This window comes from Heteronotia binoei, unplaced genomic scaffold (genome assembly GCF_032191835.1).
Source record: "Heteronotia binoei isolate CCM8104 ecotype False Entrance Well unplaced genomic scaffold, APGP_CSIRO_Hbin_v1 ptg001531l, whole genome shotgun sequence".
In the NCBI taxonomy this organism is placed as follows: domain Eukaryota; kingdom Metazoa; phylum Chordata; class Lepidosauria; order Squamata; family Gekkonidae; genus Heteronotia; species Heteronotia binoei.
This window is the reverse complement of record NW_026800305.1, coordinates 7254-149967: the sequence shown is the minus strand read 5'-3', so window position 1 is coordinate 149967 and position 142714 is coordinate 7254. Positions and strand designations below refer to the sequence as shown.

Below are 142714 nucleotides of genomic sequence, written 5' to 3'. Positions count from 1 at the left end.
GCCACTGGCCTGATCCAACATGGCTTCTTATGTCTGGGGCAGTGATGCTTTGTCTCTTGATTCTTATAGGGGGCTACAGTGGGAGGCGTCTGGAGTTCTGGCCCCACTGGTGGACCTCCTGATGGCCCTTGGGTTTTGGCCACTTTGTGACAATAGTGTTGGACTGGATGGGCCACTGGCCTGATCCAACATGGCTTCTCTTATGTTCTTAGGTGACACAGAGTGTTGGACTGGATGGGCCATTGGCCTGATCCAACAGGGCTTCTCTTATGTTCTTAGGTGACACAGAGTGTTGGACTGGATGGGCCACTGGCCTGATCCAACAGGGCTTCTCTTATGTTCTTAGGTGACACAGAGTGTTGGACTGGATGGGCCATTGGCCTGATCCAACAGGGCTTCTCTTATGTTCTTATGTGACGCAGAGTGTTGGACTGGATGGGCCATTGGCCTGATCCAACATGGCTTCTCTTATGTTCTTATGTGGCACAGAGCGTTGGACTGGATGGGCCACAGGCCTGATCCAACATGGCTTCTCTTATGTTCTTATGTGGCACAGAGTGTTGGACTGGATGGGCCACAGGCCTGTTCCAACATGGCTTCTCTTATGTTCTTATGTGGCACAGAGCGTTGGACTGGATGGGCCACAGGCCTGATCCAACATGGCTTCTCTTATGTTCTTATGTGGCACAGAGAGTTGGACTGGATGGGCCACTGGCCTGATCCAACATGGCTTCTCTTATGTTCTTATGTGGCACAGAGCGTTGGACTAGATGGGCCACTGGCCTGATCCAACATGGCTTCTCTTATATCCTTATGCTCTAATGGGTTTTGGGTTTTTTGCCATCAGCAGCTCTCTGTGCTGCTCCGAGTCACAGAACACCACGACCCACTGCCTTTGCGGGGAAATTGAGCCATCTTGCACAGAGTGGATGCCACAGCTCCATCTTCTGTCTGCTAAACGCAAGGCTGCTGGAATGTGCCTTAGAGCAAAGAGGGGTACTGTATGTAGCTAAGGGCTTGGCACTGCCCTGACCTGGCCTCTCACGCAAGCAAGTCTCTTGGGAACTGCTCTGGGCAGAGAACGGGGTATCGTTCCGTTTCCACATGTCGCTCTGTCCCCCACAGGGAACAGTTCTGCCTCCCGGATAGAAGACGCAAATGAAGACACCATCGGGGTCCTTGTGCGCCTGATCACGGAGAAAAAAGGTAAGCCCTGGATTGGGGAGGGGCAGAAGTTGACAGAGCAATGGGAAAGGAGGGGGTTGCTTTTCTGGACTTATGAAGAAAAGAGCCCAGATGCCAAGACTTCTTTGGTAGCAGGAACTCCTTTGCATATTAGGCCATACACCCCTGAGGTAACCAGTCCTCCTGGATCTTACAGCAGGTCCTGGAAGAAGAGCCCTGTAAGCTTTTGGAGGATTGGCTACATCACGGGGTGTGGCCTATTATGTAAAGCAGTTCCTGCTACAAAAAAGCGATAGATAGATAGATAGATAGATAGATAGATAGATAGATAGATAGATAGATAGATAGATAGATAGATAGATAGATAGATAGATTTTTTCGTAGCAGGAACTCCTTTGCATATTAGGCCACACACCCCTGAGGTAACCAGTCCTCCTGGATCTTACAGCAGGCCCTGGAAGAAGAGCCCTGTAAGCTTTTGGAGGATTGGCTACATCACGGGGTGTGGCCTATTATGTAAAGCAGTTCCTGCTACAAAAAAGCGATAGATAGATAGATAGATAGATAGATAGATAGATAGATAGATAGATAGATAGATAGATAGATAGATAGATTTTTTCGTAGCAGGAACTCCTTTGCATATTAGGCCACACACCCCTGAGGTAACCAGTCCTCCTGGACCTTTCAGCAGGCCCTGGAAGAAGAGCCCTGTAAGCTTTTGGAGGATTGGCTACATCAGGGGGGCGCGGCCTAATATGCATAGCAGTTCCTGCTACAAAAAGTGATAGATTTTTGTAGCAAGAACTCCTTTGCATATTAGGCCACAACCCCTGATGTAGCCAGTCCTCCTGGAGCTTACAGCAGGCCCCGTAAGAAGAGCCCTGTAAGCTCTTGGAGGAATGGCTACATCAGAGGGGCGTGGCCTAATATGCAAAGCAGTTCCTGCTACAAAAAAGCAACAGATGGATGGATTTTTTGTAGCAGGAACTGCTTTGCATATTAGGTCACGCCCCCCTGATGTAGCCAATCCTCCTGGAGCTTACAGTAGGCCCTGCACTAAGAGCCCTGCAAGCTCTTGGAGGATTGGCTACATCAGGGGAGCGTGGCCTAATATGCAGAGCAGCTCCTGCTACAAAAAACCCCACCCTGTTGGCGTTATTCACCTCTGTTTTCTCCCCACAACCATCCAGTGTAGTAGGTTGAGCTGAGAACCTGTAACCTGCCTGAGGCCCATCCTGTGAGCTTCCAAGGCAGAGTGGGAATTTGAACTTGGGTTTCCTAGGTCCTAAACTGACACTAACCACCAGGGCTTTTATTTTATTTTTTTGTAGCAGGCACTCATTTGCATATTAGGCCACACCCTCCCTGTAGCCAATCCTCCTGGAGCTTACAGTAGGCCCTGCACTAAGAGCCCTGTAAGCTCTTGGAGGATTGGCTACCTCATGGGGGTGTGTGGCCTAATATGCAAAGCAGCTCTTGCCAGAATTCCAAGCTCTTGGAGGATTGGCTTCCTCATGGGGGGTGTGGCCAAATATGCCAAAGGAGTTCCTGCTACAGAAAAAGCCCTGCCAGATATAATTTTACCACTTCAGCAAGAGCAAATTGGAGCCAGTTTCAGGACTTCATCACACGCTGCTTTCTTTTTCTAAAGGATTTTGTTTCTCCATCCCACCCCCCCTCCTTTCTCTTATTCCCTCCTTACAGAGAATGCTGCCGTCTTGGAAGAAATGTTGAAGGATTATCACAGCAAACAGCTCATGCCGCCGGTTTACAAGCCCTCCGTGAACAAGTAGGTAGCTTTTGAAAACCTCACCTGGGTGGGCCCAGCTAGCCCAAACTCATCAGATCTCGGAAGCGAAGCAGGGCCGACTCTGGCAAGTCCTTGGATGGGAGACCTCCTGGGAATACCAGAGCTGGGAGGCAGGGGCAGGCTTGAGTCGGCCACCTCTCTGAATATCCTTCAGGCCCCCAAGAGGGGTCAGTCACTAGAGGTCGTGCACACACATACAGAGGCATTAAAAAAAATAAGAAGGATATAGGCAAGCTGGAACGGGTCCAGAGGAGGCCAATGAAGATGGTGAGGGGTCTGGAGACCAAGTCCTATGAGGAAAGGCTGAAGGAGCTGGGCATGTTTAGCCTGGAGAGGAGGCGGCTGAGAGGTGATAGGATCACCATCTTCAAGTACTTGAAGGGCTGTCATATAGAGGATTAGGGGTCTGGAGACCAAGTCCTATGAGGAAAGGTTGAAGGAGCTGGGCATGTTTAGCCTGGAGAGGAGGCGGCTGAGAGGTGATAGGATCACCATCTTCGAGTCCTTGAAGGACTGTCATATAGAAGAAGAAGATATTGGATTTATATCCCACCCTCCACTCTGAATTTCGGAAGCTCAGAGCGGCTTGCAATCTTCTTGATCTTCATGCCCCACAACAGACACCCTATGAGGTTCTCCCAGATAAGAGTCCGCACACTTCACCACTACACCAAAATGGCTCTCTTACCATAGAGGATGGTGTGGAATTGTTTTCTGTGGCCCCGGAAGGTAGGACTAGAACCAATGGGTTGAAATTAAATCAAAAGAGTTTCCGGCTCAACATGAGGAAGAACTTCCTGACTGTTAGAACGGTTCCTCAGTGGAACAGGCTTCCTCGGGAGGTGGTGGGCTCTCCTTCCTCGGAGGTTTTCAAACAAAGCCTAGATGGCCATCTGACAGCAATGAGGATCCTGTGAATTTAGGGGGAGGTGTTTGTGACTTTTCTGCATTGTGCAGGGGATTGGACTAGATGACCCTGGAGGTCCCTTTCAACTCTATCATTCCTGACTGTTAGAGTGGTTCCTCAGTGGAACAGGCTTCCTCAGGAGGTGGTGGGCTCTCCTTCCTTGTAGGTTTTCAAAGAGAGGCTAGATGGCCATCTGACAGCAATGAGGATCCTGTGAATTTAGAGGGAGGTATTTGTGAGTTTCTTGCATTGTGCAGGGGGTTGGACTAGATGACCCTGGAGGTCCCTTTCAACTCTATCATTCCTGACTGTTAGAGTGGTTCCTCAGTGGAACAGGCTTCCTCAGGAGGTGGTGGGCTCTCCTTCCTTGGAGGTTTTCAAAGAGAGGCTAGATGGCCATCTGACAGCAATGAGGATCCTGTGAATTTAGAGGGAGGTATTTGTGAGTTTCTTGCATTGTGCAGGGGGTTGGACTAGATGACCCTGGAGGTCACTTCCAACTCTATGATTCTATGAAATACAAAAAAATACCCCCCTTTGAAAAACATAAAGACCATTGCAAGATTTAAAAATCAATTGAAGACTGCTAATAACTAAACCAAGAGCAGTCCTAAATAAAAGCCGTCTACAGCTGCCTCCTGAAGATTGACAGTTAGTGGGCCAAGTGCACTTCTTTGTGGATATTGTTCCCTAATCATGAGGCTGCCACCAAGAAGGCCCTGTCTTGTGTACCCATGAGACGAGGTTCTTTGGTCAGCGGAGCGGTCAGGAGGGGTCCTCTCTCTCATCTTAATTCCCAGGCAGGAGCTTAGAGCAGAAGGTGGTCCTTTAGGTGCCTTGGATAAGAACATAAGAGAAGCCATGTTGGATCAGACCAGTGGCCCATCCAGTCCAATACTCCATGTCACACACTGGCCAAAAAACCCAGGTGTCATCAGGAGGTCCATCAGTGGGGCCAGGACACTAGAAGACCTCCCACTGTTGCTCCCTCGAAAGCACCAAAAATACAGAGAATCACTGCCCCAGACAGAGAGTTCCAACAATACACTGTGGCTAAGAGCCACTGATGGACCTCTGCTTCATATGTTTATCTATTTCCCTCTTGAAGCTGTCTATGTTTGTAGCTGCCACCACCTCCTATGTTTGTAGCTGCCACCACCTTGTGGAGAGCCAGTTTGGTGTAGTGGTTAAGTGTGAACCGGGTTTGAACCGGGTTAAGTGTGAACTGGGAGAACCGGGTTTGATTCCCCACTCCTCCACTTGCAGCTGCTGGAATGGCCTTGGGTCAGCCATAGCTCTAGCAGAGGTTGTCCTTGAAAGGGCAGCTGCTGGGGGAGACCTCTCAGCCCCACCCACCTCACAGGGTGTCTGTTGTGGGGGAGGAAGGTAAAGGAGATTGTGAGCCGCTCTGAGACTCTTCGGAGTGGAGGGCGAGATATAAATCCAATATCTTCATCTACCTCACAGGGTGTCTGTTGTGGGGGGGAGGAGGTAAAGGAGATTGTGAGCTGCTCTCTGAGACTCTTTGGAGTGGAGGGCGGGATATAAATCCAATATCATCTTCTTCTTCCTGTGGCAGTGAATTCCATGTGTTAATCACCCTTTGGGTGAAGGAGGACTTCTTTTTATCCATTCTAACCCGACTGCTCAGCAATTTCATGGAGTGCCCACGAGGTCTCATATTGCGAGAAAGGGAGAAAAGTACTTCTTTCTCTCTACTTTCTCGATCCCATGCATAACCTTGTCAACCTCTCTCATGTCACCCCTCAGTCGACGTTTCTCCACGCTAAAGAGCCCCAAGCGTTTCAACCTTTCTTCATAGGGAAAGTGTTCCAACCCTTGAATCATTCCAGTTGCCCTTTTCTGCACTTTTCCCAGCGCTAGAATATCTTTTCTGAGGTGCAGTGTCCAGAATTGTATACAGGCCAAATGAGGCCGCACCATCGATTTATACAGGGGCAGCTGGAACGATCAAAGGATCCCAAGCCACGTAGGGCTTGAAGACTCTCCTCTCTTGCTAACGCTGGCCTTTTGTCCCCCTAGGCCGCAGCTCCTGCCTCAGTTTCCCCACATCTGCCGGCACCAGCACCACCTCCACACGGTCCAGGGCTTAGCCACCCGCTCGGGCCCCACCTGCACTCGCTGCAGCCAGAGAAAGTGGCCGGAGGTTCTCCTCTCCCCGGAAGCTGCCGCCGCCGCGGCCGCCAACGCAACCGGCAGCACCGTCACCAAGCCGGCAAAGCCCGGAAGCAAGGCCTGCCGGCCGGGGGAGATCACCCTCCTCTCCGTGGGCAGGTAGGAGCCCAAGAGACGGGAGCTCAGGTGTGCGGGGGGAGGTCTTTTGGACAAGTCAGAGTTTCTTTGTGCTATCCACGGTGAACAGCAAGCAGATTGGTGTCCCTTTGCAGCTGTAGCGTGCTCCGGTTCTGAGCGTCTCCCGCCACCTCGGCTTTCGTTTGGTCCAGTGGAGAGGTGGCCGAACTTGCCGAACGTAAGAGCCTCATAGAATAAATGTCAGATGTCCGAGAGCCGCAGGACATGAGCGTCGGACGTTTGAGAGCCGTGAGACAAAGAAGGGAGGCAAACAGATGGGGTGGGAGGAGGGAGGGAGAGGCGGAAAGAAAGCAACGTTGACTCTAAGTGCGTTCTCCAAGCTGCCAGCTGGCTTGGCTTGGAGAAGTGGTTTAAAGAGACAAAGGCCTTCTCCAAGCCAGCCAATATGGCAGTGGGAGCTTCAAGAGCCACACAATATTTGTGAAAGAGCCACATTTGGCTCCCGAGCCACAGTTTGGCCACCCCTGGTGTAGTGGTTAAGTGCGCGGATTCTTATCTGGGAGAACGGGGTTTAATTCCCCACTCCTCCACTTGCAGCTACTGGAATGGCCTTGGGTCAGTCATAGCTCTCGCAGGAGTTGTCCTTGAAAGGGCAGCTTCTGTCAGAGCTCTCTCAGCCTCACCCACCCCCCAGGGTGTCTGTTGTGGGGGAAGGAGATAAAGGAGATTGTAAGCTGCTCTGAGACTCTCTGATTCAGAGAGAATGGCGGGGTATAAATCTGCAGTCTTCTTCTGCGGTCTTCTTTTAAAGCAAGATTCTAGTCCTCAAGCCTGAAAACTGAGGGTAACACCTGCTGAAGAGTGGCTGGGGGTGGGGGGAGGAAGCTCTGCTCCATCTCTTTCATGCCCCACCTCTAATTTTCCTAACAGGATTGGAAAAGGCTGTTCTTCAAGCACTCTGGAGAGTCACTGATCTGGTTTAGGGTGGCTGGACTGGTCAGGCAGTCATCCTCACCTTCGCTTAGCAGAGTGCTGCTTTCTGAGCTTCAGCACAGCAGCGTGGCCTAGTCTAATGGTTGCCACACTCTCTCACAAACTGCAGAGAGAGCTTTTGCTTTAAGTGAAGAAACCAATACTGGTGGATTTATTTAAAGAAACAGAACATATAACTGTAGTGGAGAGAAAGAGCGTCTAAACTATTCTAGCTAACTAGATGGATTTGGATTGTAGTAGGCCATCTCCTTAGTTCAGTTGTGGAAGAAAGATGTTTATTCTCCATGGCTCTTACGTTAAGCAAGTTTGGGCACCCCAGTATAGATCAAAACGGGCACCTTGATTTCTATTTAGAAGCAATCAGATAGCCGGCAGCGTTGCGCAAGACAGGTCGGATGGCCTTCCCTTACAGCTTGGCTCGCTTGCCCGAGTCATCCAGAAGTCTCTGCCATTCAGACAGTGTGCTCCCTTCTTTGGCTGGCTCCTGTCCCAATTCTTCCTTTGAGAAGTCACGATGATTTCCAGTTTCCTCCCCATCCCCCAGAGGCACAGCAGCTGATCTCCTTGGGGCCCAGAGGTGTTCAGAAATGTGCATCATTGAGAGATGTGTGTTTTTCTTGCCCCTCTCCCCTTTCCCAAAGGTTCCGCGTCGCCCGCATCCCCGAGCAGAAGCCCAGCCCCTCGGAAGTGAAAACCATCTCAGAGAGCGCAGGAACCGAACCGAAGGAGCCCCCCTACGCCTGCCTGGTTCCGGAGCAGAGACCGCTGGTCGGGAATCCCATAAGGCCCAAACGGCTTACGACGGAAGATGGCCAGCAAGAGGTGAGGGGGCTGAGGGAAAACGGGCACCCACTTCTGCAGGAGCTGTGTGTTCCCCAGGTGCCCCTGGTTCCGTGTCGCACACCCAGCTCTCCAAACGAGGTGTCCGTTTGATGGTTCTGAAAGCAATTTTGTAAACAGGGAATTCTCAGGGGAGAAAGACGAATGGGGATACACAGAGTGAACACGTTGCATTTGTCCGCTGTGAGCCAGCGTGGCCTGGACCTGGCGTTGGGGGCCCTCAGATGAAGCCATAACACTTCCCCGTAGAGCTATTTGTTCTTTTGACTGCTTTGGGGAAGGATTTTCTTCTAACGTGTGTGCAGAGAGCCTGGGGGCTCCCATCGTTTGCCTTTCTTTAGACCTGTCAAGCGCCAGGTGACGTGACAGGAGAAAACCCTAAAGTTCCGTACAGGGCTTTTTCTTGAGCCGGAACGCAGTTGCGGCTGGCTTGGTGTCAGGGGTGTGGCCTAATGTGGAAGTGAATTCCTGCTGGGCCTTTTCTGCAAAAATCCCTGTGCAGGACAAGGGTGACATCAGGGGGTGTGGCCTAATATGCAAAGGAGTTCCTGCTGACCTTTTTCTACCAAAAAAGCCCTGGTTTGTTCTTTCTTTTCTTTCTTTTCTTTCTTTCTTTCTTTCTTTCTTTCTTTCTTTCTTTCTTTCTTTCTTTCTTTCTTTCTTTCTTTCTTTCTTTCTTTCTTTCTTTCTTTCTTTCTTTCTTTCTTCCTTCCTTCCTTCCTTCCTTTTCTCTTCCTTTTCTTTTTCTTCCCTTCCTTCCTTTTCTCTTTTTTATTTCTTCCCTTCCTTTTCTTTCTTTCTTTCTTTCTTCCCTTCCTTTTTGTTTCTTTTTCCTTCTTTCTTCCCTTTCTTTCTTCCTTTGTTTTTCTTTCTTCCCCTCCTTTCTTTCTTTTCTTTTTTTCTCTTCCTTTCCTTCCTTCCTTCCTTTCCTCCCTCCCTCCCTCCTTCCCTTCCTCCCTTCCTTCCTCCCACCCTCCCTCCCTCCTTCCTTTCTTCTTTCCTCCCTCCCTCCTTCCTTTCTTCTTTCCTCCCTCCTTCCTTCCTTTCTCCTTTCCTCCCTCTCTCCCTTCCTCCCTCCTTCCTTCCTTTTCTTCTTTCCTCCCTCCCTCCCTCCCTTCCTTTCTTCTTTCCTCCCTCCCTCCCTCACTCCTTCCTTCCTTCTTTTCTCCCTCCCTCCCTTCTTTCCTCCCTCCCTCCCTTTCTTTCTTCTTTCCTCCCTCCCTCCCTCCCTCCTTCCTTCCTTCCTTCCTTCCTTCCTTCCTTCCTTCCTTCCTTCCTTCCTTCCTTCCTTCCTTCCCTCCCTCCCTCCTTCCTTCCTTCCTTCCTTCCTTCCTTCCTTCCTTCCTTCCTTCCTTCCTTCCTTCCTTCCTTCCTTCCTTCCTTTCCTAACCTGCTCTCTCCGTGAGCAGACTCCCCTCACTTTAAATCACTTCGCCAAGCCAAGCCAGCTGGCAGCTTGGAAAATGCATTTAAAGTTAAAGTTGCTTTTTTCCCCCATCCTCCCTCCCCCCATCTATTTGGCTTCCTGCCTGCCTTCTGGCTCTCAAACATCTGACCTTCATGTCTTGCAGCTCTCAAACATCTGACATTTATTTTATGTGGCTCTTATGTTAAGCAAGTTTGGCCACCCCTGTTCTAAACGCTCTCATACAAATTCTATATTAACATACCCTCATGTACAGAACGCCCATATTAGGTGCAAAGGAAGGACATAAATGAAACCACTTAAAGATACAGTCTTGAGTTTTATCCAATAGCCCTTCAGCTTCAGAGGAATCCTTGGTTCTGCAGCTCCTGAGGAGACCACATAGTAGTTCAATGCCAAAATAGTCCAATATATCTTGTACACAGTCTTGAAGACAGCGACGAGGTAGTACTTTATATACCCTCATTTCACTAGAACCTTTGACCAGCTTTCAAACAGTATATCAGAGCACAGCAAGATTCCAACATTTTTGCATACAATTAAGTTACAGTCTCCAAAGTCTTGCCGTAAGTTACAGTCTCCAAGCCCGGCAAAGCAAGCTATTCCTCCCCCCTTCCTCCCCAAAGGAGGAACCTCAGCCAACGGAGAAAATAGAGGCTTTGCTCTGTAGCTCCTGTGCGATTGAGCAAGCCTGGCAAAGCAAGCTCTGATGCAGAAGGAAGCAAGAGAGAGGGAGAAGGAAGCAGATGACAGCCAGTTGCTCGGGGGCCTGATGGGAGCCCTCTGGGGGCCTGATTTGGCCCCTGGGCTGCATGTTTGACACCCCTGTTAGGGCCCTGAAAGTTAATACCAACCCCCTGGACCTGATCTAGATTTCAACCATTCACAGTGCTCTTTCGCACTCCGGCCCCGTTCTCGCCTGTTGCGAAGAGCAGCCGTTGGGGCAGCCGCAGAAACATCTCACTCTGCCTTGTGAGCGAGAGCCTGTTTTTCAGGGGCTGTGTGTTTGCAAAACAAGCGATGACTAATTGTGACGTCTTGGGAGGTGAAGGCGGCTATTGATAGCCTGCGTGGCCAGGACAGACAATGGGGCGCATTATGACACACAATAAGGGCGAAGGCGGGGTGGCACTGCGGGAAGAGAAGCGCTTTGGGTGAGATGACGGATTCATCAGCGCCGAGATGGGAGGGCAGTAGGAGAGGAGGCGTCTGGGTGTAGACTTCGGATGTCTCCCCGCGAGTTGACTTGTCGAACAGTCTGAATAAAGGGAGAGTCGCTGAAAGAAGACTCTGCGTATCCCATCGGTTCTGGCTAACGTTCCCTCTAAGCGCGGAGTCGTGTGAGCAAAAAATCCCGCTTTGCGAGCTGCTGGCATTCAAGTCGTGAGCTTCCGCATGAATTATTGTTCTCCGGGGCCGTTTTTCCTGAGCTAAGGCAAAAACGTATGAGCAAAAAAAAAAATAATCTGTGAGCTAGCTCACGCTGACTCAGCTTCGAGGGAACATTGGTTCTGACCCACCAGGAAGAATAATATATGATTCTGTTCTTCCTAGTGGGTCATCTAGTAATCCAATTGTGGGCATTCGATGAAATTGCTGAGCAGCCAGGTTAAAGCGGGTAAAAGGAAGTCCTTCTTCACCCAAAGGGTGATTAACATGTGGAATTCACTGCCACAGGAGGTGGTGGCGGCCACAAGCATGGCCACCTTCAAGAGGGGGTTAGATAAAAATATGGAGCAGAGGTCCATCAGTGGCTATTAGCCACAGTGTGTGTGTCTGTATAAAATTTTTTGCCAGTGTGTGACACAGAGTGTTGGACTGGATGGGCCATTGGCCTGATCCAACATGGCTTCTCTTATGTTCCAACCCCCCTGAACAATGCATAAGAACGTAAGAGAACCCAAATTCAGTGCATCTACTTCAAAAAACAGCTCCCCCCCCCCCCCCCAGAGCTCCAGATACTTGCAGATCAATTCTCCATTATTCCCTATCGGTCTCCATAGGGAATCATGGAGTGCCCAGCAGATATTTCCCACCTCCCGCTTTCTGATGACCCCTGAAGCAGGAGGAGGGCCTCCAGACCAGGGGATCTCCTGCCCCCACCTGGGGATTGGCAACCCTATAAATAATCCTCGCTCCTTCCTTTTCCAGGACAGCCCACTTATTGTTAGACTCGGGGAGACTAACCTGGTTATCTGAAGGTAACCCGCCCGTTCGGCAATTCTTTCTCGGGGAGGTGACGGCTCATCTCACTGTTGCCAAGTTAGCTTTGCTTTGGTGTTGGGAAAAGGCTCCTTCCCATTCCGGTGTGTTTGATAACTGGGGACTGCTGCGCTTTTGCTTTGGGGTGCTGGGTAACCTGTCTCTGGTTTACGGGTGAACGGGGACTCTGCAATTGCTCCTTCGTACATGATGATGGTGGTGGTGATGATGATGGGTTTGTATCCTGCCCTCCATTCCGAATCTCAGAGTCTCAGAGCGGCTCACAATCTCCTTTAGCTTCCTCCCCCACAACGGACACCCTGTGAGGTGGGTGGGGCTGAGAGAACTCTGACAGAAGCTGTCCTTTCAAGAACAACTCCTACGAGAGCTCTGGCTGACTCAAGGCCATTCCAGCAGGTGCAGGTGGAGGAGTGGGGAATCAAACCCGAATCTCCCAGATAAGAGAGCTCTGGCTGACCCCAGGCCATTCCAGCAGTTGCAAGTGGAAGAGTGGGGAATCAAACTTGGTTCTCCCAGATAAGAGAGCTCTGGCTGACCCAAGGCCATTCCAGCAGTTGCAAGTGGAAGAGTGGGGAATCAAACTTGGTTCTCCCAGATAAGAGAGCTCTGGCTGACCCAAGGCCATTCCAGCAGCTGCAAGTGGAGGAGTGGGGAATCAAACCCGGTTCTCCCAGATAAGAGAGCTCTGGCTGACCCAAGGCCATTCCAGCAGTTGCAAGTGGAGGAGTGGGGAATCAAACCCGGTTCTCCCAGATGAGAGAGCTATGGCTGACCCAAGGCCATGCCAGCAGCTGCAAGTGGAGGAGTGGGGAATCAAACCCGGTTCTCCCAGATGAGAGAGCTATGGCTGACCCAAGGCCATTCCAGCAGGTGCAAGTGGAGGAGTGGGGAATCAAACCCGGTTCTCCCAGATAAGAGAGCTCTGGCTGACCCAAGGCCATTCCAGCAGGTGCAAGTGGAGGAGTGGGGAATTAAACCCGGTTCTCCCAGATAAGAGAGCTCTGGCTGACCCAAGGCCATTCCAGCAGCTGCAAGTGGAGGAGTGGGGAATCAAACCCGGTTCTCCCAGATAAGAGAGCTCTGGCTGACCCAAGGCCATTCCAGCAGCTGCAAGTGGAGGAGGGGGGAATCAAACCCGGTTCTCCCAGTTAAGAGAGCTCTGGCTGACCCAAGGCCATTCCAGCAGGTGCAAGTGGAGGAGTGGGGAATCCAACCCGGTTCTCCCAGATAAGACACTTAGCACACTTAACCTACGTAAGTGCTATCAGGTCACAACTGACTAAAGATGACTCCTAGCAAGGGAATTTCAAGGCCAGGAATAAGCCAAGATGGTTGGCCATTGACTTCCTCTGCAAAGCCTTCCTTGGTGGTCTCCCTCCAAGTGCTGACTCCACTTAAGCTTCCAACTTATGGTGACCCCAGCAAGGGGCTTTCAAGGCAAGTGAGAAGCAGAGGTGGTTGGCCATTGCCTTCCTCTGTAGTCTTCCTTGGATGCTTTTGAGTTCTAGTCTTTGGGGAGAAGGAGAGAAATTTCTCTTTGTCAACTCTCTGCACTCCATGCGGGACTTTATAACCTTCTATAAGAGGAGTGGCCAAACTTGTTTAATGTAAGAGCCACATAGAATAAACATCAGATGTTTGAGAGCCACGGAAGGAAGGGAGGAAGGAAGGGAGGAAGGAAGGAAGGAAGGAAGGAAGGAAGGAAGGAAGGAAGGAAAATGGAAGGAGGGAGGAATTAAGGAAGGAAAGAAGGAAAAGGGAGGAAAGGAAGGAAGGAAGGAAAATGGAGGGAGGGAGGAATTAAGGAAGGAAAGAAGGAAAAGGAAGGAAGGAAAATGGAGGGAGGGAGGAATTAAGGAAGGAAAGAAGGAAAAGGGAGGAAAGGAAGGAAGGAAGGAAAGAAAGAAGGAAAAGGAAGGGAGGGAGGGAGGGAGGTGGAGGAAGGGAGGAGGAGGGGAGGGAGGAAGGGAGGGAGAGAGGAGGAGGAAGGAGGAGGAAGGAAGGAAGGAAGGAAGGAAAATGGAAGGAGGGAGGAATTAAGGAAGGAAAGAAGGAAAAGGGAGGAAAGGAAGGAAGGAAAATGGATTGAGGGAGGAATTAAAGAAGGAAAGAAGGGGAAGGAAGGTAGGAAGGAAGGAAAATGGAGGGAGGGAGGGAGGAATTAAGGAAGGAAAAGGGAGGGAAGGAAGGAAGGAAGGAAAGAAGGAAAAGGAAGGGAGGGAGGAGGAGGAAGGGAGGAGGAGGGGAGGGAGGGAGAGAGGAGAAGGAAGGAAGGAAATGGAGGGAGGAATTAAGGAAGGAAAAAAGGAAAAGGAAGGAAGGAAGGAAAATGGAGGGAGGGAGGAATTAAGGAAGGAAAGAAGGAAAAGGGAGGAAAGGAAGGAAGGAAGGAAGATGGAGGGAGGGAGGAATTAAGGAAGGAAAGAAGGAAAAGGAAGGAAGGAAAGAAGGAAAGAAGGAAAAGGAAGGGAGGAAGGAAGGGAGGGAGGGAGGAGGAAGGGAGGAGGAGGGGAGGAAGGGAGGGAGAGAGGAGGAGGAAGGAGGAAGGAAGGAAAGAAGGAAGGAAGGAAGGAAGGAAGGAAGGAAGGAAGGAAGGAAGGAAGGAAGGAAGGAAGGAAGGAAGGAAGGAAAATAGATGGGGAGGCAGAGATGGAAAGAAAGCAATTAACTTTAAATGTACTTGTAATGTACTGAGTGACGAGACGTGTTGAAGGCAGCATACTTTATTCGGAGGTACATTACCAGAGAGAGAACACGCGGGCCGGGTTCCGCTTATATACATTCCCCGGAACAACCCTCGGTCAGGCCAGGTCCAATCTTGGCCAGTTAAACTTCCCGCCACAGATCTTGATGGGCAGAGCGTCTTAGCGAGCTCCATCCGTGGACCTGTGGGTTTCCACTGGGCGCCTCTGTAGCGTTAGCTGCGCGGTGCACAGACTATGGTTTCAAGACATAACAGCATTCCCCAAGCCACTGGCTGCCTTTGTCAGATAAATGATTTAAAGAGACAAATGTCTTCTCCAAGCTGGCTGATGGGGTGGGGGTGGTGGAGGCTTCAAGAGCCACACAATCCATGTTCCCTCTAAGCTGCAGAGTCTTGCCAGCTACTGGCATAAAAGCTGTGAGCTGCTGCATCAATTATTCTGCAAAGACAAAAAAAAAACCCTGTGAGCCAGAGGGTAAGAATCTGTGAGCTAGCTCACGCTAACTCAGCTTAGAGGGAACGCTGCGCACAATATGTGTGAAAGAGCCACCTCTGTTCTCTAATGTCCCCCCCTTACCTGTCTCTAGGGTTGCCAATTCCCAGGTGGGGGCAGGGGATCCCCCGGTTTGGAGGCCCTCCCCCCGCTTCAGGGTCGTCAGAAAGCGGGGGAAGGGGAGGGAAATGTCTGCTGGGAACTCTGTTATTCCCTATGGAGATTTATTCCCATAGAAAATAATGGAGAATTGATCTGTGGGTTTCTGGGGCTCGGAGGGGGGCTGTTTTTTGAGGTAGATGCACCAAATTTTCAGTATAGCATTCAGTGCCTCTCCCCAATATATCCCCCAAGTTTCCAAAAGATTGGACCAGGGGGCGCAATTCGATGAGCCCCCAAGGAAAGTGCCCCTATCCTTCATTATTTCCTATGGAAGGAAGGCATTGAAAAGGTGTGCGGTCCCTTTCAATGCGATGGCCAGAACTCACTTCGGAGTTCAATGATGCTTGTCACAACCTTGTTCCTGGCTCCACCCCCAATGTCCCCTGGCCCCGCCCCCAAAGTCCCCAGGTTTTCCTTGAATTGGACTTGGCAACCCAATGGAGGGAAGGCATTTAAAAGGTGTGCGGTCCCTTTAAATGTGATGGCCGGAACTCGCTTCGGAGTTCAATTATGCTTGTTCCTGGCTCCACCCCCAAAGTCCCCTGGCTCCACCCCCAAAGTCCCCAGACATTTCTTGAATTAGACTTGGCAACCCTACCTTTCGGAGACAGGGTTGAGAGCACTCTCACAGTTCTTTCTCTCTCTCCCCGTTTCCCAGGTGATCATCTGACTCCCCCAAGCCGCGTTGGACGCGGGACAAGCAGCTCATTTAAAGACTTCCGGCCGAACGCAGGTGGGGCGACACGGAAGGTGACGGGCGGCCCTTGCTTTTCCCCTCCCTCGGGAGACCACCAGCACCCTGGAGCGTCGTGAGCCTGATCCCCGCGGGTCACGACATCCGTGCCAGCCGGAGAGGAGGATGCTCCAGAGGACCTCTTGGCATTGCAAAGACTTTGGGGGGGGGGGGGGCTTGTGAAAGGACTCCAGGACAAGGGATTGGGTGGGGAGGGAGATTTTTTTTAGCTGCCAAAACTGGAACATTTCCACCTGCGCTTTTGTTTGCACAGCGGGGTCCCCGTGGCCCCAGTCAGAGACTTGCAGCTTTCTGGACTGCGAAGCATCGCCGTAGAGTCCGATTCAAACGGACGAGCTTGGCGTAGAACAGAGACTCCTCTTAGCTTCGCAAATGAAATCGCCGCTCTGCAGGGGGCGTGTGGGACCCAGGGATCTTTTCGATCCATCTCGCGCGTCCTTAAAGGATCGCAGGGCGCCATGCGCGCTTCTCTCTTCCGATGTTCAGCCCTCTCCGCAACCTTGCGAGGTAGGTTAGGCTAAGAGAGTGGCGGCGGGGGGGGCTAGTCCGAGGTCACCCCGTGAGTTTTCGTGGCCGAGGAGGGATTTGAATTCAGGTCTCTTGGATCTTCATCTAGGGCCTGGGCCACATCGGCTGTAACCACGGAAGGCTTTGTGGTATTTATTTTTTTTTACGTGGGCTCATTTTTTAAGTCTCATTTTGATCCTGTTCATCACTGGTCCCAACTGTGGATAAGGAGTGAAAGTGTCTGCTTTTGACTCCTCAGCTTAAGTACTCATGGTTTTGTCTCCTTTCTTGCATTGGGTTGCTTTCGGCTGGTGTGGGAGAGGGCCGGCATATGCCAATGAATAAAGCTAATGAGCTCCATCACCTGTTTTTCTACAAAACGACCCCCGGTCCTGATAATTGCATGGCACTTACAACCGTCCTAAGCTCTGCTCACGACCTGAGTTCCATCCCCGGCGGAAGCTGGGTTTTCAGGTCGCCGGCTCCAGGTTGACTCAGCCTTCCATCCTTCCGAGGTCGGTCAAATGAGTCCCCAGCTTGCTGGGAGGGGGAAGCGTAGATGACTGGGGAAGGCAATGGCAAACCACCCCGTAAAAAGTCTGCCGTGAAAACGTTGTGAAAGCAACGTCACCCCAGAGTCGGAAACGACTGGTGCTTGCACAGGGGACCTTTCTTTTCCTTTCGCCAGGAGCACAGCTCCTGAACCTTTCTGAGGGTTCCCCCTTTTCCTCCCCACCTCCCTCATCCATTGAATAGGAGGTGCAGCTGCATAACAATTCCTGTATTAGGAGAGCGGGCAGCCAGCCAGTCACTAGGGGCTTTGCCACGCCCCCAGCAGCCCTCGTTAACCCCCCGGAGAAGCCCACACCACCCTTTCTCCACTGCTTATGTGATTTTGGGTGGCAGGTGGCTTGCTGGCCTTTTGACTGGGGGAGGGGGGCGGCCAAGGAGAGCCCCCCAGGCAAGCGAATAGAACATGCTCAATACCTTCTGTTTCCTTTCTTCCACAATCACACGGCCTCTGCATGCAAGGGACGCGGAGGGACGGTGGCTCAGTGGCAGAGCATCTGCTTGGGAAGCAGAAGGTCCCAGGTTCAGTCCCTGGCATCTCCAACTAAAAAGGGTCCAGGCAAATAGGTGTGAAAGACCTCAGCTTGAGACCCTGGAGAGCCGCTGCCAGTCTGAGAAGACAATACTGACTTTGATGGACCAAAGGTCTGATTCAGTATAAGGCAGCTTCATATGTTCATAAGCAAGGGATCTTTAGAAACCTCCCAGGAAGTCCTGCAGAGAGCAGTACATTGAAACGTGCTAACATAGAAGCTCTGCAGGCACACACCGATTTTTGTTAAGTCTGCTGGACTCTTTTTGGCGGCGGTCAGGGCAACACCCTCTTTGGGGAATCGGAAGGGGGGGCATTGGGGCTTCCACGTCACGGGCGCCAGTGAGAACGCCCCAGACCCTCTCGAGAGTTAGCTATGGGACCCTTGTCCAGGGGAACGCATTGGCCAAATATCCCCCAGATCCGTAATCTTTGCTCAGGGGCCGTGGGTGGGGAGAGGTGAGCTTCGGCACCAGAAGGCTAAAAAAATCCGAACTGTTTACAACTGGAATTTGGGTCCTGGGATATTCGAGGCAACACAGCTTTTGGTTACTTGTAATTATTATTATTATTATTATTATTGTTTGCATCACACGTTGTGTTATTTATGGGGGCGGAACAGAGTTCTTCCTTTCCAGGTAAAGCCCTCTGGGCCCTCCGTCTCATTGTATTTATTACTAACGATGTTGCTTTGGGAACAGTTTCTGGGTTTGTTGGGGGTCGGCTTTTTAAGCCAGGTTGATTCCTTTTCCGTACGTCGAGTCAATAAAGGCAATTCTGAAAGCAACGATGGAGTCTCTTTTGCTTCTCTGCGCCCCCCCCCCCCAGAGTACTTGGGTTCAAGGTAGGGTTGCCAATCCCCAGGTGGGGGCAGGGGATCCCCCGGTTTGGAGGCCCTCCCCCCGCTTCAGGGTCGTCAGAAAGCGGGGGGAGGGGAGGGAAATGTCTGCTGGGAACTCGTATAATTCCCTATGGAGATTTATTCCCATAGAAAATAATGGAGAATTGATCTGCGGGTATCTGGGGAAGCTGTTTTTTGAGGTAGAGGCACCAAATTTTCAGTACAGCATCTAGTGCCTCTCCCCAAAATATCCCCCAAGTTTCAAAACGATTGGAACAGGGGGCCCAATTCTATCAGCCCCAAAAGAAGGTGCCCCTATCCTTCATTATTTCCTATGGAAGGAAGGCATTGAATAGGTGTGCCGTCCCTTTAAATGTGATGGCCAGAACTCCCTTTGGAGTTCAATGATGCTTGTCACAGCCTTGATCTTGGCTCCACCCCTAATATCTCCTGGCTCCACCCCCAGAGTCTCCTGGTTCCACCCCCAAAGTCCCCAGATATTTCTTGAATTGGACTTGGCAACCCTAGTTCAAGGTCTCAAAGAGGATGTTGAAGGATTGCCTGGGGCTTATGGTCACAGATGGTGTGCTCTTGTAAGGGGGAGCGGGCTGTGGCTTAGGGGTAGGGCCCCTGCTTGGCACGTAGAAAGTCACAGGTTCAATCCCCGGCAGTTTGGTGTAGTGGCTAAGTGTGTGGACTGTTATCAGGGAGAACCAGGTTTGATTCCCCGCTCCTTCACTCGCACCTGCTGGAATGGCCTTGGGTCAGCCATAGCTCTCGCAGAGCTGTCCTTGAAAGGGCAGCTTCTATCAGAGCTCTCTCAGCCCCACCTACCTCACAGGTTGTGGGGGGAGAAGATATAGGAGATTGTAAGCCGCTCTGAGTCAGAGAGAAGGGTGGGGTATAAATCTCCAGTCTTCTTCTTCTTCTCAATTTCAAAGCACCTGGCAGGAGGTGATGGGGAAGACTACTGTCTGAGACCCTGGAGAGCCGCTGCCAGTCTGAGTAGACACAACTGAGTGTGATGTGTGTTCATGTGTAAACCTGGGGCCTTCTGCAAGCCAGTGTGACAACTAATGTGGTAGAGTGGTTAAGAGTGGTGGACTCTAATCTGGAACAACTGGGCTTGGTTCCCCACTTGTCCACGTGCAGCCAGCGGGGTGACCTTGGGTCAGTCACAGTTCTCTCAGGGTTCTCTCAGTCCCGCCTACCTCACCGGGTGTCTGTTGTGAGAAAAGAAAGGGAAGGAGGTCGTAAGCTCCTTGGACACCCCTTCGGGTAGTGAAGGGCAGGGTATAAAAACCAACTCCTCTTCTTCCAATCTTCTGAATCCCAAAACCAGGAGGCAACATCAGGGGAAGAGCTCGGCCTCCATTCCTGTTGTTGGCTGCCCAGAGGAACTGGTTGGCCACTTTGAGAAAGAGGATGCTGGACTAGATGGACCAGTGGTCTGATCCAGCAGGGCTCTTCTGAGGTTCTTCTCAGGGGAAGGCCTCAGCCTCTCTGCCTTGTTGTTGGCCCTCCAGAGGAACTGGTTGGCCACAGTGTGAGACAGGAGGCTGGACTAGATGGACCACTGGTCTGATCAACAGGGCTCTTCTGATGTTCTTCTCAAGGGAAGGCCTTGGCCTCTCTGCTCTGTTGTTGGCCCTCCAGAGGAACTGGCTGGCCACTGTGTGAGACAGGAGGCTGGACTAGATGGACCCTCCCTGGTCTGATCCAGCAGGGCTCTTCTGAGGTTCTTCTCAGGGGAAGGCCTCAGCCTCTCTGCCTTGTTGTTGGCCCTCCACAGCAACTGGCTGGCCTCTGTGTGAAACAGGAGCCTGGACTAGATGGACCCTCCCTGGTCTGACCCAGCAGGGCTCTTCTGATGCTCTTCTCAGGGGAAGGCCTCGGCCTCTCTGCCCTGTTGTTGGTTCTCCAGAGGAACTGGCTGGCCTCTGTGTGAGACAGGAGGCTGGACTAGATGGACCCTCCCTGGTCTGATCCAGCAGGGCTCTTCTGATGTTCTTCTCAGGGGAAGGCCTCAGCCTCTCTGCCCTGTTGCTGGCCCTCCAGAGGAACTGGTTGGCCACTGAGTGAGACAGGAGGCTGGACTAGATGGACCCTCCCTGGTCTGATCCAGCAGGGCTCTTCTGATGTTCTTCTCAGGGGAAGGCCTCAGCCTCTCTGCCCTGTTGCTGGCCCTCCAGAGGAACTGGTTGGCCACTGAGTGAGACAGGAGGCTGGACTAGATGGACCCTCACTGGTCTGATCCAGCAGGGCTCTTCTGATGTTCTTCTCAGGGGAAGGCCTCAGCCTCTCTGCCCTGTTGCTGGCCCTCCAGAGGAACTGGTTGGCCACTGTGTGAGACAGGAGGCTGGACTACATGGACCCTCCCTGGTCTGATCCAGCAGGGCTCTTCTGAGGTTCTCCTCAGGGGAAGGCCTCAGCCTCTCTGCCCTGTTGTTGGCCCTCCAGAGGAACTGGTTGGCCACTGTGTGAGACAGGAGGCTGGACTAGATGGACCCTCCCTGGTCTGATCCAGCAGAGCTCTTCTGATGTTCTTCTCAGGGGAAGGTCTCGGCCTCTCTGCCCTGTGGTTGGCCCTGCAGAGGAACTGATTGGCCACTGTGTGAGACAGGAGGCTGGACTAGATGGACCCTCCCTGGTCTGATCCAGCAGAGCTCTTCTGATGTTCTTCTCAGGGGAAGGTCTCGGCCTCTCTGCCCTGTGGTTGGCCCTGCAGAGGAACCGATTGGCCACTGTGTGAGACAGGAGGCTGGACTAGATGGACCCTCCCTGGTCTGATCCAGCAGGGCTCTTCTGATGTTCTTCTCAGGGGAAGGCCTCGGCTTCTCTGCCCTGTTGTTGGCCCTCCAGAGGAACTGGCTGGCCCCTGTGTGAGACAGGAGGCTGGACTAGAGGGACCCTCACTGGTCTGACCCAGCAGGGCTCTTCTGAGGTTCCTCTCAAAGGAAGGCCTCGGCCTCTCTGTCCCGCTTTTGGCCCTCCAGTAGGGCTGCCAATCCCCAGGTGGTGGCAGGGGATCCCCCGGTTTGGAGACCCTCCCCTCGATTCAGGGCTGTCGGAAAGTGGGGGGAGGGGAGGGAAATGTCTGCTGAGAACTCTGTTATTCCCTATGGAGATTTATTCCCATAGAAAATCATGAAGAATTGATTCGCAGGTATCTGGAGCTCTGGGGGGGCTGTTTTTTGGGGTAGAGGCACCAAATTTTCAGTATAGCATCTAGAGCCTCTCCCCAAAATACCCCCCAAGTTTCAAAAGGATTGGACCAGGGGGTCAAATTCTATGAGCCCCAAAAGAAGGTGCCCCTATCCTTCATTATTTCCTATGGAAGGAAGGCATTGAAAAGGTGTGCCGTCCCTTTAAATGTAATGGCCAGAACTCCCTTTGGAGTTCAATTATGCTTGTCACAGCTTTGATCTTGGCTCCACCCCCAAAGTCTCCTGGCTCCACCCCCAAACTCTCCCGGCTCCATCCCCAAAGACTCCAGATATTTCTTGAACCGGACTTGGCAACCCTACAAAGGGAGCATCGACTAACTCTTTGAAGCTTATATTCTCCACCAAAAAAAAGACCTTGTTGGTTTCTTAAGATTCTACCGAGCTTGAAGGGTCACCGTTGTAACTTCTAATCAACTATGTGGTAAGAAGAGGAGGGGGGGGGGGGTTGTCCTCAAAACAGTACAGTCCAATGGAATTCTTTGCAAGGATATAAAGGAGAAATAGCATCGCAGAATCATCGAGTTGGAAGGGTCCTCTAGGGTCATCTAGTCCAACCCCCTGCACAATGCAGGAAACTCACAAACGCCTCCCCTTAAAATACGGCATTTCTCCAGACAACACATCCTAAACCTGTGGAATTCACTGCCACAAGATGTAGAGAAGGAGCCGAGGGTTTTGTGTTTTTTGTTGTTGTCGAGGAGATGAGACATGTTCCTAAGTAGGTCTATCAGAGGGCCAAAGTAGGGTTGCCAATCCCCAGGCGGGGGCAGGGGATCCAGCTTCAGGGTCCTCAGAAAGTGGGGGGCAATGCCAGCTGCACACTCCATTATTTGCTATGAAGACTGATTCCCATAGGGAATAATGGAGAATCGATCTGCGGGTATCTGGGGCTCGGGGAGCATTTTTTGAGTTAGAGGCACCACATTTTCAGCATAGCATCCTGTCCCTTTCCTCACAACACCCTCCAAGTTTCAAAAGGATTGGACCAGGGGGGTCCAATTCTATGAGCCCCAAAAGGAGGTACTCCTATCCTTCATTATTTCTAATGGAGGGAAGGCATTTAAAAGGTGTGCGGTGCCTTTAAATGTGATGGCCGGCACTCGCTTCAGAGTTCAATGATGCTTGTCACAACCTTGTTCCTGGCTCCGCCCCCAAAGTCCCTTGGCCCCGCCCCCAAAGCCCCCAGGTATTTCTTGAATTGGACTTGGCCAAAGGCTTCTGAACTCCATGATCTTGGGGTAATATTAAAGCGATGTTTCTTTTTAAAGGTTGAATTCCAGGTTTATTTGCCAGAGTGCTGGTCCGTAGAAAAGACGAACACACACACACAGCCCTCCCCTGCGCAGACCCAACCCACCTGTTAGCCACAATTACCGCACCAAAGAAAGAGTTATTTCTGTCCAGTTTCTTGGGCTGCTCTAGATTTATATCCTAGAATCTGGGTCAGCCTCCGAAGGGAAGAAACTCTGAGCGGCCTTTATGTTTGGTCTGAAAGGAGCAATGCCTTCTCTCGGAGTTAAATTCAGCAGAGGCAACGAGTAAGGTTGTCAAGTCCAGCTCAAGAAATATCTGGGGACTTTGGGGGTGGAGCCAGGAGACTTTGGGGGTGGAGCCAGGAGACATTGGGGTGGAGTCAAGATCAAGGCTGTGACAAGCATCATTGAACTCCAAAGGGAGTTCTGGCCGTCACATTTAAAGGGACGTCGCACCTTTTCAATGCCTTCCTTCCATAGGAAATAATGAAGGATAGGGGCGCCTTCTTTTGGGGCTCATAGAATTGATCCCCACGGTCCAATCGTTTTGAAACTTGGGGGGCATTTTGGGGAGAGGCACTAGATGCTATACTGAAAATTAGGTGCCTCTACCCCCAAAAACAGATACCTGTGGATCAATTCTCCATGATTTTCTAAGGGAATAAATCTCCATAGGGAATAACAGAGTGCCCAGCAGACATTTCCCTCCCCTCCCCCCGCTTTCTGACGACCCTGAAGCGGGGGGAGGGCCTCCAAACCGGAGGATCTCCTGCCCTCACCTGGGGATTGGCAACCCTAGCAACAAGAAGCGTGCAGAAGTTTCCCCCGCCGTACCAGAATCTCAGCTTAAAACCCAAGATACCTGTCCAGTAGGACAAGCAGGAAACCTCCACTTTCACAGGCCGCAAACCTCTGAACCCCAGAGCCGGGAAGCGAGCACCTCGAGGATCTCCCATTCAAAAGCACCGGGCAGGGGGTGATGAGAAAGACCTCTACCAGAGATCCCAGGCTGAGTACATACTGACTGATGGGCCAGTAGGGTTGCCAATCTCCAGGTGGGACAAGAAATGAAAGTTAAACAACTACCGTGTTATGTTCATAGCATCCTAGAGTTGGAAAGGGACCTCCAGGGTCATCTAGTCCAACCCGCTGCACAATGCAGGAAACTCACAAACACCTCCCCCTAAATTCACAGGATCCTCATTGCTGTCAGATGGCCATCTAGCCTCTGTTGAAAAACCTCCAAGGAAGGAGAGCCCACCGCCTCCTGAGTTGGAAGGGACCTCCAGGGTCATCTAGTCCAACCCCCTGCACAATGCAGGAAACTCACAAACACCTCCCCCTAAATTCACAGGACCCTCATTGCTGTCAGATGGCCATCTCGCCTCTGTTGAAAAGCCTCCAAGGAAGGAGAGCCCACCACCTCCTGAGGAAGTCTGTTCATAGAATCCTAGAGTTGGAAGGGACCTCCAGGGGCATCTAGTCCAACCCGCTGCACAATGCAGGAAACTCACAAACGCCTCCCCCTCAATTCACAGGATCTTCATTGCCGTCAGATGGCCATCTCGCCTCTGTTGAAAAGCCCAGAATCCTAGAATCATAGAGTTGGTAGGGACCTCTGGGGTCATCTAGTCCAACCCCCTGCACAATGCAGGAAACTCACAAAGACCTCCCCCTAAATTCACTGGATCTTCATTGCTGTCAGATGGCCATCCAACCTCTGTTGAAAAACCTCCAAGGAAGGAGAGCCCACCCCCTCCCGAGGAAGCCTGTTCCACCGAGGAACCGCTCTAACGGTCAGGAAGTTCTTCCTCATGTTGAGCCAGAAACTCTTCTGATTTAATTTCAACCCATTGGTTCTGGTCCTAACAAAGTTCTGGTCCTGTTGGTTCTGGTCCTAATGTTGGCTAACAAAGTTTAATAAAACTATTTAAAAACCTTCATATATTTTAATACTTCATATTGTAACAAAGGTCCAATTCTAACATTCCCATGTTATGAAAAAAGTCCTTATGAGCACCCGGATGTAGGCTCATTTCGTCAACGGACTTCTTCGGGAGTAATCCTTTCTATATTTCCCCCAGGGTTGGCAGCCTCTAGTACTAACCAAATGTTAATGTTCTTCTGCAGCATCTTCTCTCTCATTTGCTCAATGCCACTTAAGTGTATATATATATATTTTATACAGGAGCCTGAGTCAGTTCAAACTTATTCATTTAACCAGATGCACAAGCCTTCTGGAGTTTGCTGGCCTATAGCTCTCTACAATATATTAAAGGCAAGCTGCTCTTTAGATGGCCAGTGCTCTTATACTTTTTATAACTAATTGTACATTTTTAATTTTAATTTCAAGCAAGCCATTCTTTCGACAGCAAATCGAAACCACTTAAGCGTATGATTTTAAGCAGGCCAATACTGTGCCTAACCTGTATCCCAAAACCTCTTAGAATTTACTGGTCAAAGGAAAACCTCGTAGAATTTACTGGACCCCCCGGTTTGGAGGCCCTCCCCTCACTTCAGGGTCATCAGAAAGCAAGGAGGGGGAGGGAAATGTCTGCTGGGCACTCCATTATTCCCTATGGAGACCGATTCCCATAGGGAATAACGGAGAATTGATCCGTGGATAACTGGAGCTCTGGAGGGGCTGTCTTTTGAGGTAGAGGCCACAGATTGGCAGCACAGCATCCGATGCCTCTCCCTAAAATATTCTCCAAGTTTCAAAAAGATTGGACCAGGGATCCAATTCCATGAGCCCCAAAAGAAGGTGCCCCTATCCTTCATTATTTCCAGTGGAGGGAAGGCATTGAAAAGGTGTGCGGTCCCTTGAAATATGATGGCCAGAACTCCCTTTGGAGTTCAATTATACTTGTCACCACCTTGTTCCTGGCTCCGCCCCCAATGTCTCATGGCTCCACCCCCAAATTCTCCCAGCTCCACCCCCAAAGTCTCCAGATATTTCTTGAATTGGACTTGGCAACCCTAAGAGTAATTAACCCTCTCAAACATGGAAATAACGAAAAGAATCCTTTCTTTTGAAGTGGGGCGATTGCAGCGCTATGTCTCCTCTGTTACCACACCAGAGAAATGCATTCCAATATTCACTGCATATTACAATCCCTGTTCACTGCATATTACAATCTACTAATCCAAATAAAAACGACACTAAAATAAAGAGGTTGTGAGAATACAGATGTAAGGACTGAATAAGTTTCGCATATGCAGTGAGATAAGAAACCAATATCCCTGTTAAGTCCTGGGAGAGTTGTCCCTTTAAATGTGACGGCCAGAACTCCCTTTGGAGTTCAATTATGCTTCTCATTCCACCCCAATGTCTCCTGGCTCCACCCCGAATGTCTGCTGGCTCCACCCCCAAAGTCCCCAGATATTTCTTGAATTGGACTTGGCAACCCTATGAACCAAGGGTCTGATTTGGTATGGGGTGGCATCCTGCATTCGTGCGATTCCAGAGCTCCGGATGTATCTGGATGCTTGTTTTTCTTCTTATGGACCTGCCCTTTGGTAAGAAAGGGGGTTAATTATAAAAGCAGGGGTAGAATTCTAGCAGGAGCTCCTTTGCATATTAGAACACACACCCCTGATGTAGCCAATCCTCCAAGAGCTTACAGGGCTCTTTTTTTGTCAGCTCTTGGAGGATTGGCTACATCAAGGGGGTGTGCCCTAATATGCAAATGACGCTGCTAGAATTCTACCCCTGTATAAAAGTATCAAATGCAAGACTGTGATCAGGCAGGCAAAAAGGGACTATGAGGAGCATATTGCAAAAAGCATAAAGACCAACAATAAAAATTTCTTCAAATATATTAGAAGCAGAAAACCAGCCAGGGAGGCAGTGGGGCCTTTGGATGACCAAAGGGTCAAAGCATTACTGAAGGAGGTTAGGGAAACGGCTGAGAAGCTGAATGCAATTTTTGCCCCCGTCTTCACTGTGGAAGATGAGAAGTGTTTGCCCGCCCCAGAACCACTAATTTTGGAAGGGGTGTTGAAAGACCTGAGTCAGATTGAGGTGACAAGAGAGGAGGTCCTACAACTGATTGACAGATTAAAAACTAATAAGTCACCAGGTCCGGATGGCATACATCCCAGAGTTCTGAAAGAACTCAAAGTTGAACTTGTGGATCTCCTGACAAAAATCTGTAATCTTTCATTGAAATCTGCCTCCGTTCCTGAGGACTGGAAGGTAGCAAATGTCACCCCCATCTTTAAAAAGGGTTCCAGAGGAGATCCGGGAAATTACAGGCCAGTCAGTCTGACTTCAATACCGGGAAAGTTGGTAGAAACCATTATCAAGGACAGAATGAGTAGGCACATTGATGAACACGGGTTATTGAGGAAGACTCCGCATGGGTTCTGCAAGGGAAGATCTTGCCTCACTAACCTGTTGCATTTCTTTGAGGGGGTGAACAAACATGTGGACAAAGGGGACCCGATAGATGTTGTTTACCTTGACTTCCAGAAAGCTTTTGATAAAGTTCCTCATCAAAGGCTCCTAAGTAACCTCGAGAGTCATGGAGTAAAAGGACAGGTCCTCTTGTGGATCAAAAACTGGCTAATTAATAGGAAGGAGAGTGAGTATAAATGGGCAGTCTTCGCAGTGGAGGACGGTAAGCAGTGGTGTGCCACAGGGCTCAGTACTGGGTCCCATGCTCTTTAACTTGTTCATTAATGATTTGGAGTTGGGAGTGAGCAGTGAAGTGGCCAAGTTTGCAGATGACACTAAATTGTTCAGGGTGGTGAGAACCAGAGAGGATTGTGAGGCACTCCAAAGGGATCTGTTGAGGCTGGGTGAGTGGGCGTCAATGTGGCAGATGAGGTTTAATGTGGCCAAGTGCAAAGTAATGCACATTGGGGCCAAGTATCCCAGCTACAAATACAAGTTGATGGGGTGTGAACTGGCAGAGACTGACCAAGAAAGAGATCTTGGGGTCGTGGTAGATAACTCACTGAAAATGCCAAGACAGTGTGCAGTTCCAATAAAAAAGGCCAACGCCATGCTGGGAATTATTAAGAAGGGAATTGAAAACAAATCAGCCAGTATCATAATGCCCCTGTATAAATCGATAGTGTGGCCTCATTTGGAATACTGTATGCAATTCTGGCCACCACACCTCAATAAGGATATTATAGCACTGGAAAAAGTGCAGAAAAGGGCCACTAGAATGATTACAGGCTTGGAACACTTTCCCTATGAAGAAAGGTTAAAAAACTTGAAGCTCTTTAGCTTGGAGAAACGTCGACTGCGGGGTGACATCATAGAGGCTGACAAGATTATGCACGGGATGGAGAAGGTAGAGAAAGAAGTCCTTTTCTCCCTTTCTCACAATACAAGAACTTGTGGGCATTCGATGAAATTGCTGAGCAGTTGGGATAGAACGGATAAAAGGAAGTCCTTCTTCACCCAAAGGGTGATTAACATGTGGAATTCACTGCCACAGGAGGTGGTGGCGGCTACAAGCATAGCCAGCTTCAAGAGGGGTTTGGATAAAAATATGGAGCAGAGGTCCATCAGTGGCTATTAGCCACAGCATATTATTGGAACTGCCTGGGGCAGTGATGCTCTGTATTCTTGGTGCTTGGAGGGAAGCAAAGTGGAAGGGGTTCTAGACCTACTTGTGAACCTTCTGATGGCACTTGGGTTTTGCTTTTGGTTTTTTGGCCACTGTGTGACACAGTGTTGGACTGGAGGAGCCATTGGCCTGATCCAACAGGGCTTCTCTGATGTTCTTATGTGACACAGAGTGTTGGACTGGATGGGCCACTGGCCTGATCCATCATGGCTTCTCTTCTGTTCTTATGTGACACAGAGTGTTGGACTGGATGGGCCATTGGCCTGATCCAACAGGGCTTCTCTTATGTTCTTATGTGACACAGAGTGTTGGACTGGATGGGCCACTGGCCTGATCCAACAGGGCTTCTCTTATGTTCTTATGTGACACAGAGTGTTGGACTGGAGGGGCCACTGGCCTGATCCAACAGGGCTTCTCTTATGTTCTTATGTGACACAGAGTGTTGGACTGGAGGGGCCACTGGCCTGATCCAACATGGCTTCTCTTATGTTCTTACGTGACACAGAGTGTTGGACTGGAGGGGCCACTGGCCTGATCCAACATGGCTTTTCTTATGTTCTTATGTGACACAGAGTGCTGGACTGGAGGGGCCATTGGCCTGATCTAACATGGCTTCTCTTATGTTCTTATGTGACACAGAGTGGTGGACTGGAGGGGCCACTGGCCTGATCCAACAGGGCTTCTCTGATGTTCTTATGTGACACAGAGTGTTGGACTGGAGGGGCCACTGGCCTGATCCAACAGGGCTTCTCTGATGTTCTTATGTGACACAGAGTGTTGGACTGGATGGGCCACTGGCCTGATCCAACAGGGCTTCTCTGATGTTCTTATGTGACACAGAGTGTTGGACTGGAGGGGCCACTGGCCTGATCCAACAGGGCTTCTCTGATGTTCTTATGTGACACAGAGTGTTGGACTGGATGGGCCACTGGCCTGATCCAACAGGGCTTCTCTTATGTTCTTATGTGACACAGAGTGTTGGACTGGAGGGGCCACTGGCCTGATCCAACAGGGCTTCTCTTATGTTCTTATGTGACTCAGAGTGTTGGACTGGAGGGGCCACTGGCCTGATCCAACAGGGCTTCTCTTATGTTCTTATGTGACACAGAGTGTTGGACTGGAGGGGCCACTGGCGTGATCCAACAGGGCTTCTCTTATGTTCTTATGTGACACAGAGTGTTGGACTGGATGGGCCACTGGCCTGATCCAACAGGGCTTCTCTTATGTTCTTATGTGACACAGAGTGTTGGACTGGAGGGGCCACTGGCCTGATCCAACATGGCTTCTCTTGTGTTCTTATGTGACACAGAGTGTTGGACTGGAGGGGCCACTGGCCTGATCCAACAGGGCTTCTCTTATGTTCTTATGTGACACAGAGTGTTGGACTGGAGGGGCCACTGGCCTGATCCAACAGGGCTTCTCTTATGTTCTTATGTGACTCAGAGTGTTGGACTGGAGGGGCCACTGGCCTGATCCAACAGGGCTTCTCTTATGTTCTTATGTGACACAGAGTGTTGGACTGGAGGGGCCACTGGCGTGATCCAACAGGGCTTCTCTTATGTTCTTATGTGACACAGAGTGTTGGACTGGATGGGCCACTGGCCTGATCCAACAGGGCTTCTCTTATGTTCTTATGTGACACAGAGTGTTGGACTGGAGGGGCCACTGGCCTGATCCAACAGGGCTTCTCTTATGTTCTTATGTGACACAGAGTGTTGGACTGGAGGGGCCACTGGCCTGATCCAACAGGGCTTCTCTTATGTTCTTATGTGACTCAGAGTGTTGGACTGGAGGGGCCACTGGCCTGATCCAACAGGGCTTCTCTTATGTTCTTATGTGACACAGAGTGTTGGACTGGAGGGGCCACTGGCGTGATCCAACAGGGCTTCTCTTATGTTCTTATGTGACACAGAGTGTTGGACTGGATGGGCCACTGGCCTGATCCAACAGGGCTTCTCTTATGTTCTTATGTGACACAGAGTGTTGGACTGGAGGGGCCACTGGCCTGATCCAGCAGGGCTTCTCTTATGTTCTTATGTGACTCAGAGTGTTGGACTGGAGGGGCCACTGGCCTGATCCAACATGGCTTCTCTTGTGTTCTTATGTGACACAGAGTGTTGGACTGGAGGGGCCACTGGCCTGATCCAACATGGCTTCTCTTATGTTCTTACGTGACACAGAGTGTTGGACTGGAGGGGCCACTGGCCTGATCCAACATGGCTTTTCTTATGTTCTTATGTGACACAGAGTGCTGGACTGGAGGGGCCACTGGCCTGATCCAACAAGGCTTCTCTTATGTTCTTATGTGACACAGAATGTTGGACTGGAGGGGCCACTGGCCTGATCCAACAAGGCTTCTCTTATGTTCTTATGTGACACAGAGTGTTGGACTGGAGGGGCCACTGGCCTGATCCAACATGGCTTCTCTTATGTTCTTATGTGACACAGAGTGTTGGACTAGATGGGCCACTGGCCTGATCCAACATGGCTTCTCTTATGTTCTTATGTGACACAGAGTGTTGGACTGGAGGGGCCACTGGCCTGATCCAACAAGGCTTCTCTTATGTTCTTATGTGACACAGAGTGTTGGACTGGAGGGGCCACTGGCCTGATCCAACAAGGCTTCTCTTATGTTCTTATGTGACACAGAGTGTTGGACTGGAGGGGCCACTGGCCTGATCCAACAAGGCTTCTCTTATGTTCTTAAGTGACACAGAGTGTTGGACTGGAGGGGCCACTGGCCTGATCCAACATGGCTTCTCTTATGTTCTTATGTGACACAGAGTGTTGGACTAGATGGGCCACTGGCCTGATCCAACAGGGCTTCTCTTATGTTCTTATGTGACACAGAGTGTTGGACTGGAGGGGCCACTGGCCTGATCCAACAAGGCTTCTCTTATGTTCTTATCACAAGACCAGCTGTTTTGGCAGGGGAAGGGGGCAGTTTTTGCAAGTCTATCCTGGATTTCTCAATAATCAGAGCGCAGAGTTTCCAAAAGCCCATTATCTAGAGAGGGGAACTGGCTAGAGAGGGCCAGAAAGGAGCAGCAGTTGGGTAGGGGTAGGATTACCCGGTCCGACTCAAGAAATAGGTGGGGACCTTGGGGGCAGAGCCAGGAGCAAGGGTGAGACAAGCATGATTGAAATCAGAGCAGGTCTGGCCATCGCATTTAAAGGGACAGCACACCTTTTAAATGCCTTCCCTCCATTTGGAAATGAAGAATAGAGGCCCCTTCTTTTGGGGCTCATGGAATTGGACCCCCTATGCTGAAAATTTGGTGCCTCTACCTCAAAAAACACCCCCCCCACCAATGCCCCAGATACCCACAGATGAATTCTCCATTATACCCTATGGCTATCGGTCTCCATAGGGAATAATGGAGTGCCCAGCAGACATTTCCTCCTCCCCCTGCTTCCTAATGACCCTGATGCGGGGGGCAGGGCCTCCAAACCGGGGGATCCCCTGCCCCCACCTGGGGATTGGCAACCTTGGATAAAGGAAGTGTGAGCCAGTGCGGCTAAAGCAAGCCAGGGTCGCAAAAGAAACAGGTCTGGAGAAGTCAATAGGTTTCACTAGTGACCCGAATCTTCCAGGCTGTGGAAAGGAAAGGTCCCCAGTGCAAGCACCAGCCGTTTCCGACTCTGGGGTGACGTTGTTTCCACAACGTTTTCATGGCAGGCTTTTTACGGGATGGTTTTGCCCTTGCCTTCCCCAGTCATCTATGCTTTCCCCCCCAGCAAGCTGGATGCTCATTTGACCGACCTCGGAAGGATGGAAGGCTGAGTCAACCTGGAGCCGGCTACCTGAAAACCCAGCTTCCTCCGGGGATCGAACTCAGGTCGTGAGCAGAGCTTAGGACTGCAGTGCTGCAGCTTTAACACTCTGCGCCACGGGGCTCTTCACGGGCTGTGACACCAATGCAAAACTTGGCAACACCCCGGGAAAATTGGGCATTCCTTTCAAAGCCGATAGACAACTTCAAACCCTAGCTTTCCATAAGGTGTGTCTATGCCTCTAACTTCCTGATAAAGCTACGAGGGGGGGCACCTTTCGTTCTCCCAGTGCGGCTAAAGCGAGCCAGGGTAGCTAAAGAAGCCGGTCTGGAGAAGTCAATAGGTTTCACTAGTGACTTGAATCTACCAAATACAGGCTGTGGAAAGGAAAGGGCCCCTGTGCAAGCACCAGTCGTTTCCGACTCTGGGGTGACGGTGCTTTCATAGGGTTGCCAAGTCCAATTCAAGAAATATCTGGGGACTTTGGGGGTGGGGCCAGGAGACTTTGGGGGTGGAGCCAGGAGACATTGGAGGTGGAGCCAAGATCAAGGCTGTGACAAGCATAACTGAACTCCAAAGGGAGTTCTGACCATCACATTTAAAGAGACAGCACACCTTTTCAATGCCTTCCTTCCATAGGAAATAATGGATAGGGGCACCTTCTTTGGGTGCTCATAGAATTGGACCCCCTGGTCCAATCTTTTTGAAACTTGCGGGGTACTTTGGGGAGAGGCACTAGATGCTATACTGAAAATTTAGTGCCTCTACCCCAAAAAACAGCCCCCCCAGAGCCCCAGATACCCACAGATCAATTCTCCATGATTTTCTATGGGAATAAATCTCCATAGGGAATAACAGAGTTCCCAGCAGACATTTCCCTCCTCTCCCCCCCGCTTTCTGACGACCCTGAAGCGGGGGGAGGGCCTCCAAACTGGGGGATCCCCTGCCCCCACCTGGGGATTGGCAACCCTATGCTTTCATGATGTTTCCACGGCAGACTTTTTACGGAGTGGTTGGCCATTGCCTTCCCCAGTCCTCTACGCTTTCCCCCCAGCAAGCTGGGCACTCATTTTACTGACCTCAGAAGGGTGGAAGGCTGAGTCAACCTCGAGACCGCTACCTGAAAACCCAGCTTCCACCGGGGATCGGTCGTGAGCAGAGCTTAGGACCGCAGTACTGCAGGTTTAACACTGTGCGCCACGGGGCTCTTCACAGGCTGAGACGCCAATGCAAAACTTGGCAACACCCCGGGGAAATTGGGCATTCCTTTCAACACTGATGGACAACTTCACGCCCTAGCTTTCCATAAGGTGTGTCTATGCCTCTAACTTCCTGATAGAGCTGCGGGGGGGAGGGCACCTTTCGTTCTCTCATGCACCAACAATGCAAATCCCTTGTGATGCATCAAAACGGTCACGTTCCTATAACGAGCCGTAAACCGAATTTGTAGTAAACCGAAGCAGAGCGCGGCGGGAAGGTGCTCCGTAAAAGTGATGTTCTGGCGCCCTCTTCTGACGAATTGAAGTATCGCAGCAAACGCAGCAAATCGCAGCAAACGCAGACCTTACCTATTTCAGGCATCTCGCGAAAGCTCCTGCCGTGCTACAAAATTTTGTTTGTCCTGAAGGTGCTGCTGGACTCTTGCTTTTTTTTCCTACTGCTGCAGACAAACATGGCATTGTGAAGGGCGGGGTATAAATCCAGTCTCCTCCTCTTCTCCTCCTCCTCCTCAGTGAGAATCTTTTAAAGCCAGAGAGAGGGGATGGGTGTCACCTATTGGGTGAACTTGATGGGCCTAGAAAGAAAACTGGTCTGACAGTGGCCAGTTTGGAGTTCGCTCACAGACTTTTATATGGAAGAACCGGGTTTGATTCCCCCACTCCTCCGCTTGCAGCTGCTGGAATGGCCTTGGGTCAGCCAGAGCTCTCTTCTCTGGGAGAACCGGGTTTGATTCCCCACACCTCCAATTGCAGCTGGAGCTATGGCTGACCCAAGGCCATTCCAGCAGCTGCAAGTGGAGGAGGGGGGAATCAAACCCGGTTCTCCCAGATAAGAGAGCTCTGGCTGACCCAAGGCCATTCCAGCAGGTGCAAGGGGAGGAGTGGGGAATCAAACCCGGTTCTCCCAGATAAGAGTCCGCACGCTTAACCACTACACCAAACTTGCTCTCCATTGGAAATACATTTTCGAAGCTGCTGGCTGGCTTGGCGAAGTGATTTAAAAAGACCAATGCATTCTCCAAGCCAGCCAATGGAGTGGTGGGGGCTTTGAGAGTGTGTGAAAGAGCCGCAGTTTAGCTACCCCTGAGAAAGACCTCTGGGGAGGTGCCGTCCGTCGGCGTAGGCCAGGCCCAATTCAAGAAAAATCTGGGGACCTTGGGGTTGGGGCCAGTGACAAGGGTGTGTCAAGCATCATGGAACTCCAAAGGGAGTTCTGGCCATCACATTTAAAGGGACCACACGCCTTTTAAATGCCTTCCCTCCATTGGAAATCATGAAGGATAGGGGCACCTTCTTTGGGGGCTCACAGAATTGGACCCCCCAGTCCAATCCTTTTGAAACTTGGAAGGGGTTCTGAGGAGAGGAATTGGATGCTACGCTAAATATTTGGTGCCTCTACCTCAAAAAACAGCCCCTCCCCAGAGCTGCAGATACCCATGGATCAATTCTCTATTATACCCTATGAGAATTGGTTTCCATAGGGAATAATGGAGTGCCCAGCAGACATTTCCCTGCCCCCACCTCAGCTTTCTGACGACGCTGAAGCAGGGGGAGGGCCTCCAAACCGGGGAATCCCCTGCCCCCACCTGGAGATTGGCAACCCTAGAATAGGCAATACTGAGTCTGGCTCAGAAGAAGACTTTATGTATGCATGTAAAACCAGGCGTGGAATTCTAGCAGGAGCTCCTTTGCTTATTAGGGCACACACCCCTGATGTAGCCAATCCTCCAAGAGCTTACAAAAAAGAGCCTTGTAAGCTCTTGGAGGATTGGCTACATCAGGGAGGTGTGGCCTAATATGCAAAGGAGCTCCAGCTAGATTTCCACTCCTGTGTAGAAGAAAAAAACAAAGGCCAGGGGTTTTGAAAGCCCTTAAAGGGGAACAAATATTTTTTTCTTGCACAAGCGTTTGTGGACCAGAGTTCATTGGGTTCTAATCTCCTGGAAGCTGATGCTTAAAGTGAAGACCTGTTCGTCTTTCCGGTCCCACGAGATTCCTTGTTACTTATTTGCTATTCACAGGCTAACAGAATCGGAACAAAGTCATTGTCCAGCGGCACCTTTAAGACCAGTCAAGTTTTATTCACTTTGTGCATGCGCGGAAGAGCTCATATCTTGAATACATTTTTGGTGGTCTTCAAGGTGTCACTGGAATCCAAACGTCCTTCTGCTGCTGCAGCCCAACACAGCTCCCCCCCTGAATCTAAAAGAATCGGGTTATTTCTGCATGGCCTCTGATGTTCCAGTAGGTGGCGACCTTGAACACAGAAAGCAGTTTTATACTTCCCAGAGGTGGCCAAACTTGCTGAATACGAGAGCCTCCTAGAATAAATAACAAATGCTTGAGAGCCACAAGATAGGAATGTCAGGGGTTTGAAAGGAGGGAGGGAGGGAAGGAAGGAAGGAAGGAAGGAAGGAAGGAAGGAAGGAAGGAAGGAAGGAAGGAAGGAAGGAAGGAAGGAAGGAAGGAAGGAAGGAAGGAAGGAAGGAAGGAAGGAAGGAAGGAAGGAAGGAGGGTCAGTCACTTTCACACATATTGTGTGGCTCGAAGCCCCCAACGCCCTGTCAGTCGACTTGGGGAAGGGATTTGTCCCTTTAAATCACTTCTCCAAGCGAAGCCAGCTGGCAGATTGGATAATGAATTTAAAGTTGCTTTCTTTGCACCTCTCCCTCCCCATCTATTTTCCTTCCTTCGTTCTCTCAAACATCTGACTTTCATGTCTTGTAGCTCTCAAAAATCCGATGTTTATTGCATGTGGGTCTTAACTTAAGCAAGTATGGCCACTCCAAGATTATTCCCACCCAAGTAGGGCCTTCACTGTCTTCACACTGTGGTATTTTATGAGCCGGCTTTTTTGCACATCCAGTTTGGTGTAGTGGTTAAGTGTCTGGATTCTTATCTGGAGGATAGATCCAAGTGGGCATGATGATACTGGATTTATATCCCACCCTCCACTCCGACTTTCAGAGTCTCAGAGTGGCTCACAATCTCCTTTACCTTCCTCCCCCACAACAGACAAACTGTGAGGTGGGTGAGGCTGAGAGGGCTTTCCCAGCAGCTGCCCTTTCAAGGACAACCCCTGCAAGAGCTCTGGCTGACCCAAGATGAAGTGTGCTTAGAGAGCACAAGAAAGCTTACGTTCTAAATAAAACTTGGCTGGTCTAAAAGGTGCAACTTGACTCCTTATCAGGGAGAACCAGGCTTGATTCCCCACTCCTCCGCTTGCACCTGCTGGAATGACCTCGGGTCAGCTGTAGGTCTCTTATCTGGGAGAACCGGGTTTGATTCCCCACTCCTCCACTGGCAGCTGCTGGAATGGCCTTGGGTCAGCCAGAGCTCTGGCAGAGGTTGTCCTTGAAAGGGCAGCTGCTGGGAGAGTCCTCTCAGCCCCATGCACCTCACAGGGTGTCTGTTGCGGGGGAGGAAGATAAAGGAGATTGTGAGGCGCTCTGAGACTCTGAAATTCAGATTGGAGGGTGGGATATAAATCCAGCATCATCATCATCATCATCATCATCCATCTCGAGACACCAAATTAGCAGTTCGGAAAATTCCAGAAATAAAAAACCCACCCATTTTTAAATTACAACAATTAGCATACCTGTCCATGCTCTTTGCGAGTCTCTCTGATTGCTCTCTTAGAACAAGCAATGAAGCGGGCCAAAGGGGGGAAATTGGACGAACTTGGGAAGAACAGACTGACTACTGAAACTGTTCTGTTAAACCCCCATTTTCCAGCGCAGTCTACCCCCAAGCAGCTGTGGCAGAACAGCAGACCTGAAGGCCCAAGAAACAGGAATAATTTATAGGCCAGGCCTCTTCCCTGATACTAGGGTTGCCAATTCCCAAGTGGGGGCAGGGGATCCCCCGGTTTGGAGGCCCTCCCCCCACTTCAGGGTCATCAGAAAGCAGGGGGAGGGGAGGGAAATGTCTGCTGGGAACTCTGTTATTTCTCTATGGAGATTTATTCCCATAGAAAATCATGGAGAATTGATCTGCGGGTATCTGGGGCTCTGGGAGGGCTGTTCTTTGGGGTAGAGGCACCAAATTTTCAGTATAGCATCTAGTGCCTCTCCCCAAATTATCCCCCAAGTTTCAAAAATATTGGACCAGAGGGTCCAATTCTATGAGCCCCCAAAGAAGGTGCCCCTATCCATTATTTCCTATGGAAGGAATTGAAAAGTTGTGCTGTCCCTTTAAATGTGATGGCCAGAACTCCCTTTGGAGTTCGATTATGCTTGTCACAGCCTTGATCTTGGCTCCACCCCGAATGTCTCCTGGTTCCACCCCCAAAGTCTCCTGGCCCCATCCCCAAAGTCCCCAGATATTTCTTGAATTGGACTTGGCAACCCTAGCTGATACTGCTTCTCAGTGGACCGAGAGAACCCCCAGAAATCCTGGCACCCAAACTCTGGGACACCCTCCCCAGGGAGAAAAATTGGTTCCCCTCTTATCGGTGTCTTCTGCCAGCTGGTGGTGAAGAAGAAGAAGAAGAAGAAGAAGAAGAAGAAGAAGAAGAAGAAGAAGAAGAAGAAGAAGAAGAAGAAGAAGAAGAAGAAGAAGAGGAGGAGGAGGAGGAGGAGGAGGAGAAAGAAGAAGAGGAAGAAAAAGGAGGGGAGGAAGAAGAGGAAAAAGAGGAAGAAGAAGGAAGCGAAGGAGAAGAGGAGAAGAAGAGAAGGAGGAGGAAGAAGGTGAAGAAGAGGAGGAGGTGGAGAGGAGGAAGAAGAAGAAGAGGAGAAGGAAGATGGGGAGAAGAAGAAGAGGAGGAGGAAGAGGAAGAAGAAGGAGGAGGAGGTGAAGCGGAAGAAGAGGAAGGAGGAGGAAGAAGGAGAAGAGGAAGAAAAAGGAGGAGGAAGGAGAAGAAGAGGAAGAAGAGGAAGAAAAAGGAGGAAGAGGAGAAAGAAGAAGGAGAAGAAGAGGAAGATGAAGAAGAGGAGGAGGATGAAGAAGGAGCAGAAGAAGAGGAGGAGGAGGAAGAAGAATAGGAAGGAGGAGGAGAAGGAGAAGAACCAAGACCCAAGGCCATTTCAGCAGGTGCAAGTGGAAGAGTGGAGAATCAAACCCGGCTCTCTCAGATTCTTATCTGCGCACTTAACCACTACACCAAACTGGCTTTTTAAAAAAACCCTGCAATATTTTTTTCAAAGATGTCAGGGTGTGTGTGTGTTTTGCAAACCCGGGGCTTTTCTCAGCTTTGTGGAAAGATACGTCTGTCCATTGCCCCAGTCTCTGGACTTAAGTGTCCACAGATGGGGGCCGTGTTGAGAATTAGCTTTTAAGCTCCACCAGAAGCTTCATCGGGCCACAGATTACAAAACAGAATGCAAGTTGAAGAGGAGTGATTATAATCTGGGGTCTCCTTGGCTGCAAAAAAAACCTTCTATCTTTCCTGTTTGCTAACATTAGGTGTAGATGACTTCTACGCTTGTTAGCATCCATTACTGAGCCTTACAGCCTTGAAATGTTGACTATGGGACAATTAAAAGAAGGTAGCAGTTTTACCCTCCTTGTTTAAGCTGGCAAACCTTTTGTTTGGCTAAAAAGGAGACAATAAGGCAGCTTTATTGACTTAACATTCTCGGCGTTCCGATCTCGTTAACACGGCTCTAGAGCTTAATTTGAAAGCAGACCACTTCTAATTAGGCTGGGTCCTTATATCATACATTTAAAACCACAGTTCAAGCAAAATCCAAATTTCAAGGAAGTGGCTATTAGCCACAGTGTATGTGTGTATATAAGATTTTTTTGCCACTGTGTGACACAGAGTGTTGGACTTGATGGGCCGTTGGCCTGATCCAACATGGCTTCTCTTATGTTCTTATATAAGGTTAAAAGAAACAGTCAACTTGCAGAGCTGTAAGATCCAGATATATATACACACACTGTGGCTAATAGCCACTGATGGGCCTCTGCTCCATATTTTTATCTAAACCCCTCTTGAAGGTGGCCATGCTTGTGGCCGCCACCACCTCCTGTGGCAGTGAATTCCACATGTTAATCACCCTTTGGGTGAAGAAGGATATCCTTTTATCTGTTCTAACCCGACTGCTCAGCAATTTCATTGAGTGCCCATGAGTTCTTGTATTGTGAGAAAGGGAGAAAAGGACTTCTCTACTTTCCCCATCCCATGCATAATCTTTTAAACCTCTATCATGTCCCCCGCAGTCGACATTTCTCCAAGCTAAAGAGCCCCAAGCATTTTAACCTTTATTCATAGGGAAAGTGTTCCAGCCCTTTAATCATTCTAGTTGCCCTTTCTCCAATGCTATAATATCCTTTTTGAGGTGCGGCGACCAGAACTGCACACAGTATTCCAAATGTGAGACCGCACCATCGATTTATACAGGGGCATTATGATACTGGCTGATTTGTTTTCAATTCCCTTCCTAATAATTCCCAGCATGTTGGCCTTTTTTATTGCAATTGCACATTGTCTTGACATTTTCAGTGAGTTATCTACCATGACCCCAAGATCTCTCTCTTGGTCAGTCTCTGCCAGTTCACACCCCATCAACTTGTATTTGAAGCTGGGATTCTTAGCCCCAATGTGCATTACTTTGCATTTGGCCACATTGAACCTCATCTGCCACGTTGACGCCCACCCACCCAGCCTCAACAGATCTCTTTGGAGTGCCTCACAATCCTCTCTGGTTCTCACCACCCTGAACTATTTAGTGTCATCCGCAAACTAGGCCACTTCACTGCTCACTCCCAACTCCAAATCATTTATGAACAAGTTAAAGAGAATGGGACCCAGTACCGAGCCCTGCGGCACCCCACTGCTTACCGTCCTCCATTGCGAAGACTGCCCATTTATACTCACTCTCTGCTTCCTATTAATTAGCCAGTTTTTGATCCACAAGAGGACCTGTCCTTTTACTCCATGACTCTCGAGCTTATTAAGGAGCCTTTGATGAGGAACTTTATCAAAAGCTTTCTGGAAGTCAAGGTAAACAACATCAGTTGGGTCCCTTTTGTCCACTTTTTTTATTTTTAATTTTTTTAATGATTTTTTTTAAGGAGCAGATTTTTCCGGGTCGAGCTATTAAGACCCAGCCCCATCAGTTTTCAGTGTTAAATGCTGACAGGCTTGTGGTTTTTATTTCCAGCAGCGGTAAAGAGATCTAAGCAAACAAATATGCTCAATAAAATAACAACGTACCCTCGAAAACTGTGTTTCAAACTCATTGACGCCTCAGAGTTGTACCTGTTCCCAGAATCAGAGTATCTGGAACCAGAATCCCTGCCCCAAACAGTAAATTAAAATACACACACACACAAAGAGAGAGACTGATCCATAATCTTAAAACACAATTTGAACATTAAAAGATATTCAAGGCCTCTTATTCTATTTTTTTGGAAACATTTTAATAGTTATCGAATGTTCTACATCTTACAGTAAATATCATACAGCTACAAACTCTTGGCTTAAACCTGTCAGGAAGATCACTAATTGATCCTCAGAACAATAATAATTAATAATAATAATACAGATTTTACACTTCATATTCACAAGAGGAGGCTGTAGGACTTTCGGACAAACTCGGCGGCTCCTTCCTCTTACCATGGTTCCATCATCGGATTTGAAACTTGGAAGACTTCGTTTTAGTTTCCTTTTGCAAAATTTTCCCAATAAAAATTTAATGACCAGATCATCCAACCTCTATGGAGTTTGTAGTTGAATTAAGAATAAAATTCCAGAACCACTCAGTTCTTCCCACATGCCCAGAATTTTATGTCCTGGAACCAATTTCTCCGCTGTGTGCTATAGACAGGGCCGGTGCGTGGAGTTCTGCCGCCTGAAGCAGAAACCCGATGTGCGCCACTCCACCTGGTGAAAAGTTTTCGCATGCGGGGTGATGACATCACCCAGCAGTGACATCATCATGTGGGTTACTGAAGCGACGTTGTTTCTGGGCGCTGAGGGGGCAGGGTGAATTCCTTCGGCCCCTCAGCGCCCAGAAACAACACACTGCGCTTTCAAGAAGAAGAGGAGGATATTGGATTTATATCCCGCCCTCCACTCCGAAGAGTCTCAGAGCGGCTCACAATCTCCTTTCCCTTCCTCTCCCACAACAGACGCCCTGTGAGGTGGGTGGGGCTGAGAGAGCTCTCCCAGAAGCTGCCCTTTCAAGGACAAAGACTCAGAGCGGCCTACAATCTCCTTTACCTTTCTCCCCAACAACAGACAGTGAGGTGGGTGGGGCTGGAGAGCTCTGGCTGACCCAAGGCCATTCCAGCAGCTGCAAGTGGAGGAGTGGGGAATCAAACCCGGTTCTCCCAGAGAAGAGAGCTCTGGCTGACCCAAGGCCATTCCAGCAGCTGCAAGTGGAGGAGTGGGGAATCAAGCCCGGTTCTCCCAGAGAAGAGAGCTCTGGCTGACCCAAGGCCATTCCAGCAGCTGCAAGTGGAGGAGTGGGGAATCAAACCCGGTTCTCCCAGAGAAGAGAGCTCTGGCTGACCCAAGGCCATTCCAGGAGCTGCAAGTGGAAGAGTGGGGAATCAAACCCGGTTCTCCCAGATAAGAGAGCTCTGGCTGACCCAAGGCCATTCCAGCAGCTGCAAGTGGAGGAGTGGGGAATCAAACCCGGTTCTCCCAGATAGGAGTCCGCACACTTAACTATTACACCAAACTGGCTCTATCTCTCTTTCTTGAAGAATTGTAGATTTATACCCCGCCCTTCTCTTTGAATCAGAGACTCAGAGCGGCTCACAATCTCCTTTATCTTCCTCCCCCACAACAGACACCCTGTGAGGTATCCTCTTGGTGACGTCATTATGCCATCCACGCACAATTAATTTGCTCCCGGGGTTGAGGGTGGGTGGGCGCGCATTGGGGTTGTGCCTCGGGTGCCAGAACCCCACTTGCCCGGCCTGCTTGGAGCTGTGTAACACACACACACAAAAATGTCCCAAATTGTTCAGCTCTTTTGGGCCCCAGCGTAACCGGTGTCCCGGGAATCCCGGCTCTCCCAATCAACGGCCTCATTATTCAATCGTGAAGCTCGCCAGCTGATGAAATTGGTCCCTATCGTTCCGCCTAACCCACACCACAGGGCTGTTGGGAAATTAAAACGGGGCGAGACCTTGGTATTCCAGGCAGGAAGATGAGTATCCAAATACAACTGATGGATTAACCAGCTCTGGTGGTGGAAAGGTGCCATCAAGTCACAAGGGAATTATGGCGACCCTGGCGAGTTTTCAAGAACAGCGAGGAGAAGAGGTGATTGCAGCCGCCACCACCTCCTGTGGCAGTGAATTCCATGTGTTAATCACCCTTTGGGTGAAGAAGGACTTCTTTTTATTTGTTCTAACCCGACTGCTCAGCAATTTCATGGAGTGCCCACGAGTTCTCGTATTGTGAGAAAGGGAGAAAAGGACTTCTTTCTCTACCTTCTCTATGCCGTGCATAATCTTGTGACGATAGAGGTTTACAAGATTATGCACGGGATAGAGAAGGCAGAGAAAGAAGTCCGTTTCTTCCTTTCTCACAATACGAGAACTCGTGGGCACTCCATGAAATTGCTGAGCAGTCGGGTTAGAACAAATAAAAAGAAGTCCTTCTTCACCCAAAGGGTGATTAACACATGGAATTCACTGCCACATGAAGTGGCGGCTACAAGCATAGACAGCTTCAAGAGGGGATTGAATAAACATCTGGAGCAGAGGTCCATCAGTGGCTATTAGCCACAGCATATTGTTGGAGCTCTCTGTCTAGGGCAGTGATGCTCTGTATTCTTGGTGCTTGGGAGGGGCAATGAGGTGAGGGCTTCTGGTGTCGTGGCCTCACTGATGGACCTTCTGATGGCACCTGAGTTTTGGCCACTGTTTGACACAGAGTGTTGGACTGGATGGGCCTTTGGCCTGATCCAACGTGTCTTCTCTTATGTTCTTATGTGACACAGAATGTTGGACTGGAGGGGCCACTGGCCTGATCCAACAGGGCTTCTCTTATGTTCTTATGTGACACAGAATGTTGGACTGGAGGGGCCATTGGCCTGACCCAACAGGGCTTCTCTTATGTTCTTATGTGACACAGAGTGTTGGACTGGATGGGCCACTGGCCTGATCCATCATGGCTTCTCTTATGTTCTTATGTGACTCAGAGTGTTGGACTGGATGGGCCATTGGCCTGATCCAACATGACTTCTCTTATGTTCTTATGTGACACAGAGTGTTGGACTGGATGGGCCATTGGCCTGACCCAACAGGGCTTCTCTTATGTTCTTATGTGACACAGAGTGTTGGACTGGATGGGCCACTGGCCTGATCCATCATGGCTTCTCTTATGTTCTTATGTGACTCAGAGTGTTGGACTGGATGGGCCATTGGCCTGACCCAACAGGGCTTCTCTTATGTTTTTATGTGACACAGAGTGTTGGACTGGATGGGCCACTGGCCTGATCCATCATGGCTTCTCTTATGTTCTTATGTGACTCAGAGTGTTGGACTGGATGGGCCATTGGCCTGACCCAACAGGGCTTCTCTTATGTTCTTATGTGACACAGAGTGTTGGACTGGATGGGCCACTGGCCTGATCCATCATGGCTTCTCTTATGTTCTTATGTGACACAGAGTGTTGGACTGGAGGGGCCACTGACCTGATCCAACATGTCTTCTCTTATGTCCTTATGTGACACAGAGTGTTGGACTGGATGGGCCACTGGCCTGTTCCAACATGGCTTCTCTTATGTTTTTATGTGACACAGAGTGTTGGACTGGAGGGGCCACTGACCTGATCCAACATGGCTTCTCTTATGTCCTTATGTGACACAGAGTGTTGGACTGGATGGGCCATTGGCCTGATCCAGCATGACTTCTTATGATTGGTCCTCACCTGCCTCTGTGTACCAACCCTGGACTCCCTTGGTGGTCTCCCATGCAACTACTAACCGGGACTGACCCTGATTTGCTTTCAAGTTACGATGGAATCGGGCCAGTTGGTTCAGTGTCAAGACCCTGACAGAGGAAAATTTAGAAGATCCTTAATAGTACACAGCAGAGAAAGATCCAGCTAGAAAACTTGATTCCGCCCAGTTCCCCTCACACCTCCCTAGTCCGTCCGGCCGAGCAGTTTGTGAACTTAAGAAAGTGCCAATTCAAAGCCCTAAAAAAAAAAAAAGTGAACAGGTATTTTTAGGGGGAGGTATTTGTGAGTTTCCTGCATTGTGCAGGGGGTTGGACTAGATGACCCTGTGGGTCCCTTCCAACTCTAGGTTTCTATGATTTCTCAGGAGGTGGTGGGCTCTCCTTCCTTGGAGGTTTTTCAACAGAGGCTAGAAGGCCATCTGACAGCGATGAAGATCCTGTGAATTTAGGGGGAGGTGTTTATGAGTTACCTGTATTGTGCAGGGGGTTGGACTAAATGACCCTGGAGGTCCCTTCCAACTCGTCTATGATTCTAGAACAGACACAATCCCAACTTTTTAAAAAAATAAAGGAATGTCAATATCGAATTTGGCATGGCGTACAGAGACCATGCCTGAATGGTCCCTCAAAGCATTGGCCAGTGCAAAGGGCAAGATGGGGGGAGGGGGAGAGAAAGGGACGAATCCAGGTGAATGAAGGCAGCGCCGACATCTTTCTCCACCATTTGATGGAGACCGCAACCACTACCTGCCTTCAGAATTGCCTAAGACCATTTTGAAGAGGTCACGGCATGCTATCTTGTGGTCCTCGTTGTCGTTTAAAGCTAGTGAATTTGTTTCCTATTTCTTTCTCTAAAAGCCAGGGTATTTATAAAAAAAACCCATCCTCCCTATTTTAAGACATGCAGAAGGACTTTCACTTGGAACAAAATCAGCAACGCTAAGAGAGCAAACAGAATTGCTGGGGGAGCTGTACGAGAAAGTCAGCTCAGCTGAAGGTTATGGGAACGTCTCGCCCTGTCCTGCTTGCTTCCTGCAACCGAGCAGTGATGTTCCCGTACGAGCACTCGGAAAGACCCCACCACCCAAAGGCGCAGGATAGTGCGAGTGATAAGTGCAGAGATGTTGAACCGGGAATTCAGATATTGAAGATATTGGATTTATATCCCGTCCACTACTCCGAATCTCAGAGCGGCTAACAATCTCCTTTATCTTCCTCCCCCACAACAGACACCCTGTGAGGTAGGTGGGGCTGGAGAGGGCTCTCACAGCGGCTGCCCTTTCAAGGACAACCTCTGCCAGAGCTCTGGCTAACCCCAGGTCATTCCAACAGGTGCAAATGGAGGAGTGGGGAATCAAACCTGGTTCTCCCAGATAAGAGTCCGCACACTTAACCACTACACCAAACTGGCTCTCTCTGATGTCTTCCCTTGGCAGGAACATTGCTTTGGGTGGGAAACAGCATTGTCCCACTATGCAGAACTCAAACTAGAAAAACGCAGAAATGTTATCATCACACCAAGCGGGCTCTTCTAGCTAATATGCTGATCTCCCCCCCCCCTTAGTTTGGAAAGCCCCAGAGGTGGTGGATGTGGTGGTGGCAGTTTAGGGGGGGTTGGATTCAGAGGACCATGCAGTGAAGGTATCAGACATCACAGAGGAGATTTCCTTCCCCTCAGTGAGCCCAATGACCAAGGTTTTCCATTTGTGGGAGTGTGGACAGTCGACACTGACAGATACGAAGGCTGCCCAAATTAATTCCGCCCACACCTAGGCGTGGGCCCTACTGCTGAAGCGATTGTGTCCTGGTCCACTTAATTTTTGTGCTGGCTGTTCCTCCCCCACCCATCCCCAAAAATTAGCTCTTTAAGGGCAAGTAGAAGTCCTGACCCCACATGTTCCCCAGAGGGCACTAAGATCGGGAACTCAACATCTTTTAGTGATCCCCGGGCTGAGAGAGGCGAGGCTGACAGCTACCAGAGATTGCGCCTTCTCAATAGCAGCCCCTTACTGGTGGAACCAGCTGCCGGAGGAGGTTAGAGCCTTGCGGGACCTCACCCAATTCCGCAAGGCCTGTAAGACCACACTCTTCCGGCTTGCTTTCGGCTGACTTTGAGACTCGTAACAGCGGGAGGAATCCAGGGAATTCTGACGCCATTGAACTCGAATAATATCAGAATTAGCACCGTTTTTAAATTGTTTTAAATTTAATTGATTTTATTATGGTGATGCACTGTTTTATGAAGATTGTTGTAAGCCGCCCTGAGCCTGTCTCGGCGGGGAGGGCGGGGTATAAATTTAATAAACCTGACAATAACACGCCACCCGCCCCGACTTGTGTTCTGAAGTGTTCCCTGTTGCTCAAAGAAGCATCCTACCAATTCAACCATGAAGTTCCTCTAGTGAAGAGTAAGAAACATCAATCGTTAAAAACAAATAAAATTAAAAAAACCCCACAAATTAAATAACACTTATGGTAAAAAGCGCTTTTTAAATTACATATCTGAACTGAAAAAAAAGAGAGAGAAGATTTGACTAGGATATTATGGTTCGTAAAATACAAGAGCAAATACTCGGTACACACGGTTCAGTTTCCCTGGAGTCGCGGTTGGGAGGCACCTCCAGGGTCCTTCGACATCAGTTTGGGCCGTCAGGATTATCAATATGCATTCTCTTCCCCCCCCCCCATTCTTTCCCCAAATTTCATTACATGTTATGTGTTTCAAAGTCGGTATATTTGGGGGGGGGGATGGAGAGGGTCAGGCAACAACAGTTAACACCAACATCAGAAGGTTTTACCCCCCCCCTCCCTCCCCCGTGCCTTTTGTGTTCTGTAACTGACAGCAGGTGAATGGGTGAGTCTCTGCGAGTGAAGGAGGATGGGATGATTCCTGAGATGGAAAAATGATAACGGTGATGCGACACAGGCCCAGAGAGAAGCGGCAAAAGGCAGCGCCCCAAGACAGCAACGTTCCCTGACACCTTTTCTGCACCTTGTCCACGACTCAATATGCCCTCCCTCATTTAATTGTACGTACGGCTACGCGGTCCTTCAGTGACCCCCTCGTCTGAATTACAACCTTTCCCCTTCCTCCTCTCAACAGCTTTTCCAGTTCAGATTTTAAAAGATATTATTTTATACAGCTATATACAAATGGAGTTCCGAAGATTACTTGTGTGATTAAACATTGGATCCCAATTACTTCAAGTCGCCTTTCAGAAGGCCGGGTTACGATGCCTCTGCTCCTGCAAATCGGGGCCATGGGTTCAAAGGGACCACACACGTGTGTCCCTCTGTAAACAATCTGCATATGACTCGGACACCGGAAAGGCCCTGGTGAGGGATACTTGGCCTTGTGCAAATTCTGTGGTACGGGGGTGTCAATCTCAGGAAAAGTTCTGCTTGCACAACTACTGAGGTCTGCATTGCCAAGTATCCTACACTGACCCTAGGGTCATGGAGCTCACTGGGTGGCCCCCAACAAGTCCCTGCTTCTCAACCTCATCTGCCTCAGAGAACAACCGCAGGGCCATCAACGAGAAATAGCGATACGGAAACAATGTGCGTGGTTAGTGTGACAGGGATCAGCGACGCTGTTTCTAGCAAGGGAAGGGAGGGTCAGGGCCCGAGGCCAAGGAGCTCTACAGCTTCAGTATCCCATAATTGCCTCGCCAATGGCCAAGACATCTATTGCCTTGCTGTGCAAAGGTGCCTTTCGGAATGGCTCAACAGACTCAAATTGTGGGGACTCGGCTATCAGCTCACAGCTAGCTCCTTTGGCATGAATTATGGCAGCAGCAAGAGTTTCCCTGCACCATTGTGCAGGGCGAGTGTTTCTTCCATGTCAGAACGGTCAAGGCTGTTTTTTGCAAGTGACTCTAATTTTCTTGTGGAATTGACCGGGCCTGCGCGTGGACTGCGGATCAGAACACACACTGCAATTTGACTGCCCCGTTCCAATATTCCACTGACAAACTTTTGGCAGGAATGCACCGAAGACTAAAAAGGCCTAAATATGGGAATGCGCTCTCTGCTTCCTTTGTCTACCACTGTCTTCTGAAACGTCCCAGCCAAGGAACCAGACATCAAACGGAGGAGTCTCTACTGCTCCATACTGATCACTATATGACCACCACGACGTATATAGTTACCAAAAGCTAGAGGAAATAGCTCACAAGACCACAGAGATAGCGGCTAGAGCAGCTACCCTTCACCCTTTCCCCCACTACACTGTGCTACTAATTGACAAAGGGCAACCTTCAACTGAGTACTGAAAGCAATCCACTCCAGCATGACTGTAACCCAATGGGCTCCCTGTGCCCAAAGGCAAACCGGAGCAACTGTGCTAGTTAAGCTAACCTGGCTGAATAGATCAGTATCTTTCCGAAACAGCTTCAAAAGCAACCTTCAAGCACTGCAGATGATGGCCACAGGGGATGTTTCCCGCGCAGACTTATCTTTTTCCCTCCTAAGCGAGCCAGGACAATCTAATCAGCTCAGAAGTTGGTTGCGCGATTTCCCCTTTTGTATCCAAGCGATTCTGCAGCTGAGCACTCTAAAGATGTCGGAGGGAAGGCAGCTCGTAGACTACCCCGGGTATCCTGGCGTGAAGACCGACCATCTAGAGCTAAACAGTTGGGAGATGTTCGGTTTAGGGAAAGACTGAAGAAAAACCACCTCTGCCCGAACGACCCAGAATTTGCAGTCAGAAAATTTCTGCAGATAACACGCTGGCCATAATCTAATGCAGATTTAGGCAGCACAACAATCGTCCTTTGGATGGTGACTATTGGCCCCAATGTTCATTGCTACGAGATATTGTGATGGCTTACCAGGCTTTCAGAAAGATTACACAAAATTCATAGAAGATGGGCTTCTACCTGCATCGGTTATGGCGACCAGGCACAGAACTGGCACCCAAGGGCCAGAGGCTGAGGGTCGTGTCAGATGTCAGGGGGCTGAAAACCCAGACAGCAGGCAGGACACCTATTCCTTTTTCTCTGCACTGGCAAGATAAAGATTTAGCTGACAGATACTCCTGTATCCAGGAGACCCAGGAATGTGGATGCCACCTGGGCAGCATCAAACCTTCTTCTGTTCCTGAGGAAAAACTATTCCCCCTCTGCACTTCCGTTCAGTTCCTGCCAACTTCCTCGCCGTTTGTCTCCCAGTCAGTTCCCTAACTTGCCTCTCACCTCCCCCTGTCCTTTCTGGCCATGTGCTTCAACCTGCATCTTCTGCTTTCCATCTGGGCAGCACATGCCATCCTGGCTTGCTGCCTCGCAGTGTCCTACAGCCTGTCCAATCATGGGAGTTAGATCCTACCGGTGCCTGATGTAGCACAATAAAGTCTTACATTGTTCAGAATCCAGGCAAAAGGTACTGAGAATAGGTAGATTTGAGTCCAGTAGCACCTTAGAGGCTCGTAAGATTTTTTTTGAGGGTATACGCTTCTGAGAGCAAGAAGTAGGGGTGACCTGTTGGCTTGGGTCCCGGAAGAGGATCACAGGTTCAGACATATTGCTTCAGCTCTGCACTCCTTTTTCTCAGACAGCTGCCTACTCAAACGAACCCGTTTCCCATCTCAGCTTTCTGCCCTGCTATTCTCTGTAGCATTCAAAAAGTTCTCTTGGGATCTTGTTTCATCAGGAGCAGTGAACGTCACAGGCTCCGATAATCCAAAATTTGACAGGAGAATTCAGAACGATGAGCAAGATCTTGGGATAAGAACATCAAACAAGCCCTGCTGGATCAGACCAGTGAGGGTCCATCTAGTTCAACATCCTGTCTCACCCAGTAGCCAACCAATTCCTCTGGAGGGTCCACAACAGGGCAGATAGGCCGAGGCCTTCCCCTGAGAAGAACATCAGAAGAGCCCTGCTGGATCAGACCAGTGAGGGTCCATCTAGTCCAGCCTCCTGTCTCACACAGTGGCCAACCAGTTCTTCTGAAGGGCCTATAACAGGGCAGAGAGGCCGAGGCCTTCCCCTGAGAAGAACATCAGAAGAGCCCTGCTGGATCAGACCAGTGAGGGTCCATCTAGTCCAGCCTCCTGTTTCACACAGTGGCCAACCAATTCCTCTGGAGGGTCAACAACAGGGCGGAGAGGCCGAGGCCTTCCCCTGAGAAGAACATCAGAGGAGCCCTGCTGGATCAGACCAGGGAGGGTCCATCTAGTCCAGCATCCTGTCTCACCCAGTGGCCAACCAATTCCTCTGGATGGCCCACAACAGGTATGAGAGGCAGAGGCCTTCCCTTGATGTTGCCTCCTAGCTCTGGGATTCAGAGGCTTAGTGCCTCTGAATGTGGAGGTTCTCCTCAGCCACCATAGCTAGTAGCCATTGACAGACCTCTCCTCTATGTATCTGTCTAATCCCCTTTTAAAGCTGGTTATCTCTGTGGTCATCCCTACATCCTCTGGCAGTGAATACCACAGCTAAAGCCCTCGCTGTGTAAAGCAGTATTTCCTCTTGTACATTCTGAATCTGCCTCCTATCAGGATCATTGGATGCCTTCCAGTTCTCATCTTTCGGGAGAGGGAGAAAAATTCCTCCTCGTTGACTCTCTCCACCCCGTACCTAAGTCATGGGTTTTCAGCAGGAGCTGCTCAAGATTTTGCCAGCTCTCACTCAGGGAATTCCCCTAGCAGGTCAGAGCCCGACATGTTTATATCCTGCCGCACTGCCTGCAACTCCTGTCTCAGATGTTCAAAAAAAGATCCAAGTAGAGACCCCTCCGCTATGAGATGTCAGTGTCCTAGGCTCGGATCTCTGGCCTTTCATTCTCCTAAATAGCCTCGTGACTAAGGTGGAAAGCCCAGAACGCTTGGCCTCTGGCGGAAGGGCTCTTCTGCACAGCTGCTGGCTATGCACACTTCTCTCAGTGCCCTGTTCCTGGACTATGTAGCTGCTTTGGGGTTAGTCGATTGACAGGGACAGCCTCATCAGAAAGGGTCTCTGCCCCAAGTAGGAACAGAACCCCTTCCCACCGAAGGAACTACATTTCCAAAATGGCGATTTGGCCCATCGCCCCTTCGTTTTCTGTCCAGCAGTGGGGCTCGATTAATCACGGGTCAATCGAGAAGGTTCTGTACCTGGCTTGGTTTTGCACTAAATAAAGAAGTCATGTGCCCACTCGCAAAGGCTGTGCAGCGCTTCCTGCGTCTTTACGGCCAATTTGCGCCACCCAAGACAGTTAGGAATTCGACGTGGTATTTGGGCTGGCACGTGTTGAAACTGTTGGGCGAAGGCGCAGGGAGGGGCAGACCTGTAGGCATGACCTATGATTCGGACGCTGCTTTGTGCACTGAAACACAACAGGTGGACCGGCAAGGGACGTGGATTTTACAAAGTTAACTTGCAAGCAAGTTGGTGGAGTGAAACTGGTCGCTAAAGAGACAGCAGCCCTCGTATCAACCACTCTGGCTCCCCCTTGAGTCACTGGCATGCTGTGGGAGCATCCAGTCCGAGCAAAAGGATTTGGAACTATCTTTCGCCTTCTGTACAGACGTTCTCCCCTTTGTGAACCGAGTACGCGATGAAATGGCTGCGCAATCGATGCAATGTCTCCGCTCCTATGAATGTGTTGCTTTTCCTATGATTCGAATGGTTCTTGGCCCTGTGCTTTCCTGTTTTCTGGTGGGGTGGGGGTGGACTACTTCACAATTTTGACAAGCGCTAGCAGAGGTGGTGTGCGATGGCTTTCCTGCTTCCTATAACACAAGGGGCTCTTCCATATAATTGCCTACTCGAGTAAGCGAGGGAATGAGTTTCGGAGCAGATAATGAACTGTAAGTATGATTCCAACACCTATCTGGAAGCGAGGGAACGAGTTTCGGTGCAGATAATGAATTGTAAGTATGATTCCGACACCTATCCGCCAATACCGTTTACCATACTGTGGAAGATGAACATCTCTGTGTGTGCGTGTGTGTCTGGGGGGGGGTGAGCCTGCACGAGCGTGCACCTCTGCGCCTCCAACTCTGATTTCATTTTTCAAGCACATCAAAATAAACAAAACCAAAACCAGAAAGGAGCCAACACTTTCCCCCCCTAGGCCACCTCGAAACGTCACCCACTCTTGCCAGCGTGGCTGAAAATGGATTTTGCGAATAAAACAGGAGAAGTAGGGGACGTGAGAAGCGAAGGAAGGAAAAGCAGGGCTATTGCTCAGCATCGATAAATGACACGAAGCTATCTGGGGAAGGAGAGGAAAACAAGAGGGGAGCGAGGGAGCTTCGGGGCCGTGGTGGGGAAGCGGTTTTTTTTTTTTTTACAAAATGAACTTTTAAAAAAAGTTTTACAAATTAAATCCCTAAAGAATGCATAAAGTGACCCTTGCACTTGATTTTTGTTTTTTTTTGTTCTCGCTAACGGACTCGGTGACGTGGGACGGCCGCTCCAGCACCGATGTACGACTTGAATTGTTGCATACAATGGTTGACTCTGGATCTGAAAGTTAAAGAGAGAGAGAGAGAGTTTGGACAGAAGTTAGAAGCAGCAACACAGCAAAAGCTAAGGCTGGATTTTCATCTCTCCTGTCAAGAGCGGGGAGTGAAATCAGTCTCCCTCTCCTGCCCAGTTAACACCTTTGCTTGGAAACCAGTTTCTCAAAGCAGCAATTCTCCTAACGAGGACACTTTTTCTTTTTTTTCTTTTTGTAGAAAAAGCCCAGCAGAACTTCATTTGCATATCAGGCCAATCCCCCTGATCACCATTGTTTCACCACAGGGCTTTTTTGAGTAGAAAAGGCCCAGCAGAGTCTGAGAGCGGCCTGCAATCTCCTTTACCTTCCTCCCCCACAACAGACACCCTGTGAGGTAGATGAAGATATTGGATTATTTCCCGCCCTCCACTCCGAAGAGTCCCAGAGCAGCTCACAATCTCCTTTACCTTCCTCCCCCACAACAGACACCCTGTGAGGTAGATGAAGATATTGGATTTATATCCCGCCCTCCACTCCGAAGAGTCCCAGAGCGGCTCACAATCTCCTTTACCTTCCTCCCCCACAACAGACACCCTGTGAGGTAGATGAAGATATTGGATTTATATCCCGCCCTCGACTCCGAAGAGTCCCAGAGTGGCTCACAATCTCCTTTCCCTCCCTCCCCCACAACAGACACCCTGTGAGGTAGATGAAGATATTGGATTTATATCCCGCCCTCCACTCCGAAGAGTCCCAGAGCGGCTCACAATCTCCTTTACCTTCCTCCCCCACAACAGACACCCTGTGAGGTAGATGAAGATATTGGATTTATATTCTGCCCTCCACTCCGAAGAGTCTCAGAGCTGCTCACAATCTCCTTTCCCTTCCTCCCCCACAACAGACACCCTGTGAGGTAGATGAAGATATTGGATTTATATCCCGCCCTCCACTCCGAAGAGTCCCAGAGCGGCTCACAATCTCCTTTACCTTCCTCCCCCACAACAGACACCCTGTGAGGTAGATGAAGATATTGGATTTATATCCCGCCCTCCACTCCGAAGAGTCCCAGAGCGGCTCACAATCTCCTTTCCCTCCCTCCCCCACAACAGACACCCTGTGAGGTAGATGAAGATATTGGATTTATATCCCGCCCTCCACTCCGAAGAGTCCCAGAGTGGCTCACAATCTCCTTTCCCTCCCTCCCCCACAACAGACACCCTGTGAGGTAGATGAAGATATTGGATTTATATCCCGCCCTCCACTCCGAAGAGTCCCAGAGCGGCTCACAATCTCCTTTACCTTCCTCCCCCACAACAGACACCCTGTGAGGTAGATGAAGATATTGGATTTATATCCCGCCCTCCACTCCGAAGAGTCTCAGAGTGGCTCACAATCTCCTTTACTTTCCTCCCCCACAACAGACACCCTGTGAGGTAGATGAAGATATTGGATTTATATCCCGCCCTCCACTCCAAAGAGTCTCAGAGCAGCTCACAATCTCCTTTACCTTCCTCCCCCACAACAGACATCCTGTGAGGTAGATGAAGATATTGGATTTATATCCCGCCCTCCACTCCGAAGAGTCTCAGAGCAGCTCACAATCTCTTTTACCTTCCACCCCCACAACAGACATCCTGTGAGGTAGATGAAGATATTGGATTTATATCCCGCCCTCCACTCCGAAGAGTCTCAGAGCGGCTCACAATCTCCTTTCTCTTCCCCTCCCCCTCACAACAGACACCCTGTGAGGTAGATGAAGATATTGGATTTATATCCTGCCCTCCACTCTAAAGAGTCTCAGAGCGGCTCACAATCTCCTTTCCCTCCCCCCCCCCCCACAACAGACACCCTGTGAGGTAGATGAAGATATTGGATTTATATCCTGCCCTCCACTCTGAAGAGTCACAGAGCGGCTCACAATCTCCTTTCCCTTCCTCCCCCACAACAGACACCCTGTGAGGTAGATGAAGATATTGGATTTATATCCCGCCCTCCACTCCGAAGAGTCTCAGAGCGGCTCACAATCTCTTTTCCCTTCCTCCCCTACAACAGACACCCTGTGAGGTAGATGAAGGTATTGGATTTATATCCTGCCCTCCACTCTGAAGAGTCTCAGAGCGGCTCACAATCTCTTTTCCCTTCCTCCCCTACAACAGACACCCTGTGAGGTAGATGAAGATATTGGACATATGCTGCCCTCCACTCCGAAGAGTCTCAGAGCGGCTCACAATCTCCTTTCCCTCCCTCCCCCACAACAGACACCCTGTGAGGTGGGTGGGGCTGGAGAGGGCTCTCAGAGTAGCTGCCCTTACAAGGACAATCTCTGCCAGAGCTATGGCTGACCCAAGGAGCGTGGGAGTGGCATGAGGCTGGTGGGAAATCGGTCTTGTTCCGTCGACGGCTTCCAGGACGAGATACAGAAACCCCCTTTTTTTCCTCGGGACACATGACGCTTCGACCTGCCTAGAAATAACCGTCCCGGGCACGGCGCTCCTCCCTCCCCTCTCCCCACTTCAGTAATTTATCCCCGCCCCCCACTTACGTGGATTGGCCAATGAGATTACCAATGTGGAGGTACGTAGCTGTAGGCAGGGGCCCCCTGAGCCCTGTACGTTGGCACCGAGACGGGATGTGCGCCGATGGCGGTGTGCTGCGGGGTGGTCAACAGAGTGCCTGGAAGAGGGGGGGAAGAATATGAACATATGAAGCTGCCTTATACTGAATCAGACCCTTGGTCCATCAAAGTCAGTATTCTCTTCTCAGACTGGCAGCGGCTCTCCAGGGTCTCAAGCTGAGGTTTTTCACACCTATTTGCCTGGACCCTTTTTTGGAGATGCTGGGGATTGAACCTGGGACCTTCTGCTTCCCAAGCAGGTGCTCTACCACTGAGCCAATCAGGAGGGACGCCAGCAAACACCCTGGCCACTCATCTTTTATCCTTGTAGATTAAATCGATAGACCACCCCCGAGGACAGGCTCCGAGCAGGTGATGTCAGTTGTAAAACATTCAACTAAGGCGCAACCATAATAACTACCTTTAAATACCATAAAACGCATAATAAATAGAGACATCCTACTATACAGCTAAAAGATGGCGTAAAACAGGGGTGGCCAAACTTGCTTGATGTAAGAGCCACACAGACGAAACGTCAGATGTCTGAGCGCTGCGAGACGTGAACGTCAGATGTTTGCGGGAAGGCGGGAGGAAGGGATATGGGGAAGGAGTAGGGAGAGGTGGAAAGAAAGCAACTTTAACTTTAAATGGAATCTCCAAGCTGTCAGGAAAGAAAGAAGGGAAGGGGGGGAGGGAAGGAGGAAGGTGGAAAGAAAGCAACTTTGACTTTAAATGTATTTTCCAAGCTCCCAGGAAGGGAGGGAGGGAGGGAGGAAAGGGGGAGGGAGCGGTGGAAAGAAAGCAACTTTAACTTTAAATGTATTCTCCAAGCTTCCGGGAAGGAAGGGAAGGACAGAGGAAGGGAGGGAGGAAGGGAGGGAAGGAGGGAGGAAAGGGGGAGGGAGAGGTGGAAAGAAAGCAACTTTAACTTTAAATGTATTCTCCAAGCTCCCAGGAAGGAAGGGAGGTAGAAGGGAGGAAGGAAAGGGGGAGAGAGAGGTGGAAAGAAAGCAACTTTAGCTTTAAATGTATTCTCCAAGCTCCCAGGAATGGAGGGAGGGAGGAAGGAAAGGGGGAGGGAGAGGTGGAAAGAAAGCAACTTTAACTTTAAATGTATTCTCCAAACTGCCAGGAAGGGAGGGAAGGACGGAGGGAGGGAGGAAGGGAGGGAAAGAGGAAGAGAGGGAGGGAGGAAAGAGGAAGAGAGAGGTGGAAAGAAAGCAACTTTTACTTTAAATGTATTTTCCAAGCTGCCAGGAAGGAAGGGAAGGACAGAGGGAGGGAGGAAGGAAGGGAAAGAGGGAGGGAGTAAAGGGGGAGGTGGAAAAAAGCAACTTTAAATGTATTCTCCAAGTTCCCAGGAAGGAAGGGAGGGAGGAAGGAAGTTGGGGAAGGGGGGAGAGAGGTGGAAAGAAAGCAACTTTAACTTTAAATGCATTCTCCAAAGCTGCCAGCTGCCTTGTTGTGAAGAAGTTATTTAAAGATACAAATGCTGGCCAAAAGGGCCGTGGGGGCTTCGAGAGCCACACAATATGTGTGAAAGAGCCACATGTGGCTCCCGAGCTACAGTTTGGCCACCCCTGGCGTAAAATCTCAGGGGGAACAAGGGATAGTTATCTGATGAGATGGGAAGGGGAGGGAGGGGGGAAAGGGAGAGGGGGAGAATCGGCTTTAATTCTTTTTAATGCTTTTAAAGCTTTCACGAGCGCAGCCTGTGCTGAGCCAAGATCCCTCAAGGACTGAGCTGTTCCCTTGCAACAGACGGGGCTCGGAGGTTTTCGCATGAGCCAGCTGGGGGCACCAACACCACAGATAACACTCTGCAAGGCAGTTTACCCGTGGTGCTCCTCCAAGAACGCAGAGAGAGTGGCTCCAGTTTCTTGGCCTTCACTGCTATCAATTTCCTCCTTACAGTGTAGATACTGAAGATGTTGGATTTATATCCCGCCCTATACTCCGAATCTCAGAGTCTCAGAGCGGGTCACAATCTCCTTTACCTTCTTCCTCCACAACAGATGCCCCGTGAGGTGAGTGGGGCTGAGAGAGCTCTGACAGCAGCTGCCCTTTCAAGGACAACTCTGCAAGAGCTCTGACTAACCCAAGACATTCCAGCAGCTGCAAGCGGAGGAGTGAGGAATCAAACCCGGTTCTCCCAGATAAGAGTTCATGAAAAGAAGAATTGCAGATTTATACCCCGCCCTTCTCTCTGAATCAGAGACTCAGAGTGGCTTACAATCTCCATTATCTTCTCCCCTCACAATAGACACCCTGTGAGGTGGGTGGGGCTGAGAGAGCTCTCTCAGAAGCTGCCCTTTCAAGGACAGCTCTGCGAGAGCTCTGGCTGACCCAAGGCCATTCTAGCAGGTGCAAGTGGAGGAGTGGGGAATCAAACCCGGTGCTCCCAGACAGGAGTCTGCACACTTAACCACTACACCGAACCAGCTCTCTGTAAGCGGAGTCCCTCAGCATTTTTGAGCCTAGGGGCACCTTTGGGGTTCTGACACAAGGCCGTGGGCGGAGTCACAAAATGGCCATCATGGGAGGTGGAGCCAAATGCAAAGGAAGCCCAAGCACAGAGGACATGAGCGTTTTTATATTTGCTGGGAAAGAGGAGCGAGAGCTCCACCCGCAAAGTCCCCAGATATTTCTTAAATTGGACCTGGCAACCCAAACGTAGCTCCAAGGATCACGCAGACATTATTGCAAGGGAATGCAAACTTTCCAAGCCTGTGAGCCCCTTAGGAATTTTGGAAGCCACCCCAAAATGGCTTCCCCGGGAGGGGGAGGAGCCAAACTAAAATGGCTGCCTCAGGAGGCGGAGCCAAACACAAGACCTTCCTCCTTGTTTTGCTACAAAATCACCGAAGAGGGAACAAAAGAACCAAAGGGAACATAGGCGAGGGGGGAGAGAGAACAGTAGCTCCTTTGCGTATTAGGCCACACCCCTTGATGTAGTCAATCCTCCTGGAGCTTACAGTGGGCCCTGGAATAAGAGCCCTTTAAGTTCCTGGAGGATTGGCTACATCAGGGGTCGTGGCCTAATATGCAAAGGAGCTCTTGATGGGGGGGGGGGGGGAAGCCCCGACAACTCCTGACTCACAATGGCTCCAGCCGTTTTCTGAGTAGTTCAGCAGGTGCCGGAGAAGGAACAGTGGCCCTTTGGTGTAAAACAGGGCGGGCCAAACTTGCTTAATATAAGAGACACATAGAATAAACATAAGATGTTTGAGAGCTGCAAGACAGGAACATCAGATGACAGAGGGAGGGAGGGAAGGAGGGAAGGAAAAAGGGAAGGAGGGAGGGAAGGAAGGAGAAAAGGAAGAAGGGAAGGAAGGAGGGAAGGAAGGAAGGAAGGAAGGAAGGAAGGAAGGAAGGAAGGAAGGAAGGAAGGAAGGAAGGAAGAAGGGAAGGAGGGAGGGAGGGAAGGAGAAAAGGAAGAAGGGAAGGAAGGAGGGAAAGAAAGGAAAGGAAGAAGGGAAGGAAGAAGGGAAGGAAGGAAGGAGGGAAGGAAGGAAGAAGGGAGGGAAGGAAGGTGGGAAGGAAGAAGGGAAGGAGGGAGGGAGGAAGGGAGGCAGGCAGGAAGGAAGGAAGGAGGAAAGGAAGAAGGGAAGGAGGGAGGGAGGGAAGGAGGGAGTTAGGAAGGCGGGAAGGAAGAAGGGAAAGAGGGAGGGAAGGAGGGAGGGAGGGATGAAAGGAAGGAAGGAAGGAGGGAGGGAAGGAAGGAAGGAGAGAAGGAAAGAGGGAGGGAGGGAAGGAAAGAGGGAAGAAGGGAGGGCAGGAAGGAGGGAGGGAGGGAAGGAAGGAAGAAATATGTGGAAAGGAGGAGAGGGAGGTGGAAAGAAAGCAACTTTCACTTTACATGTAACCATATTCTATTGCAAGAGTCACGAAAGCAGTTGTTCTTGCCCTCCAGTTCTCACCTGCCGACATTGCCATGGTGGTCCCAGCGACCATTCCCATGGCGACGCCGTTGGTTCTGGGGGCAGCCACGGGAGCCGGATAGATCGCCGAAGGGATGCTGTTTGGCTGGACCACGGTGGTGTGATGGATGACATGAGGCTGCGCTGCATACACCGGCTGCGTGTAATACGCTCCCTGCGGGGAAGTGCGGAGAGAGACCGCGTCATCAGCAGAGAGCTCTTGCAAAACAAAAATCCAGCCGTGCGTGCTTTCAGTTATTTATATTCCGAGATATCGATTAAAAAACTCATGAATGACATTGCACGGAAAATAAGAGAGAGAGAAACTCCTTCCCCCCGTCCCGAAATTATAGTTAAATAATAGACAGAGGAATTCACCAAAAGCACAACCGAATAAAAAGGTCTTCACCTTGTGCCTCAGTGCCAATATATGGAGGTGCCATCCAGGGAGGAAGGGAGGGCCATTCCAGAGATTGGGGGCCACGACTGACAAGGCCCTGCCCCTCCTAATCTCCACCTGCCTCATCTGTGATGGTGGAAGATTCCATCTAGTCCCACTGAGGCCTTCTCTTGATAGGAACATCATAACAGCCCTGCTGGATCAGACCAGGGAGGGTCCATCTAGTCCAGCCTCCTGTCTTATATAGTGGCCAGCCAGTTCCTGTGGAGATCCAGCAACAAGGCAGAGAGGCCGAGGCCTTCCCCTGAGAAGAACATCAGAAGAGCCCTGCTGGATCAGGGACGGCCCATCTAATCCAGCCTCCTGTCTCATGCAGTGGCCAACTAGTTCCTCTGGAGGGTCAAATGAACAGGGCAGAGAGGCCGAGGCCTTCCCCTGAAGAGAACATCAGAAGAGCCCTTCTGGGTCAGACCAGGGAGGATCCATCTAGTCCTGCCTCCTGACTCACACAGTGGCCAGCCAGTTCCTCTGGAGGGCCAACAACAGGGCAGAGAGGCCGAGGCCTTCCCCTGAGAAGAACATCAGAAGAGCCCTGCTGGGTCAGACCAGGGAGGGTCCATCTAGTCCAGCCTCCTGTCTTATATAGTGGCCAGCCAGTTCCTGTGGAGATCCAGCAACAAGGCAGAGAGGCCGAGGCCTTCCCCTGAGAAGAACATCAGAAGAGTCCTGCTGGATCAGGGACGGCCCATCTAATCCAGCCTCCTGTCTCATGCAGTGGCCAACTAGTTCCTCTGGAGGGTCAAATGAACAGGGCAGAGAGGCCGAGGCCTTCCCCTGAGAAGAACATCAGAAGAGTCCTTCTGGGTCAGACCAGGGAGGATCCATCTAGTCCTGCCTCCTGACTCACACAGTGGCCAGCCAGTTCCTCTGGAGGGACAACAACAGGGCAGAGAGGCCGAGGCCTTCCCCTGAGAAGAACATCAGAAGAGCCCTGCTGGGTCAGACCAGGGAGGGTCCATCTAGTCCAGCCTCCTGTCTTATATAGTGGCCAGCCAGTTTCTATGGAGATCCAGCAACAAGGCAGAGAGGCCGAGGCCTTCCCCTGAGAAGAACATCAGAAGAGTCCTGCTGGATCAGGGACGGCCCATCTAATCCAGCCTCCTGTCTCATGCAGTGGCCAACTAGTTCCTCTGGAGGGTCAAATGAACAGGGCAGAGAGGCCGAGGCCTTCCCCTGAGAAGAACATCAGAAGAGCCCTTCTGGGTCAGACCAGGGAGGATCCATCTAGTCCTGCCTCCTGTCTCACACAGTGGCCAGCCAGTTCCTCTGGAGGGCCAACAACAGGGCACAGAGGATGAGGCCTTCCCCTGATAAGAATCAAATAAGCGCCTTGCTGGATCAGACCAGTGGTCGACGGTTAGAACGGATAAAACGAAGTCCTTCTTCACCCCAAGGGTGATTGACACATGGAATTCACAGGAGGTGGCGATGGCTGCAAGCATAGGCAGCTTCAAGAGGGGATTGGATAAGCACCTGGAGCAGAGGTCCATCAGTGGTTCTTAGCCACAGGGTATTGATGGAACTCTCTGTCTGGGGCAGTGATGCTCTGTATTCTTGGTGCTTGGGAGGGGGCACAGTGGGAGAGCTTCCAGTGTCCTGGCCCCACTGATTGACCTCCTAATGGCACTTGGGTTTTTTGGCCACTGTGTGACACAGAGTGTTGGACAGGATGGGCCATTGGCCTGACCCAACATGGCTTCTCTTATGTTCTTCTGTCTGGGGCAGTGAGTCTCTGTCCTCTTGGTGCTTGCGGGGGCCAATAGTGGGAGGGCTTCTCGTGTCCTGGCCCCACTGGTGGACCTCCTGATGGCATCTGGGTTTTTTGGCCATTGTGTGACACAGTGTTGGACTGGATGGGCCACTGGCCTGATCCAACATGGCTTCTCTTATGTCCTTATTCTTCTCCAGGTATCTCACAAGCTGGACTTGCAGACTCTATGTGTCAGCTAAGGAACACACCAGTAAAAAACAAAAATTCTCCCTCAGGGGTCTGCAACCTTTCTCAGCCTGTGGGCACCCTGTTCCGCACCCCAGCTCCACCTGGTCTTAATTGATGGTCTAGGGAGAGAGTTTATAAGAGGCACAATTCCGGAGCAGAAAAGACCTCGTTTCTTGCGGCCGCTCTATTTTTGAGAAGGGGGGGGGACACAGTGCTCTCTGGAGATGGCAGCAACTGTCCTGGAGGTTTCTTTGGGAGAAAGCAGTCTCTTAATTACTCCAGTCCCAGACCATTGAAAATGTTAACGTTAACAATCTGAGCGGCGTGATTCTTCTACGTGCTGTTGACCGAGCTTCAATTTATTAACTCTCGTCGGACGTTTTAACCACCTCCAAGTGTCTGTTCCTCATGGCCACTGAGCTATTTGACTTTGGTGAAAAGGAGAGCGAGAGATGCCGACCGCATACTGATGATGACCTTACTCCCCAGTTCCTCGAGGACCTCGGACAATTTTGTGCATGTATTATGAAGGCGAGAGAGATTTAAACAAATGGTGCTATAAAAAACTATATAGTGTGGCATGAGAACATAAGAACTTAAGGAAAGCCTTGCAGCCCATCTCGTCCAGCAACCAGTCTCATGCAGGGCCAACCAGTTCTTCTGGAGGGCTAACAACAGGGCACAGAGGCCGAGGCCTTCCCCTGAGAAGAACCTCAGAAGCGCCCTGCTGGGTCAGACCAGGGAGGGTCCATCTAGTCCAGCCTCCTGTCTCACTCAGGGGCCAGCCAGTTCCTCTGGAGGGCCAACAACAGGGCACAGAGGCCGAGGCCTTCCCCTGAGAAGAACCTCAGAAGAGCCCTGCTGGGTCAGACCAGGGAGGGTCCATCTAGTCCAGCCTCCTGTCTCACTCAGGGGCCAGCCAGTTCCTCTGGAGGGCCAACAACAGGGCACAGAGGCCGAGGCCTTCCCCTGAGAAGAACCTCAGAAGAGCCCTGCTGGATCAGACCAGTGAGGGTCCATCTAGTCCAGCCTCACACAGGGGCCAACCAGTTCCTCTGGAGGGTCAACAACAGGGCAGAGAGGCCGAAGCCTTCCCCTGAGAAGAACATCAGAAGAGTCTTGCTGGGTCAGACCAGGGAGGGTCCATCCAGTCCAGCCTCCTTTCTCACAGAGAGGTCAACCAGTTCCTCTGGAGGGCCAACAACAGGGCAGAGAGGCTGAGGCCTTCATAAGAACAACCGAAGAGCTGGATCAAACCAGTGAGGGTCCATCTAGTTTAGCATCCTGCCTCACAAAGAGGCCAACCAGTTCCTCTGGAGTTCCTCCTCTCAGCTCTTCCTAGCAGCACCGTCTGGAGGTGATGGTAGGCATGGGACCACAAGAACTTCCATGGCTCCCACAAGGATACTGCTGAGAGACCGGGGTGGGAGGTGGGGGTGGGAACCCATAAGACAACTCTCTCTCTCTTTCTGTTGCTCTCCTAACACAGTCAGATTGACCACAGAGACTCAAGGCATGTTACATGGAATAATAATAATAATTATTATTATTGGAGGAGGAGGATTGCATTTATACTCCTCCCTTCATTCCCTGAAAGAGTCGGACAGTGGCTTACAATCTCCTTCCCTTCCTCTTCCCACAACCGACACCTTGAGGAAGCTGGGGCTGGGAGAGCTCTGAGAGAACAGCTCCAAGAGAACTGTGACTGACCCAAGGTCACCCAGTTGGCTGCATGTGGAGGAGGCGTGGGGAATGAAGCCCAGGTCTCCAGATTACACTCTGCTGCTCTTAACCAATACACCAAAATGGCTTTCAAGATCTCTTAAGTGACCAATGGGACTCAGTTACTGAATACCGTGGCCACCCATAGCATCAGTAAAGGTAAAGGTAGTCCCCTGTGCAAGTACCAGTCGCTTCTGACTCTGTGGGTGACGTTGCATCATGACGTTTTCAGGGCAGACTTTTTTATGGTGTGGTTTGCCATTGCCTTCCCCAGTCATCTCCACTTTCCCCCCAGGAAGCCGGGGACTCATTTGACCGACCTCGGAAGGAAGGAAGGTTGAGTCAACCTCGAGCCGGCTACCTGAACCCAGCTTCCGCCATGATCGAATGCAGTTCGCGAGCAGAGCTTAGGACTGCAGTACTGCAGCTTTACAAGATGATGCATGGGATGGAGAAAGAAGTAGAGAAAGAAGTACTTTTCTCCCTTTCTCACCATACCAGAACTCGTGGGCATTCGATGAAATTGCTGAGCAGTCAGGTCAAAACGGATAAAAGGAAGTCCTTCTTCACCCAAAGGGTGATTAACATGTGGAATTCACTGCCACGGGAGGCGGCGGCTACAAGCATAGCCAGCTTCAAGAGGGGATTGGATAAAAATATGGAGCAGAGGTCCATCAGTGGCTATTAGCCACAGTGTTTATATATATGTATGTGTGTGTGTGTGTGTGTGTATTTGGCCGCTGTGTGACACAGAGTGTAGGACTGGATGGGCCATTGGCCTGATCCAACAGGGCTGCTCTGATGTTCTTATGTGACACAGAGTGTAGGACTGGATGGGCCATTGGCCTGATCCAACACGGCTTCTCTTATGTTCTTATGTGACACAGAGTGTTGGACTGGATGGGCCATTGGCCTGATCCAACATGGCTTCTCTTATGTTCTTATGTGACACAGACTGTTGGACTGGATGGGCCACTGGCATAATCCAACGTGTCTTCTCTTATGTGACACAGAGTGTTGGACTGGATGGGCCATAGGCCTGATCCAACACGACTTCTCTTATGTTCTTATGTGACACAGAGTGTTGGACTGGAGGAGCGATTGCCCTGATCCAACATGGCTTCTCTTATGTTCTTATGTGACACAGAGTGTTGGACTGGAGGGGCCATTGTCCTGATCCAACAGGGCTTCTCTTCTGTTCTTAGGTGACACAGAGTGTTGGACTGGAAGGCCATTGGCCTGATCCAACAGGGCTTCTCTTCTGTTCTTATGTGACACAGAGTGTTGGACTGGATGGGCCACTGGCCTGATCCAACAGGGCTTCTCTTATGTTCTTATGTGACACGGAGTGTTGACTGGAGGGGCCATTGGCCTGATCCAACATTGCTTCTCTTATGTTCTTACCCATCTAACCTTTCAGGATCCTAGTTTATTTTTTTAAAAAAAGGTTTTGCCCCCCCCCCTCTTTCTTTCCCCAGTGTCGGGACTGGAACCCGCAACCCTTCCGCCTGCCAAGCAGATGCTCCGCCAATGAACCACAATCCCCCCTCTCCCTCCTCCGATGTGGATGCACACCTGGGCATACAGGTTCTGCTGCGGGTAGGCACTTCGGATGGGGTACATCGCGGTTTGGTAGGGGTTTGGAGACGGCGAATAAGGAGGTGGCGCGCTGTTGCTCTGGGTGGGCGGGACCTTGTAGGGCGTTCCGGCGGTGTACCCTGCGGAGAAGACAAGAAGCAAAAAAAACACACACACACACATTAGGGAGAGCCACGCAACCACCCCCAACTGCATCTTCACCAGTCCGATTCCAAGCGACAATGTGAATCCTGCAAATATTCAGACCCTGGGCACGATCCAGAGCTAAGCCTCCCTGCGCGAGACGCACCGAATGAGCGGCAGCAACAGCAGTTCCTAGTGGGTAGCGTCCTTTTCATTACCTTTTAGAAGACGACAATGATTCTATTGGATTTATACCCCACCCTTCACTCTGAATCTCAGAGTCGCAGAGCAACTTACAATCTCCTTTCCCTTCCTCCCCCACAACAGACACCCCGTAAGGTGGGTGGGGCCAGGAGCAGTTCACCCACGAGGCAAGCTAGGTGGTCACTTAGGGCGCTGGGAGGAGGGGGTGTGCCGAATTGATCCTTTGAAGCGCACACGGGAGAAGGCTTTGGTCCCCCCCCCTCACTTCCCGTTCCAGGGAGCCTGCCTGGGGTGCCATGCACCCTAAAGCCGGTGCTGGATGGGGCTGAGAGAGCTCTGACAGAAGCTGCTCTTTCAAGGACAGCTCTGCCAGAGCTCTGGCTGACCTGAGGCCATTTCAGCAGCTGGAATGGGGGAGTGGAGGATCAAACCCCCAGTTCTTCCAGATAGGAGTTCGTGCATTAGAGGACTCCTTGGCCAAATTTCTTAGAAGAGAATTTCGGAAAAGAAACCCCATGCTCTGTGACAGCGCTGCCTGGGAGCAAGAGAAAGCCCCTCCGAAATGGACCCAGACTGGCTCCAGGATGTCCCGCCTCCTGCCTTGTACCTGAGCCAATCAACCACCCCGCCGCTCTCGTGCCCAACCCTGATCTTGGAAGGCCCCTGGAAGGGAGAGGAGTCTGCTCACGGTCAACCCTCCCTCTAAGCTGTGGAGTCTTGCCGGCAAGAATGCCTCTTTGTGAGCGGCTGGCGTTAAAGCTGTGAGCGAGCCCTTTGGCTGCTGCAGCCGTTTAGGTTGCCCTGGGGCCGTTTTTCTGGAGCTAAGACAAAAATGCATGAGCCGCGAGCTAAAAACCTGTGAGTTCGCTTATCTGGGAGAACAGGGCTTGATACCCCAGGAATCTTTTTTGTTCCTTTTTGGTCTCTAAAAGACCCAAAGGGAACTTTTGGTTTAGAGGGAACACTGCTCACGATGCAGGGGGGAGGGGTTGTGGTGGTACTGCCTCCTGACTTCCAGGGGGCAGCCTGCTTCTCTGTTCCTCTCTGTCTCTCTCCCACTCCGTCTCTCTCTCCGTCTCTCTCTCTGTCTCTCCGTCTCTCTCTCTGTCTCTCCATCTCTCTCTCAGTCTCTCTCCTCTCCGTCTCTCTCTGTCTCTCCGTCTCTCTCTCTCTGTCTCTCTCCTCGTCTCACTCTCTCTCTCCCTCTCTCTCTCTCTGTCTCTCCGTCTCTCTCTGTCTCTCCTCGTCTCTCTCTCTCTCTCTCCGTCTCTCTCCATCTCTCTCTCCGTCTCTCTCCATCTCTCTCTCCGTCTCTCACTCTCTCCGTCTCTCTCTCTCCCTCTCTGTCTCTCTCTCTCTCTCCATCTCTCAATCTCTCTCTCTCTCCATCTCTCACTCTCTGTCTCTCTCTCTCTTCGTCTCTCACTCTCTCCGCCTCTCTCTCTGTCTCTCTCTCCCCGTCTCTCACTCTCTCTCTCTGTCTCTCTCTCCGTCTCCCTGTCTTTGTCTCTCCGTCTCTCACTCTCTCTGTCTCTCTCTCTCCTCCACTTGCACCTGATGGAATGGCTGACCCCAAGAGCTCTTGTAGGAGTTGTCCTTGAAAGGGCAGCTACTGTAAAAAGCTCTCTCAACCCCACCCACCTCACAGGGTGTCTGTTGTGGGGGGAGAGGTAGAGGAGATTGTGACCGCTCTGAGACTCTGAGGTTCAGAGTATAGGGTGGGATATAAATCTAATAACTTCTTCTTCTACTACTACTTGTGGTCCGAGAAAACATAAAGAGCTGACTTTGTCCAAGCGTCATGTCCAAGCTGGCTTGCTATGGATACAAATCCTGCGTTGTACGCTGTATATTCGCACAAGGCATAAAGACGAGCGACAGACTAGGAAGCACGTCTGCTGAGCCACGGACCCCGGAGGTTTCCGCTTGTCCTTTGGCTGCCTGCAAAAATGTCACTCTGGCCTCGCTTGAAAGGACAGCTTTGCGCCTTTGCACAGAAGAAATGGGGGCACGTATACAAGAGCCCTTGTTAGTTCTATTCCGGACCAACCAGGAGTAGATGTTAAAATGTGGTTCTGTACTCACAGTTCCCCGACACAGATCAGAATTGGAGCGGCAAGCAGAACGCAATAGAATCATAGAATCATAGAGTTGGAAGGGACCTCCAGGGTCATCGAGTCCAACCCCCTGCACCATGAAGGAAACTCACAAACACCTCCCCCTAAATTCACGGGATCTTCATCGCTGTCAGATGGCCACCTAGCCTCTGTTTAAAAACCTCCAAGGAAGGAGAGCCCACCACCTCCCAAGGAAGCCTGCTCCACTGAGGAATCACTCTAACGGTCAGGAAGTTCTTCCTAATGCTGAGCCGGAGACTCTTGATTTAATTTCAATCCATTGGTTCTGGTCCTACCTTCTGGGGCCACAGAAAAGAATTCCACCCCATCCTCTATGTGACAGCCCTTCAAGGACTTGGAAGATGGTGATCATATCACCTCTCAGCCGCCTCCTAGAATCATAGAGTTGGAAGGGACCTCCAGGGTCATCAAGTCCAACCCCCTGCACAATGCAGGAAACCCACAAATACCTACCCCAATTTTTTTTTTGACAAACCAATTTTATTATTGCAATGTATTGTAACAATATTTATAGAAAAGCACTAAAAAAAAGCACTAAAGCAAAAATAATACCAATATATCACTTTTCACTCCTTCCATCCCCCTTATTTTGATCCCTGCCGGTTTTTATTTAAATTGCTAAAAATACAAGGTAATATCTTTCAGAAACCCCCCCGCCCTTATACTCTATCCTCTTAACCTTATCAAAAAAGATACTAATAGTCCAATAAAAACAAAAACCAAAAAAAGAAAAAAAAGACAATTCCATTTCTTTATAATTATTACTATAGTCCACCATTCCACAAAGCTTGAATTATTTTCAAACATCACTAAATGTCCCTTTACTTTCCAATGTTATTCAACGTATATTTGAAATTTCTCCCACTCCATTTTAAACTTCTCCAAACCACAGTCTTTTACAATTCTTGTAAGTTTGCCCATTTCACTCCAAGACATAACGTTTTAAAATCCAGTCCCATTTTTCTGGTGTTTTATCTTGCTTCCATAGCTGCGCATACAGTATCCGTACCCAAATTCACAGGATCTTCATTGCTGTCAGATGGCCATCGAGCCTCTGTTTAAAAACCTCCAAGGAAGGAGAACCCACCACCTCCCGAAGAAGCCTGTTCCACTGAGGAACTGCTCTAAAGGTCAGGAAGTTCTTCCTCATATTGAGCCAGAAATTCTTTTGATTTAATTTTAACTCGTTTCTTCTGGTCCAACTTCTGGGGCCACAGAAAACAATTCCACACCATCCTCTAGATGACAGCCCTTCATGTACTTGAAGATGGCGATCCTATCAGAGCCAGTTTGGTGTAGTGGTTAAGTGTGTGGACTCTTATCTGGGAGAACCGGGTTTGATTCCCCACTCCTCCACTTGGACCTGCTGGAATGGTCTTGGGTCAGTCATAGCTCTGGCAGAGGTTGTCCTTGAAAGGGCAGCTGCTGTGAGAGCCCTCTCCAGCCCCACCCACCTCACAGGGTGTCTGTTGTGGGGGAGGAAGGTAAAGGAGATTGTGAGCCACTCTGAGACTCTTCGGAGTGGAGGGCGGAATATAAATCCAATGTCTTCATCTACCTCACAGGGTGTCTGTTGAGGGGGAGGAAGGGAAAGGAGATTGTGAGCCGCTCTGAGACTCTTTGGAGTGGAGGGCGGGATATAAATCCTATATCTTCATCTACCTCACAGGGTGTCTGTTGTGGGGGAGGAAGATAAAGGAGATTGTGAGCCGCTCTGAGACTCTTTGGAGTGGAGGGCGGGATAAAAATCCAATATCTTCATCTACCTCACAGGGTGTCTGTTGTGGGGGAGGAAGGGAAAGGAGATTGTGAGCTGCTCTGAGACTCTTTGGAGTGGAGGGCAGGATATAAATCCTATATCTTCATCTACCTCACAGGGTGTCTGTTGGTGGGGAGGAAGGTAAAGGAGATTGTGAGCCGCTCTGAGACTCTTTGGAGTGGAGGGCGGGATATAAATCCTATATCTTCATCTACCTCACAGGGTGTCTGTTGTGGGGGAGGAAGATAAAGGAGATTGTGAGCCGCTCTGAGACTCTTCGGAGTGGCGGGCGGGATATAAATCCAATATCTTCTTCTTCATCATCTTCTTCTATCACCTCTCAGCCACCTCCTCTCCAGGCTAAACTACAATAAAAAGGGGGAGGGGTGTTGAGGAGTGTGGATAGGAAGACCCAGTGCGGTGCAGAGGTGAGAGTTCGAATAGGACCTGGGAGGCCCAGGTTCGAATCTCCCAGTCATCTGCGGAACTAGGATCTGGGAGACCCAGGTTCGAATCTCCCAGTCAGCTGTGGAACTAGGACCCAGGAGACCCAGGTTCGAATCTCCCAGTCATCTGCGGAACTAGGACCCAGGTTCGAATCTCCCAGTCAGCTATGGAACTAGGATCCGGGAGACCCAGGCTCGAATCTCAGAGTGGCTTACGATCACCTTTCCCGGATATCAGATTTTAAATAAAGCAAAACAGAGATACAGAAATCTCAAAACAAACCAGTCATATGCAGCTATAAATTGGATAATCGATCCTTGATTACCAGACTCAAGAATAAAGCAACCTTTTCAGTTATTTCAGAAACCATTCGGAAGACGGCATACCTTTACGAACATAAGAACATAAGAACATAAGAGAAGCCATGTTAGATCAGGCCAATGGCCCATCCAGTCCAACATTCTGTGTCACACAGCGGCCAAATATATATATATATATATATATATATATATATATACACACACACACACACTGTGGCTAATAGCCACTGATGGACCTCTGCTCCATATTTTTATCTAACCCCTTCTTGAAGGTGGCTATGCTTGTGGACGCCACCACCTCCTGTGGCAGTGAATTCCACATGTTAATCACCCTTTGGGTGAAGAAGTACTTCCTTTTATCCGTTTTAACCTGTCTGCTCAGCAAGACAGCAAGAAATCTGAGCAACTCGTCATATTGAGCAGAATTGGGTCTGAAACCTAAGGCGTATGCTACCATATTGGGAGCAGTAAAGAAGAAGATGATACAGCGAATCAGATTGTTTAAAATTGCATGTCGAAAGTCTTTCCCTTCCCCTCCACACAACAGACACCCTGTGAGGCTTGTGGGGCTGAGAGGGCCTCACAGCAGCTGCCCTTTCAAGGACAACCTCTGCCAGAGCTATGGCTGACCCAAGGCCATTCCAGCAACTGAAAATGGAGGAGTGGGAAATCAGACCTGGTTTTCCCAGATAAGAGAGCTATGGCTGACCCAAGGCCATTCCAGCAGATGCAAGTGGAGGAGTGGGGAATCAGACCCGGTTCTCCCAGATAAGAGAGCTATGGCTGACCCAAGGCCATTCCAGCAGTTGCAAGTGGAGGAGTGGGGAATCAAACCCAGTTCTCCCAGATAAGAGAGCTCTGGCTGACCCAAGGCCATTCCAGCAGCTGCAAGTGGGGGAGTGGGGAATCAAACCCGGTTCTCCCAGATAAGAGAGCTCTGGCTGACCCAAGGCCATTCCAGCAGCTGCAAGTGGAGGAGTGGGGAATCAAACCCGGTTCTCCCAGATAAGAGAGCTCTGGCTGACCCAAGGCCATTCCAGTAGCTGAAAGTGGAGTAGTGGGGAATCAAACCCGGTTCTCCCAGATAAGAGAGCTATGGCTGACCCAAGGCCAGTCCAGCAGGTGCAAGTGCAGGAGTGGAGAATCAAACCCGGTTCTCCCAGATAAGAGAGCTCTGGCTGACCCAAGGCCATTCCAGCAGGTGCAAATGGAGGAGTGGGGAATCAAACCCGGTTCTCCCAGATAAGAGAGCTCTGGCTGCCCCAAGGCCATTCCAGCAGGTGCAAGTGGAGGAGTAGGGAATCAAACCCAGTTCTCCCAAATAAGAGAGCTCTGGGTGACCCAAGGCCTTTCCAGCAGGTGCAAGTGGAGGAGTGGGGAATCAAACCCGGTTCTCCCAGACAAGAGTCCGCACGCTTAACCACTACACCAAACTGGGAGATTCCTTCTCACTTCCCGCCCCCATCTTAAAGCACCCGCTAAAGATCCAACGGTTGTAGCCAAGCTTGGCTTGAGCTACTCAAGTGCTGATGTTACTCTTCAAAGCCCACTATGGTTTTGGACCAGCATACCTGAAGAACCATCTGCTCCTTACAAACCCACCTGAAGAAGAAGACCGTAGATTTATACCCCGCCCTTCTCTCTTAATCAGAGCCTCAGAGTGGCTCACAGTCTCCTTTACCTTCCTCCCGCACAACAGACACCCAGTGAGGTGGGTGGGGCTGAGAAAGCTCTGACAGAAGCTGCCCTTTCAAGGACAACCACTGCGAGAGCTCTGGCTGACCCAAGGCCATTCCAGCAGGTGCAAGTGAAAGAGTGGGGAATCAAACCTGGTTCTCCCAGATAAGAGAGCTACGGCTGACCCAAGGCCATTCCGGCAGCTGCAAGTGGAGGAGTGGGGAATCAAACCCGGTTCTCCCAAATAAGAGAGCTCTGGATGACCCAAGCCCATTCCAGCAGGTGCAAGTGGAGGAGTGGGGAATCAAACCCGGTTCTCCCAGATAAGAGAGCTCTGGCTGACCCAAGGCCATTCCAGCAGCTGCAAGTGGAGAAGTGGGGGAATCAAACCCAGTTCTCCCAGATAAGAGAGCTCTGGCTGACTCAAGGCCATTCCAGCAGCTGCAAGTGGAGGAGTGGGGAATCAAACCCTGTTCTCCCAGATAAGAGAGCTCTGGCTGACTCAAGGCCATTCCAGCAGCTGCAAGTGGAGGAGTGGGGAATCAAACCCTGTTCTCCCAGATAAGAGAGCTCTGGCAGACCCAAGGCCGTTCCAGCAGCTGCAAGTGGAGGAGTGGGGAATCAAACCCGGTTTTCCCAGATGAGAGAGCTCTGGCTGACCCAAGGCCGTTCCAGCAGCTGCAAGTGGAGAAGTGGGGAATCAAACCCGGTTCTCCCAGATAAGAGAGCTCTGGCTGCCCCAAGGCCATTCCAGCAGGTGCAAGTGGAGGAGTAGGGAATCAAACTCGGTTCTCTCCGATAAGAGAACTCTGGCAGACCCAAGGCCGTTCCAGCAGCTGCAAGTGGAGGAGTGGGGAATCAAACCCGGTTTTCCCAGATGAGAGAGCTCTGGCTGACCCAAGGCCGTTCCAGCAGCTGCAAGTGGAGAAGTGGGGAATCAAACCCGGTTCTCCCAGATAAGAGAGCTCTGGCTGACCCAAGGCCATTCCAGCAGGTGCAAGTGGAAGAGTGGGGAATCAAACCCAGTTCTCCCAGATAAGAGTCTGCACACTTCACCACTACATCAAACTGGCTCTCCTTGGATGAGGAGAGCGGGCTGCCAGCCAGCCACCAGCAGCTTTACCATGCCCCCAGCAGTCCTCATTAACCCTTGGAGAAGCCCACACCACCCTTTATCCACCCCTTATGTGATTTTGGGTGATGGGCGGCTTGCTGGCCTTTTGACTGGGGAGCGGGTCGGCCTAGGAGAGCCCCAGGCGAGCGAGGCCTGCTTGGGCTGACTGGATCTCTAGCCAGTCCAAGCAGGCCTCGCTCGCCTGCGGCTCTCCTTTCTAGCATTGGGTTGCTTTTGGCTGGAGGCAGCATATGCTGATGAGTTATGCTAATGAGCTCCACCATCTATTTTTCTACAAAACGACCCATGGGGGCCACCCATCGCCAAAGGTCACCTTTTTTTAACAGAAATCGTTCAGATCGCTTTATCCCTCCCCCCCACCTTGGCTAGCGGTAGGTCCATTTGCGTTATTGACACAAGCCTGAATCCGTTCGGCTCCTATTAAACCCAGGAGGGAATTGCTCTTTGCAGATACACAGAAAAGGAAAGCGGCCACCTTGCCTTCGAAGGGTAAACTGTGGTAAGCACACGAAAGCAAAGTAAATGGCAAGGTCACCTTGTGGACAGAAACTGGCCTTCCTCTCCTACAGAGGATGTAAGGGATGAAAGGTCTCTTCGGGATGCGGTGAAGCTCTCCCCAAGAGTGACCAATGAGAGCTGATGTGGCATTAGGGAGAGAGAGAGTTGGAAAAGCAGTGAAGAGAGTAATTGGGAGTTGGCAGCTAGGGAGTTGAGAGGTGAAAAGAAGAGGTCAGATTGAGTGAAGGTGAGGTGAAGATCAGCACAAAACTCGCTGACTAAAAAGAGTCGATCTGTAACACAAGATTCAGGATGCCAAAATAGGAAAACTGTTTAAAAGTTCAAGGGAAAGACCTTACTTTCTTCAGCCTTATGTTCATACCATAAATGAAAGTGAACTCCTTGTTTTATTTAACCCTGTTGGCTTTGTGTCTCAGGGAAAGAAACACACACACAAGTTAATTTCTCTCTCTCTCTCTCTCTCTCTCTCACACATAGGATATGAGTAAATGGTAACAGAGTGTGACCAGAGCAGTAAAACAAAGTTTTGAGTCCCAAGTTTAAGACCAATGAAGTCTAATTTTGGGGAAAAGCTTTCATGTGCATGCACATTACTTCAGATACTCTGAAGCCCAGGGCTAGGAGACAACGTCAGGGGAAGGTCTCTCCACGGTAACTGGTTGGCGGTTAGTTAGTCAAGATGCATAAGTAACTAGGTGATAATTATAGCTGAGATTGGATTAAAGCCAGTCGGAAAGACCCGCGAACGGCAGCAAATCAGAATACAAACACAAAAGTTAACAAACAAATGTGAGAACGAAGCTTGAGTCCAGGGACACCTCCAAGACCAACAAAGTTCAATTTTGGGTGTAAGCAAAAATTGAGAAACTTTGCATGTGTAGATACACACTTCCTCAGATACACTGAAACAGATTTTCAAATAAACAAATGCCCTAACGCGTCTCTCTCAGTCAGACAGAGGCATAGCTGAGGAAGGCTGCTGCAAGGAAGAGACCCTCGCCCTTAGAGGAAGGGTGAGTAGGCCCAGGTCTGACTGAGACAGTAGGGACTGTATAGAGAGACACGTTAGGGCATTTGTTTATTTTCCCTTCTCCCCTTTACTCTTCAGTGCCCCTTGTTTGTTTATATTGCACTGAACTTCCCTCTTAAAATACAACCTTTTGTTGTTCACTCTGCCTGGTCCTCACGCCTATTATTTGGTCTAAGCTACAAGAGGGCTGAAGGGCTTGGGAGGGGAGTCTGGGCCTTCTCGAGGGGAACCCTGAACCCAGAGTGGTGGCAGCACTTGGGAAGACCCCCCTGAGTTGTGACAACACCTCAAAAAAAAATATTATAGCATTGGAAATAGTCCAGAAATGGGCAACTAGAAGGATTCAAGGGTCGGAACGCTTTCCCTATGAGGAAAGGTTAAAACGCTTGGCGAAACGTAAACTGAGGGGTGACATGATCAAAGTTTACAAGATTAGGTGTGGGATAGAGAAGACAGAGAAAGAAGGACTTTTCTCCCTTTCTGACAGCTCATGGACACTCTATGAAATTGCTGAGCAATCAGGTTAGAATGGATAAAAGGAGGTCCTTCTTCACCCAAAGGGTGATTAACATGTGGAATTCACTGCCACGGGAGGTGGTGGTGGATGCAAGCATAGACAGCTTCTAGAGGGGATTGGATAAACATGTGGAGCAGAGGTGGCTATTAGCCACAGGGTATAGTTGGAACTCTCTGTCTGGGGCAGTGATGCTCTATATTCTTGGTGCTTGGGAGGGGCAACAGTGGGAGGGCTTCTAATGTCCTGGCTCCACCGATGGCACCTGGTTTTTTTGGCCACTGTGTGACACAGAGTGTTGGACTGGATGGGCCACTGGCCTGACCCAACATGGCTTCTCTTATGTTCTTATGTGACACAGAGTGTTGGACGGTGCGGTCTCATTTGGAGTACTGTGTGCAGTTCTGGTCGCCGCACCTCAAAAAGGATATTATAGCATTAAAGAAAGTCCAGAAAAGGGCAACTAGAATGATTAAAGGGCTGGAACACTTTCCCTATGAAGAAAGGTTGAAACGCTTGGGACTCTTTAGCTTGGAGAAACGTTGACTGCGGGGTGACATGATAGAGGTTTACAAGATAATGCATGGGATGGAGAAAGTAGAGAAAGAAGTACTTTTCTCCCTTTCTCACAATACAAGAACTCGTGGGCATTCAATGAAATTGCTGAGCAGACATGTTAAAATGGATAAAAGGGTGATTAACATGTGGAATTCACTGCCACGGGAGGTGGTGGCGGCCACAAGCATAGCTACCTTCAAGAGGGGGTTAGATAAAAATACGGAGCATATATATATATATATATATATATATATATATATATATATATATATATATAATTTGGCCTGATCCAACAGGGCTTCTCTTATGTTCTTATGTAACACAAGGTGTTGGACTGGATGGGCCACTGGCCTGATCCAACAGGGCTTCTCTTATGTTCTTCTGTGACACAGAGTGTTGAACTGTGACACAGAGTGTTGAACTGGATGGGCCATTGGGCTGATCCAACATGGCTTCTCTTATGTTCTTATGTGACACAGAGTGTTGGACTGAATGGGCCACTGGCCTGATCCAACAGGGCTTCTCTTATGTTCTTATGTGACACAGAGTGTTGGACTGGATGGTCCATTGGCCTGATCCAACAGGGCTTCTCTTATGTTCTTACTCTGTAGCTTTACCTCTTTTGGCCCGGGAATAGTCAGCAGGTTCTTCCCTGCTGACCTCAGTGCTCTCTGGGGTTCATACGGGGAGAGACCGTCCCTAAGATAGGCAGGTCCTCGGCCATATAGGGCTTTAAAGGTGATAACCAGCACTTTGTAACGAATCCGGTATATAACTGGCAGCCAGTGCAGTTCACGCAGCCCCGGCTGTATGTGCTCCCACTTTGGGAGCCCCAACAACAGTCTGGCAGCTGCGTTCTGCACCAGCTGCAGCTTCCGGGTTCGGCACAGAGGCAGCCCCATGTAGATGGCATTACAGTAATGGATCACTGTTGCCAGGTCCCGACGCTCTAGGAAGGGAGCCAGCTGCCTTGCCCGCCTCAGATGAAAAAAGGCTGACTTGGCAGTGGCTGCTATCTGGGCCTCCATTGATAATGAAGGCTTCAGTAGAACTCCCAGGCTCCTGACTCGGCACGCCGCTCCAGTAGAACTCCCAGGCTCCTGACTCGGCACGCCGCTTTCAATAGCACCCCGTCAAAAACCGGGAGAGATATTCCCCCCCCCCCCCGAGCGCCCCGACCCAAGCAAAGGACCTCTGTCTTCGCTGGATTCAGTTTCAGCCCACTCAGCCTTAACCAAGTTGCCACAGCCTGCAGTGCCAGGTCCAGGTTCTCTGGGACGCAGCCGGGCCGGCCATCCATTAGCAGATAGAGCTGGGTGTCATCAGCATACTGGTGACACCCGAGCCCATACCTCCTGGCGATCTGGGCAAGGGGGCACATATAGATATTAAATAGCATCGGTGAGAGAACTGCTCCCTGAGGCAGCCCACAATGTAGTGTGCATCTCTGGGAGAGCTCACCCCCGATTGCCACCCTTTGTCCCCGATCCTCGAGGAAGGAAGAGAGCCATTGTAAGGACAACCCCCTAACCCCAACATCGGCGAGGGGGCGGGTCAGTAGCCGATGGTCGACCGTGTCAAACGCGGCCGACAGGTCTAGCAGCATCAGCACCGCCGCACCGCCTCGATCCAGATGCCGCTGGAGGTCATCTGTCAAGGCAACTCTTACATGACACAGAGTGTTGGACTGGATGGGCCATTGGCCTGATCCAACATGTCCTCTCTTATGTTCTTATGTGACACAGAGTGTTGGACTGGATGGGCCACTGGCCTGATCCAACATGGCTTCTCTTATGTTCTTATGTGACACAGAGTGTTGGACTGGATGGGCCATTGCCCTGATCCAACATGTCCTCTCTTATGTTCTTATGTGACACAGAGTGTTGGACTGGATGGGCCACTGGCCTGATCCAACATGGCTTCTCTTATGTTCTTATGTGACACAGAGTGTTGGACTGGATGCGCCATTGCCCTGATCCAACATGGCTTCTCTGATGTTCTTATGTGACACAGAGTGTTGGACTGGAGGGGCCATTGCCCTGATCCAACATGGCTTCTCTGATGTTCTTATGTGACACAGAGTGTTGGACTGGATGGGCCATTGGCCTGATCCAACATGGCTTCTCTTATGTTCTTATGTGACACAGAGTGTTGGACTGGAGGGGCCATTGGCCTGATCCAACATGGCTTCTCTGATGTTCTTATGTGACACAGAGCGTTGGACTGGATGGGCCACTGGCCTGATCCAAGATGGCTTCTCTTATTTTCTTATGAACCCATCCTCCACAAATCTGTCCAGCCTACGTCAGGGCTGGTGCATCGGAGTTGGCAAAGTAGGCGGCAGCCTGGGACACCACCTGGCCTAGGGACGCCAGGAGATGCCCCCTCTCCTCACACACCATCCGTGTCTGCTGTGCTCCCGACCTCGCCGAGGCTGCCCGAACCTTTGCGAAGTCAGACGGGGGCCTGGCAGCAAGCGCGCTCAGAGCCCTGCTCTGACCACGCCCGCTGTCATCCAGGTGTGGCACAGCCTGCAATGTGCCCGGCTCTCTCCTGCTTCAGGGAGAGCCAGAAAGCTCTTTCCAGCTCCCTTTGAAGCAGGAGAGGGCTGAGCACAGAACATTTCACCCCAATGGCGTGAAAAAGTGAGAGGGACTCTAACTAACCCCCTGCACACCTATAGTAAAGCTTGAGGAAGTCTTGCTTCAAGGTATCTGAAGTGCGCATACACATGAAAGCTTATGCCCAAAATTAGACTTCATTGTTCTTAAACTTGGGACTCAAAACTTTGTTTTACTGCTCTGGTCACACTCTGTTACCATTTACTCATATCCTGAGAGAGAGAGAGATTAACTTGTGTGTGTGCTTCTTTTCCTGAGACATAAAGCCAACAGGGTTAAATAAAACAAGGAGTTCACTTTTATTTATAGTATGAACATACGGCTGAAGAAAGTAAGGTCTTTCCCTTGAACTTTTAAACAGTTTTCCTATTCTGGCATCCTGGATCTTGTGTTACAGATCGACTCTTTTTAGTCAGCGAGTTTTGTGCTGATCTTCACCTCACCTTCACTCAATCTGACCTCTTCTTTTCACTTCTCAACTCCTTAGCTGCCAACTCCCAATTACTCTCTTCACCGCTTTTCCAACTCTCTCTCCCTAATGTCACATCAGCTCTCATTGGTCACTCTTAGGGAGAGCTTCACCGCATCCTGAAGAGACCCTTCATCCCTTACATCCTCTGTAGGAGAGGAAGGCCAATTTCTGTCCACAAGGTGACCTTGCCATTTACTTTGCTTTTGTGTGCTTACCACAGTTTACCCTTTGAAGGCAAGGTGGCTGCTTTCCTTTTCTGTGTATCCGGAAAGAGCAATTCCCTCCTGGGCTTAATGATGTCAATGGAGCGGCCTGGGCACTAGAGAGTAAGACTTTCTCCCCTCCCCTGGTGTGTGGGGAGTTCTCTGGCCTGTGGAAACGGGCAGTGCACTTTCACCCACCCACTGCAACAGGACCTAGGGCTACCAAGCCCCCAGGTTGGGCCGGGGTTCTCCCGTCCTGGAGGTTCCCAACCCACTGGCCCACAGTGGGCCTGTGGGGGAACCTCCCCCTATGTCACCGGTGCGATGGCGTCACAATATTGCATTGGAAAATGTCCAGAAAGGGGCAACTAGAATGATTAAAAGTTTGGTACACTTTCTCCATGAAGAAAGGTTAAAATGCTTGGCGCTCTTTAGCTTGGAGAAACGTCGACTGCGGGATGACATGATAGAGGTTTACAAGATAATGCATGGGATGGAGAAAGTAGAGAAAGAAGTCCTTTTCTCCCTTTCTCACAATACAAGAACTCGTGGGCATTCGATGAAATTGCTGAGCAGTCGGATTAGAGCAGAAAAAAGGAAGTACTTCTTCACCCAAAGGGTGATTAACGTGTGGAATTCACTGCCACAGGAGGTGGCGGTGGCTACAAGCTTAGACAGCTTCAGGAGGGGATTGGATCAACGTATGGAGCAGAGGTCCATCAGTGGCTATTAGCCACCGCATATTGTTGGAACTGTCTGGGGCAGTGATGCTCTGTATTCTTGGTACTTGGGGGTGGGGGGCAAAGTGGAAGGGCTTCTAGCCCCACTGGTGGACCTCCTGATGGCACTTGGGGTTTTTTTGGCCACTTTGTGACACAGAGTGTTGGACTGGAGGGGCCACTGGCCTGATCCAACAGGGCTTCTCTTATGTTCTTATGTGACAGAGTGTTGGACTGGAGGGGCCACTGGCCTGATCCAACAGGGCTTCTCTTATGTTCTTATGTGACACAGAGTGTTGGACTGGATGGGCCATTGGCCTGATCCAACATGGCTTCTCTTATGTTCTTATGTGACACAGAGTGTTGGACTGAATGGGCCATTGGCCTGATCCAACAGGGCTTCTCTTATGTGACACAGAGTGTTGGACTGGAGGGGCCATTGGCCTGATCCAACATGGCTTCTCTTATGTTCTTATGTTAACCCTAGTGCCGGGCCTGCTCCACTGGCTGTGAATTCCACAATTTAATTCTTTGTTGAGTAAAGAAGTATCTCCTCTCGCCTGTCCTCAACAACAATTCAAACCATTGCCGGTGGAATTGCCTGGCAATCCGACCGTTTTGGGACGATGTGTTATTGATGATATACTTAAAGTTACTATTCCAAAGAACCCAGAGTTTGTTCTACTAAATGACTGTTCCAATTTTAAGTCTGCTCAGGAAAAAAGGCATCTGGCCTATTTACTCATAATGGCTGCCAGATTATTGATAGCTTCAAAATGGAAAAGCCCTTCTAAACCTACTCAGTCACAATGGCTTCTGAAAATTTGGGATGTACTAGTGAGTGATAAATTAGCTTCTCAGATTATCCAACAAGACGTTCCACCATGCAAAAACACTTTTATAGAGCGTTGGGTTTTCTTTTTTTCGAATATATTGAAAACTCTAATTAAGAATACTGTAAAGCACCTGAGAAAATACAAAAAATTAATGTTTTATTGATTTTAAAAAACCCAATTCAAACAAAAGCAAAAGCTCACGGCCAACTACTGCAAAATGCGTTGCGTATTCATGAAAAGGGTCAATAAATTGCTTGTCACTAGAGTAAAAACGTCCTTCACAAAGACGTAATCTCACTGCACAAAGACAGTTTAAATCCACTCAATGCAGGCTCGAAAAAACACACCAGAATACAGTTCACATATGAAAAGGTAAAGGTAGTCCCCTGTGCAAGCACCAGTCATTTCCGACTCTGGGATGACGTCGCATCATGACTGGATCAAGCCAGGGCCATAGTCAAACAGAGACTACAAGACATTGAGAGACAGAATGGTATTGCCAAGGTTCCGGATTATCTAGCTCCCCTTCAAAGGAGATATGTGTTAGCTCCAGCCCCCTATCTATCAACTCTAACAATACCATCCCACAGAAGGGCCTTTTCTATGGCCCGCTATAATATCTTTCCTTCAGCAGTCGTTGAGGGCCGCTTTAGAAAGGTGCCTATGGCTGAGCGGGTTTGTCCTTGAGGTGCAGATAAAGTTGAAATGATTGACCACGTTTTGTTTGGGTGTGGCCTATACCCTGGCATACGAGCCAGGTACATCTATTCTTTGTTGGAGGGATGTCTCGGGTTTTCTGATTTCAAAATCAGAAATACGCTGCTATCAGATTTTAACCCCCAATTCACAATTAATTGTGCCAAATGTATGGAGGCAGCTAGGAGAATTCGTGAGGATTATGTAAAGAAGGGGTCCTGAACTGACTGTTTTTTGAATATTTCCAAGCTGGTATTTTATCTTTTCTTAAATGCCTGAGTACTCTGTATACCATCACAAATGCTACTGAAACTGATATAAATACAGAGACCATGCATAAAGTTGCCAAATTTTGTTCCCATGCAATCAAATTGCATTTTATGGTTCTTATGACTTTTTTTCCCCCTGCCATTTTATAATTTTATTGACAATTGTTAACAATACAAAAATACTAAACAACCAACCAAAAACAATACAAAACAACTATGCTATACAGGCCATCGTGACGTTTTCATGGCAGACTTTTTACGGGGTGGTTTGCCATTCCCTTCCCCAGTCATCTCCACTTTCCCTCCAGCAAGCTGGGGACTCGTTTTACCGACCTCGAAAGGATGAAAGGCTGAGTCAACCTTGAGCCAGCTACCTAAACCCAGCTTCCACCGGGATCATACTCAGGTCGTGACTTGGGACTGCAGTACTGCAGCTTTACCACTCTGCGCCACGGGACTGCGTACAGTTCCCATATACACATTTGTCAATAACTGAGAATAGTCCACACAAGAGCTCATTTGCATACATGAGAGCAAAACTCTATCTTCTGCCGTTCACGCGGAGTTTGACGGGACCCTGTCCAAATGTCCCAGCAGAAGAAAAGCGTCTGTAGAGCGCTCTACAGACGCCGGCGTTTCTTGCGTGACTTCACTACCCAAAGGAATCTCATAGCGACTTGCAATCGCCTTCCTCTCCCCACAACAGACACCCTGGGAGCAGTGTTCCCTCTGAGTTAGCGTGAGCTAGCCCACAGATTTTTAGCCTCCGGCTTATACGTTTTTGTCTTCATTCAGGAAGGATGGCCCCAGAGCACAGTAATTTATGCAGGAGCTCACAATTTTAATGCCAGCAGCTCACCAAGGAGAATTGTTGCTCACAAGACTCTGCAGCTTAGAGGGAACACTGCCTGTGAGGTGGGTGCATGCGGAGAAGTGGGAAAATAAACTCAGTTCTCCAGATTAGAGTCAGCCGCTCTTAACCACTACACCCGGCTGCCTTCGTACTCCTGCCATCTCATAACCCAGAATTAGACTTGCCAATCCCCAGGTCCCAGCGGGGTTCTTCCGCTTTCCCAGGCTCCTTCCTGCCCCCAGTCAGCTGGCCGGCAGGGGGGAAGCCCCGCCCCCAGAGGACCATGTGCCTTTCCACCTCCGGAGGCTTCAGTCTCCGATTGAAAGGCTTCCTCTTGGGATGGGGTGTTTGTGTTACTTTGAAGAAGCTGGCAGCAACTCGTGAGTAGAGAGGCCAATCCCTCGCTTCAGAGTCGCCAGAAATGAGGTGGGGGGGGGGGAGAGAAGGAAATGTCTGCTGGGCACTTCATTATTCCCTATGTGGAGATCGAGGTGGTGGCGGCCACAAGTATAGCCACCTTCAAGAGGGGTTTAGATAAAAATATGGAGCACAGGTCCATCAGTGGCTATTAGCCACAGTGTATGTGTGTATATAAAATTTTTTGCCACTGTGTGACACAGAGTGTTGGACTTGATGGGCCGTTGGCCTGATCCAACATGGCTTCTCTTATGTTCTTATGTGACACAGAGTGTTGGACTTGATGGGCCGTTGGCCTGATCCAACATGGCTTCTCTTATGTTCTTATGTGACACAGAGTGTTGGACTGGATGGGCCATTGGCCTGTTCCAACATGGCTTCTCTTATGTCCTTATGTGACCCTGTGTTGGACTGGAGGGGCCACTGGCCTGATCCAACAGGGCTTCTCTTATGTTCTTATGTGACACAGAGTGTTGGACTGGATGGGCCGTTGGCCTGATCCAACATGGCTTCTCTTATGTTCTTATGTGACACAGAGTGTTGGACTGGATGTGCCATTGGCCTGTTCCAACATGGCTTCTCTTATGTCCTTATGTGACCCTGTGTTGGACTGGAGGGGCCACTGGCCTGATCCAACAGGGCTTCTCTTATGTTCTTATGTGACACAGAGTGTTGGACTGGATGGGCCATTGGCCTAATCCAACATGGCTTCTCTTATGTTCTTATGTGACACAGAGTGTTGGACTTGATGGGCCGTTGGCCTGATCCAAATGGCTTCTCTTATGTTCTTATGTAGGGTATAATGGAGAATTGATCTGGAGGTTTCGGGGGTTCTGGGGGAGCTGTTTTTTGAGGTAGAGGCACCAAATTTTCAGTATAGTATCTAGTGCCTCTCCCCAAAGTACCCCCAAGTTTCAAAATGATTGGACCGGGAGTCCAATTCTATGAGCCCCAAAAGAAGGTGCCCCTATCCTTCTTTATTTCCTATGGAAGGAAGACATTTAAAAAGATGTGCTGTCCCTTTAAATGTAATGGCCAGAACTCCCTTGGAGTTCAATTATGCTTGTCACACCCTTGTTCCTGGCTCTGCCCCCAATGTCTCCTGGCTCCACCCCCAATGTCTCCTGGCTCCACCCCCAAAGTCCCCAGGTATTTCTTGAATTGGACTTGGCAACCCTACCCAGAATCCCAAGGGCAGAATGGGAGACAAACGAGCTCGCTCTCCCGAAAACATGGACAGCTGCGTGACATGTTTATTTGAAAGGTATCCCGACGAACCCGCAGCTGCTGCCCTGGAAATACCTTGGAAGTAAAAGGGGACCACTTAGAATTATAAGCATTTGTGGTACATTCCAAAGAAGCTGTAAGCTGCAAGGCGGCACCATCTCATTGCAGCCGCAGCACCCAACCTGCGGGGGATATCTGTTCGATGAGGGCCTGTGAAATGGGGTGGCCAGAAGGCACGTACCGTCTCCCTACTGCAGGGGCGCCAGCCTTTTTGAACCTGCAAGGTGCCAGTAGAATTTTGGGAGGGAGGTGGTGAGCGCCACCCCAAAACGGCTGCCACAGGAGGCGGAGCCAAATGAAAATGGTTGCCACAGGAAGTGGAGCCGAATGAAAACGGTTGCCACAGGAAGTGGAGCCGAATGAAAACGGCTGCCACAGGAAGTGGAGCCGAATGAAAACGGCTGCCACAGGAAGTGGAGCCGAATGAAAACGGCTGCCACAGGAAGTGGAGTCGAATGAAAACGGCTGCCACAGGAAGTGGAGCCGAATGAAAACGGCTGCCACAGGAAGTGGAGCCGAATGAAAATGGCTGCCACAGGAAGTGGAGCCGAATGAAAAAGGTTGCCACAGGAAGTGGAGCCGAATGAAAACGGCTGCCACAGGAAGTGGAGTCGAATGAAAACGGTTGCCACAGGAAGTGGAGCCTAATGAAAACGGTTGCCACAGGAAGTGGAGCCGAATAAAAACGGCTGCCACAGGAAGTGGAGTCAAATGAAAACGGCTGCCACAGGAAGTGGAGCCTAATGAAAACGGTTGCCACAGGAAGTGGAGCCTAATGAAAACGGTTGCCACAGGAAGTGGAGCCGAATGAAAACGGCTGCCACAGGAAGTGGAGTCAAATGAAAACGGCTGCCACAGGAAGTGGAGCCGAATGAAAACGGTTGCCACAGGAAGTGGAGCCTAATGAAAATGGCTGCCACGGGGGCAGAGCCAAACGGAATACCTTCCACTCCACGCCTCCTGGGAAGGAGGAGATCTTGAAGGGGGAAATGAAACCACGCAGGGCATCTCCAGTCCATTTTTGTCCTCTGGGGGAGACACCCTTTCATTTGAAAGAGGGCAGCCGTTAGCAAGCTCTGCCTTGCAGTGTCCCCGCTATCTGGAAACCTCAGCAGGCTGCAAGAGCGTCCACCGCGGTGCCTGCAGGGCCAGGTTGAAGAACCCTGTGCTACAGCTAAAGGGAAGGGCTTTGTTTTGTAGCAGGAACTCCTTTGCATATTAGGCCACACACACACACACACACACACGATGTAGCCGATCCTCCAAGAGCTTGCAGGGCTATTTGTACAGGGACTCCTGTAAGCTCCAAGAGGATTGGCTACATCAAGGGGGGGGGGTGGCCTAATATGCAAAGGAGGCCCGCGAAAGGGAATTGCGGCAAAACGATGAATGCAAAAACAGGCACTTGCAAGCCCCCCCTCCCAAATCAAAAAAGAAAAGGGGTGGGGGAAGAGAGGGAGGAGACAGACAGAGAGAAGAGAGTGGAGGCAAAACACCCAACAGTAACCCCAGAAGTAAAGTTCTATTTACTGAATGCCGCTGACGACGCTTGGTATGTTCTGTTCTCGGTCCCAGTATCCACTGGGAGGTGAAAGGTGCCCTCAGTGGCACAAGAGGACGGTGTCTGGGGCCAGGCCTGTTTCATCAGAAGCGTCGCTTGAGTGAAGACAGAAGAGAAGGTGTTATCAAGGGACGGCAATCACAACGACGGTGCAGCAGCTCTTTTCAAAAGTTCCCCCTCGGGGCGAGGTAGGGCTTCCAGAATCGCTTCTGGAGAGACCACAAGCGACGGGCACGCGTTCACTTAAGCTGGGCCGAGAGGGCCCCACTGATGGGCCTCCTGATGGCAGCTGGGATTTTGGCCACTGTGTGACACAGAGTGTTGGAATGGATGATGATGATGATGAAGAAGATGATGATATTGGGTTTATATCCTGCCCTATACTCTGAATCTCAGAGCGGTCACAATCTCCTTTTCCTTCCCCCCCCCCTCCCCCAACAACAGACACCCTGTGAGGTGGGTGAGGCTGAGAGGGCTCCCACAGTAGCTGCCCTTTCAAGGACAACTCCTGCGACAGCTATGGCTGACCCAAGGCCATCCCAGCAGCTGCAAGTGGAAGAGTGGGGAATCAAACCCGGTTCTCCCAGATAAAAGTCCACACACTTAACTACTACACCAAACTACTTCTGAGTGTCTCTTGTGGGCCAATGCTCTGATCCAACATTGCTTCTCTTACGTTCTTGTGTTTTTATGAGATGCAGAAGATCTGGCTCACGTTTAGGCTGTTTTAGAAAGGACTCTAACCCTGTCTAGCTGATGGACGATGTAAGCAGTAGACACAAAGCGTCCAAACTGCAAAAGGTCGTCGGCCCATAGTACACTGCATTGGTCAGACTGCGCCTTGAGTATTGTGTGAAGTTCTGGAGGCCTCACTTCCAAAAGGATGTGGGCGGAATGGAGCGGGTGCGGAGGAGAGAGACACGGATGATCAGGGGCCTGGAGACCAAGCCCTGTGAGGAAAGGCAGAGGGACTTGGGAAGGTTAAATATGAGCAGCCAGTGTGATGCAGCGACAAAAAAGGCTAATACAGTCTTGGGGTGTATCAAATGAGACATCACATCCAAACGGCAAGATGTCCCAGTCCCACTGTACACTGCATTAATCAGGCCACATCAGGAGTATTGTGTGGCGTTCTGGAGGCCACACTTCAAGAAGGACATGGACAGAATGGAGCGTGTGCAGAGGAGAGAGACACGGATGATCAGGGGCCTGAAGGCCAAGCCCTAGAAGGAAAGGTTGAGGGACTTTGGAAGGTTTTAGTCTGGAGAAGAGGAGGTGAAGGTGGGGGGGGACAGGATTGCTCTCTGTAAGTATTTGAGGACTGTCACTTAGAGGAGAAGAAGATGATGATATTGGATTTATATCCTGCCCTATACTCTGAATCTCAGAGTCCCAGAGCAGCTCACAATCTCTTTTACCTTCCCACCCACACAACAGACACCCTGTGAGGTGGGTGAGGGTGAGAGGGCTCTCCCAGCAGCTGCCCTTTCAAGGACAACTCCTGTGAGAGCTATGGATGATCCAGGACCATTCCAGCAGCTGCAAGTGGAGGAGTAGAGATGTAAAATTTGTGGAAATTTTGAAGCTTGGAAAAACCCCGGAAATTTTCAGAAAAATTGAAAAAAAAATGCCACATTAGCACTTCTTTTTTCTTTTCCAGATTGAAAGTCATTCTGTTACTTTAGGAACATAAAATATGACCGTGGACAATTTTACTTGTCGTGAAATGATCACAACTAGCATATTAAAAATATAGTGTATCCAAACAATCACTGCAAACAGAATTTACTTTTTAAAAATAATATTTCTTTGTAATTGTAACAAATGAACATATATGAACATATGAAGCTGCCTTATACTGAATCAGACCCTTGGTCCATCAAAGTCAGAATTGCCTTCTCAGACTGGCAGCGGCTCTCCAGGGTCTCAAGCTGAGGATTTTCATGCCTACTTGCCTGGACGCTTTTTGGAGATCCCAGGGATTGAACCTGGGGCCTTCTGCTTACCAAGCAGATGCTCTACCACTGAGCCACCGTCCCTCCCCATGGAGCAACAGTCTCCTGAACGGCTTACTAGTTTATGTGGAACAGACAAAAAAAAACCCCACAAAACAATTTTTAAAAATCTAGAAGTAGCAATTATTCATATTTCCTCTCCACAGTATTAAATAAAAATAAAAAATCCATTCTCATAAAAAGAACTGAAGAGGGGGGAAGTGTATAGAAGGGAGTGTAGGACTAAGTTTCAATGAATGGGCTTGACCTAGGACTTGCTTGTCCTCAGTGCACAGAAATTAGAATAATCTGATACCATACATGTTTTTTAGAAATGATTTGGAAAATATTTGAACACCTTGTCTAAAAATATTTTATTCATGTTAAAATAAAATGTTCCATAAACAATTTTTTCTCTCTCTTCTTTTATTTTTTTCAATTTTTTTCCAATTTTTCGGGAAAAAAAACAAAAAAGGCTTCAGGAAAAGAAAGCTGTTTTTCCCCTGAATTTTTCCGTTTTTTTTCTGGGCCTTCACATCTCTATGGAGGAGCGAGGAATCAAACTCGGTTCTCCCAGAGAAGAGTCTGCACACCTAACGAATATGAAGAAGAAGAAGAAGAAGAAGAAGAAGAAGAAGAAGAAGAAGAAGAAGAAGAAGAAGAAGTAGTAGTAGTCTCCTTTATCTCCTTCCCCCACAACAGACACCCTGTGAAGTTGGTGGAGCTGAGAGAGCTCTCACAGCAGCTGCCCTTTCAAGGACAACCTCTGCAAGAGCTATGGCTAAGCAGTTAGCGGCAAAGCGATTAACATTATATCCAATATGTCTGAAATCTTTTAAGAACTATTTTAATGTTTAGATGGGGGAAACTGCTCAAGCAAATGAACATAAGCACTCCTAAGCAGGAACTCATTAGAAATTGAACATAAGAACATAAATTGATTCTATTATCATGTTGTTGTGATGTTATTGTTTGTTATTTTACTGTAATTTTATCATTTATTTTGTACTCCGCTCTGAGGGAATAGGCAAAATATATGAATAAACAATAATAATAATTATTAATAATAATAATTTGCAAATTAGGCCACACCCCCTGACATCACCATTGTTCCACACAGGGCTTTTTATAGGAAAAGCCCAGCAGGAACTCATTTGCAAATTAAGCCACACCCCCTGACATCACCATTGTTCCACACAGGGCTTTTTTATAGGAAAAGCCCAGCAGGAACTCATTTGCAAGTTAGGCCACACCCCCTGACATCACCATTGTTCCGCGCAGGGCTTTTTGTAGGAAAAGCCCAGCAGGAACTCATTTGCCTATTAGGCCACACCCCCGATATCACCATTGTTCCACACAGGGCTTTTTGTAGGAAAAGCCCAGCAGGAACTCATTTGCAAATTAGGGCACACCCGCTGACATCACCATTGCAAATTAGGCCACACTCCCTGGCATCACCATTGTTTCGCACAAGCCCAGCAGGAACTCATTTTCAAATTAGGCCACACCCCCTGACACCAAGCCAGCCGCAACTGAACATAAGAACATAAGAGAAGCCATGTTGGATCAGGCCAACGGCCCATCAAGTCCAACACTCTGTGTCACACAGTGGCAAAAAATGTTATATACACACATACACTGTGGCTAATAGCCACTGATGGACCTGTGCTCCATACACTGTGGCTAATAGCCACTGATGGACCTGTGCTCCATATTTTTATCTAAACCCCTCTTGAAGGTGGCTATACTTGTGGCCGCCACCACCTCCTGTGGCAGTGAATTCCACATGTTAATCACCCTTTGGGTGAAGAAGTACTTCCTTTTATCCGTCTTAACCTGTCTGCTCAGCAATTTCATCGAATGCCCACGAGTTCTTGTATTGTGAGAAAGGGAGAAAAGTACTTCTTTCTCTACTTTCTCCATTCCATGCATTATCTTGTAAACCTCTATCATGTCACTGCGTTCCTGTCCGTTCCTGCTCAAAACCCCCCCAGCAGAGTAGGCAAAAGGGGCAGTAGCGGCACCTCTGCCTTGCTCCGCGGACCAGTTCCTAACAGGCCACAGACCAGGACTGGCCCACGACCCGGGGGTCGGGGACCCCTGCTCTAACCTGATCTCGCATTGAGCGGGGGGGGGGGGTGGATGAGAAGGCCTGTGGCACAATCCCAAGGGTGCCTACAGGTTCAAAAAGGCCGGGGACCAACACTCCCTCTAAGCCAGGGGTAGCCAAACTGTGGCTCTTTCACACTTATTGTGTGGCTCTTGGAGTCCCCAAGACCTCATTGGCCGGCTTGAAAAAGGTATTCCTTTCTTTAAATCGCTTTTTCCAGCAAAGGCAGCTGGTGGCTTGGAGAATGCATTTAAAGTTGCTTTCTTTCCACCTCTCCCTCCCTTCTCATTCCCATCTATTTCCCTCCCTCCCACCCTTCCTGTCTTGTAGCTCTCTGTGGAGAAATGCCATCTTAGTTAATGGTGGTGCTTGGTTGGGAGGGAACATGAAACTGCTAAGGCAGGCTTTGTGGCCTAGCCTTCCCTTCACTCCCTCCTCACTTCCGGAGTTAAACCATCAACTCTAGGGGGAAAGCCTCCTAGAGGGGCAGGAAGTTCTTTTTTTTATTATTGGAGTGAGGCTGGAAAAGGTCAGTTCTCGGCTGGCCCTCAAGGAGAGAGGTTGTCAGTCTGTGGGCTCCTGACTGTGGGAGAGGCCTTCTCAAGAGGAGGAGGACTCCAGGCAGTCAGACCTAGGAAGTCATCCACAAGGCAAGGCAAGTTTAGACCAGGGATGGGAGGATGTGTTTAAATCCACCTTTTATTTGTCCTTCTGGTTGCTGTGCGGGTGCTGTGCTAAACTGTTAAATGCAACTGCTTTTGTTTTTTTCTTTTCTTTTCTTTTTCTCTTCTAATTAAATATTTTTACTGTTTTGAATGCTGGCAGTCAAACTTTATACCACATAGATCCCCAACCGCTTTAGACCACGTTGCTTTATGAAGGGGGCCCCGGGGAAAGGCATGTAGTTGGATAAGGTGCCAATCCTCCAGGGGCTCCCCAAAGAAGTGCTGTGGTCTCTGTGATACCCAAGTACAGAGTGGCAGAGGACCTTGAAGCCTGGCCTCAGAGCTGGAGAGGGGGATTGGGAGTCCTGCTCCTCTCAATCCGAACCCCTAGACTGAGCAGGTGGTGGCAGCGAGCCCAAGTGGCCGGAGGAGAAATAGCTCCCTCCAAAAAGGGGAACGGGGTCTGGTAGGCAAACAAGGGCCGTTCCGTCACACTCTCAAACATCTGATGCTCATGTTTTGTGACTCTCAGACATCTGACATTTATTCTACGTGGCAAGTTTAAGCAAGTTTGGCCACCCCTGTTCTAAGCTGTGGAGTCTTGTGAGCAAAAATTCTATTTCGTGAGCTACTGGCATTAAAGATATTATAGCTTTGGGAAACGTGCAGAAAAGGCCAACTAGAATGATTCAAGGGGTGGAACACTTTCCCTATGAAGAAAGGTAAAAACTCTTGGGGCTCTTTTGCTTGGAAAAACGTCGACTGTGGGGTGACATGAGAGAGGTTTACAAGATTATGCACGGGATAGAGAAGGGACTTGTTCATAAATGATTTGGAGTTGGGAGTGAGCAGTGAAGTGGCCAAGTTTGCAGATGACACTAAAGTGTTCAGGGTGGTGAGAACCAGAGAGGATGGTGAGGCACTCCAAAGGGATCTGTTGAGGCTGGGTGAGTGGGCGTCAACGTGGCAGATGAGGTTCAGTGTGGCCAAGTGCAAAGTAATGCACATTGGGGCCAAGAATCCCAGCTACAAATACAAGTTGATGGGGTGTGAACTGGCAGAGACTGACCAAGAGAGAGATCTTGGGGTCGTCGTAGATAACTCACTGAAAATGTCAAGACAGTGTGTGATTGCAATAAAAAAGGCCAACGCCATGCTGGGAATTATTAGGAAGGGAACTGAAAACAAATCAGCCAGTATCATAATGCCCCTGTATAAATCGATGGTGTGGTCTCATTTGGAATACTGTGTGCAATTCTGGTCACCGCACCTCAAAAAGGATATTATAGCATTGGAAAAAGTCCAGAAAAGGGCAACTAGAATGATTAAAGGGTTGGAACACTTTCCCTATGAAGAAAGGTTAAAACGCTTGGGGCTCTTTAGCTTGGAGAAACGTTGACTGCGGGGTGACGTGATAGAGGTTTATAAGATAATGCATGGGATGGAGAAAGTAGAGAAAGAAGTACCGGTACTTTTCTCCCTTTCTCACAATACAAAAACTCGTGGGCATTCAATAAAATTGCTGAGCAGTCAGGTTAAAACGGATAAAAGGAAGTCCTTCTTCACCCAAAGGGTGATTAACATGTGGAATTCATTGCCACAGGAGGTGGTGGCGGCTACAAGCAAGGACAGTTTCAAGAGGGGGTTAGATAAAAATATGGAGCAGAGGTACATCAGTGGCTATTAGCCACAGTGTGTATATATATATAAAAAAATTTGGCCCCTGCGTGACACAGAGTGTTGGACTGGATGAGCCATTGGCCTGATCCAACATGGCTTCTCTTATGTTCTTATGTGATCCAGAGTGTTGGACTGGATGGGCCGTTGGCCTGATCCAACAGGGCTTCTCTTCTGTTCTTATGTGACACAGAGTGTTGGACTGGATGGGCCATTGGCCTGATCCAACATGGCTTCTCTTATGTTCTTATGTGACACAGAGTGTTGGACTGGAAGGGCCACTGGCCTGCTCCAACATGGCTTCTCTTATGTTCTTACGTGACACAGAGTGTTGGACTGGATGGGCCGTTGGCCTGATCCAACATGGTTTCTCTTATGTTCTTATGTGACACAGAGTGTTGGACTTGATGGGCCGTTGGCCTGATCCAACATGGCTTCTCTTATGTTCTTATGCGACACAGAGTGTTGGACTGGATGGGCCGTTGGCCTGATTCCACATGGCTTCTCCTTACGCTAATCCTGTCTTGTTGTGGGATGGCAATCAAGCTCTTGGGAGGTCATGTATCTCACAGCCCACTTTGTATCTGCTCCTTTAAGGAAAGAAGAATTGCCTGACCTTCAAGCGACTCACTTGCCAAAAAAAGAACTCGCAACACCAATAAAACACTACTTAGCCGAGAACCCAACAGAGCGAAAAGTTTGAGATGGAGAGACAGCGGCTTGTGGAGAAGTCATTTCATGCATGGATTTCTTTAAATAGCCATATGTAAGCTATTGTCCCTGTTTATACATTAAAAAAAGGGGACTGAAATAGATATGCAATGAGAGAATCGCAAAAATTTGCCTGGCCGGCTTAAAACAGATGAATTCCTGCTCTTTCCCTCTCTCCATTTTATCTTCCCGGCCTACTGTTCCTCAGCAGCCCAAACTCCTTTAAAAGGTAAAGGTAAATAAGTAGTCCCATGTGCAGGGGTGGAAATCTAGCAGGAGTGCCTTTGCATATTAGGCCACACCCACCTGATGTAGCCAATCCTCCAACAGCTTACAAAAAAGAGCCTTGTAAGCTCTTGGAGGATTGGCTACCTCAGTTAATATGCAAAGGAGCTCCTGCCAGAATTCCACCCCCTGCCCCTGTGCAAGCACCAGTCGTTTCCGACTCTGGGGTGACATTGCTTTCGCATTTTCACGGCAGACGTTTTTACGGGGTGGTTTGCCATTTGCCTTCCCCTGTCATCTACGCTTCCCCCCCAGCAAGCTGGGGACTCATTTGACCAACCTCGGAAGGATGGGAGGCCGAGTCAACCTGGAGGCGGCTACCTGAAAACCCAGCTTCCGCCGGGGATCGAACTCAGGTCGTGAGCAGAGCTTCGGACTGCAGCACTGCAGCTTTAACACTCTGCGCCACGGGGTTCTTTCTGATACAGAGCTTGGACTGCGGCACCGCAGCTTGCCACTCTGTGCCACGGGGCTCCTCCTTTACCTGTCTGCAGTCCACACCTCCTCTTACCCCACGCCCCACTGTTAGGATATTCCCAGACCAGACTTTCACTTCCATCAGTTTTCCTCACTTGTGCTTTTCCTGCTTCCTCTGAACAGAGAGTGTTTGTCAACATCCCGTGGCATCCTTCGCGCAGGAAGTGCCAGGTTAGCGAGGTGAGAAAGAACACCTAAAAGACGGCCAGCGACAGGAAGGAATAAGCTGGTTTTTGCCAGAGAAAGATAGACAATGAAGGGAAGGGAAAAATTAGCGACACTGGAACACTGCAGCATCTAGAGCGCGGAGGCCCAGGGGCTCTTTTTTGTAGCAGGAACTCCTTTGCATATTGGGCCACACCCTCCCTGATGCAGCCAATTTTCCAAGAGCTTCCAGGGCTCTTAGTACGGGGCCTCCTGTAAGCTCCAGCAGGATTGGCTACATCAGGGGGTGTGGCCTAATATGCAAAGGAGCTCCTGCTACAAAAAATCAATCAATCTATCCATCCGTCCGTCCATCCAACTAGCCATCCATCCATCTATCTATATATCTAGGGCTTTTTTTGTAGCAGGAATTCCTTTGTCTATTAGGCCACACACACCCTGATGTAGCCAATCCTCCAAGAGTTTGCAGGGCTCTTACAGGGCCTACTGCAAGCTCCAACAGGATTGGCTACATCAGGGCGGTGTGGCCTAATAGGCAAAGGAGTTCCTGCTACAAAAAATCCATCCATCCATCCTCTCTCTCTCTTTCTACCTACCTACCCCTTCTTTTGTAGCAGGGACTCCTTTGCATATTAGGCCACACACCCCTGATGTAGCCAATCCTCCAAGAGCTTACAGGGGTCTTAGTACAGGGCCTCCTGTAAGCTCCAGCAGGATTGGCTACATCAGGGGTATGTGGCCTAATATGCAAAGGAGCTCCTGCTACTAAAAATCAAACAATCCATTCGTCTATCCATCCATCCATTCATCTATCTATCTAGGGCTTTTTCTGTAGCAGGAATTCCTTTGCCTATTAGGCCACACACCCCCTGATGTAGCCAATCCTCCAAGAGTTTGCAGGGCTCTTCTTACAGGGCCTACTGTAAGCTCCAGCAGGATTGGCTACATCAGGGGGGTGCGGCCTAATATGCAAAGGAGTTCCTGCTACAAAAAATCCATCCATCCATCCTCTCTCTTTCTCTCTCTCTACCTACCTACCTACCTACCTCTTTTTTTTAGCAGGGACTCCTTTGCGTATTAGGCCAGACACCCCTGATGTAGCCAATCCTCCAAGAGCTTACATAGACCCTGTACTAAGAGCCCTGTAAGCTCCAGGAGGATTGGCTACATCGGGTGTGTGGCCTAATAGGCAAAGGAGTTTCTGCTAAAAAAAAGCCCTAATATTAGGCCACCCCTCCCTGATGTAGCCAATCTTCCAAGGATTTACAGGGCTCTTCATACAGGGCCTCCTGTAAGCTCCAGGAGGATTGGCTACATCAGGGGGGTGTGGCCTAATAGGCAAAGAAGTTTCTGCTACAAAAAAGCCCTGATATTAGACCACACGCTCCTGATGAAGCCAATCCTCCAAGAGCTTACAGGGCTCTTAGTACAGGGCCTATTTAAGCTCCAGGAGGATTGGCTACATCAGCAGGGTGTGGCCTAATATGCAAAGGAGTTTCTGCTCCAAAAGAAGCCTTGGGGATGATGCCCAATGTTTGTGAGCCTACAGGCCCACTGGGGATTCTGAGACGGTGCGGTGGGCAAAGCAACAAAACGGCTGACACATGACGGCTGCTGCAGTAGGCGGAGCTAGCCAGACGATGGCTTGCCCAGCTCCGCTTTGGTAACACAGTGCAGATCCTTGTGTTGTGGCGGTGGCAGCTGCCAAAGTAACATTGCAAAAAAAAAATCTGCATGGCCAATCACATCTCCAGCGCCCAGTCAGAAACTGCACTGGGTAAAAGCCCTCCCTGGCCCAACCCACTTTTAAAAAACACTTAGCGGGTGCCAGAAAAGGTATCGGTGAGCCCCGTGGAGCCTCGATCAACATCTCTTTGCAAAGTCTCAGCAGGTCTCCACCAGATTCTAGCTTCCAGGTTCTGAAAGTCCCATGCTCCTTCACAAAATCGTCCAGCAACGGTCGCCCGGTAGTGACAACAGAGCTTTAATGGAAGAAGAAGAAGACTGTAGATTTATACTCAGCACTTCTCTCTGAATCAGAGTCTCAGAGTGGCTTACAATCTCCTTTACTCCCCCCCACCCCACAACAGAGACCCTGTGAGGTGGGTGAGGCTGAGAGAGCTCTCCCAGAAGCTGCCCTTTCAAGGACAACTCCTACCAGAGCCAAGTGGAGGAGTGGGGAATCAAACCCAGTTCTCCCAGATAAGAGAGCTCTGGCTGACCCAAAACCATTCTAGCAGCTGCAAGTGGAGGAGGGCAGAATCAAACCCAGTGCTGTTAGCTGCCCTGAGCCTGCTTCGGCGGGGGAGGGCGGGATATAAATAAAATTTTACATTACATTTTACATTACATTACATTACAGTTCTTCCAGATAAGACAGTTCTGGCTGACCCAAGGCCATTCCAGCAGCTGCTAGTGGAGGAGTGGAGAATCAAACCCGGTTCTCCCAGATAAGAGAGCTATGGCAGACCCAAGGCCATTCCTGCAGGTGCAAGTGGAGGAGTGGGGAATCAAACCTGACCCAAGGACATTCCAGCAGCTGCAAGTGGAGGAGTGGGGAATCAAACCTGACCTAAGGCCACTCCAGCAGCTGCAAGTGGAGGAGTGGGGAATCAAACCCGGTTCTCCCAAATAAGAGAGCTCTGGCTGACCCAAGGCCATTCCAGCAGCTGCAAGTGGAGGAGTGGGGAATAAAACCCGGTTCTTCCAGATAAGAGAGCTATGGCTGACCCAAAGCCATTCCAGCAGGTGCAAGTGGAAGAGCAGGGAATCAAACCCGGTTCTCCCAGATAAGAGAGCTCTGGCTGACCCAAGGCCATTCCAGCAGCTGCAAGTGGAGGAGTGGGGAATCAAACCCGGTTCTCCCAGATAAGAGAGCTCCGGCTGACCCAAGGCCATTCCAGCAGGTGCAAGTGGAGGAGTGGGGAATCAAACCCCGTTCTCCCAGATAAGAGAGCTCTGGCTGACCCAAGGCCATCCCAGCAGCTGCAAGTGGAGGAGGGGGGAATCCAACCTGGTTCTCCCAGATAAGAGAGCTCTGGCAGACCCAAGGCCATTCCAGCAGCTGCAAGCGGAGGAGTGGGGAATCAAACCCGGTTCTCCCAGATAAGAGAGCTCTGGCTGACCCAAGGCCATTCCAGCAGCTGCAAGTGAAGGAGCGAGGAATCCAACCCAGTTCTCCCAGCTAAGAGTCTGCACAGTTAACTGCTACACCAAACTCGCTCTCTACAAAACGCTTTTCATGAGATAATGCCGCACAAACACACTCTTCGAGACCCCAATTTAGTAAAGTGTGGATTTAGAATCCCAGAGTTGGAAGGGGCCCTACAGGCCTTCTATTCCAACCCCCTGTTCAATGCAGGATCAGCCTACAGCATCCCTGATGAGCAGACCTGAAGAAGTGAGCAGCGGCTCAAGAAAGCTCATCTCCGGCCACGTTTGTTTTTTTTTTTGTCTTGAAAGCGCTCCTGGGCTCTTTCCTACTGCTACAGACAGGCTAACACGGCTACCCATCTCGATCTGTCTCCACGGAAGGCACATTCAGCCGTACAGAATAGAAATCCATCAACCTTGTGATATCAAGACAGATGGACTCCCATTCCAGCTTTATCTGAAGAAGTGAGCAGAAACTCAGAGAAGCTCCGTCCCTGCCACAAATTCTGCTACTGGACTTTTAACTCTTTTCTACTGCTACAGATGCCAAGATCGACAAGGAGATTGACAACAGGCTGGCAAAGGCAAACCGTGCATTTGGCCGACTGCACAAAAGAGTGTGGAGCAACAAGCATCTGAAAAAAGGCACAAAGATCAATGTTTACAAAGCGGTTGTGATGACAACCCTCATCTACGGCTCCAAATCGTGGGTTTTATACCGTCATCACCTGCGACTCCTTGAGCGCTTCCATCAGAGCTGCCTTCGCACCATCCTCAACATCCACTGGAGTGACTTTGTGACCAACAATGAAGTCCTCAAGAGGGCGGAGGTTACCAGCATCGAGGCACTGCTGTTGAAGATGCAGCTGCGCTGGGCAGGGCATATTTCTAGGATGGAAAACCACCGCCTTCCCAAGATTGCTCTGTATGGCGAACTTTCCACCGGCCATCGAAATAGAGGGGCACCAAAGAAGAGGTACAAGGACTCCTTGAAGAAATCCCTTGGCACCTGTCGCATCAACCATCACCAGTGGTCTGACCTAGCCTCATATCGCAAAGCGTGGAGGCACACCATCCACCAGGCTGTCTCTTCCTTTGAGAACGCACGCATAGCTGGTCTTGAGGACAAAAGGAGATTGAGGAAGAATCGCACTGCTACAGCACCAACCCCAAATCAGACTTTTCCCTGCAGCCACTGTGGCCGGATCTGCCTGTCCCGCATTGGTCTTGTCAGCCACCAGCGAGCCTGCAGCAGACGTGGACTACTGCACCCTTCTTAAATCTTCGTTCACGAAGTCAAGCCAAGAGAGAGAGACAGCTACAGACAGACTAATACAGCTACCCATCTCGATCTAAGCTAATGCACCAAGAAAAGAAAACCGCAAGTTAGTTCAAGTTGGATATTAGGAGCGTCCCATTCAGTCGTGTGTGTGTGTGTAAGAGAGAGAGGGGGAGAGAGAGAGAGAGAGAGAGAGAGAGATTAATTTGTGTGTGTGTTTCTTTCCCTGAGACACAAAGTCAACAGGGTTAAATAAAACAAGTTCACTTTTATTTATGGTATGAACATAAGGCTGAGGAAAGTAAGGTAGAGGTAATAATATTGCTTTCCCCTTGAGCTTTTTAAACAGTTTTCCTATTCTGGCATCCTGGATCTTGTGTTACGGATCGACTCTTTTTAGTCAGCGGGTTTTATGCTGATCTTCACCTCACCTTCGCTCAATCTGACCTCTTCTTTTCACCTCTCAACTCCCTAGCTGCCGACTCCAAAATTAGCTCAGAGAGCTCCCAGAGCGTTCCAGATAACTCCCAGATAGCCGCATTAGCATCTGCTTTATTATCAATATTATGGACTGGGAAGGAACTGGCCATGGTGAAAATTAAAACAGAGACTCCCCTGATGTTGAAACTGCACAGACAGAACAACAGCAAACCCTGCCCACAGAAAGCAAAAACCCCTGGAAGGGAAAGGCATACATCGTTAGGTTTTAATCAAGAGAGCCGCTGGACCTGGAAGGAGGATTCGCCCGCCCTGTAATGAAATTGTTGCTCATATATTAATAAAAAATCTTTCTGCCCGAGAGGCTGCTGGCACGCAAAATCTTCTGCCCCCGTGCCAAAGGGCTGGAACGACGTTCCCTGGCAGCCAGGCCTGTAGGAATCATGGCCAGACCAGAAATCTGTATCGATCGCTTCACCTTTCCAGAAAATGCTGAGAGACGGGGAGAAGAAAATCCACATACAAGAAGCGGCTCGGCTCGGCTGAAGGAATGCCATGGATTTGGAACCCCAAGGGATTGGATGATATTGTTCCTTTGTGAATAGGGTTGCCACCCTCCAGGCGGGAAGAGCCGTGGCTCATGGAAGTGACTCTGCTTTGTGTGAAGGAGGTCCCGGGTTCAATCCCTGGCACCTCCACTTAAAAAGAACCAAGAATTGGCTGATGTGACCAGGGCTGGCCGTGCCACCACGCAAACTAGGCAACTGCATTTGGGCACCACATTTAAAGAAGGATCTAGACAAGCTGGAACGGGTCCAAAGGAGGGCGACGAAGATGGTGAGGGGACTGGAGACCAAGTCTTATGAGGAAAGGTTGAAGGAGCTGGGCATGTTTAGCCTGGAGAGGAGGCGGCTCAGAGGTGATAGGATCACCATCTTCACGTCCTTGAAGGGCTGTCCTATAGAGGATGGGGTGGAATTGTATTCTGTGGCCCCGGAAGGTAGGACCAGAACCAATGGGTTGAAATTAAATTAAAAGACTTTCCGGCTCAACATTAGGAAGAACTTCCTGACCGTTAGAGCGGTTCCTCAGTGGAACAGGCTTCCTCAGGAGGTGGCGGGCTCTCCTTCCTTGGAGGTTTTTAAACAGAGGCTCGATGGCCATCTGACAGCAATGAAGATCCTGTGAATTTAGGGGGAGGTGTTTGTGAGTTTCCTGCATTGTGCAGGGGGTTGGACTAGATGACCCTGGAGGTCCCATCCAGCTCTATGATTCTATGCCTAGGGTGCGGCGTTCTGGAGGCACTGAATTGGGCAACTCACTTCTGTGTGCGTCTCCTCTCTTGCTTCTTGAAAGAGAGGAGATGCTGGTTGTTTCCTCTTCAACTTTGCTGCTTCTGTGGACCTCTACAAGATTAATTATCACCCATCCCTAAAACATTTTCCCCTTTCCTCCCTCATCTTCCTAGTTAGCTCTTGTACGGGTTTGCTGTGTCCACCTTAGTTTTATCCTGTAAAGAACAGCCAAGTTATTTCCAAGATTTCTCATAGGGACAATCTCAATATACATAAGTGGAGATCCCAGTACCCAGCCCCTCTCGCTCTGTCTCTGAGCTAATTTCCCCAAACTAAGTGGAGACTGCCTGTTTTTCGGTAAAGAAAAAGAAGAAGATGATGATGATATTGGATTTATATCCCACCCTATACTCTGAATCTCAGAGTCTCAGAGTGGTCACAATCTTCTATTATCTTCCCCCCACCCACATCAGATACCCTGTGAGGTGAGTGGGGCTGAGAGAGCTCTGACAGCAGCTGCCCTTTCAAGGACAACCTCTGTCAGAGCTACGGCTGAACCAAGGCCATTCCAGCAGCTGCAAGTGGAGGAGTGGGGAATCAAACCTGGTCAGAGTCAGCGCATTTAACCACTACGCCAAACTGGTTCTCAATACTGACCTTGACAGGCCAAGAATCTTATTCACTATAACGCAGCTTCATATGTTTCCATGGAGATCTTCTGAGATTATACCTGATCTCCAGGTGAAAGAGGTCCTTTCCCCAGGAGAAAATGGCTGTACTGGAGAGTGGACTCTGTGGCATTATACTCTGGTGAGGTCCCTTGTACTTGAGGGGGGGGGCAACAGTGGGAGGGCTTCTAGTATCCTGGCCCCAGTGATGGACCTCCTGATGGCACTCGTGATAGCACTTGGTTCTTTGGCCACTGTGCGACACCGAGTGTCAGACTGGATGGGCCATTGGCCTGATCTAAAAGAGCCAGTTTGGTGTAGTGGTTCAGTGTGCGGACTCTTATCTGGGAGAACCGGGTTTGATTCCCCACTCCTCCACTTGCAGCTGCTGGAATGGTCTTGGGTCAGCCAGAGCTCTCTTATCTGGGGGAAGCGGGTTTGATTCCCCACTCCTCCACTTGCAGCTGCTGGAATGGCCTTGGGTCAGCCAGAGCTCTCTTATCTGGGAGAACCGGGTTTGATTCCCCCACTCCTCCACTTGCAGCTGCTGGAATGGCCTTGGGTCAGCCAGAGCTCTCTTATCTGGGAGAACCGGGTTTGATTCCCCCACTCCTCCACTTGCAGCTGCTGGAATGGCCCTGGGTCAGCCATAGCTCTCTTATCTCAGAGAACTGGGTTTGATTCCCCAGTCCTCCACTTGCAGCTGCTGGGATGGCCTTGGGTCAGCCATAGCTCTCTTATCTCAAAGAACTGGGTTTGATTCCCCACTCCTCCACTTGCACCTGCTGGAATGGCCCTGGGTCAGCCATAGCTCTCTTATCTCAGAGAACTGGGTTTGATTCCCCACTCCTCCACTTGCACCTGCTGGAATGGCCTTGGGTCAGCCAGAGCTCTCTTATCTGGGAGAACCGGGTTTGATTCCCCCACTCCTCCACTTGCAGCTGCTGGAATGGCCTTGGGTCAGCCAGAGCTCTCTTATCTGGGAGAACCGGGTTTGATTCCCCCACTCCTCCACTTGCAGCTGCTGGAATGGTCTTGGGTCAGCCAGAGCTCTCTTATCTGGGAGAAGCGGGTTTGATTCCCCACTCCTCCACTTGCAGCTGCTGGAATAGCCTTGGGTCAGTCAGAGCTCTCTTATCTGGGAGAACCGGGTTTGATTTCCCCACTCCTCCACTTGCAGCTGCTGGAATGGCCTTGGGTCAGCCAGAGCTCTCTTATCTGGGAGAACCGGGTTTGATTCCCCACTCCTCCAGTGGTTCTTTGGCCACTCCACAGTGGTTCTTTGGCCACTGTGCGACACCGAGTGTCAGATTGGATGGGCCATTGGCCTGATCTAAGAGAGCCAGTTTGGTGTAGTGGCTCAGTGTGCGGACTCTTATCTGGGAGAACCGGGTTTGATTCCCCACTCCTCCACCCGCAGCTGCTGGAATGGCCTTGGGTCAGCCATAGCTCATGTAGGAGTTGTCCTTGAAAGGGCAGCTTCTGGGAGAGCTCTCTCAGCCCCACCCACCTTACAGGGTGTCTGTTGTGGGGAAAAGGAAGGTAAAGGAAATTGTGAGACTCTTAAGATTCAGAGTATAGGGCGGGATATACATCCAATACCATCATCATCGTCTTCATTTTCTTCTTCTTCTTCATACCTGCCCTACCCCAGATTCCACCCCTCAAATCTTCAGTTATTTCCCAAGCAGGATTTGGCCAATGCTGCCTGCAAACCTCCACCATCAGCTTCCTTTTCGTTACGTGGTTTCGCCCAAGGAAACGAGCCGCCCGTCTTTCAGAAAGGGACGCCTGCAAATGAGCCGGTGGAAGCCTTTGGCATCGGAACCAATTTTGAGTAATTCTGTACACGGGGGTCACCGAGCGATGTTGCTGGAGCGCGCTATCATCTAATTTGCAACATGAATACCTGCGGCTTGTGACGCTCCGCTGCCTCACAAATTAAGCCGCGTTTCCCCGAGAAGCTCTTCTGCATCTCAGGAATGCCAGCTAAGATTTAGAGCAGGGAAACACCAGCAGGACACGGAGTGGCCAGTGGGGTACTCAAGTAGCGATGCCAAACAAACTAAAAACATGCCTTACTCGAGCATTCAAGCGCCATAGGAAACTGCGTTTCCCCAAAACTGTCATGTGCAGCATTCCAGGTGCCAAGAAGAAATCCTTTCTGTTTTAATTCAGAAAAATCCTGACTCAAGAAAGATCTTGAACGGGTCCAGAGGAGGGCGATGAAGATGGTGAGGGGTCTGGAGACCAAGTTCTATGAGGAAAGGTTGAAGGAGCTGGGGATGTTTAGCCTGGAGAGGAGGCGGCTGAGAGGTGATAGGATCACCATCTTCAAGGACTTGAAGGGCTGTCCTATAGAGGATGAGGGGTCTGGAGACCAAGTCCTATGAGGAAAGGTTGAAAGAGCTGGGGATGTTTAGGCTGGAGAGGAGGCGGCTGAGAGGTGATAGGATCACCATCTTCAAGGACTTGAAGGGCTGTCCTCTAGAGGATGGGGTGGAATTGTTTTCTGTGGCCCCAGAAGATAGGACCAGATCCAACGGGTTGAAATTAAATCAAAAGAGTTTCCGGCTCAAGATTAGGTAGAACTTCCTGACCGTTAAAGGGGTTCCTCAGTGGAACAGGCTTCCTCCACGGGAGATGGCGGGCTCTCCTTCCTTGGAGGTTTTTAAATAGAGGCTAAAGGGCCCTCTGACAGCACTGAAGATCCTGTGAATTTGGGGGGAGGTATTTGTGGGTTTCCTGCATTGTGCAGGGGGTTGGACTAAATGACCCTGGAGGTCCCTTCCAACTCTAGGATTCTATGATTCTCCTTTGGAGGTACTTCAACAGAGGCTAGATGGCCATCTGACAGCACTGAAGATCCTGTGAATTTGGGGGGAGGTATTTGTGGGTTTCCTGCATTGTGCAGGGGGTTGGACTAAATGACCTTGGAGGTCCCTTCCAACTCTAGGATTCTATGATTCTCCTTTGGAGGTACTTCAACAGAGGCTAGATGGCCATCTGACAGCACTGAATATCCTGTGAATTTGGGGGGAGGTATTTGTGGGTTTCCTGCATTGTGCAGGGGGTTGGACTAAATGACCCTGGAGGTCCCTTCCAACTCTAGGATTCTATGATTCTCCTTTGGAGGTACTTCAACAGAGGCTAGATGGCCATCTGACAGCACTGAATATCCTGTGAATTTGGGGGGAGGTATTTGTGGGTTTCCTGCATTGTGCAGGGGGTTGGACTAAATGACCCTGGAGGTCCCTTCCAACTCTAGGATTCTATGATTCTCCTTTGGAGGTACTTCAACAGAGGCTAGATGGCCATTTGACAGCACTGAATATCCTGTGAATTTGGGGGGAGGTATTTGTGGGTTTCCTGCATTGTGCAGGGGGTTGGACTAAATGACCCTGGAGGTCCCTTCCAACTCTAGGATTCTATGATTCTCCTTTGGAGGTTCTTCAACAGAAGCTAGGTGGCCATCTGACAGCACTGAAGATCCTGTGAATTTGGGGGGGGGGGGTGTATTTGTGGGTTTCCTGCATTGTGCAGGGGGTTGGACTAAATGACCCTGGAGGTCCCTTCCAACTCTAGGATTCTATGATTCTCCTTTGGAGGTACTTCAACAGAGGCTAGATGGCCATCTGACAGCACTGAAGATCCTGTGAATTTGGGGGGAGGTATTTGTGGGTTTCCTGCATTGTGCAGGGGGTTGGACTAAATGACCCTGGAGGTCCCTTCCAACTCTAGGATTCTATGATTCTCCTTTGGAGGTTCTTCAACAGAAGCTAGATGGCCATCTGACAGCACTGAAGATCCTGTGAATTTGGGGGGGGGGGTGTATTTGTGGGTTTCCTGCATTGTGCAGGGGGTTGGACTAAATGACCCTGGAGGTCCCTTCCAACTCTAGGATTCTATGATTCTCCTTTGGAGGTTCTTCAACAGAAGCTAGGTGGCCATCTGACAGCACTGAAGATCCTGTGAATTTGGGGGGGGGTGTATTTGTGGGTTTCCTGCATTGTGCAGGGGGTTGGACTAAATGACCCTGGAGGTCCCTTCCAACTCTAGGATTCTATGATTCTCCTTTGGAGGTACTTCAACAGAGGCTAGATGGCCATCTGACAGCACTGAAGATCCTGTGAATTTGGGGGGAGGTATTTGTGGGTTTCCTGCATTGTGCAGGGGGTTGGACTAAATGACCCTGGAGGTCCCTTCCAACTCTAGGATTCTATGATTCTCCTTTGGAGGTACTTCAACAGAGGCTAGATGGCCATCTGACAGCACTGAATATCCTGTGAATTTGGGGGGAGGTATTTGTGGGTTTCCTGCATTGTGCAGGGGGTTGGACTAAATGACCCTGGAGGTCCCTTCCAACTCTAGGATTCTATGATTCTCCTTTGGAGGTTCTTCAACAGAAGCTAGATGGCCATCTGACAGCACTGAAGATCCTGTGAATTTGGGGGGGGGGGGGTGTATTTGTGGGTTTCCTGCATTGTGCAGGGGGTTGGACTAAATGACCCTGGAGGTCCCTTCCAACTCTAGGATTCTATGATTCTCCTTTGGAGGTACTTCAACAGAGGCTAGATGGCCATCTGACAGCACTGAATATCCTGTGAATTTGGGGGGAGGTATTTGTGGGTTTCCTGCATTGTGCAGGGGGTTGGACTAAATGACCCTGGAGGTCCCTTCCAACTCTAGGATTCTATGATTCTCCTTTGGAGGTACTTCAACAGAGGCTAGATGGCCATCTGACAGCACTGAATATCCTGTGAATTTGGGGGGAGGTATTTGTGGGTTTCCTGCATTGTGCAGGGGGTTGGACTAAATGACCCTGGAGGTCCCTTCCAACTCTAGGATTCTATGATTCTCCTTTGGAGGTTCTTCAACAGAAGCTAGGTGGCCATCTGACAGCACTGAAGATCCTGTGAATTTGGGGGGGGGGTGTATTTGTGGGTTTCCTGCATTGTGCAGGGGGTTGGACTAAATGACCCTGGAGGTCCCTTCCAACTCTAGGATTCTATGATTCTCCTTTGGAGGTACTTCAACAGAGGCTAGATGGCCATCTGACAGCACTGAAGATCCTGTGAATTTGGGGGGAGGTATTTGTGGGTTTCCTGCATTGTGCAGGGGGTTGGACTAAATGACCCTGGAGGTCCCTTCCAACTCTAGGATTCTATGATTCTCCTTTGGAGGTTCTTCAACAGAAGCTAGATGGCCATCTGACAGCACTGAAGATCCTGTGAATTTGGGGGGGGGGTGTATTTGTGGGTTTCCTGCATTGTGCAGGGGGTTGGACTAAATGACCCTGGAGGTCCCTTCCAACTCTAGGATTCTATGATTCTCCTTTGGAGGTACTTCAACAGAGGCTAGATGGCCATCTGACAGCACTGAATATCCTGTGAATTTGGGGGGAGGTATTTGTGGGTTTCCTGCATTGTGCAGGGGGTTGGACTAAATGACCCTGGAGGTCCCTTCCAACTCTAGGATTCTATGATTCTCCTTTGGAGGTACTTCAACAGAGGCTAGATGGCCATCTGACAGCACTGAATATCCTGTGAATTTGGGGGGAGGTATTTGTGGGTTTCCTGCATTGTGCAGGGGGTTGGACTAAATGACCCTGGAGGTCCCTTCCAACTCTAGGATTCTATGATTCTCCTTTGGAGGTTCTTCAACAGAAGCTAGGTGGCCATCTGACAGCACTGAAGATCCTGTGAATTTGGGGGGGGGGGTGTATTTGTGGGTTTCCTGCATTGTGCAGGGGGTTGGACTAAATGACCCTGGAGGTCCCTTCCAACTCTAGGATTCTATGATTCTCCTTTGGAGGTACTTCAACAGAGGCTAGATGGCCATCTGACAGCACTGAAGATCCTGTGAATTTGGGGGGAGGTATTTGTGGGTTTCCTGCATTGTGCAGGGGGTTGGACTAAATGACCCTGGAGGTCCCTTCCAACTCTAGGATTCTATGATTCTCCTTTGGAGGTACTTCAACAGAGGCTAGATGGCCATCTGACAGCACTGAATATCCTGTGAATTTGGGGGGAGGTATTTGTGGGTTTCCTGCATTGTGCAGGGGGTTGGACTAAATGACCCTGGAGGTCCCTTCCAACTCTAGGATTCTATGATTCTCCTTTGGAGGTTCTTCAACAGAAGCTAGATGGCCATCTGACAGCACTGAAGATCCTGTGAATTTGGGGGGGGGGGGTGTATTTGTGGGTTTCCTGCATTGTGCAGGGGGTTGGACTAAATGACCCTGGAGGTCCCTTCCAACTATGATTCCAGGATTCTGTGACACATTTTCAACCAAAGGTCCCGGAGCAGAAAGAGGATGCCTGTCACGGGTCAGCCTGAGACAAACACTGCTGGGTACTCCTCAGGAGAAAGGGAATTCTCAGGTGAAGAACAGCTTGTTGCAGAAGAAAATTAAATTGGTTCACTTATTTGACAATTTATGTCTTTATATTGTTTAGAACATTTAGAAGTACTAATGCTTAGAGGCTTCTAGACTTTAGCTGCTGAGACAGAGAATTAGGTCAGTAGGAGAGAAGTTACTTCAGGACAGGGTTTTGCTGAGTTGGAGTTGATGGAAATATAGATAAGGGGGTCTGTGGGCACGAGCCAGCACCATCTGTGTGTGTCCCGCTGGTAGCAAACTATAGGGAAAGGTTTTATTAGGGAGTAAGAATTTAGACAGAAGGCAAAAGAAGAAGGGGACGGCAAAAGATGAGATGGCTGGGCAGCGTCACTGATGTAACCAACACGAATTTGAGCAGACTTCGGAGGATGGTGGAAGACAGGAGGGCCTGGCGTGACTTGGTCCATGAGGTTGCCAAGAGTTGGACTCGACTGTGTGACTGAACAACAAGAATTTAGATCCTCAGGCTAGAAAGCTAAATAAGGTTTAGAATTTTCTTACCAGCTTGTGGGTTGAGTGAGAGAACCAAAATGGTGTCGCTGGGCAAGTCAGTCACGAAACTGGGTTAAAGATCTTTAACAGATATTGAGCATTTTTAGAATACTTAGAAAATTAGAGATAGCAGGTATATGGTTACATAGGAAAGGAAGGAAAGGTCCCCTGTGCAAGCACCAGTCGTTTCCGACTCTGGGGTGACGTTGCTTTCACAGCCTTTTCAGGACAGACTTTTTACGGGGTGCTTTGCCATTGCCTTCCCCTGTCCTCTACACTTTCCCCCCAGCAAGCTGGGAACTCGTTTTACCGACCTCGGAAGGACGGAAGGCTGAGCCAACCTGAGCCGGCTACCTGAAACCAGCTTCCGCCGGAATCGAACTCACGTCGTGAGCAGAGAGTTCAGACCACAGTACTGCAGTACTGCTGCTTTACCGCTCTGCGCCACGGGGCCGCTTATGTAACCCACGGGGTTACATAAGAAGTATATTAATTAAGATATAGAGTAAGTCTAACTACTGAAACGGCTAACTACTGAAACTGAAAAGTCTTTTAATTGTACTGGATTTTACCTGTATAAGAATTTATCCTAACAGAAAATGATGTACTAGAACATAAGAGAAGCCATGTTGGATCAGGCCAATGGCCCATCCAGTCCAACACTCTGTGTCACATAAGAACATAAGAGAAGCCCTGTTGGATCAGGCCAGTGGCCCATCCAGTCCAACACTCTGTGTCACATAAGAACATAAGAGAAGCCATGTTGGATCAGGCCAGTGGCCCATCCAGTCCAACACTCTGTGTCACATAAGAACATAAGAGAAGCCATGTTGGATCAGGCCAGTTGCCCATCCAGTCCAACACTCTGTGTCACAGAAGAACATAAGAGAAGCCATCTTGGATCAGGCCAATGGCCCATCCAGTTCAACACTCTGTGTCACACAGTGGCCAAAAAAAAAAAAAAACCCCACTCAAGTGCCATCAGGAGTTTCACAAGTGGGGCTAGAAGCCCTCCCACTTTGCCCCCCCCAAGCACCAAGAATACAGAGCATCACTGCCCCAGACATAGAGTTCCAACTATACCCTGTGGCTAATAGCCACTGAGGGACCTCTGCTCCATAGTTTTATCCAATCCCCTCTTGAAGCTGGCTATGCTTGTAGTCGCTGCCACCGCCTGTGGCAGTGAATTCCACATGTTAATCTGGAAGCTAACTGGAAGTCTAATGTGGATGTGTTTGCTAACTGTTCTTGTTTTCCTATTAATAGTACAAGTCTGCTGTCCTATGAGAAGATCTGCACTACAAGGAAGTTTATCAGTTGTTTATAAAATCAGCTATTGGGTCTAAGGTACTGGTTCTATGGGAACGCCATATTGTTTGGGAATTGTGGTTTGGCAAAGTGCTTATGAACTATATAAGGGCAAATTTCTTCCACACAGCTCTGTGTAACCGGCCCTGAACCACTGAAAATGAAGAGCTGCGGTCTTAGAGCTGATTCCAAGCTGTTGGCTCCTAAAAAGGAAGGGCTTACAAAAAGAAGATAAGATATTGGATTTATATCCCGCCCTCCACTCCGAAGAGTCTCAGAGCGGCTCACAATCTCCTTTCCCTTCCCCCCCCACAACAGACACCCTGTGAGGTAGAAGAAGATATTGGATTTATATCCCGCCCTCCACTCCGAAGAGTCTCAGAGCGGCTCACAATCTCCTTTCCCTTCCCCCCCCACAACAGACACCCTGTGAGGTAGAAGAAGATATTGGATTTCTATCCTGCCCTCCACTCCGAAGAGTCTCAGAGCGGCTCACAATCTCCTTTACCTTCCTCCCCCACAACAGACACCCTGTGAGGTGGGTGGGGCTGGAGAGGGCTCTCACAGCAGCTGCCCTTTCAAGGACAACCTCTGCCAGAGCTATGGCTGACCCAAGGCCATGCTAGCAGGTGCAAGTGGAGGAGTGGGGAATCAAACCCGGTTCTCCCAGATAAGAGTCCGCACACTTAACCACTACACCAAACCAGCTCCACCTTAACCACTACACCAAACCAGCCTGTGTGCAGTGCAGCCTGCGTACAGTGGAAGCAACCAGTTACTTCAACAACAGAACGGAGAGAGAAACTGCTGAATTGCAAACTATTATGACACTTAGAACTAACCCCAGGACTGAACAGAGATACTGGTTTCTTATCTCATTACATATGCTAGACCCAGGGGTGGCCGAACTTGCTTAAGAGCCACATCAGATGTTTGAGAGCCGCAAGACAGGAACGTCAGATGTTTGAGAGCAGGCAGGTAGGCAGGCAAACAGATGGGGAGCAATGTTCCCTCTAAGCTGTGAAGTCTTGTGAGCAAAAATTCTACTTTATGAGTTACTGGCATTAAAGTTGTGAGCTACAGGCATCAAAGTTGTGAGCTACTGGCATTAAAGTTGTGAGCTACTGCATAAATTGGTTTGCTCTAGGGCCAACTAGATAAAAATTTGTGACCTGGAGGCTAAAAAATTGTGAGCTAGCTCACACTAACTCAGCTTAGAGGGAACATTGCTGGGGAGCAGAGGGAGATGTGAAAAAAAGCAACTTTAAGTGCATTCTGCAAGCCGCTGGCTGGCTTGGATTTAAAGATAAAAATGCTTTTTGTCAGTCAGCTAGGGTTGCCAAGTCCAATTCAAGAAATATCTGGGGACTTTGGGGGTGGAGCCAGGAGACTCTGGGGGTGGAGCCAGGAGACATTAGGGGTGGAGCCAAGATCAAGGCTGTGACAAGCATCATTGAACTCCAAAGGGAGTTCCGGCCATCACATTTAAAGGGACGGCACACCTTTTCAATTCCTTCCATCCATAGGAAATAATGAAGGATAGGGGCACCTTCTTTTGGAGCTCATAGAATTGGACCCCCTGGTCCAAACTTTTTGAAACTTGGAGGTTATTTTGGGGAGAGGCACTAGATGCTATACTGAAAATTTGGTGCCTTTACCCCAAAAAACAGCCCCCCCCCAGAGCCCCAGATACCCGTAGATCAATTCTCCATGATTTTCTATGGGAATAAATCTCCCTAGGGAATAACAGAGTTCCCAGCAGACATTTCCCTCCCCTCCCCCTGCTTTCTGACGACCCTGAAGCGGGGGGGGGGGGGAGGGCCTCCAAACCAGGGGATCCCCTGCCCCCACCTGGGGATTGGCAACCCTACAGTCAGCCGATGGGGCAGTTGAGCTTCAAGAGCCACACAGTATGTCTGAAAGAGACGCATGAGGCTCTCGAGCCACTCCTGTGCTAGACCCAACCTCACCAGGTACAGCCCTATATCCACAGTATACCAATGTGTTTCTCTTTTAGAACAGTGTAATCAGAATAATGCCTTCTTCTTTTTGCATTGACATAAATAAGGGATATTGGCTGTTTTATCCTATTACATATGCTAAACCCACCTACCACTGTATTCTAATGTATTCTTTTTTGGTATTGGCAAGCTGGAACGATGTTTATAATGTATGCTACATGTTAAAAAAGTACATTAAGTGGACCCCTGAGAAAAACATGTTCTCAGTTTAACCCAATGCTTGAGGAGCAACACAACAATTACAGACTCTGCATTTACCGCCTTGTGACGCTCTCACCGTCATTCTCCAACTCTGATATGTTTACTATCTTTGTTGTTGTCCCACGCAAAGGCTATCCAGGTCACACTTGGGTGTTCTTTCCATTTGTTAATTTCAACATTTTGCCATTGGAATCTAACCTTGTACTACTTTGTGTGCTCTGCCACTGAAATCTGAAATCTCATTTAGGAAGGTTGACGGAGCTGGGCATGTCCAAGTGAGATTAGTAAAAGGGAACACAGGCTGTGGCAAATCAAATGCAAGACCGTGATCAGGCAGGCAAAAAGGGACTATGAGGAGCATATGGCAAAAAACATAAAGACCAACAATAAAAATTTCTTCAAATATATTAGAAGTAGGATACCAGCCAGGGAGGCAGTGGGGCCCTTGGATGACCATGGGGTAAAAGGATTACTGAAGGAGGATAGGGAAATGGCTGAGAAGCTGAATGCATTTTTTGCCTCCGTCTTCACTGTGGAAGATGAAAACTTTTTGCCTGCCCCAGAACCACTAATGTTGGAAGGGGTGTTGAAAGACCTGAGTCAGATTGAGGTGACAAAAGAGGAGGTCCTACAACTGATAGACAAATAAAAAACTAATAAGTCACCGGGTCCAGATGGCATACATCCAAGAGTTCTGAAAGAACTCAAAGTTGAACTTGTGGATCTTTTGACAAAAATCTGCCTCCGTTCCTGAGGACTGGAAGGTAGCAAATGTCACCCCCATCTTTAAAAAGGGTTCCAGAGGAGATCCGGGAAATTACAGGCCAGTCAGTCTGACTTCAATACCGGGAAAGCTGGTAGAAAGCATTATCAAGGACAGAATGAGTAAGCACATTGATGAACACGGGTTATTGAGGAAGACTCAGCATGGGTTCTGTAAGGGAAGATCTTGCCTCACTAACCTGTTACATTTCTTTGAGGGGGTGAACCAACATGTGGACAAAGGAGACCCGATAGATGTTGTTTACCTTGACTTCCAGAAAGCTTTTGATAAAGTTCATCAAAGGCTCCTTAGAAAGCTTGAGAGTCATGGAGTAAAAGGACAGGTCCTCTTGTGGATCAAGAACTGTCTGAGTAATAGGAAGCAGAGAGTGAGTATAAATGGGCAGTCTTCGCAATGGAGGACGGTAAGCAGTGGGGTGCCACAGGGCTCGGTACTGGGTCCCATGCTCTTTAACTTGTTCATAAATGATTTAGAGTTGGGAGTGAGCAGTGAAGTGGCCAAGTTTGCGGATGACACTAAATGGTTCAGGGTAGTAAGAACCAGAGAGGATTGTGAGGAACTCCAAAGGGACCTGTTGAGGCTGGGTGAGTGGGCGTCAATGTGGCAGATGCAGTTCAGTGTGGCCAAGTGCAAAGTAATGCATATTGGGGCCAAGAATCCCAGCGACAAATACAAGTTGATGGGGTGTGAACTGGCAGAGACTGACCAACAGAGAGATCTTGGGGTTGTGGTAGATAACTCACTGAAAATGTCAAGACAGTGTGCGTTTGCAATAAAAAAGGCCAGCGCCATGCTGGGAATTATTAGGAAGGGAATTGAAAACAAATCAGCCAGTATCATAATGCCCCTGTATAAATCGATGGTGCGGTCTCATTTGGAGTACTGTGTGCAGTTCTGGTCGCTGCACCTCAAAAAGGATATTATAGCATTGGAGAAAGTCCAGAAAAGGGCAACTAGAATGATTAAAGGGCTGGAACACTTTCCCTATGAAGAAAGGTTGAAACGCTTGGGACTCTTTAGCTTGGAGAAACGTTGACTGCGGGGTGACATGATAGAGGTTTACAAGATAATGCATGGGATGGAGAAAGTAGAGAAAGAAGTACTTTTCTCCCTTTCTCACAATACAGGAACTCGTGGGCATTCGATGAAATTGCTGAGCAGACAGGTTAAAACGGATAAAAGGAAGTACTTCTTCACCCAAAGGGTTATTAACATGTGGAATTCACTGCCACAGGAGGTGGTGGCGGCCACAAGCATGGCCACCTTCAAGAGGGGTTTAGATAAAAATATGGAGCAGAAGTCCATCAGTGGCTATTAGCCACAATGTGTGTGTGTGTGTGTGTGTGTGTGTGTGTGTGTATGTATATATATATAAATATAAATTTTTTTTGGCCACTGTGTGACACAGAGTGTTGGACTGGATGGGCCATTGGCCTGATCCAACATGGCTTCTCTTATGTTCTTATGTTTAGCCTGGAGAGGAGGCGGCTGAGAGGTGATAGGATCACCATCTTCAAGTCCTTGAAGGGCTGTCATCTTCAAGTCCTTGAAGAGCCACCCTGAGCCACTTGTGGGAAGGGCGGGATACAAATCATAAATAAATAAATAAATAAATAAATAAAATAAAAATCTAGAGGATGAGGGGTCTGGAGACTAAGTCCTATGAGGAAAGGTTGAAGGAGCTGGGAGAGGGGGCGGCTGAGAGGTGATGTGATCACCATCTTCAAGTCATTGAATGGCTGTCATAGAGAGGATGGTGTGGAATTGTTTTCTGTGGCCCCAGAAGGTTTCTCTGTGGCCCCAGAACCAATGAGTTGAAATTAAATCAAGAGTTTTCAGCTCAAAAAAGCTCATTTGGTGCGCAAATGCAATTCTGGGCTGTAAGAACAGAAGTACAGTAAATTGGTGGTATTGCTTTACTCTGCTCTGGTAAGACCTCACCTGGAGTCTTGTGTTCAGTTTTGGGCACCTTTCCAGGGAAGGTTGTTCCCCAATTGTGGGGCTGCCACCGAAAAGGCCCCGTCTTGGGTGCCTTTTAAGAAGGATATAGACAAGCTGGAACGGGTCTAGAGGAGGGCAATGAAGATGGTGAAGGGTCTGGAGACCAAGTCCTATGAAGAAACATTGAAGGACAAACCTCCTGACCATTGGACAAAAAAGCTCATCTGGTGGGCACACAAGACGGGGCCTTTTCAGTAACAGCCCCATAATATGAACAACCTCCCCAGGAAGGTGCACCTGGCCCCTCACTGTTGATCCTCAGGAGGCAACTGAGGATGGCTTTCTTTAGGACTGCATTTGATTACAGAAGTCCTTAGTGATGATTTTAAATTCGAGCTGTATGCATTTTATTTCTATTGCGAGCTGCCTGGAGCTCCACAGGGAAGAAAGGTGGCTGAAGAATGTTTTCAACAAACAAAACAAATTTCTGAAGCTAGACGCTAGGAGGTTTCTCACACAAGTCAGAAATCACTATCTTAAGAGTCTGCCTATTCATCCATCCATCCATCCATCCATCCATCCATCCATCCATCCATCCATCCATCCATCCATCCATCCATCCAACTTCACTGGTACCACAACCTCTCTCCCCATGGGGACTCAAGATGGCTTACATCATTCTCCTGTCTTCCATTTTATCCTCACAACGACCCTGTGAGGTCCTGGCCCAATGTCACCAAGCGAGCTTCACAGCACGAGTGGGATTTGAACTCAGGTCTCTCCGATACTAGTTGACACTCTTCACCGCTGCACCCCGCAGCCCTCAACAGAGCGTATCGTGCCCCACGTTAACAGACAGAGGCGACAAATTACATTTAAGGATTGCAGCCACGGTAAGCCGATCCCACTGCTTTTCCGGACGGACACTGGATTGGATCCAACCACTCCATCTCACCCCGTTCCCATTCTCAGCAAAACCTGCATACCACGTGGTTTCTGTGCATGAAGGCCACATGATCTCCAGCCTAGCCCGCTGTGGGGGTCAAGGGCGTCCCTTTCTTCTTTTTTTCATTGGTAGAAAAAAAGCTGACTGGACGCAACTCATGATTTTCAGCCCCGAGAGGGCAGTGGAAATCGCAAAAATGCACTGGTTTATCCGGAAGGGATTGCTTCCAAGTGATCACCGACAGCAGCAAAGATCTACTTGTCTAATTTCACCACCTGTTCTGGATTAAGCAATCGAGCACACTTATCCTGACTGGGAATTGAGATAGCAGGCCCTCCTGATTGTCCCACCAATCAAAGAAGCTCATCCGGTGGTCACCCAAGACGGGGCCTTTTCGGTGGCAGCCCCACAACTGGGGAACAACCTTCCCTGGAAAGGTGCGCCTGGCCACCTCCTGCTCTCCATCTGCAGGAGGCAGCTGAGGATTATGTTATTTAGGACTGAGCTGGACTGACTTAATTTTTATTTATAGGCAGTTCTAAACGGAGTTTTTTAAATCGTGCCCTTTTATGTCCTTTGCTTTATCTATGTTGTTTTCATTGTGCTTCTTAATAAGCATTTCATTTGTAGCGTTATTTGTGGAGTTCCACAAAGGAGGAAAACAGCAAATCAAGGATTGAAATAAATAAATACCCAGAAGTGAAGGAAGCAAAAGGATAAAGGAGTCCCCTGTGCGTTTGCCATTGCCTTCCTCAGTCCTCTACACTTTCCCTCCAGCAAGCTGGGGACTCATTTGACTGACCTCAGAAGGATGGGAGGCTGAGTCAACCTCGAGCCGGCTACCTGAACCCAGCTTCCGCTGGGATCAAACTCAGGTCATGAGCAGAGAGCTCAGACTGCAGAACTGCAGCTTTACCATCTGCGCCAAGAGCTTAAAGGTAAAGGTATTCCCCTGTGCAAGCATCAGTCGTTTCCGACTCTGGGGTGACGTCGCATCATGACGTTTTCAGGGCAGACTTTTTGTTACGGGGTGCTTTGCCACTGCCTTCCCCAGTCATCTACACTTTCTCCCCAGCAAGCTGGGTACTCTTTTTACCGACCTCAGAAGGATGGAAGGCTGAATTGGCCTTGAGCCAGCTACCTGAACCCAGCTTCTGTTGGGATCAGACTTTTTGTTACTGGGTGGTTTGCTATTGCCTTCCCCAGTCATCTACACTCCTCCCCCCCAGCAAGCTGGGTACTCTTTTTACCGACCTCGGAAGGATGGAAGGCTGAATCGACCTTCAGCTGGCTACCTGAACCCAGCTTCTGCTGGGATCAGACTTTTAATTACTGAGTGCTTTGCTATTGCCTTCCCCAGTCATCTACACTTTCTCCCCAGCAAGCTGGGTACTCTTTTTACCGACCTCAGAAGGATGGAAGGCTGAATCGGCCTTGAGCCAGCTACCTGAACCCAGCTTCTGTTGGGATCAGACTTTTTGTTACTGGGTGGTTTGCTATTGCCTTCCCCAGTCATCTACACTTTCCCCCCTAGCAACCTGGGTACTCTTTTTACCGACCTCGGACGGCTGAATGAACCTTGAGCTGGCTACCTGAACCCAGCTTCTTCTGGGATCGGACTTTTTGTTACTGGGTGGTTTGCTATTGCCTTCCCCGGTCATCTAAACTTCCCCCCCCAGCAAGCTGGGGACTCATTTGACCGACCTCGGAAGGATGGAAGGCTGAATCGACCTTCAGCTGGCTACCTGAACCCAGCTTCTGCTGGGATCAGACTTTTAATTACTGAGTGCTTTGCTATTGCCTTCCCCAGTCATCTACACTTTCTCCCCAGCAAGCTGGGTACTCTTTTTACTGACCTCAGAAGGATGGAAGGCTGAATCGGCCTTGAGCCAGCTACCTGAACCCAGCTTCCGCCGGGATCGAACTCTGGTCAGGAGCAGAGCTTGGACCGCAGTACTGCGGCTTTACCACTCTACTTGGGCTTGCTGACTCGGTACATGAAGCTGTATTTCAGTTCTTAACGAGAACGCACCTGGCAACACACTTTAATTGTGTTCTGCTAAATGTCCCATGGAACATTTTGCAAAACCTAATGAAGTGTGGATAATGCAAAAACCTGACGGCGGGGCTGAGAGAATGCAGGATCTGCTGGAAATCGCGCAGAGACACACACAATACGTGTCTAAAAACAACAAAGCAATTAAGGATTCACGGAGGGTTTTTTGGCTGTTGCCGAGTGCGGCTGAAACGGCTTCCCAAAGAAGAAAGAGCTCTGTTTACCTGGGGCGTAGCCGGGGCTGGTTGTCGGATACATGTTTGGGTTGTAGGTAGGAGCAGCCGTCGGATACCCAGCGGGATAACCTGCAGAGAGAGAGAAGAGAGAGAAATATGCTTTATTCTGTTTTTTTTTTTAAATTAAAAGTTTTATTAAGTTTCATGTAAAAGAGGGAAAAGGGAAAGGACGATTGGGAAAAATGTAGGAAAAATTGGGGTTGGAGGGGGAGTGCGAGAATCTCTTCCATTTATATTTCACAAAATATCTAATTCCATTCATTCATAACCTATATATCATTCACAATTTATATCTTCTGATCGTCTCTTCTGTCATTCCATCACCTTACGATTCTCTCTTTTGGCTCGCATTTACACGTTTCTGAAAATATCCACCTCTCAAGTTTTTATCTTATCTAATACCTTAGGCGGTATTCATCTCTTAAACTATTTTTCTTATATACAAATACAATAAAAAGGTAAAGGTAGTCCCCTTTGCAAGCACCAGTCGCTTTTTGACTCTGGGGTGACGTTGCTTTCACAACGTCTTCACGGCAGACTTTTCACGGGGTGGGTTGCCATTGCCTTCCCCAGTCATCTACGCTTTCCCCCCAGCAAGCTGGGGACTCATTTTACCTTCACAACGTTTTCATGGCAGACTTTTTACGCGTTGGTTGGCCATTGCCTTCCCCAGTCCTCTACGCTTTCCCCCCAGCAAGCTGGGGACTCGTTTTACCTTCACAATGTTTTCACGGCAGACTTTTTATGGGGTGGTTGCCCATTGCCTTCCCCAGTCCTCTACGCTTTCCCCCCAGCAAGCTGGGGGCTTGTTTTACCTTCACAATGTTTTCACGGCAGACTTTTTACGGGGTGGTTGCCCATTGCCTTCCCCAGTCCTCTACGCTTTCCCCCCAGCAAGCTGGGGGCTCGTTTTACCTTCACAATGTTTTCACGGCAGACTTTTTACGGGGTAGTTGGCCATTGCCTTCCCCAGTCATCTACACTTTTCCCCCAGCAAGCTGGGGACTCGTTTTACTGACCTCAGAAGGATGGAAGGCTGAGTCAACCTGGAGCCGGCTACCTGAAAACCCAGCTTCCGCCGGGGATCGAACTCAGGTCGTGAGCAGAGCTTAGGACTGCAGTACTGCAGGTTTAAAACTCTGTGCTACCGCAGAATTATTTCAAATTCAAAACTCATATAACACCCAACCAATCATACATCATCTTATTATCTTGCATATCTTCTCTTACTTTCTTAGAAAGTATGTCCATATGCTTTATTTGGCAGGAGAATCTCGGTGAGCCAAAAGTAGGCTGTAAAAAGAGGGCGTGAAGGCTAAAGACCCCGCAAGGAAGAAAGCCCTCCCAGTTCGGGACGTCCCAATTGCCCGACGAATTGTGAAAATGTAATTTAGCGCTTCCCGTGATCTCTGAAACACTTAGCATGCAACACACTTTATGGTTTCATTTCTGGTCCAGCACTGTGTTCAGAGGGGTGTCTTACTTTATGCTCAGGGGTCATTTGGTACAAAAAAAAGGTGCTGGAGCTCATTAGCACAATTCATTCTCATAACGCATTTGCATAAAAGAACATAAGAGAAGCCATGTTGGATCAGGCCAGTGGCCCATCCAGTCCAGCACTCTGTGTCACATAAGAACATCAGAGAAGCCCTGTTGGATCAGGCCAATGGCCCCTCCAGTCCAACTCTCTGTGTCACATAAGAACATAAGAGAAGCCCTGTTGGATCAGGCCAATGGCCCCTCCAGTCCAGCACTCTGTGTCACATAAGAACATCAGAGAAGCCCTGTTGGATCAGGCCAATGGCCCCTCCAGTCCAGCACTCTGTGTCACATAAGAACATCAGAGAAGCCCTGTTGGATCAGGCCAGTGGCCCATCCAGTCCAGCATTCTGTGTCACACAGTGGCCAAAGAAACCCAGGTGCCATCAGGAGGTGCATCAGTGGGGCCAGGACACTAGGAGCCCTCCCACTGTGCCCCCGCCCCCCAGTATACAGAGCATCCCTGCCCCAGACAGAGAGTTCCAACAATACGCTGTGGCTAAGAGCCACTGATGAACCTCTGCTCTAGATGTTTATCCAATCCCCTCTTGAAGCTGGCTATGCTTGTAGCCGCTGCCACATCCTGTGGCAGTGAATCCCATGTGTTAATCACCCTTTGGGTGAAGAAGGACTTCCTTTTATTATCAATTGCTCAGCAATTTCATTGAGAGCCCATGAGTTCTTGTATTGTGAGAAAGGTCTTTCTTCCTCTACCTTCTCATGCCCATGCATATGGGAGGAGGGGGAGGAGGAGGAGAAGGAGAAGAAGAAGATTGATGATGATGATATTGGATTTATTCCCCGCCCTTCACTCTGAATCTCGGTCTCAGAGCAGCTCACAATCTTCTGTCACAAGCTCTGATGGATACTGTTCTTGAGAAGAACAGGTCTGTGAGGAACTTCTGGCTGATCTAAGGCCATTCCAGCAGCTGCAAGTGGAGGAGTGGGGAATCAAACCCGGTTCTCCCAGATAAGAGAGCTATGGCTGACCCAAGGCCATTCCGGCAGCTGCAAGTGGAGGAGTGGGGAATCAAACCCGGTTCTCCCAGACAAGAGAGCTCTAGCTGACCCAAAGCCATTCCAGCAGCTGCAAGTGGAGGAGTGGGGAATCAATCCCGGTTCTCCCAGACAAGAGAGCTATGGCTGACTCAAGGCCATTCCAGTAGCTGCAAGTAAAGTAGTGGGGAATCAATCCCGGTTCTCCAAGACAAGAGAGCTATGGCTGACCCAAGGCCATGCCAGCAGCTGCAAGTGGAGGAGTGGGGAATCAAACCCGGTTCTCCCAGACAAGAGAGCTCTGGCTGACCCAAGGCCATTCCAGCAGCTGCAAGTGGAGGAGTGGGGAATCAAACCCTGTTCTCCCAGACAAGAGAGCTCTGGCTGACCCAAGGCCATTCGAGCAGCTGCAAGTGGAGGAGGGGGGAATCAAACCCTGTTCTCCCAGACAAGAGAGCTCTGGCTGACCCAAGGCCATTCCAGCAGCTGCAAGTGGAGGAGTGGGGAATCAAACCCTGTTCTCCCAGACAAGAGAGCTCTGGCTGATCCAAGGCCATTCCAGCAGCTGCAAGTGGAGGAGTGGGGAATCAAACCCTGTTCTCCCAGACAAGAGAGCTATGGCTGACCCAAGGCCATTCCAGCAGCTGCAAGTGGAGGAGTGGGGAATCAAACCCTGTTCTCCCAGACAAGAGAGCTATGGCTGACCCAAGGCTATTCCAGCAGCTGCAAGTGGAGGAGTGGGGAATCAAACCTGGTTCTCCCAGATAAGAGAGCTATGGCTGACCCAAGGCCATTCCAGCAGCTGCAAGTGGAGGAGTGGGGAATCAAACCCGCTTCTCCCAGACAAGAGAGCTCTAGCTGACTCAAGGCCATTCCAGCAGCTGCAAGTGGAGGAGTGTGGAATCAATCCCGGTTCTCCCAGACAAGAGAGCTATGGCTGACCCAAGGCCATTCCAGTAGCTGCAAGTAAAGTAGTGGGGAATCAATCCCGGTTCTCCAAGACAAGAGAGCTATGGCTGACCCAAGGCCATGCCAGCAGCTGCAAGTGGAGGAGTGGGGAATCAAACCCGGTTCTCCCAGACAAGAGAGCTCTGGCTGACCCAAGGCCATTCCAGCAGCTGCAAGTGGAGGAGTGGGGAATCAAACCCTGTTCTCCCAGACAAGAGAGCTATGGCTGACCCAAGGCCATTCCAGCAGCTGCAAGTGGAGGAGTGGGGAATCAAACCTGGTTCTCCCAGATAAGAGAGCTATGGCTGACCCAAGGCCATTCCAGTAGCTGCAAGTGGATGAGGGGGGAATCAAACCCTGTTCTCCCAGATAAGAGATTTCTGGCTGACCCAAGGCCATCCCAGCAGCTGCAAGTGGAGGAGTGGGGAATCAAACCCGGTTCTCCCAGAGAAGAGAGCTCTGGCTGACCCAAGGCCATTCCAGCAACTGCAAGTGGAGGAGTGGGGAATCAAACCCAGTTCTCCCAGATAAGAGAGCTCTGGCTGACCCATGCCATTCCAGCAGCTGAACATATGTGAACATATGAACATATGAACATATGAAGCTGCCTTATGCTGAATCAGACACTTGGTCCATCAAAGTCAGTATTGTCTTCTCAGACTGGCGGTGGCTCTCCAGGGTCTCAAGCTGAGGTTTTTCACACCTATTTGCCTGGACCCTTTTTGGAGATGCTGGGGATTGAATCTGGGACCTTCTGCTTCCCAAGCAGATGCTCTACCACTGAGCCACCGTCCCTCCCCTGCAAGTGGAGGAGTGGGGAATCAAACCCGGTTCTCCCAGATAAGAGAGCTCTGGCTGACCCAAAGCCGTTCCAGCAGGTGCAAGTGGAGGAGTGGGGAATCAAACCCAGTTCTCCCAGATAGGAGCCTGCAGACTTAACCACTACACCAAACTGGCTCTCTGCAGTTCCTACAGACCACCGTCCCTAACAATTTATCTGAGGAACTCCGTGAATCATTTTGCACGGGGCAATTCCAGAAGCGGTCCGCCCAGCCTTCACAAGCATAGGGCTGCTTCTCTCCTCCCCTTTCGTGGACTTCCCCGGGCGTCTCAATGGCTGTCTTCCCTGTCTAAATGCAAAGACTTCTCTTGGAAGTTAATTAGAATCATCCATCTCAACAGCCGTCGCCGGGATAAATAACTATTTGTTGCAACCCCTCGTTTCCATCAGCGTTAACATTCCGCTGCCTAAATCAGGTTAATTAAAAATTGTTACAGTTAATGCCGGAGATGCCGCGGATTCACTAATGGCATGTAAGGCTCGCGCAGTCGAGGAGGAGGAGGGCCGCGGGGGGGGGGGGTTACGGGATTTTGGCAAACGTCTCCCGGCGTGTTATTTATAGAAACGGCCACGGCAGGCAGGATGCTAATGAGGACGGCGCTAAATCAAAGGAAGAGAGCGACTTGTGGTTTCTTTCTGAAGCCGGTGGGGGGCTTCTCTCTCTCTTTCATTTCTTTCTCTTTCTGTCTTTCTGTGTGTCTGTCTTTCTCTTTCTCTCTCTCTCTCCTTTCTCTCTCTCTCGTTCTGTCTTTCACTCTGTGTCTGTCTTTCTCTCTATTACTTTCTCTACTTTCTCTCTTTCATTCATTCTTTCTCTCTTTCTCTTTGTGTCTCTCTCTCTTTCTCTCTCTGTGTTTCTGTCTTTTTCTTTCTCTCTCTCCTTTCTTTCTTTCTTTCTTTCATTCTTTCACTCTCTCTCTCTTTCTGTCTTTCACTCTGTATCTATCTTTCTGCCTTTCTCTTTTTTTCTTTCTTTCATTCTTTCTCTTTCTTTCTGTCTTTCTCTCTGTGTCTCTTTCTCTTTCTTTCTCTCTCTCATTTCTCTCATTCTTTCTCTCTTTCTCTTTCTGTCTCTCTCTCTTTCTGTCTTTCTCTCCTTTCTTTCTCTCTTTCTTTGTCTTTCACTCTGTGTCTGTCTTTCTCTCTTTCTTTCTGTCTCTCTCTCTTTCATTCTTTCTCTTTCTGTCTTTCTCTGTGTATCTGTCTTTCTCTTTCTTTCTCTCTCCTTTTTCTCTCTTTGTCTTTCACTCTCTCTTTCTCACTTTCTCTTTCTTTCTTTCTCTCCTTCCTCTCATTCTTTCTCTATTTTTGTCTCTCTCTCCTTTCTTTCTCTTTCTTTCTCTTTCACTACGTCTGTCTTTCTCTCTTCCTCTTTGTTTCTCTCTCTCCTTTGTTTCATTCTTTCTCTTTCTATCTCTCTCTCTTTGTGTCTTTCCTTTCTGTCTTTCCTTTCTTTCTGTCTTTCACTCTGTCTGTCTTTCTCTCTTTCTTTCTCTCATTCTTTCTCTCTTTCTCTTTCTGTCTTTCTCTCCTTTCTTTCTCTCTCTCATTCTTTCTCTTTCTTTCTGCCTTTCTCTCTTTTTCTTTCTCTCTCTCCTTTCTATCATTCTTTCTCTTTCTGTCTCTCTCTCTCTTTCTGTCTTTCTCTTTCTTTCTCTCTTTGTATTTCATTTTCTCTCTCTTTCTTCTCTCTCTCTCTCACACACACACACAAATTAAAAAACAATCAAAAAGCCACTGCCAGGGAGACTTACTATTTGTGTTGCAGATGTCACGTCTCCTTTGTGATGTCTAAACCTTTTGCTCTTTACGGTGAGAGAGGTTTTCTATGGGCTCACCCCAAGGGGATGCTGCACGGGTGGCTAAACTGTGGCTCTTTCACACATATTGTGTGGCTCCCAAAGCCCCCACTTTCCCACTGGCTGGCTTGGAGAAGGCAGTTAAAGTTGCTTTCCTTCCACCTCTCCCTTCCTCCCTTTCCCCCCATCAATTGTCCTTCCTTCCTTCCTTCCTTCCTTCCTTCCTTCCTTCCTTCCTTCCTTCCTTCCTTCCTTCCTTCCTTCCTTCCTTCCTTCCTTCCTTCCTTCCTTCCTTCCCTTTCTCATCTGACATTCATGTCTTGCACCTCTCAGACACCTGGCATTTATTCTATGTGGCTCTTACATTAAGCACGTTTGGGCATCCCTGCTGTAAGGTCTAAACCAGGGGTGTCGAACCCATTTGTTATGAGGGCTGGATCTGATATAAATGTGACTTTGTCGGGCTGGGGTATGTCAGGTTGGGCCGGGCCATGACAGGCCAGGTCAGGCCATGTGTATACCTATGTAAGATTAGGTATCCTTAAAACATAGTTAAAACATTAGCATTTGTTGGTATTAAAGGTGCTTTCTTTTCATCTCTTCTATGGGATACAGGAAACTGGGCAAAGGAAGTTCTGGCTCACTCTTTCCTTCCTTCCCCAGGGGACCAGGAGTGGAAAGGAAGAGAGGCTTGGCTCAGTAGCTCTGCTGTGTGATTGAGAGAGATTGGAAAAACATGCTCCTTCCAAGGAAGGAGCCTCCGCCAGTGGAGAAAATAGAGGTTTTGCTCTGTAGCTCCTGTGTGATTGAGCAAGCCTTGCAAAGCAAGCTGTTATGCAGAAGGAAGCAAGAGATAGGGAGAAGGAAGCAAATGACAGCCAGTTGCTCACGGGTCTTGGGGAGGGACGGTGGCTCAGTGGTAGAGCATCTGCTTGATAAGCAGAAGGTCTCAGGTTCAATCCCCGGCATCTCCAAAAAAGGGTCCAGGCAAATAGGTGTGAAAAACCTCAGCTGGAGACCCTGGAGAGCCGCTGCCAGTCTGAGCAGACAATACTGACTTTGATGGACCCAGGGTCTGATTCAGTATAAGGCAGCTTCATATGTTCATATGAGCCCTCTGGGGGCCTGATTCGGCCCCCAGGCCTCATGTTTCACACCCCTGGTCTAACCCCCCCCCCCTCACTGTCAGATGGGCAGCGCCAACCCAGAGCTCCTTACTGCCTAATTTGCCTAACTTATTTTTCCCGATCCTAGCTAGGGAATAACTGAATGGCAAACAGCTGGACAACTGGTGTTGCAACAAGGAGGTGGTGGCGGCTACAAGCATAGCCAGCTTCAAGAGAGGATTGGATAAGCATATGGAGCAGAGAGGTCCATCAGTGGCTGTTAGCCACAGTGTACTAATGGAACCCTCTGTCTGGGGCAGTGATGCTCTGTATTCTTGATGCTTGGGGGGGCACAGTGGGAGGGCTTCTAGTGTCCTGGCCCTACTGGTAGACCTCCTGACGTCATTTGGGTTTTTTGGCCACTGTGTGACACAGAGTGTTGGGCTGAATGGGCCATTGGCCTGATCCAACATGGCTTCCCTTATGTTCTTATGTCTGGGGCAGGGATGCTCTGTATTCTGGGTGCTTGGGGGGAGCACAGTGGGAGGGCTTCTAGTGTCCTGGCTCCGCTGATGGACCTCCTGATGGCACCTGGGGACTGGATGGGTCATTGACCTGATGCAACATGGCTTCTCTTCTGTTCTTATGTGACACAGAGTGTTGGACTGGATGGGCCACTGGCCTGATCCAACATGGCTTCTCTTATGTTCTTATGTGACACAGAGTGTGGGACTGGATGGGTCATTGACCTGATGCAACATGGCTTCTCTTATGTTCTTATGTGACACAGAGTGTGGGACTGGAGAGGCCACTGGCCTGATCCAACAGGGCTTCTCTTATGTTCTTATGTGACACAGAGTGTGGGACTGGATGGGTCATTGACCTGATGCAACATGGCTTCTCTTATGTTCTTATGTGACACAGAGTGTGGGACTGGAGAGGCCACTGGCCTGATCCAACAGGGCTTCTCTTTTTTGAAAAAAATTTTTTATTATAAAAGAGATAGATATACATGACAAGAAATAAACACAACAAAAAGAAACAAGAAAAGTGAAAACATAGACATATATCAACACATAATCAAAGCACAAATAGCAATAATACAACACATTTGCCCACACCCACACCCTGGGAGATGGAAAGGATGAGATTACGAATAAGTTTTTATTGCTCCAAATCAAAACCTCTGCTTTTTGCCCAATTATACACGGGTTCCCATTCCTCCTGACATTTTTGCAAATTACCATCTCTTAATCTTGTGGACATTAAATCAGATTCGGCGATATCTAACAACTTGTTAATAAATTCCTCCCTATTAGGAATATTGTTCGTCTTCCAGTATTTAGCGTACAAAATCCTAGCGATAGTGACTATATATAGTACCAGCTTCAATTTTGGTATAGGGAGGTTTTGTCTACAGATACCTAACAGAGACAATTCTGGAACATGGTTAAGTTGTACCTTTAAGATTTTTTGAATCCAAATATTAACTTGAGACCAATATTTTCTCGCTCGATTACATTGCCACCATATATGAAATAGCGATCCTTTAGCTCCTTGACACTTCCAACATTTATTTGAGTATGTGGGGTATATTCTTGGTAGTCTATCTGGAGTAAGGTACCATCTATGTACCATTTTATATAAATTTTCTTTAAGATCTGCTGGTCTTATTAGTTTTAAGTTCCGTTTCCACAGTTTTTCCCACTCTTCGATATCTATGTTATAGCCAAAGTCTTTTAACCAACGGATCCATGTTTCTTTTACGACTTCATCTTGCATTTTGATCTGTAGTAACCAATCGTATACTTTAGAAATTATCTTATGCTTAGAGTCCAAGATAAGATCTAGTTCAATAAGTTTACTGGAGAAACCTTTTTCTTTATCTTTGTGGAATCTTGATTTAACTTGGCACTGAAGCCACCAATTTAACTTAGAAAGTTCTTCCTCAATCAATTCATTCTGGTTATTTAATAAGTATGCGTAGTCTTGTGGATTGTCCCAGTCATATAGATTGGGGTGATTCAAGGCCTCTATTGGAGATAGCCACTTCGGAGTATAAGTATATTGCACTTTGATTTCATCCCAAATCTTGAACAAGGATTTTCTTATTTCATGTCTGAAGAAGCGACCCGTTTTTACAGGAGTTCGGTACCACATATAGTTATGCCATCCTTCTCCCAGTCCGGCACCCTCTAGAATCATTAATCTCTTATTATCCAACTTGCACCAGGCTCTCAACCATGCAATGCAAGACGCCTTATAATACAGGTTCCAGTCTGGGAGAGCCAGGCCACCTCTTAATTTACTATCTTGAAGTACTTTCAGTTTTATTCTGGGCTTCTTGGCTTGCCAAATAAAAGTCTTGATCATAGAACTGAGTTGTTGGAAAAAGGATCTAGGCAAAATAATTGGAATTGTTTGAAAAAGGGATAAAATCCGTGGGAGGATGTTCATTTTTATTGTAGCAATTCTACCTAAAAATGAAATCTGAAGGTCCTTCCAGATAATCAGATCATTACGTATTTCTTTCAAAATTTTCTCGTAGTTATCTCTGTATAAGGTCTTAAGATCATTTGTCAGCTGAATTCCAAGATATTTTATCTTCTTTTCATGCTTGAAACCTGAGAGCTGTTCTAATATTTCAATTCGATCTTTCTCCATATTTTTCGCCAGAATTTTTGTCTTAGCAACATTCAATTTAAACCCCGAAATTTCTCCAAATTCTGACAACCTTTGCTTCAAAAAAGATATCGAAGAAATGGGTTGTTCCAAAATAAAAACCAAGTCATCTGCAAATGCCAACGTCTTATATTCCACATCCTTTATTCTGGTTCCTTGAATACGTGTATCTTCTCTAATCTTCTTAATTAAGGGTTCTAGCGTCAAGATGAATAACAAAGGGGATAACGGACATCCCTGCCTGGTACCTTGTTCTATTTCTATTAAGTCAGACATCACACCGTTGAAATTTACTTTCGCTGCCTGTTTTGAGTAGATTGCTTCAACCATTCCAGAGTACTTTTCCCCACAACCAATTGCTGCCAATGACATCTTAATAAAATTCCAATTAACATTATCGAACGCCTTTTCAGCATCTACCAGGATAGTAGCAAATTCTTTGTCAGGATGCTCCTTATAGTACTCGATCAAGTTTAGTAGTATCCTCACGTTCTGACTCATCAGACGACCTGGAACAAAGCCGGTTTGGTCTTCATGAATTAGGCCGGCGATAACCTTCTTTAATCTGTTTGCCAATATAGCAGCAAATATCTTGTAGTCACTATTCAATAATGAAATTGGCCTATAATTCTTAATTTCTGACGGATCCGTACCTTCTTTGTGAATAAGTGAGATTAATGCTTCTTTCCATGAATCTGGAATCTCTCCTAAATTGTAAACATTCTCAATTACTTTCTTGAAGGGAAGCAATAATAGATCTTCAAAAGTTCTAAAAAATTCAATCGGAAGTCCATCCGGACCTGGAGTCTTATTAATTTTTTGTGCTTTAATTGCTTCCACTATTTCCTGCATTGAGATAGGGTTCTCCAAACTTGTTTGCTGTTCCTTCGTTAATTGGTTCATTTTCAGATCTTTCATATAATCCTCTTGCTGTAATTTCACAATATTTTGTTTTCTATACAGATTCCCATAAAATCTTTGAATAATGTCTTTCAGCTGCGCATTTTGAAACACCTCCTCATTGTTTTCATTTTTCAGCATCTTTATGATCTCTTATGTGTGTCACATAAGAACATAAGAGAAGCCATACTGGATCAGGCCAATGGCCCATCCAGTCCAACACTCTGTGTCACATAAGAACATAAGAGAAGCCCTGTTGGATCAGGCCGGTGGCCCATCCAGTCCAACACTCTGTGTCACATAAGAAGATAAGAGAAGCCATGTTGGATCAGGCCAATGGCCCCTCCAGTTCAACACTCTGTGTCACATAAGAACATAAGAGAAGCCATGTTGGATCAGGCCAATGGCCCCTCCAGTCCAACACTCTGTGTCACATAAGAACATAAGAGAAGCCCTGTTGGATCAGGCCGGTGGCCCATCCAGTCCAACACTCTGTGTCACATAAGAAGATAAGAGAAGCCATGTTGGATCAGGCCAATGGCCCATCCAGTTCAACACTCTGTGTCACATAAGAACAGAAGAGAAGCCCTGTTGGATCAGGCCAATGGCCCCTCCAGTCCAACACTCTGTGTCACATAAGAACATAAGAGAAGCCCTGTTGGATCAGGCCGGTGGCCCATCCAGTCCAACACCCTGTGTCACACAGTCGTAAAAAAAAAAAACCCAGGTGCCATCAGGAGGTCCACCAGTGGGGCCAGGACACTAGAAGTCCTCCCACTGTTGCCCCTCCCAAGCACCAAGAATACAGAGCATCACCGCCCCAGACATAAGAACATAAGAGAAGCCATGTTGGATCAGGCCAATTGTCAGAACTGGAAGAACTCCAAACGAGGCCCAAGACTTTGTTACAAAAGTATAGCCGTTTATTGAGAACTACAGAGCTGAAGGTACAGGATAACACGGATACCGAAAGTTAGCATTGGTTACATTTTATGCGGTTATGGTGACAACAATAAAACGATCTTTCACATGGCTAGAGACAACTGTCTGTTTCTCAAGGTCTGTTATCAGTAAGGGAGGATGGAGCCCCGCTGAGAAAGCTCGACCGGCCTGGCTTCAAAGGGGCACCTGCAGATGTTGACCAGAGGCTATCTGTCACCCTTCAGTGATCACAGTTTGTTTGAAATGCATGAAAATGTTGGTTAGTGTTTGGTTACAATATGGAGTCACTCAGGCTAACAGCATATAGGAAAGTTACAAGTTCTGACACCAATGGCCCATCTAGTTCAACACTCTGTGTCACACAGTGGCCAAAAAACCCATGTGCCATCAGGAGGTCCACCAGTGGGGCCAGGACACTAGAAGTCCTCCCACTGTTGACCCTCCCAAGCACCAAGAGCATCACTTGTCCCAGACAGAGAGTTCCAACAGTACGCTGTGGCTAAGAGCCACTGATGGACCCACTGATGGAATAACCCGGAAAGAATCACAATGATTCCTATCAACCTTAAATTTAAAAGGTAAGCTACAATTTTTTAAAATTTTCACTGAAGCTCTTTCAGGAAGATTAATCTCATGCAACCCACATCTGAGAGATTCAGGGGTATTTTGGTTGTCGCTACCTTTATATCAGCCCAATTACGTGACCCGGAACCTCTGAGCTTGGAGTGACCTTCCCATGGAAATTGTTTTAAACCTGCGTTCTGTTGGTTCTTTGATTGAGCTCTGGGCACACAGCCATTTATTCAGAGCTGTGTTTCTCAAGGTTGAAACAGAAAGAGCCATGCTGAGACGGCAAGAAGCAAACATTTGCTGGCAGAAGCTGCTTCGTTCAATCAACCATCAGAGGACGTTGGTACCTGGGAGCTGTGATGCCCACCAGGGGTGGAAGTCTAGCAGGAGCTCCTTTGCATATTAGGCCACACACACCCCGACGTAACCAATCCACCAAGACGTTACAAGGCTCTTCTTTTGTAAACTCTCTGAAGGCTGGCTACATCGGGAGGGCGTGGTCTAATATGCAAAGGAGCTCCTGCTAAAAAGAAGTCCTTTTCTCTCTTTCTCACAATACAAGAACGCGTGGGCATTCAATGAAATTGCTGAGCAGTCAGGTTAAAACGGATAAAAGGAGGTCCTTCTTCACCCAAAGGGTGATTAACATGTGGAATTCACTGCCACAGGAGGTGGTGGCGGCTACAAGCATAGCCAGCTTCAAGAGGGGGTTGGATAAAAATATGGAGCAGAGGTCCATCAGTGGCTATTAGCCACTGTGTGTGCGTGTGTGTGTATGTATTTTGGCCACTGTGTGACCCAGAGTGTTGGACTGGATGGGCCATTGGCCTGATCCAACATGGCTTCTCTTATGTGACACAGAGTGTTGGACTGGATGGGCCATTGGCCTGATCCAACATGGCTTCTCTTATGTTCTTATGTGACACAGAGTGTTGGACTGGAGGGGCCATTGGCCTGATCCAACAGGGCTTCTCTTATGTGACACAGAGTGTTGGACTGGATGGGCCATTGGCCTGATCCAACATGGCTTCTCTTATGTTCTTATGTGACACAGAGCGTTGGACTGGAGGGGCCATTGGCCTGATCTAACATGGCTTCTCTTATGTTCTTATGTTCTAGAACTCCACTCGCGTGCCCACCAGTACTCCCCTTGGCACCCACTCAGGTTTTTTTTTCAGAAACTGGGCGGGACCACTTTAAGCTAGGGCTTGCTATTGGCTGCCCTCTTTCAAATGACAGGGCCTTCCACTGGACGTCAGGATGACAGGCAGGCAAGCACCGGGACCTTCCTTATTCAGTGAGTGCTTCCATTCCCGTTTCGAGATTTCCTTCTTCCCAGAAGGCACAGGGAGGGACGTATTCCATTTGGCCCTGCCTCTCGGAGGCTTTATTAGCCACAGTGTGTATGTGTATGTGTATGTGTGTGTGTGTGTGTGTGTGTGTGTGTGTATATATATATATATATATATATTTGGCCGCTGTGTGACACAGAATGTTGGACTGGATGGGCCATTGGCCTGATCTAACATGGCTTCTCTTATGTTCTTATGTTCTAGGCTTATGGATTCCGCAAGCTCCCAGAACGCTCTAGGAGATTTTAGGATTCCAAACGTGTGCTCTGTAAACTATGGTGGAAGCATATGAAGAAAAGTTAAAAGCGCTTGGGGCTCTTTAGCTCGGGGAAACATCGACTGACGGGTGCCATGAGAGAGGTTGACAAGATTATGCATGGGATGGAGAAGGCAGAGAAAGAGGTACTTTTCTCCCTTTCTCTCAATACCAGAACTCATGGTCACGCCACGAAATTGCTGAGTAGTCCGATGAGAACCACTGTTCCCTCTAAGCTGAGTTAGTGTGAGCTAGCTCACAAATTTTTAGCCCCCAGCGCACACATTTTTGTCTCAGGTCAGGAAAAGTGACCCTAAGCAAACTTACTTATGCAGTAGCTCACAACTTTAATGCCAGTAGCTCACAAAGTAGAATTTTTGTTCACAAGACTTCACAGCTTAGGGGGAACACTGGTTAGAACAGATAAAAGGAAGTAATTCTTCACACAAAGGATGATCAACACGTGGGATTAACTGCCACAGGAGGTGGTGACGGATGCAAGCATAGGCTTCAAAAGGGGACTGGATGAACACATGGCTCAAAGGTCCATCAGTGGCTGTTAGCCACAGCGTGTTGTTGGAACTCTCTGTCTGTGGCAAGTGATGCTCTGTATTCTTGGTGCTTGGGGGGGGGCACAGTTGGAGGGCTTCTAGTGTCCTGGCCCCACTGGTGGACCTCCTGGTTTTTGGCCACTGTGGGAAACACAATGTTGGACTGGATGGGCCATTGGCCTGATCCAACAGGGCTTGACATGATAGAGGTTTACAAGATAATGCATGGGATGGAGAAAGTAGAGAAAGAAGTACTTTTCTCCCTTTCTCACAATACAAGAACTCGTGGGCATTCGATGAAATTGCTGAGCAGACAGGTTAAAATGGATAAAAGGAAGTACTTCTTCACCCAAAGGGTGATTAACATGTGGAATTCACTGCCACAGGAGGTGGTGGCGGCCACAAGCATAGCCACCTTCAAGAGGGGTTTAGATAAAAATATGGAGCAGAGGTCCATCAGTGGCTATTAGCCACAGTGTGTATATAGATAGATAGATATTTTGGCCCCTGTGTGACATAGAGTGTTGGACTGGATGGGCCATTGGCCTGATCCAACACGGCTTCTCTTATGTTCTTATGTGGTACACCTTGGAGGGCCATTCAGTCTCCTCTCTGCTTGCCCTCCAACAACCAAACTGCCATATAACAGTCTGTTCTACTGAAAATGTCAAGCAAGTGCTATTTAGCATTACAGTACGCCATACGGGCAGGCTGTGGGAGACGCCGCACAGTCCCCGAAGGTACAAATTGCTGCCAATCTGGCTGAGGGAAACGTGGCCATTTTCTCATCTTGCCGGAATGATCCCAGACAAAACTGACAATTATAAAACGGCGTCCCTGAGCGTCAAAGGCAAAACGGTCGCGGCCTCGGCGCAGGAAAGGTTTAGAACTCGCATCGCCCTTAACTTTCCCATGCCGGCTTTCTGTCCCCTAATTAACTTCAGGCGGCCCAGATGCTATTTCGGATGGTTTCTGGACTAATACCAGCAGGGCAAATTGCTCACAAATCCATTTGCTTTTGACAAACACAAAAGCAGATGGAGCGTGCGCGGAATATTAGGGAAAACCAGTTTGAGAGTGTTAAAAAGGCTTAATGCTTCTCTCTCGGGTCTCCGGGCCAGATTCGAAACGACGCTTCGGGGAAACGGGGAATTCACAATCTTTCAGCTGGCGCAGCTACACAGCTGCGGCCGAGAAAGAATCCCGCACAAATAATGTCTGATTTCACGGGCTGGGAAAGGAGGAAGGCCTCGTTCAAAGGGAGAATCGAATTCATTTGGGCGCTCAACAGGTGGCGCGCCGGAGACAGCTGATCGTTTTGCAAGAGCGGCTTCTGTTGGCCCAGCCAGTATTAAAAAGCCAACGTAAGAGACTGCTGACTTGGGGAGTGAAAGATTAAATTAAAGAAAACAACAACTAAAAGACGTGGATTTAAGACGTGGACGTAAGGCAAAGGAGCCCAGCCACTAAAGCAGAAGTCCATCAGTGTCTATTAGCCACAGTGTATTGTTGGAACTCTCTGCCTGGGGCTGTGATGCTCTGTATTCTTGGTGCTTGGGGGGGGGCACAATGGGAGGGCTTCTACCCCACTGATGGACCTCAGGATGGCACTCGGCTTTTTACGGCCACTGTGTGACACAGAGTGTTGGACTGGATGGGCCATTCGCATGATCCAACATGGCTTCTCTTACGTTCTTATGCGACACAGAGTGTTGGACTGGATGGGCCATTGGCCTGATCCAACAGGGCTTCTCTGATGTTCTTATGAGACACAGAGTGTTGGACTGGATGGGCCATTGGCCTGATCCAACAGGGCTTCTCTTATGTTCTTATGTGACACAGTGTGTTGGACTGGAGGGGCCATTGGCCTGATCCAACATGGCTTCTCTTATGTTCTTATGTGACACAGAGTGTTGGACTGGAGGGGCCATTGGCCTGATCCAACATGGCTTCTCTTATGTTCTTATGTGACACAGAGTGTTGGACTGGAGGGGCCATTGGCCTGATCCAACATGGCTTCTCTTATGTTCTTATGTGACACAGAGTGTTGGACTGGAGGGGCCATTGGCCTGATCCAACATGGCTTCTCTTATGTTCTTATGTGACACAGAGTGTTGGACTGGAGGGGCCATTGGCCTGATCCAACATGGCTTCTCTTATGTTCTTATGTGACACAGAGTGTTGGACTGGAGGGGCGATTGGCCTGATCCAACATGGCTTCTCTTATGTTCTTATGTGACACAGAGTGTTGGACTGGAGGGGCCATTGGCCTGATCCAACATGGCTTCTCTTATGTTCTTATGTGACACAGAGTGTTGGACTGGATGGGCCATTGGCCTGATCCAACATGGCTTCTCTTATGTTCTTATGTGACACAGAGTGTTGGACTGGATGGGCCATTGGCCTGATCCAACATGGCTTCTCTTATGTTCTTATGTGACACAGAGTGTTGGACTGGAGGGGCCATTGGCCTGATCCAACATGGCTTCTCTTATGTTCTTATGTGACACAGAGTGTTGGACTGGATGGGCCATTGGCCTGATCCAACATAGCTTCTCTTATGTTCTTATGTGACACAGAGTGTTGGACTGGATGGGCCATTGGCAAGATCCAACATGGCTTCTCTTATGTTCTTATGTGACACAGAGTGTTGGACTGGATGGGCCATTCGCCTGATCCAACATGGCTTCTTATGTTCCTCCCTCCCTCTCTCCCTCACCATACAAGAACTTGTGGACACTCAATTAAATTGCTGAGCAGTCATGGTAGAACAGCTAAAAGGAAGTCCTTCTTCCCCCAAAGGATGATTAACACGTGGAATTCACTGCCACAGGAGGTGGTGGCAGCTGCAATTATAGACAGCTTCAAGACAGGACTGGATAAGATATGGAGCAGAGGTCTATGAGTGGGTATTAGCCACAGCGTATTGTTGGAATTCTCTGTCTGGGGCAGGGATGCTCTGTATTCTTCGTGCTTGGGAGGCAGCACAGTGGGAGGGCTTCCAATGTCCTGGCCCCACTGATGGACCTCCTAATGGCACTTGGGTTTTTTGGCCACTGTGTGACACAGAGTGTTGGACTGGAGGGGCCAGTGGCCTGTTTCAATATGACTTCTCTTATGTTCTTCAGTCTGGGGCAGTGATGCTCTGTCTTCTTGGTGCTTGAAGGGGCAGCAGTGGGAGGGCTTCTAGTGTCCTGGCCCTGTTGGTGGACCTCCTGATGGCACCTGGCTTTTTTTGCCACTGTGTGACACAGAACATTGGACTAGATGGGCCTTTGGCTTAATCCAACATGGCTTCTCTTATGTTCTTATGTCTGGGGCAATGATGCTCTATATTCTTGGTGCTTGGGGGGGCACAGTGGGAGGGGTTCTAGTGTCCCGGCCCCACTGGTGGACCTCCTGATGGCACCCGGGGTTCTTTGCCACTGTGTGACACAGAGTGTTTTACTGGATGGGCCATTGGCCTGATTCCAAGATGGCTTATTTTATGTTCTTATAGATGGAAGTCTCTGTGTGGGGCAGAGATGCTCTGTATTCTGGGTGCTTGGGGGGGGGGCACAGTGGGAGGGCTTCTAGTGTCCTGGCCCCACTGGTGGACCTCCTGATGGCACCTGGGGGTTTTGGCCACTGTATGACACAGAATGTTGGACTGGATGGGCCACTGGCCTGATCCAACATGGCTTCTCTTATGTTCTTATGTGACACAGAGTGTTGGACTGGATGGGCCACTGGCCTGATCCATCATGGCTTCTCTTATGTGACACAGAGTGTTGGACTGGATGGGCCATTGGCCTGATCCAACAGGGCTTCTCTTATGTTCTTATGTGACACAGAGTGTTGGACTGGATTGGCCACTGGCCTGATCCAACATGGCTTCTCTTATGTTCTTAAGAATGCAGACGGCAGCTGCCTTATGCCAATGGGAGGCCAAGGGTCTTGCTAACAGCTGCTGCACACAGAGTGCCTTTGTCAGCTTCCGTCCTCAGTAGCTGGTTCAGTACAATCGTCTCCCCTCTCCCAATGCAGAGCGGCCCGGACAGTCCAGTTAACCTTCAGCCACGGACTCAGAACAGAACAGAACCATGGAGGAGGCAGAGCTGGATTAACAGTTAAACATTGGCCTATGGGCTTCCACACCTTTAGGAGCCCTGGGCCGGCTCCCCGCTCCTTGCAGCCCTCCCAGCTTGCACCAACAGCCAGCAACTGAGCCGCTCTTTGCCCAACTCGCTCGGTGAGGCTGCCAGCGTTCCCTCTAAGCCGAGTTAGCGTAAGCGAGCTCACAGATTTTTAGCCTCCAGCTCACGCAATAGCTCAGGGAGGATGGCCCCAGAGCACAACCATTGATGCAGCAGCTCCCAGCTTTAAGGCCAGTCGCTCCCGAAAGTAGAATTGTTGCTCACAAGACTCTGCAGCTTCGAGGGAACATTGGTGACCGCTGCTGGCGGCCTACAGGCTACAGTGGGGGCCGTGGGTGGTGGGGCTAGGGTTGCCAATCCCCGGGTGGGGGCAGGGGATTCCCCGGTTTGGAGGCCCTCCCCCCGCTTCAGGGCCGTCAGAAAGCGGGGGGAGGGGAGGGAAATGTCTGCTGGGAACTCTATTATTCCCTAGGGGGATTTATTCCCATAGAAAATCAGGGAGAATTGATCCGCGGGTATCTGGGGCTCTGGGAGGGGCTGTTTTTTTTAGGTAGAGACACCAAATTTTCAGTATAGCATCTAGTGCCTCTCCCCAAAATACCCCCCAAGTTTCAAAAGGATTGGACCAGGGAGTCCAATACTATGAGCCCCAAAAGAAAGTGCCCCTATCCTTCGTTATTTCCTATGGAAGGAAGGCATTGAAAAGGTGTGCCGTCCCCTTAAATGTGACGGCCAGAACTCCCTTTGGAGTTCAATGATGCTTGTCACAGCCTTGATCTTGGCTCCACCCCTAATGTCTCCTGGCTCCACCCCCCAAAGTCTCCCGGCTCCACTCCCAAAGTCCCCACATATTTCCTGAATTGGACTTGGCAACCCTAGGTGGGGCGGGTGCTCAGACTCTGAGATAATTTGCTAGCGCCCCCCCCCCCCAGATTTTGATGGCCTAGAGGCCTCCAAAGGGTTTAATCCGGCACTGGGGGGGGGGGGGCTAAGAGCTAGAAATCGCGTTGAAATCATGGCCAGCCGCAGCCCGTTTGCATCGCCCTTTCTAAGCTGCTCCAAAAACAACACAGTAAAGGAGTAAAAACAACCGGGAGTTGCCTCTGAAACCTAGAGAAGACACGCATGCTCAGATTCTAAATAATAAATCAATCTGAGAGTCTCGATCTTTAAATAAACTTATTCCGGGGACTCAAGGTTATTTTTGTCTGTCAGTGACAAAAACAGGAATTTATCACCACCGAAGGAGAAAGTTTACCAGCAATTTATTCGGTTTTTGTTTCCCCTGAGTCCTGCTCCATCTCACCGTTCTCCCAACGGCAGAGGAGCGGCACAACGTCATCCTTCCATTATTGCGGCAATAATACTCTCAATATTACCTCATTGGAATCCATGCTCTTAATGTGGTTTTCCAAAAAAATCGGACTAGATGGACCCTGATCCAGCAGGGCTCTTCTGAGGTTCTTCTCAGGGGAAGGCCTCAGCCTCTCTGCCCTGTTGTTGGCCCTCCAGAGGAACTGGCTGGCCATTGAGTGAGAAAGGAGGCTGCACTAGAGGGACCCTCCCTGGTCTGATCCAGCAGGGCTCTTCTGAGGTTCTTCTCAGAGAAAGGCCTCAACCTCTCGGCCCTATTGTTGGCCCTCCAGAGGAACTGGTTGGCCACCATGTGAGACAGGAGGCTGGACTAGATGGACCCTCACTGGTCTGACCCAGCAGGGCTCTTCTGAAGTTCTTCTCAGGGGAAGGCCTCGGCCTCTCTGCCCTGTTGTTGGCCCTTCAGAGGAACTGGTTGGCCACTGTGTGCGACAGGAGGCTGGACTAGATGGACTATTCGTCTGATCCAGCAGGGGTCTTCTGATGCTCTTCTCAGAGGAAAACCTCGGCGTCTCTGCCCTGTTGCTGCTCCTCCAGAGGAACGGGCTGGCCACTGTGTGAGACAGGAGGCTGGACTAGATGGACCCTCTCTCGTCTGGTCCAGCAGGGCTCCTTCTATGTCCTTATGCTCAGATTAGGGTGGCCAGTTCTGGGTTGGGAAATACCAGGAAATTTCAGGGGTGGAGCCTGAGGAGGGCGGTGTCTGGGGAGGGGAGGGGCTTCAGTGGTCTGTAATGTCACAGAGTCCACCTTCCAAAACAGCAATTTTCTCTGGATGAACGGACCTCTAGCACCTGCAGAACAGTCGTGATCCCAGGAGATCTCCGGTCAGCCGCCTGGAAGACGACAGTGCCTGATTAAGTCAGGTTTTTCTATTTTGTCATCCACACTGAGTTTTGTTGAGAAGGCAGGACATAAATGAAGTAAAAAACTAAAACATGCTTGCACGCACACACACACACAAATCCCCCAGAGAGATAGACACATTGAGGATAAATTGCGGATGGTTTTGTGAAAATGTAAGTGGGTCTATGCATTACCCCACAAGCTATGAGAGCCAGTTCGGTGTGGTGGTTAAGAGTGTGGACTCTTATCTGGGAGAACCGGGTTTGATTCCCCACTCCTCCACTTGCAGCTGCTGGAATGGCCTTGGGTCAGCCAGAACTCTCTTATCTGGGAGAACTAGGTTTGATACCCCACTCCTCCACTTGCAGCTGCTGGAATGGCCTTGGGTTAGCCATAGCTCACTTATCTGGGAGAACCGGGTTTGATTCCCCCACTTCTCCACTTACAGCTGCTGGAATGGCCTTGGGTCAGCCATAGCTTTCATATCTGGGAGAACCGGGTTTGATTCCCCACTCCTTCACTTGCAGCTGCTGGAATGGCCTTGGGTCAGCCAGAGCTCTCTTATCTGGGAGAACCAGGTTGGATTCCCCACTCCTTCACTTGCAGCTGCTGGAATGGCCTTGGTCAGCCAGAGCTCTCTTATCTGGGAGAACCGGGTTTGATTCTCCACTCCTTCACTTGCAGCTGCTGGAATGGCCTTGGGTCAGCCAGAGCTCTCTTATCTGGGAGAACTGGGTTTGATTCCCCACTCCTCCACTTGTAGCTGCTGGAATGGCCTTGGGTCAGCCAGAGCTCTCTTATCTGGGAGAACCGGGTTTGATTACCCCATTTCTCCACTTGCAGCTGCTGGAACGGCCTTGGGTCAGCCAGAGCTCTCTTATCTGGGAGAAATGGGTTTGATTCCCCACTCCTCCACTTGCAGCTGCTGGAATGGCCTTGGGTCAGCCATAGCTCTCTTATCTGGGAGAACCGGGTTTGATTCCACCCTCCTCCACTTGCAGCTGCTGGAATGGCCTTGGGTCAGCCAGAGCTCTCTTATCTGGGAGAACCGGGTTGGATTCCCCACTCCTCCACTTGCACCTGCTGGAATGGCCTTGGGTCAGCCAGAGCTCTCTTATCTGGGAGAACTGGGTTTGATTCCCCACTCCTCCACTTGCAGCTGCTGGAATGGCCTTGGGTCAGCCACAGCTCTCTTATCTGGGAGAACCGGGTTTGATTCCCCACTCCTCCACTTGCACCTGCTAGCATGGCCTTGGGTCAGCCAGAGCTCTCTTATCTAGGAGAACCAGGTTTGATTCCCCCACTCATCCACTTGCAGCTGCTGGAATGGCCTTGGGTCAGCCAGAGCTCTCTTATCTGGGAGAACCAGGTTTGATTCCCCACTCCCCCACTTGCATCTGCTGGAATGGCCTTGGGTCAGCCATAGCTCTCTTATCTGAGAGAACCAGGTTTGATTCCCCGCTCCTCTACTTGCATCTGCTGGAATCGCCTTGGGTCGGTCATAGCTCTTGCAGAGCTGTCCTTGAAAGGGCAGCTTCTGGGAGAGCTCTCTCAGCCCCACCTACCTCACAGGGTGTCTGTTGGGGAAGGGGGAAGGTATTGTGACCACTCTGAGATTCAGGGTATAGGACAGGATATAAATCCAATATCATCATCTTCTTCTCTTTTTCTTCTTCTTCTTCTTTCCCCCTCCAAACAACCCCCCCTCAGCTTTCGAATCTTCTTGTTGGTTTCTCAGGAGTTCCTAGAACTGAATCTAGTCTGAATCTAGTAGAGCGTCACTTTGGTTTGGTGGCTAAGTGCGCGGACTCTTATCTGGGAGAACCCGGTTGGATTCCCCACTCCTCCACTTGCAGCTGCTGGAATGGCCTTGGGTCAGCCAGAGCTCTCTTATCTGGGAGAACCAGGTTTGATTCCCCACTCCTCCACTTGCACCTGCTGGAATGGCCTTGGGTCAGCCAGATCTCTGGCAGAGGTTGTCCTTGTAAGGGCAGCTGCTGTGGGAGCTCTCTCAGCCCCACCTACCTCACAGGGTGTCTGTTGTGGGGGGAGAAGATAAAGGAGATTGTGACTGCTCTGAGACTCAGAGAACAGGGCGAGATATAAATCCAATATCACCATCACCACCTTCTTCTTCTTCTTCTTCTTCTTCTTCTTCTTCTTCTTCTTCTTCTTCTTCTTCTTCTTCTTCTTCTTCTTCGTCTTCTTCTTCTTCACTTCCCCCGTTGAGATACACGGAATCCAAACATGCTATTTCTTCCCCAAGGGCTGTTACAGTAGAATTTCTCCTTTGCAGAATCTTCTCCTTTCCACGCATTTGAAGGAGCTGTTCCAATACCAAGGTTGTAATTCTCCCTTCCCCCTTAGTTTTTTACAACTCTATCAGAATGCGGACAGATTTACGCCCTTCAGCAGCTCTTGAACAGGAGACCCGCAGTATAACTTTGCACGAAATGGTTCCTACGCCTAAAGATGGCCAAAGCTGTGAGTTTCACCTCCTCCGCTTGAGAACAATTGCCAGGGTGAGAAGAATTATGGCCAGCGTAATTAGGTGATCTGTAATACAGTTTCTCTCAGGAGGAAAAAAAGAAAGAAAAAGAAGAAAGCCAGAAGGTATAAAAGAAAAATTATGGCAACCGGCCGGCTATATCATTTGTGCATAAATCTTCATCCAGCCGCACGTCTCAAGACAGGAGAAGTTGCAATGAAACACACTTCTGCAATTAGGAGATCTCTCTCTCTCTTTCTCTCCCCCCCCCCACCTTTTAAACCATTTTATTAGCGTTTGCATTTTCTTCCCAGCTGCACAAATTCCTGGAATCGCCAACGATCCACCAATTACAATTCAAGCCCCACCTGCGAAATTGAGTTAGGATGCTGGACCCCACACGCCAGCTAAATTCTTACAAGATGGAGGTGACCGGTGTTCCAAAAGGTGATGAACACATGGAATTCACTGCCCCGGCAGGTGGCGGCAGCTGCAAGCATAGCCAGCTTCAAGAGGGGATTGGATAAGCAAACGGAGCAGAGGTCCATCAGTGGCTCTTAGCCACAGCGTATTGTTGGAACTCTGTCTGGGGTAGTGATGCTCTGTACTCTGGGTGTTTGGAGGGGGCACAGTGGGAGGACTTCTCGTGTCCTTATGGCACCTGGTTTTTCTGGCCATGCGTGACACAGAGTGTCTGACTGGATGGGCCATTGGCCTGATCCAACAGGGCTTCTCTTATGTTCTTCTGTGACACAGAGTGTTGGACTGGAGGGGCCACTGGCCTGATCCAACAGGGCTTCTCTTATGTTCTTCTGTGACACAGAGTGTTGGACTGGAGGGGCCATTGGCCTGATCCAACAGGGCTTCTCTTATGTTCTTATGTGACACAGAGTGTTGGACTGGATGGGCCACTGACCTGATCCAACAGGGCTTCTCTTATGTTCTTATGTGACACAGAGTGTTGGACTGGATGGGCCACTGACCTGATCCAACAGGGCTTCTCTTATGTTCTTATGTGACACAGAGTGTTGGACTGGATGGGCCATTGGCCTGATCCAACAGGGCTTCTCTTCTGTTCTTATGTGACACAGAGTGTTGGACTGGATGGGCCACTGGCCTGATCCAACAGGGCTTCTCTTATGTTCTTATGTGACACAGAGTGTTGGACTGGAGGGGCCACTGGCCTGATCCAGCAGGGCTTCTCTTATGTTCTTATGTGACACAGAGTGTTGGACTGGAGGGGCCACTGGCCTGATCCAACAGGGCTTCTCTTATGTTCTTATGTGACACAGAGTGTTGGACTGGATGGGCCACTGGCCTGATCCAACATGGCTTCTCTTATGTTCTTATGTGACACAGAGTGTTGGACTGGATGGGCCATTGGCCTGATCCAACAGGGCTTCTCTTATGTTCTTCTGTGACACAGAGTGTTGGACTGGAGGGGCCACTGGCCTGATCCAACAGGGCTTCTCTTATGTTCTTATGTGACACAGAGTGTTGGACTGGATGGGCCACTGACCTGATCCAACAGGGCTTCTCTTATGTTCTTATGTGACACAGAGTGTTGGACTGGATGGGCCACTGACCTGATCCAACAGGGCTTCTCTTATGTTCTTATGTGACACAGAGTGTTGGACTGGATGGGCCATTGGCCTGATCCAACAGGGCTTCTCTTCTGTTCTTATGTGACACAGAGTGTTGGACTGGATGGGCCACTGGCCTGATCCAACAGGGCTTCTCTTATGTTCTTATGTGACACAGAGTGTTGGACTGGAGGGGCCACTGGCCTGATCCAGCAGGGCTTCTCTTATGTTCTTATGTGACACAGAGTGTTGGACTGGATGGGCCACTGGCCTGATCCAACAGGGCTTCTCTTATGTTCTTATGTGACACAGAGTGTTGGACTGGAGGGGCCACTGGCCTGATCCAGCAGGGCTTCTCTTATGTTCTTATGTGACACAGAGTGTTGGACTGGAGGGGCCACTGGCCTGATCCAACAGGGCTTCTCTTATGTTCTTATGTGACACAGAGTGTTGGACTGGATGGGCCACCGGCCTGATCCAACATGGCTTCTCTTATGTTCTTATGTGACACAGAGTGTTGGACTGGATGGGCCATTGGCCTGATCCAACAGGGCTTCTCTTATGTTCTTCTGTGACACAGAGTGTTGGACTGGAGGGGCCACTGGCCTGATCCAACAGGGCTTCTCTTATGTTCTTATGTGACACAGAGTGTTGGACTGGATGGGCCACTGACCTGATCCAAAAGGGCTTCTCTTATGTTCTTATGTGACACAGAGTGTTGGACTGGATGGGCCACTGACCTGATCCAACAGGGCTTCTCTTATGTTCTTATGTGACACAGAGTGTTGGACTGGATGGGCCATTGGCCTGATCCAACAGGGCTTCTCTTCTGTTCTTATGTGACACAGAGTGTTGGACTGGATGGGCCACTGGCCTGATCCAGCAGGGCTTCTCTTCTGTTCTTATGTGACACAGAGTGTTGGACTGGATGGGCCACTGACCTGATCCAACAGGGCTTCTCTTATGTTCTTATGTGACACAGAGTGTTGGACTGGATGGGCCACTGACCTGATCCAACAGGGCTTCTCTTATGTTCTTATGTGACACAGAGTGTTGGACTGGATGGGCCACTGGCCTGATCCAACAGGGCTTCTCTTATCTTCTTATGTGACACAGAGTGTTGGACTGGAGGGGCCACTGGCCTGATCCAACATGGCTTCTCTTATGTTCTTATGTGACACAGAGTGTTGGACTGGAGGGGCCACTGGCCTGATCCAACATGGCTTCTCTTCTGTTCTTATGTGACACAGAGTGTAGGACTGGATGGGCCACTGGCCTGATCCAACAGGGCTTCTCTTCTGTTCTTATGTGACAC

At 49.4% G+C, this 142714-nt stretch overlaps 2 protein-coding genes across 3 annotated transcripts in view; one reads left to right on the top strand and one right to left on the bottom strand.

Moving 5' to 3' along the window:
* Positions 1-8102, top strand: part of RELT (RELT TNF receptor) — a 28476-nt gene extending 20374 nt beyond the window's left edge. The window contains exons 3-6 of the mRNA XM_060263970.1: positions 1126-1206; positions 2890-2974; positions 5946-6197; positions 7811-8102. Of these exons, the coding sequence (XP_060119953.1) occupies positions 1126-1206; positions 2890-2974; positions 5946-6197; positions 7811-8102 (710 nt within the window). The remainder of the gene's footprint in view (positions 1-1125; positions 1207-2889; positions 2975-5945; positions 6198-7810) is intronic.
* A 44306-nt stretch (positions 8103-52408) lies between these two features.
* On the bottom strand, positions 52409-116557 carry FAM168A (family with sequence similarity 168 member A). 2 transcript variants are annotated; one of them, XM_060263971.1, is made up of 6 exons: positions 116479-116555; positions 85155-85280; positions 64804-64946; positions 59108-59282; positions 55116-55246; positions 52409-52599 (listed from the first exon to the last, which is right to left on the bottom strand). In XM_060263971.1, exons 1-5 carry the CDS (start codon positions 116510-116512, stop codon positions 55134-55136), a joined length of 591 nt encoding a protein of 196 aa, XP_060119954.1. In that variant the 5' UTR covers positions 116513-116555; the 3' UTR covers positions 52409-52599; positions 55116-55133. The 2 variants fall into 2 exon arrangements, with proteins under 2 accessions (XP_060119954.1, XP_060119955.1); XM_060263972.1 differs by lacking the exon at positions 85155-85280 and having other exon boundaries at positions 116479-116557.
* Positions 116558-142714: the final 26157 nt, after the last annotated feature.

What these genes read in the sequence shown, in the direction of transcription:
- FAM168A (XM_060263971.1), bottom strand. Translation starts at nt 116,512, where the DNA reads ATGTATCCGACAACCAGCCCCGGCTACGCCCCAG. An exon ending in CAGCCCCGGCTACGCCCCAG is followed by an intron (nt 85,281 to 116,478) that starts GTAAACAGAGCT and finishes TCTTCACTCAAG; the next exon opens with CGACGCTTCTGATGAAACAG. An exon ending in AGCGTCGTCAGCGGCATTCA is followed by an intron (nt 64,947 to 85,154) that starts GTAAATAGAACT and finishes TCTTCTCCGCAG; the next exon opens with GGTACACCGCCGGAACGCCC.